The sequence below is a fragment of the Astyanax mexicanus genome, chromosome 6 (genome assembly GCF_023375975.1).
Source record: "Astyanax mexicanus isolate ESR-SI-001 chromosome 6, AstMex3_surface, whole genome shotgun sequence".
Taxonomy (NCBI): domain Eukaryota; kingdom Metazoa; phylum Chordata; class Actinopteri; order Characiformes; family Acestrorhamphidae; genus Astyanax; species Astyanax mexicanus.
The window spans coordinates 40,073,823-40,218,001 of NC_064413.1; the positions used below are offsets into that span (position 1 = coordinate 40,073,823).

Genomic DNA, 144,179 nt, shown 5'->3' on the forward strand with positions numbered 1-144,179 from the left:
ACGAAATTGTTGCATGCAGGTGATGCTGCATTATTGTACCTACTATTATTTCCCAAACATTATGGTGCCCTAAAATGAGGAATATTGTGAAAAAACTGTAGATTCTCAATATGATGAGTCCAGAATGTATAAACATAATCTGAAAATGAGGATAATCACATTTTATGGGTTTGATTTTAAATGTTTATCTGTGCAAAGCAGAAGGGCATATCATGGAAAATGTGTCTTTGTGCCTCATTATGGAGCCACTGTAAAGACTTATTTGTATAAATGTCTAATAACTGTTGTCTAAAGGGTAGTGAAATAATAAAAGCTTCTGTTTTACTGCAGATACTTCTTTGCATGTACTCTAAACAGGAGATGCAGTAATGTTATGGTATAGAATCTGTTTAATTAACACCATAAATCTTTAACTCATTTGCTGTGCCTCTTAAAGCGTTTTTTCCTCCACCTGCCTCAAACGTCCATTTGATTTACTTATGTTTTCGCACCTTTCTCATTCAGTGTTCATAATGAAATTAAACACTGCCGTTGCTCGGTGAGATGCATGTTGATAAATCTGCTGTTTTGACAGCTGTCCCGTTGGAGGACAGAATGTGAAGCCAGAAGGTCAGTGTTCTGTTTGAATGCTGTTGCCATGCTGGGGACCTTAATCAAGCCTCCTCGGATTTATTTGGGATTCTGCCGTGAGAGAATTTGCTCATGCAGTTACCGAGAATAACCCAGAAAAAAAAAAATGATAATCACGTGTATGACCAGAGGTTTAAACCCTTTAGGATTACTGCGGAAAGACTCAATCTGTTATATAGGTCTGTCTGGCTGAGGGATGCACCCAGACTAGACCATAGATAAACTACCATGCGGCATAATATTCCAAAAACACACATTCTTTTTTGTGGCTTACACAAAGATAAACACACATTTTTACTTTTTTTTTTATTTGTATTCCGTTTGTAAGGTATGTATGATATGAACATTCCTACTTATATAAAGGTAAGGAAAATGTATGTGTAGTATTTTATTTATGTTACACAAATAATTATTTATTTCCACTTCATAATAAGTGCCTGTGCCAATGGCAATAGTATCCAATAGGTGGAGCCAAAGGCAAATATTTGTAGTGAGTGCTTTGTTTCCAGTAATCAGGTGCTTTGATGCATTGTTTAAAAAAATACATTTAAAATTCCAGTTCTTTTATTTTTTAAAGCTGTCCATCTGTTGTTCACACATTATGTATTTTTTGTATATTCCATTTCTAATGCATGCACACAGTTTGTCTAGGCCCTAGGCCCTGTGAAGAAGTACTGCCAATAGAATAGAACTCTCTGGAATAGACAAAAATGAATGTATTAGCATGTATTTGGAATGGGTTTAGGAGATTGGGATTAGTTGGAGCTAATCATCTAACATCCTGACATCCTCACTGATGCTGTTGTCACTGAATGCAGTTAAATCTTTACAGCAGTGCTCCAAACTATTTTTTTTTTTGTTTAAAATACCTTTGATTCAGGAAAACAAAATAACGAAAGACTTTGGCCATATTGTCTATATGCTAATATTTGTTTAAAATGCACTCTTCGTCTGGTGCAGAACCACTTAGAGGTTTGGCAGCCATTGCTGAAGCTTTGGTAATGTGGAGCCAGCTAACTGACAGCACACATTATCAAAGAGGGTGCTCACATATCAATTTTTTAACCCTTTCTTGCTGTGTTGAGATATTTCCGCAGTAAATAAAATGTGAAGGGAGAATTTCTCGCAAGCATTTGCCAAGGTTTAGTGATATTGATCATGTATTGATGTTCTGATACGCATGTCAGAACACATACTCAGCTGGAACTGCCCTGCTGACTCAATCTTATTCAGGAGCATGGGAACATGTGAATGCTTTGCTGAGATGATGCGAAAAAACAAAAAGCAAAACACATACCACATTATGTGGGATGCAGCATCTTGAATTTCAATATCAAAAAACAGTAGACGTTAACAACATTTTGTGCCATTCATGTTTATGTATATATTCTGAATACTGTAGTGTATATATATATATTTTTAACTTTTAAACCACTGGTCACACAGAGGGACATATTGTGCACTGACATACCAAAATTCATGGAATAGCAGTATGAAAATTGGTCATGAAATGATACATCAGGGTACAGCTTGGGAAACCCCATAACTGTATAGGTTGTGAGATGATTCCTTGTGATTATGGTTGAACACTGGCCAGTGTGCTCATGGCAAGGTGAATCAAATTGTTGTTGAGTAGATGCAAGGCACAGCATGGAGGGTGCCAGATGGATAGGAGATTCCATTTTCAAAGTTCTGTGGACATTTAATTATGTCATTGAAAGCATTACCACCTACAGTGGACAGTGCAGTAAGTGGTAATGATTGTGACTGGGAGTATCTGGCTAGAATTTTCCATGTGAACAAACCAGTGACTCTGGTAGAAATCACATGTACATTTAATGCAGGAGGCTCACACAGGTATCCTCCTGGTGCAACATTTTTGGGACATGCCAAAAGTCATGGGACACAGTACTAATTACTGTGACTTGACATGTGGCATGTCAGTGTACACTGTACATCAAAGGCTTAAAAACACAAGTAGGTTTCCCCCCTTTTGCTGTAGTAACAAAACTTTATTCCACTCGAGATTTTACCTTGAACGTTCAAACATTTCTGTGAAAATCTGATTGTACTCTGCCACAACAGCACTAAGGAGATCAGGGATTGATATTGGACAATTTGTTCTGGATCACAAACCCCACTCCATGTTGTCCCAAAGGTATTCAAGCGTCCTCTATCTCTTATAGTAATAGGAAGCTAGGGAGCTTTATACCCCTCTATCTGTCATTTGTCAGTGGGCAGGGTGACCTAAGGGTGACCTAAGATCCCATTCTATCAATAGTGCTTTTAAATGCAGATTAAACAAACCTGATGTGTGTAACTGCACACCAGTGTGAGCAATAAAGTCAAAGTACGGTATCAGAATTCACTAACTGTGAGTTATTCAGGGGTGTCTGCATAAATGTTGTATAGGCAAATGTAATTTTGACACATCTGACACATTGATTGACACATTGGACACATACCCCATATTACTGTACCGCACTAGGACAAGCTCAACATTTCAGGAACAGCAGACTGCTAACTCTCAAGGGGAATTCAACCATTTTATATCATTACGATGTGAAGGAATGCAGAGTGGTTGATGTGGAAATGCTCTTTTACAGAGTCAGACTTTTTCACAGCAGTGGAGACGCAGAGCAGTGGAACCAGATGCCTGAGGTGTTTAAGGCTTCTGAAAGCTGCATCACAGAAAAAGATGAAGCTTTGCCATAAAAAAATAAAATAGTTTGTAAAAGTACCTGCATGGTGGAGAGGTGCACAGTGCTGCAAGGCAAAATACTACCCAAAAGAAAACTTTCTTACAGATTTCTTTTTTCAGATAACTGTAAAATTGTGGAGGAAGTTTAACTTTTAACATTTCCTCAGTCATGCTATGCTGAAACTCACCTTTTTAATGCCATTTGTATACATAAGATTTAACATTGATAACCAGTGTTAACCATTTATCTGAATTCAACTGTATGCAGTAAAATAATACAGTAAAACATGTAGCTTTACTGATTTGGACTGATTTGGAAAAAAACATGTTTTTTAGTCATTTAAGATAGTTTGCCATGTTGACCAGAAAGATCAAGCTGTTTGATTAGCATGAACATCATGACCATGCTGGCCAAACATTATAACCAGCATTACCACGTTGATTAACCAGCATGACAAGCATGACCAAGCTGTCTAACCAGTTGACAAGACCAAGTGCTTTAACTAGATGACCAGCAAGATCAAGTTGATTTAAGCAGCATGACCAGCATTAATAAACTGGTTGAGTAGCATGACCAGCAAGACAGAATTGGATGACCAGCTTGACCAACAAGACAGAGCATGACCAGTATGACCAACGAGATCAAGCTGGCTAAGCAGCATAACCAAGCAGGTTGAATTGCATGAACCTGCATGGCCAAACATCATAACCAGCATCACCACGTTGATTGACCAGCATGACAATCATGACCAAGCTGTTTAACCAGCTGGCAGTCAGATCAAGCTAGTTGATCAGCAAGACCAAGACCGAACTGTTTAGCCAGCAAGATAAGGTTGGTTATCCAGATGGACAGAGCTGGTTGCCCACATTGACCATCAAAGACCATTTGGTCAAAGCTACCAGTAAAATTTAGATTTTCTAAACTCGTTTTCACAAAAGAGATGTATAGGTGTGAAGAACATTCACATTGGCAGAAAATCTTTATTCTAGTCATTTTTTTTTATTTCTGCCTTGTTACAATTGAGATATTTTATCTAGATTTTCACAATTTCACAGTAAACCAAACTGATCGACTGTTTATATTCACACCTCATTGACTGAACTGCATCTGCAAGTTAAAAAAAATAACATTTCAGTATAGGGTACACCAGTATAGCATAGAGCAATAAGCACAATGCCTTTAGTAGAAAAGCAGGCTATTTAAACAGGATGTGTTCTAAAAGTCAGCTGGTATGAAGTTGATGGATTGTTTTAAGCCTGAACATCTCTCTCAACCCTCCTCTCTCCTTCGGGGAGTGTGACGTACAGCTAGCCCATCACCTCGACTTCCTCTCAGAGAGATGGTGGGGGACAGAAGGACTTAGACTAGCACAGAGACCAAAGCTGCGTATTAAACCATAGATAACCCCAGCCTGCTGCCTTTGGAGGAAGGATTCGTGGATTTGGGGTTCGCGGTTTGGAGGTCGCTCGTGTTTTTTCTAGCTGCAGGATCGACTGTGTTTTTTAAAAAGCTCCCAGAATCATGAACCGGATTCTTCTGACCACCCTGTTTTCTGTAGTTCTGGCTGAAAAATCCCCTCGACTGAAATTTACAGTCCAAGGTAAGCGGAGCTTGAGTTTTTAAGCGCTGTTTAGCTAAGATAACAATACGTCATCTTAATAAATTATGGGGAAAAAATCTGTCTTGTATTTACAAAGGTGGACGGACAGAAACGCCTTGTTAACTGACTAATGGTAATGCTGCTGCTTTGAAACAATGTAAGTGGAATAAAAAATGGGTAAAATGCGCTTGGTTTAGAGTATATTTCTTACATTTAGTTAATAAATAAAGAGCCTTTGAAGCTTTTGTTGAAAAATGAGAATACAGATACTTGACCACATAATTCAGGATAGGCTATATATATATATATATATATATATATATATATATATATATATATATATATATATATTGCACTTAATCCCCACTTTATGAAGCAGAACGCGTGCGTGCCTTACTAATTAACAGTCTGTCCATGAATGGTTTGGATAGAGTTGTTTTGTAGAAGTGGAGATTGTGGGATTTTGTCATTGATTGATTTTATCAGAGCACACAAGCACATGCGGATCATCTTAATGCAAATCATTTACGCTATGTTTTATTTATTTACTTATTTATTCAACTATTTCCCTTTCTTTGCTTGTGCCGCTGTGGTCGCCATGCAGCAGTCAGAATAATAGGCTTTTATTATCCAATATAAAACGTCACCCTATGAAATATTCATGTAGCCTTAAGCTAGTGCACTAAACTAATCAACACAGAAGAGTCGGGGAGGCTGAATACCGCAGACACTGCGTCTGATTTCCTCAAGAAACCCAACAGGATGCTGCTGCTGATGCTGCCCGGTGTCACTGTTATAGATGAGAGTGGTCAAACATAGATATTGGGTCGATATTTATGGATTGGTATCATGGCAACGCCATCTTGACATATGTCCGTTGTTGCTTACCAGTTGGTAAATTGTCTTTGGATAACTGCCTCTGTTTTTCTAAAAAACAGTTATCTCCAGATTCTGCTCCAAAGACACACTCGCCCAAAGCTTTTGGCAAAAACAGCATGGAGTGGAATGGATGGGAGTGCATACTTTTCTCCCGCACACTTTTCTCCAGTCCAGTTATAAATAAGGCTAATGCTCTATACAGCTTGGAAAACAGATACAGAAAAACAACACGTAAAAAAACAACGCTATACACGCTATCGTTAACCCGCGCTTGCACGACCAAAGTGTCCAAAAGCTGCAGAACTGCATTGCAGGTACGAGCTAATAATACTGGAGATGATGCCATTGCAGCATATAGGCTAGCTGAGGCTTTCCGAAGATCTGAGCAGAAAACGCACGCGACCTCGTAGAAAACGCGCGCGCACGCGAACAAAAAATAAATAAATAAAAGAACACACATAGCTGCAAAATAGCCCATGGAAAATTCCACATAATCCAGTTCATGCACTTATTTATTCTATGCACGCCCCAACACTGTGCTTACAACAGGACGACTGAGCCACAGTCAGGCAGTGGCGATAAGATAATGATAAATATGTAGATATATACACCCGTATCATCATCATTCATTTTTTTAGAGCCTCCACATTCGTATTTTACTTATACCCAGTTCAAAAACTCGCCTAATAGAATGCGTGCGCCGCTTTGTGCCCCAAAACGCTCAAACGTCCGCGCGGTTTGTATCGGTATAGCGGTCGTTTCAGCACCATGGAGAGAGTATCGATCTGTTTTATCTCGGCCAAATGGAGGCGCGTCCTCAATTCAAAGCACGTCTTTGTGGGTTCACAAAGGAAGGGCGAGACACACGAACACACACACAGCCATCTGATGAGGGAATATTTTTCACGATAGATTATTGAACAGAAAAAAATACACAGAATCTCTTCTGAAAATCGAGTCCGCCATAATCGTGAGGAGGATGCGCTGGAGTTGCTAAGGCTTGGGGTGTTTGATAACAAGCACCTGTTGATGAATTTGTATTGAGCTCTACTATACAGTACATAGCGACTGACTGATCTGATGGTCACAAATCGCGTTTGATACATCCGTATATAATGTAGCTTTGATGGGATTACAGTATATCATGCTGTGTCAGATAAGGTTCACACAATGAATCGTTTCTCTCTAAACATTGGTTTAGATAACATACCCAAAATCACATCATTGCAGTATGTAAATAGATCATAAAGTGTTACTTAAATTATGGCAAGGCTTAGGATTAAGGCTGAGCTCTGGCCAGCAGCATGCTCATAGTAAGGCAGTGTGATTTCTCCATGTCAAATGGAGTCCTCTAATATGCCTAAAGAGGTTGCACTAGACATCCTAACATCATTTGTGTAGCTGCAAATTGTGTTTGATATATTTATATGTATAGCAGTGATGGAGTTATATCATTCTCTGTGTCGGCTGTATATGCTACACAGTTCATGAATGCTTTGCTTACTAAAGTCACTGATTTACCATGCAAATAAAGCCAAATCGAGATATGAGATTTAGATATATAAACCTTCAATGTTAATAGTTTTTACATTTCAATCATTTAGACTGGAAGGGCTAAAAAAATATATATTGCAAAAATCTTTATCATGATATATTTCTTAATTTCGGTCAATACGATACAATTCCGACATGGATATAAACAGTATAAAAGCCATCCCTTTGTACCCTTGGTGTATGTAACTATGTGCTGATTAAGCTGGAATGTTTGGGATATTATATACATCTAGGAGTACATTAGATATTATATCTGGGATATTATATCACAATGCTACAATACTATTATATCACAAGATATTTTCAAGATACACAGTATTTATAATATTTTGACACACAGCAGTGGCTACATTCTGCTATTCTGCTATTTAAATGCTCTTTCATGCATAGTACAGTGATTTTAATTTATTATTAATTTCCTGCTCATTATCCAATCAAACAGGTTTTTATACTCTTTTATACTTTATATTCTTTTACACTCTTTGTAATAAAATATAGTAGACTGTTATTATTACTAACCCAATGTTATACTATCTATTAAAGTGTAATGTCTATGATCATGCTTTATTGATTAAAGTGTTTGGTGAAAACTACATACATTTGAACAACCTTGACTCTCCATTTGGCTGATATGCTTCATACCTTAATTAAATTAAATTAAATTAATTGCATTTTACTGTTATCAGTGGAGTGGTACTATTAAGGGCACATCATTCGCATTACTTTAATGTGTATTAATTAAATTTTCATTTTCAGTACATTAATTTAGTCATGAAAAAGGTCTAATTAGTACCTCTAACTCTTAAGTTTGCCAGTGTTAAATTAACACCGTGAGTGTCCAAACATGTTGTATGATTTACTGTGTAAATCTAGTTTATGTAGTACAGTGACATTCATGGGATAGCTGTATTGCTATTACTGTTCATGGAGTGTTACCTTAGAGGATGGCTTGGGAACACCAACAACTACAGATGGTTTTATCTTCTGAATGAAAGTGAAAACTGGTCAGCAAGGTCATGACATGGCGGTGTGAATTATCAGGCAAGGCTTGAGAGTGGGTGCCAGGTGAATGTGACATTATGTTACTGAGGGTGTGTAGAGTTGTGCATTTAACCCGCACAACATTTTCAGTACGCCAGTGCATTAAGCTCATTTAATATACTCAGCTAACCATTAAGCACACCTTTAAGTACCTGAGTTAACCATTACTTTATTTGTACCTATATGAAGTAATGATGCTAATTTTGTTACTTTCATGTACATATCTACAGTATTAATCCTTAAAGTATATTAAAAAAGAAATTATGTATACATTTAGTTTAAGCAAATTTCATCCACCATGTTTTACAGTATGTGTGTTGCCCCTCTGTGATCTGCCTTTCAGAGCCAGCAAGGTTTCACTTCATGAAACCAGAGAACTACATGACGGTGTACCACCAGCAGGGTAGCGATGTTCTGTATGTGGGGGGCCGAGCAGTCATCTATATGATCTCATTCACCCATAAAGAAGTGCAAGACACAATGGTATGGACCTGATATGGTAACCTAAAACTAACACCAGTCTGCTCTCAGCAGCGAATGAAACACTTCTGTCACATTAAATAGCACTGACTAAAGACTTCAGTCATGATAAGTAATGATCACTGATGATCTATAGTGAATTCTTTAGTGGACAAACCAAAGCCAGAAGAACAATCTTTGATCCTTAAAGAGCTTTTCAGGGAGAAACAACTTCAATGTTGAAGGTTTAGAACCTGAAGTGGATTTTCTGAACACATCTTTTCAAAGGACTTACTAAGTCTCCTGTAGTCCTAGATACCATACAATTTCACGAGGATGGTTTCTATAAGACAGTTACACATTTCTGTCAAAACTTTGAATGATAGAGGAGAGAAATGTGAAACTAACATCACTGTATGTTATTGATCCACACATAGATACCAGTAGTGCCTGATGAAAGTGCTAGACAGAGCTGCCTTTCCAGATCAATACCTCTACAGGTAAGAAAAAAAATTGTTTGATTGTTGTGGTGCATCTAAACAGCTTTTGCTTTTGGGAAAACAAAAAAGTGCTACCTTGCTACACTGGAGTAAAAAAACTAACAAAAATGCTGTGATTTTTCTGAAAAAACAAAAACATGTACACACATAAGCATGTATATGTATGGTACATTGGTGGAAAAACTTAAACATAAGACTAATTCAGATTGAATTTAACATAATTGTTAAAAGTTAAAGTTTGCTTTATCTAGTGTACAGCAAGTGTATCCTCTAAGGTGGATATACAAGTAACATTGTGTTAAATAAGCAGTGAAGTGTTTTCGATACCATGTTAGGGTATTTTTTTACACAAACACAAACACACACACACAAAAATAGTGACATATTCTTAGCTCCATTCATTTCAAACTAAAGAACAGTAAGAACAGTAAGAGATAAATAATAAAGAGAGATAAAACAAGGCTATGTGTATGAGGGAGCGAGGAGGGAGGGGACAAACAAATCTACAATAACCACTGCAATACTGCAATTAAGATCTCCAGGGGCTGTTTTACTTGTAAAATTTACGCATTTACCCTAATTGTACATCTTGTGTATGTATAACTGCCATGGTATAAATACATGTACTATTACACATTTATACCAAACAAAACTGTAAATTCAGTAACAGTAGTAATTTACAGTCACGCAGCTTGAAAGTTGTCCGGCAATTTCCGTGTTGCTTGTACTGAAAAACTAAAAACATGACACATGAATAATTTCTTAGTGTCTAGAGTTCTCCAGTCTAATCTACAATAAGATTCCTCAGGTGCACAAGCTTACAGTATGATCTGAACAGCCACTCTGTGTATATATAGACTCAGCTTCTCACCACAAGGGCCAGTTGGAGCAGAGAGCAGAGCACAGTGGCCTCATTCTAAATCTACAGAAATAGTCATGTGTGACGAGCGGCACATCACTCATCATCACAGCAGACTGAATGAGGTTATGTTTTAAGGTTAATGGCTTAGACTCTTGTGAATATCAAATTTATATAATCAGTTGAACAAAAGATTCAAAGATATGTGGCGGTAAGGGGGAGAAAGGGTGAAGGGGGATGGGGAGGGTGGGTTTGTTTGCTGTTTGTTTTTTTATGATGTTGAATTATTGTAAAATTAATAATGGTATCAAAACTAATAAAAAAAATTGGTCACAAAAAAGATGCAAATATGCAAAGGAAAGACTGCACAACAGCTTTAGAATTTAGTAACTTTTCTTATTTGCAGTCCTGACATACTGGCACTGTCGTACAGAAATCCATTATTCATTTATCATGACTTTTGGACACAATGTAAAAAACAACTGACAGATTCACATCATATCAAAGACTAAAAGCTGTGAAAAACTGAGATAATGTTTGACGTGCACAGTTCAGGTATTAGATACACATGCATGATACTTATTCTGCTGTCTTCTTTCACCTTGCGCAGCTCGAGTGTGACAATTTCATCACTGTCATTGAGAAAGTCAATGACACCTTTGTGGTGTGTGGGACAAATGCAGGCTCTCCGAAATGTTGGCTACTGGTAAGCTGCTGAATATTTCACTCTTACTGTGTTTGAGAACGTGATATTATTGTGACAAAACATTATATATCCAAAAAGGTGACATCATGGAAAAGAGAATTGGTGTTAATTGTAATGTGTAATGAGTTTAAAACATCTATTTATGTTTAGTAACCTGTCCGAGCATTCAAGAGGAAATAAATTAGTAAAAATGGAGAAAATATGTAGATTGTTTCTCTTTGTAGGAAACACATAATTTGCTAACAACTTGCAGCTGTTGCAGCAATAGAGGTAAATTTAGCAAACAATATACCCTTTGCAAACCCTTTGTCTGTATAAGTGAAGCATCGGAACAGACTGTGCTTCTGCATACCGCAGTATTAAGACAACATTGCAAGTCTGAACTATTATCGAAATGTCTAGAAAAGACATTTAAAAAGGGAAAGACATATTTTCATATGATTACAGCTCTTAAAAGAATAGATTATTACTTCTAACACAGACATTCACGCTGTGGCCTGAGAATCGCATTTCAAGTTCAAATTGTGAATCATTCTGCCTCGCCATCAGCAGCTGGAGTCTGAGATAGTACATTTTGCCATGCACTCTCAGGTTCAGTAGATGGCCCTCTCTATCGCCGCAATCACCCCCATTGTGATGTTGATTGATGGATCAGATGTTAGGATCCTCTGCTTTCTGCTGAATGTGTTGGCTGCCAAGTGATGCTGCATTGATGGCAGCTCAAAAAGAATTGGGGGCTTGATGACTTCTCGTATATCAGAACAGACATGTGCTAGTCTTCACCCTTCTAGTGCTAGGAGCATTCGAGTAAAGATGGTAAGAAAGTAGCACTTTCAGTTTTCTGAAAAAACTGAAAACCTTTGACCAGTAGTGTACATTAATTATTAATGCATATTGACACAGTGCAGCAAAGTTAGTCAAAAGGTAGGAGCTGACAATGATGAAGCTAAGAGGTTTAAACATGATATTTATGAATTCAGAAGAAACAGTTCCTTCTTGTTTGATATGACCATGCTGTGCTCTGAATTTAACTGACAGCATGGCATACAGTGTAGTGCAGTGTTTGTGAGGGCAGCCTTGTAACATCATTAACTATATGAAAGACCAACAAATTAAGCGACAATGAATTTCTGCCTTTCAGTATCAAATATTGTGACAGTATACAGGAATAATGAGTAGCCTTGACTAAAGCATAAGGTAGAAATTTCCACTGACACACTGAAAAGTCTAAAGGGTAATGAGGCTTGTGTGCATCTGTTCTTACATCTGCAGCTTCAGTGGTGGTTTAGCTCATTATTTCGCTGAGGCTGCAGCACCTTCAGGATGATCATAACGTTTTATGGTGGCTTGTGGCGCAGGTGCTGTGAGATTAGATGCTGTTAGATATAAAGACACTAGTCCAGAGGATTTTATTCGCCTTCTAAATGGACAAACAGCGAATTGGTTCTGTTTATAGAAATGAGCTTCATGTTATCATCATGCTACAATGCATAAGCATTTAGTATAGTTATAGTTATGGCATCATCACATTTACTTTTTACACCTTTGCTTCCACCAGGTCAATGAAACTGTTCTCACGCCCATACCTGATCATGGACAGAGGACGACAGCCGCAGATATCTCCCCTCCTTTCCCCTCTCAGCGCTCTGTCAGTCTGGCAGCAGGTAAAGTCAGTGGGGCAGACGTGTTAACGCCTCTTCATTAGACGTTTTCCAAGTCAAGCATTATCATCTAGATGAATCAGGCAGGAAGGAATGTTCTCCTTATAGAGGTGCTGATGCATAAACTCTCTCTCTTTCTCTTTATCTTGCTTGTTCTCTCTCTCTCTCGCTCTCAGATGGTAGCCTGTATTCTGCTCTGTCAGCAATGGGGAAGCAGACCGGCTCTATCCGTCGCACCTACAGCTCCAACAAGCTGCTGAAGACTGAGAGCAAATGGCTACTAAGTGAGTGGGCTGAGGTGTTACAATTACATTACGATATGTTAATACCAGCCAGAATTCCAGGAACTTTTCTTATGTTCTTAGTAATTATGTTGTACCATCATCACCATCATCTGTTTCATTCAGAACATGGTATTTTATCTGATGCTTAGCTAAAAAGCTCAAAGCATCCTGAAGTCTATATGATATTTACATGAACCTACTGTACATGGCAACAAACATAAGTCTACACTAAACAGACAAAAGTATGGATCAATGAATTCAGGTGTTTATTTAGCCTAGGCTTGGGTGAAATGTAAAAAAATATTCCATTACACACAGTCAAATACATCAGTAGCAACAGATCATTAGAGATCAATTCTATTCAAAATACAGTTAAATTTTTTAATTATCCCAATACTCAGTATACAGTAGACTGATTTTATTCCCATCATTCTTCCATTTAAAAATCTCTAATCACACTATTTGTATTAAACGTTGCAGTTGCTCAGTGTTGATCCTTTAGCACTGATGTTATCCTTGATATGTATCAAAAAGTATTTTGTTGATACGTTTAAAAAATATATTATCACAATATGATAAAATATCATCATATTGCCCACCTCTAATTTAGCTCCGTTTTCTCAGTGGTATAAAATCAACCTAGCCACACAGTCTGCTTTCATAAACCTTAGTAAAAGTGCTTCTTAAGAGCTCACTGGACTCCAGCGTGGTATTGTAATTGGATGCCGCCATTGCAAAAAGTACCCACACTGGGACCAATAATGATGAGTAAATTTGTCAGGCCCTGTAAAACAATGCATGAACAAATAACACAGCTCTCTTATCAGATAGGAGCAATATAAAATCTTTCTTGCTGATATTCATCTCCCTCTTATTCATAATGCAGCTTATTCATTGATACTTCTGAATAGATCCTTTACAACAAGCGATTTAAAGTAGTCGTAACGTATATCATAGAGCATATCATGTTACACACCAGGGCCCAGTTTCCTAAAAGCATCTTAGTGTTACAGGTCAGTCCAATTCAGTTTTAACCTAAATTGAATTGAACATAGCTTTATTATCCTGAAGACAGATGATGTTGCTACATACCAGTGCTGACCAATGTTACACTGTGCATACTGTGAACCACGCTGGCTGTTCACAGATTGCCTTGCTGCTTTCTATCACACTTTATGGATAAAGTATACTGTAGATACTCAATAGAAGTCAATGCATTTCATTTTAAAGTATTTTTGGTCCGTTCATCAAGAAATTTTGCCACAGTGTAAGGGACAGTTTGTCTATTCAAATTATATAGAAAACTAAAAATCGTTAAAAATGGAGATACTTGTTTTTCATTGGAAAGTGAAGATATGTAATATACATGTATATGCATATGCAATGAATGGATTGGGAGTGAATAGAGAGCATCTTATTTATGTTGTAATAAGGCAACCACATACAGTTTACAGAGCAGGGTGCTGAGGAGCATAATGCAGAAAAGTCACATTATTATTATTATTATTATTATTATTATTATTATTATTATTATTATTATTATTATTATTATTATTAGTAGTAGTAGTAGTAGTAGTATTGGTATTAGTAATAGTAATAGTTATTAGTAATAGTATATACAAAGCAGGGTGCTGAGGAGCATAATGCAGAAAAGTCACATTATTATTATTATTATTATTAGTAGTAGTAGTAGTAGTAGTAGCAGTATTAATATTGGTATTAGTAATAGTAATTAGTAATAGTATTTACAGAGCAGGGTGCTGAGGAGCATAATGCAGAAAAGTCACTATTATTATTATTATTATTAGTAGTAGTAGTAGTAGTAGTCGTAGTAGTAGTAGTAGTAGTAGTAGTAGTATTATTGGTATTGGTAATAGTAATAGTTATTAGTAATAGTATATACAAAGCAGGGTGCTGAGGAGCATAATGCAGAAAAGTCACATTATTATTATTATTATTATTATTATTATTATTATTATTCTTAATAGTAGTAGTAGTAGTAGTAGTATTAATATTGGTATTAGTAATAGTAATTAGTAATAGTATTTACAGAGCAGGGTGCTGAGGAGCATAATGCAGAAAAGTCACTATTATTATTATTATTATTATTATTATTATTATTATTATTATTATTAATAGTAGTAGTAGTAGTAGTAGTAGTGGTGGTGTTGCAATAAGAACACTAACGTATACATACACCTTAAAATATACATATCACAGCACTGGACGTATCCCATGCAACAAAGTCTGATAAGAGAGGCTAATAGTCTAATCCTCTGCGCCATGCAGGGCTGGACAATCAAGCATATCTAAACAGATCATTTGTATTCATGCTGTTTTATGGATTATTTCGTTAAGACTGTTTTAAGGATAACAAAAAAATAATCATTTTTCCTGCATGGCTTCTTATTATTCCGCTTATTATAAGAAAGCATATATCAATACAGTCGTGATGATAATACCATTTAAAAGCTTCGGGGAGCTGTGGTGGCCTGGTAATGAGGCACAGAGAATCCCACCTGTGAGTAAGACGAGGCGCTGTCAATAGCATTATTATCTTCTTTAGTGAGAGGGGATTCACCAAGAGAATTCTCTACACTGATAACAGCTCCAATTACACTTAAGCTGATGTCTGTTCCATTTGTAGCTAAAGGGATAGATGTGGGGAAAATATCAAAATTACTACAGCTTCACACCTTCCAGTTTCTGCCACTTGCCTGACAATTAGTCTAACTGCCTCCACTGCTGAGTTGGCTATTCAGATAATATATTAGACATATGTGGATGTATAATGACTTTTTAATATTGATTTATAGGTTGTCTGACCAGAGGAGGATTGTATTAAAAACTTAATACAAGAGAGAGTTTATCCTTACCTCTGTTCTTTACTGAGTTCTGTGTTGTATGTAGCTAATAACATCAGCTGTAAAAACAATCGATATATACAGCTCTGAAAAAAAAAATAAGAGACCACTTCAGCTTCTGAATCAGTTTCTCTGATTTTGCTATTTATACAGTTGTGGTCAAAAGTTTACATACACTTGTAAAAAAACATAATGTTATGGCTGTCTTGAGTTTTCAATAAGTTCTACAACTCTTATTTTTCTGTGATAGAGTGATCGGAACACATACATGTTTGTCACAAAAAACAGTCATAAAATTTGGTTCTTTCATAAATTTATTATGGGTCTGCTGAAAATGTCACCAAATCTGCTGGGTCAAAAATATACATACAGCAACAAAATTTGTCAATTTTGGTGATGTAGCGAGTTGTGTCAATCAAATTAGCTTCATGACATGGCCTCTTCACTTCTTGTAAGTGATTCTGATTGACTACAGCTGTTGACTTCTCATGAGCCCATTTAAATAGGGCTCATTTGACCCAGTGATTAGACTCAGCTACAAAAGCTACAATGGGAAAGTCAAAGGAACTCAGTGTGGATCTGAAAAAGCGAATTATTGACTTGAACAAGTCAGGGAAGTCACTTGGAGCCATTTCAAAGCAGCTACAGGTCCCAAGAGCAACTGTGCAGACAATTATACGCAAGTATAAAGTGCATGGAACAGTTGTGTCACTGCCACGATCAGGAAGAAAACGCAAGCTATCACATGCTGCCGAGAGGAGATTGGTCAGGATGGTCAAGAGTCAACCAAGAATCACCAAGAAGCAGGTCTGCAAGGATTTGGAAGCTGATGGAACACAGGTGTCAGTCTCCACAGTCAAGCGTGTTTTACATCGCCATGGACTGAGAGGCTGCCGTGCAAGAAAGAAGCCCTTGCTCCAGAAAAGGCACCTTAAGACTCGGCTGAAGTTTGCTGCTGATCACATGGACAAAGATAAAACCTTCTGGAGGAAAGTTCTCTGGTCAGACGAAACAAAAATTGAGCTGTTTGGCCACAACACCCAGCAATATGTTTGGAGGAGAAAAGGTGAGGCCTTTAATCCCAGGAACACCATGCCTACTGTCAAGCATGGTGGTGGTAGTATTATGCTCTGGGGATGTTTTGCTGCCAGTGGAACTGGTTCTTTGCAGAAAGTAAATGGGATAATGAAGAAGGAGGATTACCTCCAAATTCTGCAGGAAAACTTAAAACCATCAGCCCGAAGGTTGGGTCTTGGGCGCAGTTGGGTGTTCCAACAAGACAATGACCCAAAACACACATCAAAAGTGGTAAAGGAATGGCTAAACCAGGCTATAATTAAGGTTTTAGAATGGCCTTCCCAAAGTCCTGACTTAAACCCCATTGAGAACATGTGGACAGTGCTAAAGAAACGGGTTCATGCAAGAAAACCACATTTAGCTGAACTGCACCAATTCTGTCAAGAAGAGTGGTCAAACATTCGACCTGAAGCTTGCCAGGAGCTTGTGGATGGCTACCAAAAGCGCCTAGTTGCCGTGAAAATGGCCAAGGGACATGTAACCAAATACTAATGTTGCTGTATGTATATTTTTGACCCAGCAGATTTGGTGACATTTTCAGCAGACCCATAATAAATTTATGAAAGAACCAAATTTTATGACTGTTTTTTGTGACAAACATGTATGTGTTCCGATCACTCTATCACAGAAAAATAAGAGTTGTAGAACTTATTGAAAACTCAAGACAGCCATAACATTATGTTTTTTTACAAGTGTATGTAAACTTTTGACCACAACTGTATGTATATGTTTGAGTAAAATTAACATGTTTTATGCTATAAACTATGGACAACATTTTTCTCAAATTCCAAGTATCCAAAAATATTGTCATTTATGGCATTTATTTTCAGTAAATGGCTAAAATAACGAAATGGCTGAAATAACAAAAACAGATGCAGAGCTTTCAGAAAACAAGTTCATATTCATAAAGTTTTAAGAGTTCCGAAATTAATATTTGGTGGAATAATCCTGGTTTTTAAATCACATTTTGTTCTCCTCCACCATTCTTACACACTGCTTTTGGAGTGGAATTCAAGCAGTTCAGCTTGGTTAAATGGCTTGTGATCATCCATCTTCATCTTGATTATATTCCAGAGGTTTTTAATTAGGTAAAATCAAAGAAACTCATCATTTTTAAATGGTCTCTTATTCTTTTCCAGAGATGTAAATTTGATTTGATATACACATTTTAACTGGAAGAAACTTTCAATCTTGATGGCACTGTAATGTGGCATGGGGCAGGCCTTAAATTAGGGTTTATCTCCAAATGAAGCTAGACAGACAGATGCTTAATTTCACAACCAGTAGCAACCAATACAAAACAACACAGTTAGAGTCCAGACTATCCACACATAAATATACATAGACTAACACAAAAACGTTATTTAAAAATGAATAAATATCAATAATATGAATGCAAATAGGCAAAAAGGCCGATCAATGATAATTTTACAAGTAGGCACAAATAAGAGATAATGTCAATGTATAAATAATCAATAATAATCAATGTATAAATATATGAATAACTGAAGTGAGTTCACAAATGAAAGCCACACAATAGAGTGTCTAGCAGTACAGTAAGTACATTACAGTACATTACAGTATAGATGAGACATCATATTAATGATAATGATATGATTATAAGCAAGAAGCTGCAGGTTCTGATCTTATCATCAAAAGGCTACGGCAGAGAAGGACAGAATGTTGCATAGACATGCAGGATATTATCTTTGGCTGTTCTCCTACGTTTCTTTCTTTGAGTGCCAAATTGTTCATTTGTATAAATTGCACAGATTTCGAGCTTGTCCTCGCCTGTGGTAACCCCACTTATTTGTGAGTGCTCTTGTCCTTTATTTCGCCTAAGATCAGTACAGGAACAAAATGACCTTCAGCGAGCATTAAGCTGTATGCACTTTGAAAGCACAGTGCAGTAAATAGACTTTCAGTTTAGCTTATTTTCTTTAGCTCATTACCCACAGTAGAGATTGGCTGCGATCTCAGAGAGCGTTCTGTCTTTAAACCCCAACATATACACCTACAATACCAGTTTAAATAAGCTTATATATAACATCAGAGACAGATCAAAGCAGTGCTTGGTACTTGAGGATACAGGAACAGTAAGAGCTTTTTTGCTGTCTCTCTTTCTCTCTCTTTGTTAGATCCTCAGTTTGCTGGGGCTGTAGTCATTCCTGCAGAACAGAAATACAATGAGGAGATCTACTTTTTCTTCAGCGAGCTCAACAAGACAGCCAGCTTGGATGAAGAACCATATCGAGCGCGGATCGGACGAATCTGCATGGTAGCCAAGTGTAGTAGTGTCTTTGCTTGTGTTTAATAAGTGGATTGAGATATTTTCCAGCTAAAAGAAGTGCATAATTAAGTCTGAATTCTGTTTGTGTGTGTGATCCAGAATGATGAGGGAGGCATAAAGAGTATACTGCCTGACTCGTGGACCACATTCCTGAAGGCTCGGGTGATGTGTGGAACAGCCAGCACTCCTCAGCAGTACAACAACATCAGACGAGCATTCGTGCTGATATCCCAGCATCGAACTGGAGTCATGTATGGACTCTTCTCCAATGTGTGGTGAGTGGCAGTAATGCATCTCTGAAATTCAAGATATAAGTATTGTCTTTTCATGATATTCTGGATATAATATTGTGCAAAATATTCAAGATTGCAAAAACTGAGGATCATACACTGACATAACACATCATGTCATTGAAAAGGAGATAGTATCATGTCCCATGACTTTTGCCATGTCCCAATTGAAGCTAAAGAATCCTGCATGTGTGTGGGGCCTTCTGCATTAAATGTGGATGCAATTTCTGCAATTTCTGGGTCCTAATGTCTTTGAAATCCTATTCCCGATACATACGTGATCAAGTTACACTTACATACATCTATCCCATGACCTTTGTCATGATTAGTGTATAATATAGAATATAGTGCTATGCAAAACTTTGGTCACCACTGGGATTGCACCACTGCAATTTCCTTCGGGATCAAGTTCTAAATTTCTATCCAGCTATCTGTTACTGTCTTTGTGAGACAATTAAAATGTATTGTATATTCCCGAAGCATCGTAGTGATAAGATTATCGTATCTGGCATTAAAATTCTTGAGAATCTTATGTGACGATGCTTCAGGAAACCCATCGTCATTTTCTTAGATCTTTTCCCAATTTTCTCCCCTGTTTATTCATTTTTAATTCCCAACAGCTAGCAAGGACTTCCCATCACACACTGAAAGAGTGAAGAGTGAAGGCTACCCGCTTCCTCTGAGCCAAATGCTTCTTTTTTTTATCTGCTGCTAACACATTGTCATTGGACAGCTGGATGTGTTTGAAGAAACGCACTAACTGCCAATAATTCAGTTATATCAGCTAACAGATGCTCACACTGGCAAACACTGTGAGTCAAGGATAGGGAGAGCAGAACCCCTAAAAGACCTTCTCTGTTGGACTGATACAAATTCTTTCTTATTGTGGGCAAATAACTGTAAATATTTAGTTAAAATCATGATAAACAACATTTTCCTATCTATTATTAATATTTTGCTCTATAAATCAGGTCAGAACAGTTTTATGGAACGTAAAACATTTAATTAACGCATTTGAATTGGTAAAAAAAAGCTAGTTTTATCTCCAGCCCTAACCCAGCACTCCTAAGTTTTGTAAATAAGGTTACATGCTCACTCATTCATTCACACACTATCCTGTGGTTATGCTCTCAGGATGATCAGTATGTGTCACTTAAGGGCTTCATGAAATTAAAGTAAAGGACAGAGTGCTGTAAGGAAATTTCCACATCTTTTGAAGGGTCTGTGACACATACTGCACCATGGTTTCTTTTGAGATATAACCAGTGATTAAAACAGATAAACATCTTTTTATATTAAAATGCACTTTTTTTTTTTTACTTCTTTCAGGTGCCTGAAACTTTAGTTCTGTTTTATAGATATCTGATGTGAATACTACTGTACATATTTTATAGCATTTAAAAAAAAGGAACATGCTTTAAACTTAAGCTTTAGATTAAATTTACTCTAATGGTAAAAACACTGCATCAGGTTTTGAAATATTCAAAATGTAAAAAAAAAATCTTAATTTCATCTATTCTTTTATTCACTACTTCTGTAATGTAGGGGCACTACTGTAGTGTGTGCATATTCCACTGAGGAAATTGACCAGACCTTTGCTAAGTCTAAGCTGAAAGGCTACAACAGCCCACTGATTGGACACCGACCTGGAGCGGTACGTCTCCTTACATTGTTTATTTTGATATTAACAATCACTTTAAATGTATTTTAAATATATGTGTATATGTACATGAAGTGTTTTTATATGTAAGGGGTTTTAAAATGTGTAAAATGTCAGTACTAAATGCTAATTGCCCTTATGAATGTGAAAATATATTATGTTATACTTATAGGAATGATATCTGCCTGGATTTGTATTGCTTATTATGCTTAACATTTGATCTTATTCAGGTTCAGAGTAGTTTATCTGTTAAAATTCTGCTGTATCTGCTGGTTCTCTTTACTCAGTGTGCCTCCAAGAATAATACAGCAGCTCTGAACCAAAAGACACTGGGAGTGATCAAGGATCACCCTGAGATCGAAGATGTGATCTGGCCAGTAGGAGGTGCTCCCCTGGACTTGCCCACTGATGACCACTTCACACATGTAGTGGCGGACACTGTGCTGGCCGTCAATGATGAGCACTACAGCGTTATCTACCTGGGTACAGGTGAGAGGGAAAGTCTCCTGAGAAAAGATTGAGCTCAAAGTCAGTGGATTTGTAGTGCTAGATCCACCTCACATTATTTAAGCATATTATGATAAATGGATCAATCAAAATAAGCCAAAATTGCTTGAATAAAATTGTATTGCAGTAAATGTTTGCAGTGCTTTTTGCTTCCTTTGTAAAACTTTTAACCATTTTAGTAATACAGGGTTTTATTGCAGACACTGATAATGTGTAATGTCTTTTTTGAAACCTTGGAGCAAAACACAGTGAAGGCTAATTAGATTCAGGATGGCTTATACCAGAGAAATGAGGGAAAAAACTCTAAGGAACAATGTGAATAGGCTTCTTTTATGTTTCTTTTATTGCGTTTTACTCCACTGTCTATTGTAGAAAGCGCAGTGAATAAGCTACCCCCCCTTTATTTCTAGAATGCTGTTAAGAATGTTTCTGCTGCCTTTTGTATTTGTTACAGAGCAGGGGAAGGTCCTAAAAGTGCTGCACACTAACGCAGAAGCTTTCATCATCTCTCAGTACTCTCTCTTCCACAACGAGGGCCCCATCATTAATATGGCTATCGACTCACAGAAGGTACATGCTCACACTGTTCACCCCTTAAATGAAGACCCACAGACATAAACCCATTTTAAACCCAGCCCTGTCAAACTCACCCTATGAAGGATGAACCCAGACTGGAGGTTAGATGTGGGACTGGAGCACTGTAGCCAGGAGCTGTCAGAGAGACAGAGTGGGAACATTAGCTTCAACCTGGTGAATCATGCAGATATCATACCCAGGCCATGTTTAACAGTGGCTCCAGATGGCTCTTTTTTCACCTCCTGTCCATCTTGCTTTATTCCAGGGTCACCTGTACGTGGGTACAGCCATGGAAATCCAGCGTCTTCAGTTAGCCGACTGCAGTCGTTACGGACACAGCTGCCGCGAGTGCATCCTCTCCAGAGACCCATACTGTGGATGGGACTGGGCCAAAAGGAAGTGCCTAGCCATTCCAGCTAACTACAACATCACTACAGGGTGCAGATCTATTAAATTTGCATTTAGATAACACTGCATGAGTGGATGTTTTACTGAATGGATGAGTCTATTTGGGTTTGATCAGTCAATATGCTTTCTCCTTGAGAAGACAAAACTGCAGTGATGTGTATTTGGTTTTTAAAAAAACAAAAAATAGGATAATAACTTTAATCATTCTTGTAGTAAATCTTCCCAGAAAGAACCCACACCTACCCTGTTGTTGGCAGTGTATTTCATCCAGAGGAGTAGTATTAGTAGTATTTTAATTATAGTTTTGGATACTTGCTGTACATGCTTAAAAGCTTAAGTGCTTTATTTGAGCCCTTCCAATTAATAACCATTTATCAACCATTTCTTATCAACTTTTTATATTATTTTAACAAATAAAATGTGATGTCTTTAGCCTTGAAGGCATATAAGATTAAGTAACTTACCACAGTAAAGAAATAACTGATGGGAGAAATGGTTGACCTAAGGTTATTCATAGGAAGTGCTCAATTAAGAAAAGCTCATTTCTTAAAGCTATCAGTTCTCAGTTAACAGTAGCAATAGACTAAAAGAAATACAGTGTATTGCTGTGCCATTTTTAATACATTCATGTTACTGTTGTCTTTTCATGCAGAGGATTCATACAGAGCCTTGACCAGTCCAACGACTCTGTCTGTGGGCATGCAGCTGGTGAGTACTGCAAAAATAAAAAATAAAAAGGAATAATAAATCATGAGTTTGCACATTTTAAATTAAACTTAGTTTCGACTTTCAAAATTGTTTGCTGGCAAACTTATGTACACACATTAGTCTGTGTGCCCTCTTCACCTTACATCCTGTAAATATAGCAGTCTGCCTTTAAGCAGTGCAGTTTTCCTGCAATGCAAAATTTCCTATGACGCATTTCGCTTTAGGCAAAAACAGGTCACGTAATGTGCGCTGATGATTTATGCTCTCAGAGGTGATCAGCAAATTCAGCTCAAAATTCTAACAAAAAAAATGAACTCCAGAGCTTTTTGTCAGATTTATTATTCAGTAATAATTAAAATCTGTTTCCTTTTTTGCCTGTATTATTAAAATTTAATGCAGAGTGAAAGTGATTAAATGAAAGATTCTTTAATGTCTAAAGACTTCAGTTTAAATAGAGTCATTTGGGTGCACCTAAATCCAGCAGTCATTGCCTCTGGCGGTTAAAATGGAACGCCATTGATTTTATAACCTTGCTGTATGATTAAAGCGTTACATTGTAAACAAAGACATTTAGAGCAGTTGGATGTGAAAAACAGCAATCTATAGAAACCTACTCAGTCAGAACTGTTCACAGCAGGGGAGAACAAGGAACCAGATGTTTAAAGTGTTTAATGATTTGGGAATTTATGAATAGCAACTACATCATTTGTTAATCTTTAAATACTAAAACATTTGAAAGAGGTCAAACTGCCCTCTTTTATTGCTTAAAAAATATTAGGAAATATTTATATATTTTTGGGGCATTAAACATTTTCTGCTGGGCCTAATTATTGTAGTGAATATGTAAATAAAAATTGTAATTAAACTAATTGAATGTGCTTGCAACATCACCACTTCATCATATAAGTATTACACACACATACAGAGTCATAAAGAATGTTTAATAGAGGCTACGAAGAGTAAAAATAAAAAAAATGTATATAAGAAAGTAAAGGCTTTTTTTAAAAGTATGAGTTATCATAAGGAAACAGCTTTACTTTAAAGGTTTTTTTTTGTAATTAAAGTTTTTAACTTTACTTCAAAGTTAAAAAAAAAAGTATTACACCAAATACTGAATAAATTAACATTTATTAAGATGGAGAAAAAAAATATGTTCTGCTTTTAGGTAATTAAATCATCTGACCTTTAACCATTTTTGCTGTTTCTTACAGCAGAACATAAGAGCAGGCTTATACAAAAAATACAAATAACTACACATTGCTCAATTACCTTTACTTTAAGCAAATTTCAATTGATTTATAATACACACTGTGTGCTGAATACTTGCAAAAGAATGAATGCAAAATCATTCTATGCAATGAAGCAGTTTACAAATGCCCTTGTTCACATCTCAACAAGTGATAAATTTTTTTTTACTGGTTTATTTAAACCCTCTTTGTTGCACAGCAGCTACAAAGGCACGCAGCACGGTTCCTAAGGAGGTACAGATGTCGAAAGATGGGCCGGTCTTTCTGCCTTGCCCTGTTCACTCGTACCACGCCACCTATGTGTGGGAGAAGGACAACTGTGTGAAGCGCTACCCCTGCACCATCACCGGGTCGTCCTGTGTGTTGGCCCCGACCCCCGAACTGCCTCTGAAGGAGGGCGTGTTCCGCTGCATGGCACTGGAGAGCGGCCTGAAACAGGAAGTGGTATCGTATAGGCTGGTGATTAATGGAGGAACCCTGCCTGTTTCCCCGGCCTCCACGCTGCTCTTATCAGTGCTGCTGGCAGTGGCTGGCTTATGGCTCCAGTAGGCCCACCCTGCCAGCTCAGGATCCTACTGGGGATAATGGGGGGGGAGGGTTGGTACCAAGGTTAGGTTCGCAGAGCATGAGCGCATAATACTGTGCAGGAAAACGTCAGATCTCAGTGCAACCTTTACTGTGCTTTTGTTTGCGATTCACCAAAAAGCATAGAAAACACCTTAATGTGACCTATTTGCCAAATGATGCATTATATATATATATAAAAAAAGAATTTTTGGGGAAAACATATAATTACCTATCTAACATAGAGGATTATCACCAAATAACATTATGCTTTTTAAATGTTACTACTTTGCGAACCTAGCCTACAAACTAAGATCCAGGCCAATATTTTTCACTACTTACAGTATATGCTCAAGAAAAATTGATGGACATCTGAAACTGACGTAATGCTGTAACCTGCAAAATATCCTGTAAAAAAATTGTTTTTTTCACATACTGAGGTAATTACAGTTTTAAAGCCTTAAGAACATGTATGGGACCTCTCCCTAAGCACAATTCACCATTTGAGCGTAAGCTGCAGAATCTGACTTGGCTTATAGCATTGTGTTGGGTCTTATTTTCAATGTGTTAGCTTTTTGCTGGCCATTGGCTGGAAAGAAACCGTACGGGCAGACGTTTCATACAAACGTGTCACTGTGTAAAAATGCCATCACTTCAAACAAGGCCAACTGTGTATTCCTTTATGATTGCAGAGGCCTGTAGTGTTTCATACTCGTGTGCTCTTGTGTGGTTACATTTTTCCAAATGAAAAGTGTCACATTTTAAAACATGTGAAATGACGGCCAAATAAGCTTGAATAGACTAACTGTAGACTTGCATTTTGTAGTTGCTGTGAAAATAAGCTTGTTCTTAATCTTACTTATATTGCTAATGCTCTGCATATGCTGATCTCCACCATTGCTGCCTACGTAAATGGAAAGTGGTCCTGATGGTTTTAAAGTAATTGTGAGCTGTGTTCAGAGTGTACATCATTTAATCCTTAAGAGAGTTTTTTTTATCATATTTTTTTTTTACACTGGAACCTGTCTTAATGTTACATTTCTGCTCAAACAGAGAGAAAGAGAGGTAGATGGATAGAGAGAAAGAGAGAATGTTAGAGAAAGATAAAGAGACAGTCAATCATTCATTATGGGATTTTTTTAATTGGAGCATCCCATATTGTCTTATTCCCAGATCAAAATCTCCCAGTGCAACTGACCCCATATGCCAGTTATGTGCCAGTTACGTTTGTCTTTAACCTCATTTGTTCATTTCAACTCACTGTATTTCAGAGCAAATAGTCAACACAATAATATTTAAAGTATTAATTACTAATATGAACAATATGTACTGTGTGTTGATTGCTGTCAGTTATTTCTATTTTTAATGGTAGACATTTTTGCTGTTAATGTTTATCAAAATAATGTATTATTTTGATTGTTTGTGAAAAAAAAAAGCTTTTTGCACATACACCCCCCACCTCAGTCTAACCAAACTCCTCTTTTTTTTTTTACATATTTCAACAACCACAGCCGACATGGATGAAAATCCTTATGTTAAACTGGCCCAATGTTAATAAAAGTAATAAAAAAACATTTTACTGGTATTTTCAGTGCATTTTTACAAAAATATCGCAAATCTAAACTTATTTCTACTACTTATTTCACAGAAGCACAAGTTATTACCTGTTTGTTTTGGTTAATCATTGAACAAGATGTTTATGGACTGCTCTATTATCCACTGCCACCTAAAAGTGAATACAAGTTGATTATAAAACCTCATCACAATTCAAATCAAATTGGATTTTTTTGGACATTACACTTTTTCACACTGAGATGTCTTGTATTTAATGTAGATGTGGAATTTCTGCTGTAATTTAATTGGTGGAGTTGAACTAAAGAATTCTTGCAGATTGTGTTTAGGTTCTCTTGGTACATTAAAATTGTTCAGTTTTTCATATCACTTCTTATTTTAACAGACAGAGAGAGGTCTTGCACAACAGTGCCAAATGTGTGTTGACCTTCATTGCTTCATTGCAGTAGGTCCCACACCCAAGCCATTGGAGACCTTCCCACACGTCACTGTGACAAACTACGTAACAAACCACAAGCTGGGTTAACCTGATCCACAATCACTGGGTTATATGAATAACCCTGCATGTTGGGTCATAAGAGCTATTTATATACAATACTTTGACCCAGAACTGTTTTATTGTTTTTCTCAAGTTGTTGTGAATGATAATGACCTGATGCATTAAAAAAAATACTTTTATTAGCATCTATGTATACATATATTTGACACACTGGTTACAATCTGTACAAGAGAAATAAAGGTAAAACATGATCTGTTAAGGACAGACAGCTATTGCACTTTGTATTATAAACAACACCTTATCTAAACTAATGGAGCACACATTAAGTGAGGAGTAGCGAGTTATAAAGTTGAGCCTAGCCTAGTTTGGTTCTTTAGATTAGCAACTTAGCTAGTTGGCTAATGTTGGCCAACAACGGTACTCTTCTTAAACAGGTAAATGTTAATATCTACCCAAAACTAACTTAATTGTCAGATATCATCTGACACAAATCTTTAAAAATGCTTATAAAATGCTTACATCACCTCAGTAGTCTAACGGAAATAAATCTTACAACTTCAAAGAATGTAAAAGCTTGATAAGATTGATAATACATTTATCGTCAACGAAATAGTTGCAAAAACAGATGCACTAATGGGAAGGTCAGTGAATTTTGAAAAAACATGGTAGGTGTTTTTTGCATGTAATGATGTCCTGTGATAATCCAGCCCATGCAGCTTAAATATTTACAGAGTTCCTGCAATTGTGCAGTAGAGGTGGAGTGATGATAGCATGTCTAATAGCATCCCGCACATTTTCAATCAAGGATAGGTCTAATAATGCAACTGGCCACTGCCAGTTGGTGATTAATTCCTTCTGGGTACAACTGTTTTGTTGACAATGAGTGTATTAGATGAGTTATTGCTGTTGTGATTTAATGCTGCTGTTAAATTAAATAATAAACTATTATATTCAGCTTGAATAGTGAGCACAACTCAAGCTCTTATCAGATCTGTAGAAATGTGTGGGTTGGAATCCTGTAATAGGAATCAATGCATTAATCAACAATCAAATTACTCACTCAAGATTAGAGTACTGTGTGTCCTTCAACTGCTGCTTCTATTGCAGCAACTGGATAATCCCTTCTTTACCACCCAGTGCTGAGAGCAAATGCACTATATAGACAGTATCTTACTACACCTCTGGTGCAATGGAACTGGATTAGTTTTAAGAGCAAAGGTAAGACATTGGGTTTCATTTGATATAAATGAATCAGGACTGATTTATTGTATATTGTTGATTTATGTTCCTGGTTTATTGCTACTTCTTCTGGTGTGTCCTGTGGGGCATGACATTTCTAAACTTCTCTATCTTCCTGGGCTACAATCCCCCTCAGGCCGTAGTCATTTTATGGCCCTGATTGGTTGTAAGATTGTCCAGCCGTGGTGCTGTTGTTAACTCTTTTAAACCGAGGCCTGCTGTTTGCTCAGTCGCTGATGTTTTCTCTACTGCATTCCATTCACAGTAGTTTTCTGCAAAGTGGATTTTACAGGGCACTCAGACTTTTTTTAAGTGTGGTTCAAGAGATTCACTGGATTGGAACTGGAAGCAGTGAGCAATGGTGAATGATTTTGCAGGATGTTGAAGTAAGATTTAGTAGTTATAATAAACCCATAAGTGTTTGCATGTCTGAGTCTGTTGACTGTGTGCCGATTCATGTTTGATGATGATGTTACAGAGTGTTCCAGTTAAAGGTATTCAATCATTTCCTTACACCCTATGCTCAGTGTAGAAGGGCTGTGTTCAGACTGCAGGCAAATCAGCTGTATTTCTGTAATCAGATCTGTGACTGTCTGCTCTGTTATTTACAAGTGATCAGATCAGATTTGCATGGTCACACCACAAATGTATCTGCAGGGGTTGTTGTGGTTTGGATCTAACTTGCAAAAATCAGATTTCATGTGGTTTCTGACAGTTTAGACAATTAAAAATACACTTGGATACAATCTAGATATGCCAAAAATGTGAGATTTGAGCTGACAGTTTAAACATCGGCAATTGTTCATAGTCTCTGTCGATTGTGTTTTTTTCTGAGGTCTTCAGAAATTAATTATCTCCTTCTTGATGGGACAACCTGTGTGTGTGTTCACTCTGATTAAAACACCTAAAGATTTTGATTGGACCAGTTTAGCCAAAATCAAGGCTGGCCATTAACAGAACAACTTACTCTGGTTACTTATCACTGATCCTAATTCCCTCCTCAGTATCAGTGATTGCTCAGTGTTTAGAAAACAGTTGGATACTGCTTAGGAACCCTATGTTATGGTCTGGTTTTGTCTCTGTCTATCCTCTAAGGTTAGCTACAGTCTTCACTTTCTGACACATTTTTTGGTCCAAATGAAGTCCTTTAAAATTAAAAAAACAAAAAACAAAACTAAAATAAAGCAGAGAAACATCCTATTTAAAGTAGGTCTTATCTTGAATGCATGGTATGAAACTTTCCTTTTACAAAGCAGGTTCTTTCAGCTATTAAACAGTTTAAAGGTGCAGTACAGGTGAGGCTAACAGCTAAGAAAATGTATTTCTATCTACAGTTCAAGCTTCTTTGTGTAATTGCTGGTCATTGCTGACCTATTGATCATTCTGGGTCATCTTTGTTATTATATTTTATTACCTGAAGGTGTGCTCTAATGTGGTAATGTGATTGCTGTCAAGCATAGCTAGAAAGTATTTATAAGCCATTATAAGCCGTCGGCATAAACAAAGCGTTTACTAGAACAGTCACTATACCCCTGAGATTCTCTACTAGATGTTTGGCAGCAGGAGTTACACTGTTATCAATAGTTATTTTAACATTCAAATCCAAAAACAAAGGAAGTAGATCTCCACTGAAAAGGATGTGAGGATAGCATTCAGTGGATAGCCAAGGGACAGGAATACATAGGGGTAGGCCTGAGCTCACAGGGGATTTACTGTAGCTCACAGTGAGAGTAAATGTGAGGTGTGCTGAATACAAATCACCACATTTAACAGCAGAGGGAGTAAATCTAGTTACATTCAGCGTAACACATGTCAGAGTCGCTGCTTGATTGACATTTCATTTATGTAGCTCATTCTTTACAATGAGAGGCCAAACAGGCATGCTCCTATGTGTTGGGCATTATCCAAGAGAAATCAATTATTACCCCATAGAATGGTTTAAAATGCCCCATTAATAAAAAAAAGTCCTCGGCTTCATAACTCATATTTGACAGTACTTAAGCACAGTCGCATGTTTAAACTCAAATTAGTCTCAGTTCAATAATCAAAATGATTAATTATTCTGTATTTTTGAAGTGATATTTTCTAATCATTTGACTTTGTCCATAATTTACTTGAATTTTCAGTCTCATACTTGAAAGCCTGCTTTATTGCCTTTGATTTGTCTATATTCTTCAAGTTGAAAGATGCGCGTGTGTGTGCGGGTATTGCACTTGCTTTCATGTCAGCCTGTAGTCTACTTCTAAGCCTCAGTGCTAAGACCTGTATGAAGACTTTCTAAATATAGTGAAAATTTCGCAATCTCTGTTTTGCAATAAGTGAAACAAAAGACGCCATTGAAACGTCTCAACAATTACACAATAGTGCCAAACAAACATTTTTAAAACTATTGCATTATGACACAATTATTCTGCATCAGAGCATCAATTAGGGAGAATTTGTGTTGCAAAAGTGAAGCAAAAGTGGTGGCACTAGGTTATTGATGAAGGGGTAGTGGGTTTAATATCTGGGCTCAGCAAGCTGCCACCGCTGGCTTTCTGAGCAAGAGCTTTATCGCTCCCTGGGATTATGTCAACAGTCTGTAGAGCCCAGACCAGAAGACGTGGAAAGAATGCTAAACTACGCATGTGGAACAAGTTCTTCGACTCTTGCACACGGATGAAAGATACAAATTTTAAAAAACGTGACTGAAAAGGCCATTGTGGCTGATCAATGACTAACTTGCCAGATTTTTTTTTTTTGTCCAGCTACACTCATACTGTGAGGGTTCTAAATGTACTGTTTGTTCCTAATATATCGTAGAGCTATTTATAGCATGTAGTTTATACTTCAAGTGGAGTTCATTGTCACAGATCTTTGTAGAATCAGTGCTTTTATTGTGTAATTGTTGCCTAGCCATCACAATTACTTTATTGTTGCTTAACTTCTCTATTGCTGCAATGGGTCCACGGGGTACTCTGATTTCCAACCGATGGCTACCTGGATTGGCTCAGGGTCGCGGGGGAGCCAAAGCCAATCCAGGCAGCCATTCGAATGAATTAAGTGGGTTTGGCGATTAATTCGTTAATTATTTAATGAATCTATATAGCCCTATCTGGACAGGATTTGTTTTTCAGGGGGTCCTGAGGTAATTTTCTCCTTAATGGGAGTTCCATTGTGATTTTATTCCCGTCCGGAACGACTATGTATGTGTTTTTCTCCGATAAAATTACAGGCTGAATTACCTACTGTTTTTCGCTGAACTCCGTAGTTGTCCGGTAATTTTAGTCCCACCCGGATGCACATCTCTGAGTTTCGTCACCTCATGTTTGATAAAAAAAAAGATATTGGTCCACTGCTATGCACTGTATTACACTTTTGGCACCTGCTTCCATGGAGATCCACTTAAACACAAAAGCAAGTGGTAATGAAGGAGCTACTGAACGCAATGTCAAGTGACAGAGAAAGCCAAAAAACTCACTGGTCCTCCTGTTTTTTCAATTAAAGTCCGAGTGCAAGAGTTTGATCACTAAGTAGAAGTGTGAAATATTTTTCATAGATGTCCCTCTGAGAAACTAATCCCGTATAAAATATGTAAAAAAGAGCAGGGTCAAGAGATTCTTAAGGGCTGCAGAGAGGCAGACATGGTGTCGGAGATAATGTGAGCTATCTTTTTCTCTCTTTCTCCTCATGTGTCTATACATGTGTGAAACATGACCTTTGGTGCCAGTATAAACAAATCAATGGACACTTTCCAGTCAGTTACCATCAGTGTGGATCTTGTTGTGGTTAGCAGCACTGCCTGTGTTCTGTGGTTTTAGTAGTTTCTTAGTTCCTTTTTGCTTTTATAATCATCTGTCAAAGCTGTGCTGATCTAAAAGCAGCAGTAAGCATTTCAGTAGAAGTGGCAGTTTAAGAGTCTGCTTTCTTGCTGGTGGTACGCTGATGTCAGAAGTGGGATATATCCACTGAGTTGGTAGAACTGAAGTAGAGCATCCACAAACTTGAAGTACCACCCACCCTTATAACAACACTTCTCTACATGGAATAGACAAGATGTGAGTGTGCCTTTGCACATCTGTGTCAACAGTGAGTACTACTTAAAACTAGCTGAATGCATTTATTATAAGGAGTGGTAAGAAACATTTGGATATGTAGTGTAGTTGGCAGACAAAATTGCCTAAGTGCACAATTACTCTTAGTTCCAAAATGAGAACAATCATTCATGATTCTATAAATAGTTAAAAGGACTGAAGTTCCTAAAATGTTTCACACATTGTTCTTTTTTGTAAACACAGTTCATGTCACTAGTGGTCAAACTGTGAAAAAACAAAGGAGTGGTGTATTAAATTACAGGTTTGTTATAAAATGTCGCCGTACTTCCTATTTATGGCAGCATTTTCAGATAAAACAGTCTAAAAACTGTAATTGTACTCCTCGTATATGCTTATATATCAGACTACATACTGTATGGAACTAAATGAATAGAATGGATTAAAGGATAACTATAAATATATGACATTATACCAGTCATTCAAATAGAATGGATAAAGGTGGCAGCTTTTTAAAGGAAATCATTTTGATTGCATTTTTGGAGACAGAATGCTTTCTAAACCACTGCATATCAATCATAATATACATTGTATATTAAATAAGTTATAGTGATATGTACTTCCTGTTAAACATAATAAGAAACTCACTATTAAACTATAAAACTTAATGAAAACCTAATTCATTTGCTCAGAATCTGACCACATTGTGCATTGCTTTTAATTAATAGGTTTATTTCAGCCATAGCCATTGCTAAATGTGGTGAGACAGGAACCGACAGGAAATGGCTTTGGTGAGATATAGGTGTCACCTTTCACTTGTCAAATTTACAATTTATTGTTATTGGCATTAAATCATTGACAATGGAGCTAGAAGAAAGACACATAGTCATTCTGTATAAAGTCTACTCATAACAAACCAGCCTCTTGCCATTTTTAAATATCACAAAGTCGCTATTTCAATTTTTTGATTTTTTTTAATTATCAAATAAATCACTTACAACAAATGTATGTGTTTGTTTGAATCCCTCTGATCTTAAGAGTTGAAGTCTTAAACTTCTCCTTTCCATCTGGCTGTCTGATAAGCAAAATAGTTTTGCTATATGTAAAATTTAATAGAGCTGAAATAATGGTCAGTGGCTTTTTTGGGGATGGGGGTTGGCTGATTATTTTACTTCTAGTCAAATGATAACAGAAAATAATACTTTCTAGGGAGCTATACTGTTACATTAGTGGCAATGGCTTAGGAAGTTTCTATTTTGTTTCAGCTTTGGGTTAAGTCGACTCATTGAGTGAATGAGTGACTCAATGATTCAAATATTGTTTTCACAAATCACAGAAGAAACACTGAAGGAGAGATTAATATTGTTTTCCACGTTAGTCTGTGGGAGGCGCCGGTAAACAAGGTAAGACGGATAAACACTTCAGAAATGAGTAGCGTTTTCTGACATTTTTGATTAAAAAGATAAAATATTTGTATTTTACGGTGCCCCCTCTATGAATCGGGGTGAATGGAGCTAAAATCTAATATATATATATATATATATATATATATATATATATATATATATATATATATATATATATATATATATAAACTACTTGTTCTGAATGTTTATTTACTTTTAGAAAGTATATTAATGTATTTTACTAAAAAAAAAATAAGAAAACATGCCTGTATATTTCAGTTTATCTGCACTATTTATTAGCACTATTACTACTGTGCGCTGGGTGGTTGGCGAGCTGATCCTGGAAATACAGGTAGAGCCTGTCTAAAAGGCATATAACTGGAGTTCAAAATGATAAAAAATGATGTCTGCAGTACTGAAACATTTGACATAGTTTTGTGTTGAGGACATAAGTACATATTTTATTATAAAACTAATCAGACATTTATGACCTCTTATTTTATGTTTATTTCATATGAACCGGTTCATGTTTGACTTATTGCAAGTGCGTTTTCTCCTCTAAAGAGATTCTCTGGCGTGGCATCGCTCTCCTGCGTTTGGTTTAGGTGTGTTCTCCTGACAAAATGTGTTTCTGGAGAGCAGCCAGGTGAGTCGGCGATTTTCCACGATGACAAATCGTGTAATAAAGAAACTCAAAACTCCGCCGGCCCAGTGGGGTGCTAGTCGCTTAACTTTAACCTTCTGTCTTCCTCTCCCCTGTAGCGTCTCTCTGGAGTGAGGGCTGCTCAATCAGTCCTGATTCAGAGCAGCTGGGACCGGCAGCGGCTGCGAGTCACGGCGTGGGGCGGACCCACAGCCCTCCCGCCTCCGCACATCACAGTATGTATAATCGCGATTACTCATTTTGAAAATCGCATTAAAAACCGCATTAAAACTGGGCAGGTCTTGGTTCCTTCCTCTTAAAGGAGTTTTTCCTTGCCACTGTGTCACCACAATAATTGGCATTTCTGTGGTGCTGCTCATAAGAGGCGTGGACCTGTTTTTCTCTGTAAGGCTGCTTTGTGACAACTTTTGTTGTAAAAAGCGCTATATAAATAAAATTGAATGGAATAAAACTTTTCCTTTTTTACTGCAATTTAAAAAAAAAACAGGACCAGTAAGTTTTTTGGCTTTTTCGGTCACGTAAGATTGCGTTTAGTGGCTCTTCCATATCCACTTGCCGTTGTGTTTATGTGGCTCTCTGTGGAAACGCGCGCCCAAAAGGTAATTACAGCGTGGCAGTGAACAAATAGCTATTTTATTAAATGTGAGGTGACTAATCCAAGAGACGGGACTAAAATTACCGGAGGACGACAGGCAATTCTGCCTGTAGTTTTCCCAGATAACGTCTAAGAAAAACACGTTCATGGTTGTTCCGGACCCCATAAAAGAGAAAATGACCCCAGGACCCCCTGAGAAAATAATCCCGTCCGGATAGGGCTTTGTACTACCGTGGGGGTTGAGTTGAATCAGTGGTAATCAGTGCAGAGCTGCTGCTGTTGTTGTTGTTTGCCTGTAATAAAGTAACTCCACCCAGATCATACAGAGCTGCTGCTGCTGCTGTTCTCATCAGGCGTGAACGTGGGAAGAACTCCAGGTGAGGATTCAAAACTGCGCCCAAACTGCGCAGACGCACACGGCGCTCGCCTAAGCAAAAAGCTGATTTTGGCACTGCCATTCTTGGTGGAGGCGCTGACGTTCCTCAGCGCTCACACATTCCAAAATAATACTCCGCGGAGAAAACAGAGAGACAGCATGAGAGAGGGGACCAGTCACAGCGCTGCTCTCACAGCCGGACCTCAGCGCGGACCCAGCCCGGTTAACATGGATAAAAACACAGATAAACTGTTAAAAGTTTATTAAAAGGACTGTTAAAAAGTCTACGCCTGATTCACAAGTGAGTATGTTTGTGTTTTTAACTTGTTTATGTAAGCTTTATTTTATCTCTGTATTCTTCCATTCAGCTGATATGGAAATTTACTCTGTTATTGTGGAATGTCTGTTAAAGCCAAAGCTCAGATAAAAAAAAGAAAAACAGTGAATAATGTCTTTTCCTATGTTTTCTGAATGTATTCATGCTGGTGCTCATTAATAAACTGACTAAAATGTTTTAAACTAACCAAAATATTCCCAGTTCTAGCCAGGGCAGTTTTAAAACGTTTAGGGACCCCAAGCTAAATTAACCCCACCACATACCATTACAATTGTGTAGTAACTATAATATATACTTCAAACATGTGCACACGAACTTTTGATTATATTTTTTCTGACATTTATAAAGATTTATATTCATGTTTGTACACAGACTTAACCCTCCTGTTATGTTCCGGGTCAATTTGATCCGTTCTAAAGTTTGAAGATCTGGGAAAAATAGTTTTTAAAAATAGTATTTTTTCAGTATTAAACTTTTTCTGTTTTCCTTAATTAGTGTAATCAACATATAATATGAAAATGGTTTATCTCATATATTTGCAACTGCCCCCTGCAAAAACAAAAACTTAAACAACAATGCAATGTTATGTTTCAACGTTATGTAAACTATTGTTTTATATGTAGGTATTTCAAAAGTAATAAAGTAGTCAATGATTAAAAAAGTTTGAACATGTTTTTTTTTTTTATGAAAAATGAGTGAAATTTCCTAATTTAACCACTTCCTGTTAGAGGTCAGGAACGCCATTACACTAAATATTGATAGAATAATTAGCAATGGAGTTAGTAAAAAAAATATTTATATTGTTTGTAACTTTTTTGGGGTTTCAGACATCTTTTGGATAATTAAACATGCACCAGGTCAAAATAACCTGGGTACACCATTGCTGTTCCTGACAAATGAACATAATAGGAGGGTCATTCTGCTGTATGCGTATGTTAAGCTATAAAGAAATTGTAGAATTTAACAAATGCACCTAATGCTCATTGTCACTTATTCTCTTAAGATTAAGGCAAAATTTGAGTTCAGACAGAGCGCAGGTACAAATATCATATACAACTTAGTACTATAAACTCAGTAACTAGTGGGAGGGGCCCCCTTGAGGGGGATTCTGATAACAGTGTTTTTGTACTTTCCTGCATTGACCATCACAGAATGTAAATGACACACAGTTAGTCATTGAATTCAATTCATAAACAATCATTGTCTGGGGGCCCAGGCCAGCTCGGGGCCCCAGGCAATTGCTTGGTTTGCCTGTCTTGTTGCAACAGGCCTGGTCCCCGCCAATGTTATCTAAGAATGAAATGTTGAGCTAGGTGGGTTCTAGTAAGGCATGGGCTCTGAGTGGGATTACTGGGACCCAGCTGGGCTCCCCAAATGGGTCTGGATGATATGTTTTGAATTGTAATATTAAACAAAAACAAAGAATTTTTGAAATGCAGAATTAATCACTAGATATTTTTTGTAAAGACAACATACTGAATGTGTAAAAATATGTGGGACATCATATTAGTGATGCTTTCCTAAAGTATGCTGTCAAAAAACAGCAAATATTTAACTGTCCAGGTAGTTATGGGTGAGTTTGTATGATGTGTAAAAACAAACAACTTAGTAAAGCTTTAAGGCATAATCTTGTATCCTTTCTTTAGTGCCAGAGAGGATTTCCTCAAAGGCTGGAAGCTTTTGAACAGTTTAAAGGGATCCTGAGCTGTGATCTCAGACTTAAACTGTCAGTCATGTTACTCTGTTATACTCGTTATTATGCCTTGAGTTTTGTGAGGTTCCTGAAAAGTGGTTTGAATACAAACCTATGAAGAGGGTGGAAAGCTCCAAAATGCTTAAACTATACAAGCACTGCACAATGTATTAGAAATTGATGTCAGTGTGTCTTGTTGACAAAGCATGGACAATACTTTTTAGGTAGTGTAAGTTAGCAGTGGCCTTCCTGTTAAACTCACAATCACTGCATTGTTAACCTTATCTCTTTTTTTATGAGTTTTTTTTTTAACAAAGAGTCTTTTCAGGCATTCCTTACATATTTGTCATTCAAAGCTAACACTTGTTATAAAAAAGGAGGGTATTTTACTCACTCTAAGCTGTAACTGTATTCATAACAGGTCATATTGATAATTTCCCACTGCCAAAGCATGATTTCCGAGAATAAGTTGGTTAATGGGCAACCAGTTCCAGTCACACACTTACACACTTAAAGTTTCTGGTTCCTTAATAGTTCAGTGGGCACCACAGTTTCTGGTTGAATGTGCTGTTTGTGAAAGACATGTGAGGAGGAAAGCTGTGTAAAAAATGTGAAAAAAATATTTGGTAGCTGAGCTTGAATACATGTAACTGTAGAGCTTTAAATAATAACCAAAGATTCAAGTTTTTTTTTATTTCACAGTGTAGTGATGAACAAATCTGAGTCATGGCCTAATGGCCTAATGGCCTAAAACTACACAGAAACACTGACAACTAAAAATGTGCTGGGTTGCAGTTTCATTATATTATATATTATACATCACAGACTCTTATTGGTCTAACAGTCCTCATAAAAAAGCTCTGTGTTGCACCAGTGACTTGTACTTGCAAAAGGTTTCACATACTTGTTAGTCACTAAAAAGTATGTCTATATTGTTTAATTACACAGTTTCCCATCAATCCTGAGTCAGATATTAAGACAATATTTAGACAGAAATGACAAACAGAAAGTGTAAAATACTGTTCAAACTTTAAAAACATCCGTTTTCCTTCCAGTCATTCTCTGGCAAATGCCATTTACCTGGAAGGCTTCCATATTGAATTACTTAATGTATCTGTGACTTAGAATATTAACTGGCTGCACACACGTGAGGGGAAAAGATAAGAGGGGCTCAAGTCAAACAGAGCCCTTCCAGACCAGGAATTGAAAAGTAATTAGGAGAGGATGTGTAGGAGGAAAGAACAAGTCTAAACATTTCTCTGCTACACCTGGTGTTCAGTCAGCTTTAAAAGTTTGTTTGTTCATTTGGCAATAAAAGTAGTCATAAAGCTCATGTGCTGCTGAGGAGAGAGCGAGTAGTCCTTCGTTTGTAAACACGGCTGCATGGTTTTCTTCGATCAGGACTGAAACACAGTGTAAAGTCAGTAAAAAAGGCTGATTCTTGAAGCTTTCACAAAATGAAGCTGCAAGTATCTTTTGCAAGATAAGAGCTAAGGAGAATTCTCTGTAATTTCTTAAAAGGTTTTTTTTCCCAGTTAAGACAAAGTCATCATCTTATGATTATTCAGGAATAGATTTTTGGGCTAGAGTTTTGGAGTGCAATAAATAGAGCCAGGTAACCTAGAAGAGATGAAAGTTCAAAAAGAGGAGACGAGGTGTTGGAGGAGTGCAAAGATTTGATGTAGGACATGTGAGCAAGGTACATTTAATTTATTGGACGCTAGATAGGGAGTAAGGGCTCAAGGCATGTTCCTCTTCCCAAACCTTTGTTATTTCATAACACCAGTAACCAGGGAGGGCCAGTATCCAGCACAGTTTTGTGATTTTACTCCTTATCAATTCTGATTATCTGTTAACTGGCACGTTTAATAGGTGTGGTCTAAGCAGGAAAATTACTGAACTTCGCTGAAGATCAGACCTCTGGAACAAAAAATTCAGATCCCTTTTAAAAAAAACTGCAACTGAGCCTTTTTAAAACTAAGACATTTGCCTTGTCTTGGCATAATTTGCTGATATTAAATTAAAAAGTAAATAAAAAAGTAAAGTTGATAGTTGAACTATTGGCCATTATTTTCCAGTCTTTTTATGAGGGTAATTTATGCTGTCTAATCTCTAGCAGCTGTAAGATGTTTGTAGATTCTTTTTGATGTCCCAGGATTATGAAATGCTCAGAAAGCCAGAGAGGTGTTCTCGTGACAGAAATGATGAATTGTGTCAGTTGTTGGTGCGTACAATGATGAAACATTTCCCTGAGAAGTGCAATCAATCAAATCTGTGAAAAGACAACACATGATGTAAAATATCAAGTTGACAAAGAGAATATGTACAAAAATGACTGTGTGATGAACCCAGTATTTATTATTTATATTTATGCAATGATTAGAAAAGTACTTTCCTTTTTTTATTTCTTTTTATGTATTTCTATTCACCCTGTCATTTAGACATTAATTACCAATGATACGACATGAAGACAGTTCACAGCAATGTTGTACAAATGAACTGAATAAAACATATTGCTTGACATCATTTTTTTTTATTTACAGCTGGTGTCCTAACAGGAGTAAATAACCTGTAACTGGATACAAACAACCCAGGTAACCACTCATACTGTTGTATTTATCTCTTCACAGATCCAAATACCTGATGTGAGAATGTTTACTTTCCTCAGCCTTGTGTTTGGCTTCCAAGCCACTCTTCTCCTCTTACCGGACAGAAGTGAACAGTCCTGTCTGATATCTGCTGACCAGCGTGCAGCTAACTGCCAAGGCTTTCGACTGCAGCGTGTCCCAGTAGAGGACCTGCCTCCCTCTCTGGAGGTGCTAGATCTTTCCTATAACATGCTTCAAATCATTCAAAACCCTGACTTTGCTGGACTGCCTCTCCTACGTGTCCTCTCACTTCAATTCAACAATATTTCTCTGATTGAGGATGAAGCCTTTCGGGATAATCCACTACTGGAGGTTGTGAATATCTTCAACAACTCACTGACAACCATCCCCTCAAAAGCTCTTGCGCCACTCAGCAGGCTACAAAATTTAGACATGTCAAATAATCTCTACACTGAGGCAACTCTGGATGATACGGTTTTGAATTTCAAGAATCTCAAAGTACTATCCATGGGTGGTCCATATGTTAGTATTCTGAAAACTGGAGATCTTAATGCTCTGCAAAATGTATCTCTGGAGAAGTTTGCCATTAAAACTGGCTCCAGTCTGAATGTTTATGAACCAGGATATCTGAAGAATATACAGACAAAAAATATGTGGCTGGACGTGGCCATAGACAACAGATCATCTGCACTTCCCTTGATATTAAAAGACCTTGCAAACAAAACATTCAGTGTTCTCCGTTTTCGTAATCTCTTTGAGTTTAAATATTACACTGATAAAGAGGATATTTTCGATGGCTTGAAGTTTATTAACTGCCAGCAGCTCATCTTTTATCGCGGTAAATTCAACGAGGAGCTTCTGAGAATGGCCCTTGTTAATTTACAAAAAAGTTCAATTAAATTTCTTGGATTATTGTTTATTGATTTTGCCCGGTCACAGACATTTGTGCACACCGATCAGGCATCCAGTGTGACAAATCTACAGTTGGAAATGCTAGTTCTCTCGTAAGTATCATAACTGTGCCCATTTCATGAATATTATTTCTAGTTATTCTTTATATTGTATTATCATAGCACTTTGTCACAATTTTCTTTTCCAACTTCTTTTCCAATTTTATCTTTTCTGATGTAACAGGGACATCAGCAACCCAGACATTCTCCGATTTGACTGGCGTTTTACATGGCTCAACAAGATCCGCCACCTGCGCGTACACAACGTCAACTTCAACAGTGTGCCATGTGACGCCTGGGAAGAGATGAATGGGGTTGAAATCTTGGATGTTTCCAAAAACCAGTTGAAGGACAGATTTCTCTTCAACCAGCAATGTGACTACCGGGAAACAATGCCCTCACTTCACACATTTAACCTCAGCACTAATCAGCTGACCAGCCTCAGTTCTTTCGCTTCTCTTGCTGGGGAGTTTAAACACCTGCAAACAATTGATATCAGTTACAATAAGCTAGGATCTGAAGGGAACAATGTGTGCTCATGGAAGCAGAACATCACTACTGTCATTGCTCACCATAACATATTTGTTATTGACAGCTTCAAGTGTCTCCCTACCACCGTATTGTACCTTGACCTCTCATACTGCAATCTGGACCAGTTAGACATGCATTATTTTGAAAAGGCCGCTGGTCTGAAGGAGATTTACCTCAGTGGTAACAAAATCAAATTTATTCCCTCTGGTTGGAGAAGCCCTAATTTGAACTCACTAGCTTTAGATGGAAACTCATTTGGGATCATCAGTATGAACTCTTTTAAGGGAATGCCTAGCTTGGAGCAATTGAGGGCAGGTAACAACCCGTACCACTGTACCTGTGATCTCCACACCTTCATACAAGAGACCACCGTCAAGGGTAAAGTCCAAATCACAGACTGGCCAGAAAACTACAGGTGTTACTACCCAGCAGACCTGCTTAATACAATGGTATCTAAGTATTTCCCTGGACATGTGGCCTGTGATATCAGACTCGTTATCGTTATCTCTGTGGTCACCACTGCAGTTTTTGTGCTGGCTATCATGCTGATGTGCTATTTGTTTAATATTCCCTGGTATGCTAAAGCTACGTACCAAATCATCAGAGCCAAGTATAGAGCTCATAAAGACGGAGCTGGGATGTCTGCAGAATACACCTTTCACGCCTTCATCTCATATAGCCACTCAGATGCTGACTGGGTACGGGACAAGCTGCTGCCCTGTCTGGAAAACTGCAAACCTTCTTATCGTATTTGCATCCACGAAAGAGATTTCATGCCTGGAAAATGGATCATAGACAACATAATTGATAACATTGAAAATAGTCATAAGGTATGTTTTAAATAAAAAGAAATCAGATTTTTTGATTATGAAATGTTAAAATTATAAGGATTAAATGAAAGCCTTGAAAGCCTTATAATTACATTCCTATTTCAACTGTTACAGATTTTTAGATGTTTAGTTTCGGAATGTTTCTAGTCAGCTTGTTAGTTCACGTGTACTTTGCATGCCAATCTTGTTCTTTTGCAACCCAGCCTCACATCCTGTTTTTTTTTATTTTAAGGTTATCTTTGTGCTGTCACGACACTTTGTCAACAGCGAGTGGTGCAACTACGAACTCTACTTTGCCCAGCAACGAGCTATTGGCAAGAACTTAAGGGACGTCATCCTGGTGGTAAAGGAGCCTATTGATCCCAAATCACTGCCCAGCAAGTACTGTAAACTCAAAAAAATGCTGAATACAAAGACATATCTGGAGTGGCCTGAACAGCCCAAACAGCAAGCGTTCTTTTGGGCGCAGCTGAGGAGTGTCATGGGAAAACCCAATCTCCTAAAACAGAACTCTGTCATTGAGAACAGACGTGTCTCCAAGCTGAGCAGAGCGTCCGTGATTGAGCTGCCAGAGGAGAACCCGAGGCCTGCAGATGGTGAACCTAAAATGGATCCAGATCCCGAAGCAGAGGTCAAACCTCAGATCACAGCAGGGACTGAAGAACTTCCAGAGAGAAATACAGAGAACTGCAGTCTCAGGATGCCACTGGAACAGTTAGCCTGAGCCTAAGGGAATAGAGTTATATTTATTATACTGATAATGTACCACAGTATAGAGCAAACTCCAGCTCTAAGCAGCAGCTTTGAGTCCAGAGTCTTCTTAAATGCTGAGATGAAGCTACAGCTGGGATGATGTATTGACAAGAGTAAGATCAGACAGTGTTCTACAACAGACCTGTGAGCACAACAGTCAATGTGAAAGAGATGATTAAGATAAGTCATAGAGGTGAAGATAGTGAAGATAAGGATTGGCATTAGACCACGTGTTCATTCTCAATTCCAATATTCCAACCTTAAGTATCTACTGATGCTGGTATCAGATGGATATCATACTTTTCCTTAAATTAATCTGTTAAAAATACATTTGTCTGAATGCACTTTGGTTAACATAGCCATCTAAATAACATCCTGCTTAAACTTAGGCCTAGAATACTGTCATGTAGGCCTAAACACGTATATTTGGGTTCAAGTATTTACATGATAGTGTGGGCCAACAGCATCCAGCAGTCTAGCCTGTGGACATATACTAAAGCTAACCCACAGCACTACTTTTTAAGAGTACGCTATTAGTCATTATTTTGTTTCAGTCTTTCCTTTTACTGGTCAGTTGCGTCAGTAATGTTACACCATTGTGTTATGAAAGTTAGCTAAAATGACTGGACTAAAGGATGACATAAAAAAGGTGTCAATGATGGCCTTCTGGACAGCAGTCAGGTCGGCAGTCTTACCCATGATTGCGGTTTTGAGTAATGAACCAGGCTGGGAGTTTTTAAAAGCCTCAGGAATCTAGTCTATTATCCAAGAGACATCTATCACAAACTGGGCCAAATATGACAGTGTTTCCTGGTTAATGCAATGTTCAACTTCACACCCAACATCATTAGGTCTTCAGAACATGTATGAGCATCTGGTTAAGGGGAGTTCAAATAATCAGCCTAAATAACCTGCAGTACAATATTGCACATTTTACTCTTTTTCTGTCCTGTTGTAGTTATAGTGCTAAAATCAAATTTAATGTTTAAAAAATAAATATTAATTGTTAAATACTTTTTTGGAAAAAAAGGGCGAACCTTATGTATCTTATATGGTCCAGTCTCGCTCTATTTAAAAATATTGAGACACCCCCCCCCTGGTTTAGGCTAATCAAATTTATTCATTTAGTTATTTTTATTGGACCAGTACCAATATTAAGAATCGGATCAGCCCACCCCTATTACTTCACCACAGTGCCTTATTTAATAAAATTGATAATCTCTCTTCTAATCAAAGCATTGCTACTTACTTAAAGCGAGGTAAATGTTTATTTGGGCTGAATCAGCCTGTTTGGTGTGGTTATTGTGGTATTAGTCATCTTAATCAGATGTTCTGCAGTGTATTTACAGAAGTCTGCATTCAATGTTCACTGCAAACAGGTTTAATCCAGCAATTTGTTTCATGGGACATTGTTCAGACAGGCTTTGGATGACACATAATCATCTGGGGCCAGTTGTTCAAAAAATGTAATCCGGATCAAAATTATCCAGATTTGGTAATCAAATTTTTTGCTATCCAGGATCAGGTGATCTGTCTTACTTTTAAGCCAGTTTTTCAAAGCAATATTGGATTGGATCACCTTGATCCAGAAACACAGTTTTCAGGATTACCTAATCCGGATTACCAGCTATGTAAAAACAGATGGAAGAACCAACAGGGGTTGATGACTCCTTTTCTTGCAGTAACAAGATACTGCTTATTGCAAAACAATACGAGCAATTGAGCGTTCTGCAGAGATGCTTTGCATGACTTATAATTATAATATTATATATAATTAACTAATTGCGAGTCGAACCACAGGGAGGATGCAACATAACACTTGCATGTATTGTCCTGCCCAATGTTGCTACCAGATGCAATGTCCCTCTCTGTGATGTTCATGATGCACCTGAGCCTGTTTAAGAACCAGAACAAACTCTGGTGTTCTTTGCAATTGTTCGAAATTATTTTTGACAGCTATATATCTGATGAATGTTTCTTTGACATTAATATACAGTGATGAATGACAGTGACGTAGAAGAAAAAATCAATATATTATTTTTGTTTGTTATTGAAATCTTTTGGGGGGTTTATTTAATGGGGTCAAGATTGTTTTTATTTTTACGTTACTATAGAAAAAGGCTTAATTGGTAGCCAATGTCTACTTTATCACTGTAACGGTTAAACAGGTCAAGTGCAAAATAGAAGTAAATGTATATACACTAAATTGTACAAATGTATTTTTTTTTTACTTTAAAACTTTGATTTTAAAGTTTTACCACATTTACTTCCTGAAATCCCCCTTGAAATCCTACCCCTTGTTGGGATCAGGGTAATCCTGTTTTTTTGGATCAAAGTTATCCAAATCCTACTGAAAAGTTTTGAACAACAGAATCTGAAGGTTTGACCCATTTACAAACTAGGATTGGATTACGTGATCTGATCCGATTTCAGAATGCTTCTTTTCCTTTTGAACAACCCGTTTTTCAGATTTGATCCAATCCGATAACCAATATCCGATCAGATTTCCTTTGAACAACTGGCCCCTGGTAATGATTCACAATTACAGTCAATGTGTGAATGACTGACTGAATTCTTGGAATGAATGAATGAATGGCTGCATACGCAATCGTAAAATCAACTTCAGAATCAATAGCATTATTAAAAACACCATTAAAACTGGCTGAGAAATAATAATCATCAGGGGCCAGTTGTTCAAAAAATGTAATCCGGATCAAAATTATCCAGATTTGGTAATCACATTTTTTGCTATCCAGGATCAGGTGATCTGTCTTACTTTTAAGACAGTTTTTCAAAGCAATATTGGATTGGATCAACCTGATCCAGAAACACAGTTTTCAGGATTACCTAATCCGGATTACCAGCTATGTAAAAAACAGATAGAAGAACCAACAGGGGTTGATGACTCCTTTTCTTGCAGTAACAAGATACTGCTTATTGCAAAACAATACGAGCAATTGAGCGTTCTGCAGAGACGCTTTGCATGACTTAACTATTTGCGAGTCGAACCACAGGGAGCATGCAACATAACACTTGCATGTATTGTCCTGCCCAATGTTGCTACCAGACGCAATGTCCCTCTCTGTGATGTTCATGATGCACCTGAGCCTGTTGAAGAACCAGACCAAACTCTGGAGTTCTTTTCAATTGTTCGAAATAATTTTTGACAGCTTCATATCTGATAAATGTTTCTTTGACATTAATATACAGTGATGAATGACAGTGACGTAGATGAAAAAATGAATATATTATTTTTGTTTGTTATTGAAATCTTTTGGGGGGTTTATTTAATGGGGTCAAGATTGTTTTTATTTTTACGTTACTATAGTAAAAGGCTTAATTGGTAGCCAATGTCTACGTTATCACTGTAACGGTTAAACAGGTCAAGTGCAAAATAGAAATAAAAGTATATACACTAAATTGTACAAATGTATTTTTTTTTTTTACTTTAAAACTTTGATTTTAAAGTTTTACCACATTTACTTCCTGAAATCCCCCTTGAAATCCTACCCCTTGTTGGGATCAGGGTAATCCTGTTTTTTTGGATCAAAGTTATCCAAATCCTACTGAAAAGTTTTGAACAACAGAAACTGAAGGTTTGATCCATTTACAAACTAGGATTGGATTACGTGATCTGATCCGATTTCAGAATGCTTCTTTCCCTTTTGAACAACCCGTTTTCCAGATTTGATCCAATCTGATAACCAAAATCCGATCAGATTACCTCTGAACAACTGGCCCCAGCTGTTAAAAATCTATCCACAGGGATATAAGCATTTAGGACACATCAAAGATATATTAAATAGACTTTGTATCACATTTTAGGACAATTTATATAAAAAAAAAACTGTAGCAAATGCCAGAAATGTATTAAATGAACTGGTTTAATCACACAAGCAAGTATTAGTATGGAATGTAAAACTGAGAGTGTGCCGAAGGTCAGCTGTGGGATTATTCTAAATATACCTGAAAGTAACTTGACTGTGATTTAAGTTGTTGTCTTTGCAACAGTTGAGAGAAGGTGAACTGAATAATCCGTGTATCATTCGTTCATTTGATATTCAATTGAGAATCAAAATCGGAAAATTAAAAAACCAATTCGTTTTTTCGTTTTTTCGTTTTTGAATATAATACCAAAAAACGAATAACGGCTTGTATTTTGTATTTTTATTTGGTTATCCAAACAAAAATTGGAAATTTAAAAAACGGACCAGGAGCCGAATTTGATTTTGATTTTGAACTTGACCCATTTGTGTGCCCTGGAAGTTACTGATTTGTTTATTCTTGGTGGGTTTCTGTTGCGCGGGAGTTCACTGCAGTGTTATCTACACAGTCTGTATTGCTGTAGGCTTTGGATGGAGTTGAGGATGGAGAGTTTTATCTTGTTCAGAGGAACTAAACGCGTTGCAGTGAAAGAAGACGATATGACAACAGAAAATACATGTCTTTTTCGCTTAAGGTCGTGTTGAACACAGAACCTTCTAACACTCATTGCAGAACATCGCTGGATCCCCATTTGCTGCAACGTGCACGAAATCTCTTCATGCGTCTTACCACCTTCAAAAAGATCTTTAATTAGGCCAGAATGTGGTTCCAGTCCGGCCATGCTGCCTACAGCAATACAGACTGTGTAGATAACACTGCAGTGAACTCCCGCGCAACAGAAACCCACCAAGAATAAACAAATCAGTAACTTCCGGGGCACACAAATGGGTCAAGTTCAAAATCAAAATCAAATTCGGCTCCTGGTCCGTTTTTTAAATTTCCAATTTTTGTTTGGATAACCAAATAAAAATACAAAATACAAGCCGTTATTCGTTTTTTGGTATTATATTCAAAAACGAAAAAACGAAAAAACGAATTGGTTTTTTAATTTTCCGATTTTGATTCTCAATTGAATATCAAATGAACGAATGATACACGGATTCTGAATCACTGAAGAATTTGAGAAGTTGAAATCGTTTTTATTCACTGAATTAATTAAAAGTATTAAAAAATCCTAAATGTGAATTTTGTACTGAACAATGTACTATATGTTTGTTTTTCTATAGTTTTATATTTACCATTTCTTCAAATGAATATATTGTTCGTATCAATTATAGTTAGTATCAATTATTATGCAAATTATGAAGTGGCTCTCCTGACACAAGACAATATTTAAACACGTATGGTTTCACAACAGTCTGTTTTCATAATTAAACCAAAGATTATTCAGGGAAATTAAAGCTTATGTAACTATGTATTAGTAGCTACATTCCCACCCCCCAATCCCCTCTCTCCCCCTCGCCTTTATGACCAATGTGGAATATAAGTGTCAGTATGAGTTAGTGATTGAGTGTGAGTGAGTGAGTGAGTGTGTGAGACAAATGAAAAAGAAGCCAAAGTGCAGACAGTGCCAAATACATGACGTGTTTATTTTTAAATATATGTATCAAGAGAATTGTTGTTTTCAATAAATCTATTTTCAGCATGTCTTTATTCTTCTGTGACTCTTTATTAGACAAAACACTCTTTGTTTTACTGCAGTTATTTTTATTCTTTTTAATTATTTTTCTATGTCATGCACATTTTACTGCTACTCCTGCTCCAATTTATCCATGTATGGATATGTGGTGCCTCAGTGGTTTAAGGTGGAGGCCACATTCTAACAGTAGTCTTGTAGTCAGTAGTATTGTAAGTTCATCTTTACCCGGGAGAGACAATGTTCAATATGATGCTCTCTTGTCTTTAAGAAAAATGTCTGTGATCCTTTTCAGAAACCCTGTTCAGCTCATTAATGAGGCCTTCAGGGGTTAACTCAGGGTTACTGAAGGACCCGAGCTTACAGTAGATGGCAGTATTTCACATTTAGCTGTGTTTTGCTGATCCAGGTTAGAACTGCATACAGTAGCTGGAAAGTTTAACCTGCACCTGTTAACCTGTTGCATATTTAACACTGACATAATCCCATATTAGGTGTTCTCCCTGTGGAAGTGTGCGGTCACAACAGATCACTGGTTCAGCACAGCTAATGAGGCTTGTCTTAGTGTGCCTACAATAAAACTGAGCATGCATTCATTTTAAAGCAAGATCGGTTTTGCCTGTAAAATTTACCAAACCTATGGTATACTATGGGTCACTTTCCCAAACAGGGATTAAGCCTATTCCTAGATAAAATTTTCCTTTAAGCAGGACATCTTAGTTTAAAACGCTATATAGTCCAAGACTACGCTTAATCCCTATGCGTCTATGGTGTTTGAGAAAAAAAACAATGAGTGAAACATTTTCACAAATCACAAATGACTATTATTTTGTTTTTCGGACTAGACATATGTGCACAATGGGCCTTTTTGTTTGCGCAATCTACACTTGTCAGTTTTCCAGACCAAGATTAAGCCTAGTCATATACTATATTTTCCATTTAGTCTGAGACTAGCTGCACCTATATGTTTGTTGCCATCCCTTCTAACAAATACATTGCTGCCACAGATATGATAATGCATATCATATCTGCAAGCATAGCTTGTCTAGTTGCTTTAGTGAAGCATTGCCAGAAGAATAGGACCTATTTATATCATGCCTCATGCCAGACATGCACTAGAGGGGCTTCAAGCAACCCAGCATTAAGCTGTGGAGCAGCAGGAGTTGAGAATCAGGTGGGGTGATGATCATCCAACATCCTGACAGTCAAATTCTCATAGCAATCAGTCAAATGCAATCTAGTCACAAAAATTAATATGTTGAATGTATCTAGATGTATCTATTACCATTACTTTTATTGTACATTGTCGTTTGAAGTATATTAGTTAATAAGTTAAACTGCACTTCAGGATAATAATTTTACATGCTGGTATATATATTTTAAAATACTATGACTATATCAACACATACCATGCAAAATTAAGTCAGCCATCACTAAAGATCAGCTGAATAATTTAACAATTTTTTTTACTACTTCTACCTTTTAAAAATATAATTTTAATACATTTCAGCACATCATGCTTAGAATTCAGCTTCAGCTCTGCCCAACAGCCAGTGATGCGATTCAGGTGTATAAAACAGCAGACAGGGTGGACAGGTGGACTGCAACTCAACTATGAGAAGGAGGAAGAGGAGGAGGAGCCATATAAAGAGCTCATTCCTCTGCACAGGTGAGTAGCTGCTATTTAATGAGTGAGATGTTAGAAAGCTGAGACAATTTCTCCACACCTTACAACCTGCTTTCCCTTTCTCGGTAAGATAACTCCTTTTACAAATTGTTGGGATTAGTGTCATGTAATCTGAAATCATGAAGCTGGAATTACATATGTAGGCTAGTAATTTAAATGGGATTGAATGAGAGAGAGCGTAGGCTAACAAATGTTAAAGCTAGTATGTTGAACTAACTAATACTTTATACTGTGACTAAAATGTCCTGTAACTAAACATGATGCAGAGAAAGAAGAATGGTTTAAGCTCTGATATATTTATTAGTAAATAAAGTGAGGGGGATTAATAGAATAGGATAGGACCATATTATGACTAATCTTGTATTTATAGAAGGTAGAAAAGTAGACAAATCAATAAAATGAAATGTATGTATAAACAATTATTTTTCTGTTTAAATTGATGCCCACTTTGTTGTATCTGAATATGTGGGTCCTAATGTTCTGAATGTAAAATAATAATCTTATATTAATATGTCTAATTCTGTTTCTTTACTTGTCGAATTGATTTTTTTTTGTTCTTTTTGCCTTTTAGTAGTTACTTATAGAGCACAAGTGCTGGAAAAGGCTTAATGTCAAATGCTCATTCTCATCCCCTTAAGCTGCAGACAAAAGGCTAGTTAAATATTTGATGCTCTCCTGTCCTCCTATTCCCACTAAACATCATCAGTCTGCTGGGGCCAAACCACTTTTTACCTCTCGGACACTGGATCTCTCTAACAGTGTGTGAGAAGTTGCTCTGTGGATCTGAGGGGGTCATGGGTCAGCAGGTGTTCTTGATGAGGCGAGAAACAGAACCATGTGACGCTGATGATGCAAGAGAATGCGTTTTGGACAATACTTGCAGATGTTATTCAGTTGCTATTATGTAGGTGCTGACTTGCTACATGTGCAAAAAATTGTTGTGGATCCTTTTTAAAAAGTGGTTCTTTACTGTGGGTGTGGAATTTGTTGCTGTACACAGGTCACCCCTGCAGAAAACATCATGGTATCTCAGCTGGAGAACGCAATGGACAGCCTCATAAAAGTGTTCCACACGTATTCTTCCAGAGAGGGAGACAAATACAAGCTGAGTAGAGTGGAGCTGAAGAGTCTTCTACAGGGAGAACTAAGTGACTTCTTAGCAGTGAGTTGAATTTATTAAACCTATTGGCAGCAAATTATTTTTTGGCTTAGGTTTGGACAGTAGTTTCTTGCTTTATACACTTAAGGTTGGTTTCCTGGTTCATAGATTATACTTAAATTACAATAAAAAAATCTGTATTTGCAATTAAGTGTAATTTAAGACACTAGGCTTAACCTCTCTCTGGGATGTACCCCATAATGCCCTAGGTAGCATTTATGCACAGTTTCTAGCATTGCTTAATAATAAGCTTAAGATATGCGTACTGTTTTTCCATTCTAGGCAACTAAAGATCCGCTGGTTGTGGAGAAGATAATGTCTGATCTGGATGAGAACCGGGACGGAGAGGTGGACTTCCAGGAGTTTGTAGTTTTAGTGGCAGCCCTTACTGTGGCTTGTAATGATTTCTTTGTTGAAACTATGAAACACTGAGAAGTTAAGGTTATCTTCTGTGGCTCATTAATAAAATATTGCAATGAACTTCTGTTAAGTTTGTTTAAACTAATTTTTTTCTTATCCTTTTTTAAAATAATTGGTCTCAAATCAGCATAGTCAAGGGATGTAGCAAGTTAATTTGGACTAAGCAATCCCATGTAAAGCCCTATAGGAAAAAAAAATAGATAAGCTGTTTGAGTTTTGATCATTTTAGTAGTACGGCTGATAAAATATTCTCACTTCAAAGGTGCCATCTAGAGGTTAACTTTTTTTTTTCTTCTCAATTAAGGTCTTTTTATAAAATGTACAAATTATCCTATTGTTTTCCAAATGTATCCAACAGTTGAGGCTAATTAATGGCAGAGACAGTAATCAGTGTGATTCTCACTCAGACATGTAAAAAAAATCTCTTTATTTTCAGATACTTGGGAAACTCACCCTTGTTCATTTTAACAGCTTTTTTTGTTTCTGAATCCAGCCCAGTACAGAGCAAGTTCATTTTTGTGCCATTTAAATGTTTCATGAGATGCCGGAGATCCTGAGCTCTGATATCACATTAATGAAGCTGAGGTCTCGGGGACAGCACAATGGCTAGAGGCCACCAAAGTCCACCACATAGCAGTGCCAGTGTAATCCCATACGCACACCATTGCCCAGATCTTCCTAGTAAGTTAATCAAGTATCAAATCTGGTAATTAATCAGAGTCAATAATGTAAAACAACACGTGTAACACATCTACTCTGGTAACTACACTCTTTAAAATATGGGTGTTACAAGGGGATCTTTGGGTGATGCCATAGAATAATAAATTCAGGGTTCAAAATTGGTAACTGTTTTTTGTAACAGATGTGTGAAGAATCTGAAGAACCATTTGGATTTAAGGTTGATGTAAAGGCTCTTTTTTTAAACTGATAGTTATTCAAAGCTATTTTACAGCATGCTTTAAAAAAATAATTGTAGAACTTTTCTGAATTCATATATATTTTAGTCTCTGCTGCAAGAAGAGGAATGGTTTAAAGTGTCCCAAAGGGTAAGCCGGCAAAGAGGTAACTGTCAAAGTTTTGTATTAACAGCAAATCAATTAAAAACACAAATTGTCAAACAAAAAAAAAAACTATCATAAATTCAAGTATTAAAGGCTGACATAAAATACTAGACAGGTAAAAACAAGTGTAAAACAGTGTACAGACCTAGTTTATGCTGCATTAAAAAGAAGCTTCAAAAATATGAATTTCTTTCTTCTTAGTGTTCCTGAACTGCCACAGTCCAGGTTTGTCCAGACAATCAGACAGAGGCCATAAAATGCTCCTGGAACAACTCGATGGAAATTCTTCTCAAGGGAAGGTTGGACCGGTACACTTAAAAAATCTGTTTGATCAGCAATTTTAAATTCAGACCACAGCTTTCGCAGACATAATTCCCATAATAAGCAGGTTTAAATTGTAATCTGTGTAACTCCTTTTAAACAAACCCAGTCCTGAGCTTCTGAACTCTGACTGCAGATGACTTGGAATTATTCCACTAATGAATCTCTTCTCCGTCTGCTTTTGGTTTCACTGCCACCAGCACAAAGTTTCGGGGGGATAGAGCTGGATCAAACAGAGGAACCAACCGGCTCTGGAAACCTGAGAACACCAAATATAGACATTATATTACTCTGTAGCTAGCCACATAATCATACTTGAGCTAATGTGTAGTGAACATGATTTAGGCTGGTTTCCTGGACAGATATTAAGATTAGTGTTGAATTTCTTTTTAATAGAAAACCTCTGTTTACAATGCTGTGTATTCCAGGACTAGGCTTAATGCCTGTCTAGGAAACTGACCCTAAGACATTTTATAATGATAATAATAAAGCACTAAAAACTATGTTTGCTATAATTTTAACATTATATAAGACATCCATTGTGGAATACTACAGACCACAGGCTTTATGTATAAAGTACAATAACGCTGAGGCCTCATCCACATGTATTTAGATATTTGTTCAGGTTTTTGTCTGGGTTTCAGCCTCCTGTCCACAGGAAAACATATTTCACCGGACCATACAGGGTATGCATGCTAATGCAAGCATTTTGTGTGTGTGTGGGGTAGGATTTTTTTCTCTCAAAAACAGAGGGATAGAAATCTCCATACTGAAAAAAAAAACAGATACGTGTGTACATAGCCCGTGATGAAATGAACAAATCCATCTGAGAGTTGACTGATTAAATGCTAATCAGTGAATTCTACTGCCCCCTAGCAGTTGTAAACATAAGTACCTCTCTCCTGCAGAAACAGCGTTCTGTCCAACAGAACCAGGGTCTCCACCACCGGAGCCAGCAGCAGAGCCAGGCTAAAATACACCACCACTCTACCCTGCTGCTCCAGCATGCGCTCCACACAGACCTGGTCGAAGGGAAGGTCAGCAGGTAGGCCCACACGAGGAAGCCCTAATCGGGCATACCTACAGAAGTAAACACAGAAGTTATATAATAAAACTGCAAATAAATCTCTTAGTTAATTTAAAGTGATAATTTAACATATTTTTGCTAATGTCAACCTCTTCAGTTTTACAATAAAGATGTGCACTTATGTGGGTAACAAATAAAAGCTTAAATTGTTACATACTGGAAATATGCTTTTGGTTTATTATCATATGACATTTATTCTATTAAATAATAAAAAAGAATAAATGTACAGACACAATTCAGCCTTCAAGTGCTTAAAGTTACAGCTCTGGAAAAAAATTATACCTATAAAGTGCAAAATCAGAAAAAACTGATTCAGAAACTAAAGTGGTCTATGTTTGAGTAAAATTAACATTGTTGTTTTATTCTATAAACTACTGACAACATTTCTGCTAAATTCCAAATAAAAATATTGTCATTTAGAGCATTTATTTGCAGAAAATGAGAAATAGCTGAAGTAACAAAAAGAAGCAGAGCTTTCAGACCTTAAATAATCCAAAGAAAACAAGTTCATATTTATATTATAAGTTTTAAGAGTTCACAAATTAATATTCAATCACAGTTTTCATGCATCTTGGCATGTTGTCCTCTACCAGTTTTGCACACTACTTTTGGATAACTTTACTCCTGGTGAAACATTTAAGCAGTTCAGCTTGGTTTGATGACTTGTGATCATCAATCTTCCTCTTGATTATATTCCAAACGTTTTCAATTTGGTAAAATCAAAGAAACTTTTTTTAATTTGTTTTATCCAGAGCTGTATATCTAAGCCTGTCATGACAACTTATTGTATAATATGTGGACATAACTGCCATAATAATTTCTCTTCTTTCCTAGCAAGAACAGCCCCTTAAATGTCAATGAGCCAGCATTAGAAATGTTTTATTTATTCAGGATATTTTATATTCCATTATTTATATTCCAATTATATTGTCTGAATATTCTTAACAATTAAAAGTTCACTGCTCTTTAAAAGGATATGCTATTATACTATTATATCGTTAGATCAGTGGCATATAATGGTCCTAAACTGTCAAAAACATTTATCTCAATTGTTTTAGAGTCTATAAATGGTCTAACAAAAAAAATAGTTTTTTTGACAGGCCTATTTATTTCCTTAACATTTTAATATATGTTTTACAAATGCATGTTCGTAAAGATTTTGACAGTAAGAGTGATACTAACTCTGAGAAGGACAGTGTATGGGCCTTTTTGATGGTCTGGATGCCTGCTCTGCACAGGTGAGGCCTCTCTGCTCTGATGATGGTCTCCAGTGTTGCTCTGTAGCAGTGCGTTTTCAGCAACCCACTCTCCTCTCTCAGTCTCTGAAGATAGTCCTCCATCGCATGGCATGCCCCCTCTCGTGCTTTATAGGACAGCTCATGTCCAGGCAACCCTCTCACCCACTCACTCATTGGGTAGCCATAGTCTGACTGAGACACTTCTTCTGAGGTGTCAGAAAGTGGAAATGAAACAAGTCCAGGAGGGTTGGGGTTCTCCTTGGTAGTGATCTTCATATAGCAGCAGGCCACAGAGGTGATTCCTTGAACATGGGGGCAGTTAACAAAATGACGGAGGAGAGTAGCACTAAGGTCTCCACATGCATGAAGCCCAGTCAGGACAAAATCTGAACTCTTGGTCCTTTGGGTAAATGAATGGACTTCCTCTGGAGTTGAAGTTGAAGTCAATTCACATTCATTTCTGGATGCAAGACCTAAAGGTGTCTCTTTAAAAATGTCTTTGTTACATGGCTGGTTAAGAAGAGGTTCTGTTGTTACACCAACTGACTGGACTAGAAGAGACACAGGCTGTTTCGCATCAGCTTTTGCACAGCATTCCTCTGTGCACGAGTGTTGGCTTCCACAAACAAGTCTGCTTTCAACCTCATGTCCCTGGCCTGATACAGATACTCGCTGTCTCTTTTTACATGGTGCTACTGAGCTTGGATAACTCTCACTTTCCTTCTCCCTCTTCCCCAGCTGCTGGACAAAGACCTCCCAGGTAGCTCTGGGGTTGACCCAGCCAAGCACATGCTGAGGTGCAGGACCAATGGCTAATAGTGGAGAGGTGCCAGTCTGGAAAAGTGAAAACACAGAAAGATTCTCCTTATTGAGATGAGAACATTTGTTTAAACCAATACTGTTCACAGGTAATTTCCCTCCAGGTTAAAAGGAATATGGAATAAATGTAAAAAATATGTAATATTAATGATACCCTTTGATTCTCCTTGGCCAGTGTAAGCAGGAGCTGTCCATCAAACTTGGATGCCATGGAAACTAGATTGGGATCAGCTTCAATGCCAGTAACATCTAGCCCAAGTCCAAAGGAGAGAAAACGGGTCAAATGGCCCTGTGATAAAGTGAGGTAGGCGAAAAAAAATAAGTTCTTAACAATCAATTGCAATGACAGTATTTACAGCACTCTGAAAAAGCTCTGACAAATACAAGACAAATACAACCTGAACCTGAACAAACTAAAAGTAATTTTATTTACTGAAGAGAAAACGCTGTCTATCCAAGATTTAATCTTATTAAGTTAAATTAATAATATTCAATAAAAATAATTTTTCATTACTTTGTGGCATTGCACATGCAGCAATGTGTTTGCAATAAGAATGCTAAAAATAGTACATTTTGTAGCCCTACTGGTAATAAAGGATTCTACAGCTGCATCCTACATTTGCATTCTGTATATTGTATACTATTAAGTTGTATTTTATGTTGAACTGCATTTTATTGTGTATTTATATGTTAATATGTACATATTTCAGTATTACACATTGAATATTTTCTTATGTAACAAATACAAGTTTAAACTTCAAATGAAATGCACTGTGAGAGCTATTTACCTGCCCGGACCCAACATCAACCACATTGCTACACTGAGTCTGGTCACACAGCTGCTTAACCAACTGAAATAAAACAGGTGGAACACAGGTGAGGTAAACTTTATATTCATGCTATCATTGTGAATAATAAAAAAATAAAACCTGAAATCTGCTGAAATGGATCATTTAGATTACAACTCGCTATGTTTTCACCAACCCACCATTCCAAGTTTGCGGATCTCGTGCTGTTTCTTGGGTTTCACGTGTTTTCGAAAGATGTGAGCAAGCAGAGCGCTCTGGCTGCTGTTGGACAGGAACTCCTCTGGTTTGACTGGTCCCACTGTGTCCTCCTCTACTACATAATGGTCTGAAAATGTCCGTGGAAAGGCTAGTGTGTGAGCTGTGGCTCTTAAAGCAAGTAATGAAAGTGGCCAGACTGAGGGATAACTAAAATAAAGGAATAAAAAGAAAATCACACAAAAGCCTTGTTTTTTTTTTTTTTGACAAAGCTTTAAAATTTGAATCTGAAAGATGTTTTACATGCAAAAGTAGAATGAATTTTAGGACAAGGCTGGCAATAAATAACCTGTTTGTAGGCATGTGAGGTTAGATACAGGTAGAAATACTTACATTCTGCTCTTTATTTTGTTGTCCAGCAGCAGATCTGCAATTTGAGGCGTTGTGAGGTCACTCAGAGCCTTTTGCCATCCTTCTGGTAGTGTATCCCATAGGTTCTCACTAAAAAACTCCTAGATAAACAAATAATACAATAATCTAATAAAGTAACAGCTTCTAATCTCCAAAATAAACATTACAGTTTCAACAACTGCATAAACTCACCTGCAGCCTACGCTATATAGGCTAGAACCACTTATTCTCAATGTAATGTTGACTAGGCAAATGTTACCATTGATTTACAAGGATTTTTATTCTCTCTGATCTATAATTACATTTTACAAGTTAAATCGCCAGTTACAGATACCAAGATTTACAAATACTAATTCAAGATATATCAGTAATGTAGTTTTGACTAGTAGTTTATCTATTATAATTATAATATATAATTAATTATAATTATAAGCTGTATTATAATTGTTTTTGTTTGTAGTTGTACAGTTCCTACTTCACATAGAGAGATATAAAATAAAATAGTAAATTTTTCATCATGGAATACAGTTTTCTTTCCTCTTCCATACAATTTTGAGCATCATTGATTCATTGTTGAAATGCAAGCTGGGTTAGGGCTGCAACTAATGATTATTTTAAAAGGTATTTCAATGTCTAGATGTTGTTAAACATGGAAATTATTGATATTTAGTGATTAAATGTGTAATCTGTTGTCTTTGGGCCCTTTTGGAGGCACAGACTAAGTTGATTGTAAACGATGCCATTTAGTGAGCAGTTTTAAACCTCTACAATGTAATTCAGATATCTACAATTATAATTTTTACTATAACTTTCGATAAGCAACTACCCCATTAATATAGTTAGCTGGCTTGTAACAGCTTGATAAGGTTTAATATCAAATATATTCTCTAAAAAAAATAAACATTACGGTTCCAACAACTGCATACACTAAACAAGTTCAGGTCTGCTTACTAATGTATACTATAAAAAGGGCTTTATCTAATCTGAAAACATATGATTTATGTACACAAATCTGATAAAACAGTAAAGAAAACATGCTCATTACAATGATGTAGGAGTCGGATATGTGTTTGTATCTGGACAGGAACGATATGAGCCTCTCAGACAAATCCTTCTGCTGCTGCTCAGAAAACGTGGAAGAAAACATGATCCAGTTCAGCCAGTTCTCCAGCTAATCAGCTCCTTTCCGCTCTATACAATAAACTGAAGGAGAGTCCGGGTTTCAGACAGGCTGCCATTAGAGGAAGACTCTTATATACAAACACACGCTCAGACACACAGGGCTAGCCGTGGTTCAGCTCGGAACCACGCGGAAAACCGCCGTGCTCAACCCGGAACTACATTCAGGTTACTCGCGCGTGTGTGCTGGAGTCCCTGTTCCGCAGTGAAGCTCCGCTGAAGCCCAGAGAGACTCAGATAAAGGCGGTTTCTAAGCTTTTTATACATTTCTCCTGCAGAAGGGAATAAAGGTAAGATATCTGACACCCTGATGAATAGAGTCTATTGATTAATTAGACACGGAGATAAGCGGAAATACAGTACATCTACTGATGTTTTATCATTAGCTTCTGTTAGCTAGTTGGCTAAACAACCCATAGCTAACGTTGCATGTTTTGGATACCGCTAAAAAACAAACCAGCGGTATATCATGGTGAGCCGTGACAAGCATCTCCAAAAGCGCATCTCACTATTTAACTATCCGCGACGTAAGTAGGCGAATACATCAGCATTTACGTTATATATGCTTTATATATGTAGTTCAGTTTATATATGTTATTTGTTAGGGGTGGGCGATTTGGCCCTAAAACAATATCATGATATTTCATGGTATTTTTGTGATAACGATACTCTTGGCGATATGACAAAACATTAAATAAAAACAAAATCAAGAATGCACTACTACAACAAAATAAAGATATGATATGTCACACCCTTAACTGAGATATTAACTGAGATAAAAAAAATATTAGATTTGTAACAGAAATAAATGATCCAGAATGTAATGATACTAATAAAGCACTTCAAATATCTCCATATATCCAGGATTAAAGTAAAATAAGTGAGGCTTAACAGATATAATCTGTCTCTAGTAGATATATAATCTAATGTAAAAAGAGAACAGCATAAATTCCACTTTCTTAAAAATAGCAAAAGAAAAAAGTAGTGTATATACTAGTTTTCCACAATGTTTTTTGGCTCCTGACAAAAAAAAAAGAATTGTTGTTGTTTAAATGTCTCATTCTACACTGCATGAATGCAAAAGAAGCTAAAGAATAAAATACAAACAAGATTTACATATTTAATGTTAAAGTGAAGTTTAAAACTATCAACCAAAAAAAATCTCAATACACAATTAAAAAAAAAAAAATTGATGTGTAACATTTCATTAGAGATGAATAAACATTTATTTAACATTCTTGTGCTACCTGAGCTAGGAACACTTATCCTTAATGTACTGATCCTGTTCACTAGTCATATGTTACTATTGATTTACATGTAAAAATGTGTGTATATAATATAATTTTAGATTATTATTATTATTTTTACTACTACAGTTTGTATCTGTAATTACAAAATCTAGAAGCAACTAGGTTACTAATATTATGCTGACTTGTGCAGCTTGATATAAGATTCACTGTGAAGCTCTGAGTTTTGTTTTCTTTCTTTTTTAATGGGCATCAATGTTAAAAATGTTTTCATTCTATTCTGTGGTAAAATTAATTAAGTAAATAAATAACCTAAATGTCATAAGCATAAGCAACTTACATCAACAATACACCATCAATTTGCAACATCAGCATGAACACTTTGAGGCACAAAGTTGACAAGATCTGATTTTTGCTACCATTGTTTATTAAAGGTGGTTCTTACATTCACAGCTTCAGTTGACTGAAACTAAGGAACCTGTCAACTTATGATTGCCCTTGGTTGATGAGAAATAATTGTTTAAATGCTTAACGTTCCTATTAGGATTCTTCTTTTATTTATCTTCTTAACCACTTCTTCATTTTCAAAGTTGTGGTGAGCATAGAGCCTTCCTGGAATCATATTTTACATATTTTTCATCATAGTTTAGGTATTTATAAAACCATGAACATGTAACATGTAACAACACAAGAATGTTACCATTCCATTCTGTGGTGAAATGAATTAAGTAAATCAATAACCTAAATGTCATAAGCTTTCAAATTAAATTATGTAAAAAAAATGAAAGCAACAAAAATAGGATGTACGTTTTTTTGTATAACTATGTACGATGATATACTACATTTAAAATTGTCTGATACATGTTGTTGTTGTTGATGTTTTCTTCTCAGGTTGGATTGGGTGTTCATATGGATGGAGTCTCCTGATCTAAGTGGGTACTGCTGAGCCTGGTGCTTTTATTTTAGATAAGTATCTCAGGGACATTGGTCTGCCTGATGAGGAAAGACTTTTAATATCTTTATAGGTTTTCCTCAGATACGTGGTAGAAAATGTCAGACATTATGCTGAACCTAAACATGGATGGCCCCCGCCAAGGACAAAGAAAACCTGAAGGAAATTCCAAACACAAGCGTTTTGTTAGGAAAAGGCACTTCCTGGAGCGAAAGGGTCTACTGAATGAAAAGCAAAACACAAATTACCACGACAAGCAAAGGAACTGCAAGAAACCATGGTATGGGCAAAGGGATAAGAAGGACCATTCTCATTCTGGTGCTGTTTTCCCTAAATTTGTTAATTCTCATCATGAATCATCCTCACACCCTTCCAGTTCTATGCAAGGCCACCATAACTGTGCTTCTAAACACAACAAGGAATCCTCTGTGCCTTCAAGTTCAACATCTCGAGGAGAATCCACTTCATCAGTACAGAGACTGACACCAGAATTAAGAAACGCACATAAATATGTAGCCATTGACTGTGAGATGGTAGGGACAGGGCCCAAAGGGCATTGCAGTGAACTTGCCCGCTGCAGCATAGTCACCTATGATGGGGATGTGATTTATGACAAGTTCATCCAACCTGTGAACCCAGTCACGGACTTTCGCACTCGCTGGAGCGGGATCAGGCGGCAAGATCTACGCGATGCAACACCTTTCAAACAAGCCCAGAGAGATGTAAGGAATGCTAACAATTGTACACTTTTAATCTGGTAACCCCTCGTTAGTCTTTTTTTTATGTCATTCATGAGCGTGTTTTTTTCTGTCGTCATGCAGATTTTAAAAATCCTCTCAGGAAAGGTGGTTGTGGGACATGCCATTCATAATGACCTAAAGGTTTTACATTATTCCCATCCCACCTGCCTTATAAGAGATACCTCACGCATACCAATCTTAAATCAGAAAGCTGGACTGCCCAAGGACTCCCCTGCCTCCCTGAAGAAACTGACCAAGCTTCTCTTCAACAAAGACATACAGGTGGGTTCGGTCAAGAGGCCTTATTGAAAAGCTTAGGACTGTTGCACCAGCTTCACATGTTTAAATGTGTATTAGCTTCAACACAACTATTTTGTTGCATTCAGAATTGTTGTTTCTCCATTTTTAGAGTTTCTCACTTTTTAAAATAATGTAAAGCTACCAGTTGTTCTTTACATTGTTTCAAAATATAAAGAGGAAAGTCTTTTTTCCTTCTGTAAAGTTTTGAAGATAAAACAAAATGTTTGCATGAATGTGAAAATTTACAAAATGTAGGTTTATGAATGACTAAATCAACATTGATTGTACCATCCAGAATGTAGAGCCTAATATTTCCTAAGTCTTTACAACTTACAACATCAACAATGCAACATCAATTTGCAACATCAGCATGAACACTTTGAGGCACAAAGTCGGCAAGCTCTGATTTTTGCTACCATTGTTTATTAAAGGTGGTTTAAAAGCCACTTCAACACAAAAAATCTTACATTCACAGCTTCAGTTGACTGAAACTAAGGAACCTGTCAACTTATGATTGCCCTTGGTTGATGAGAAATAATTGTTTAAATGCTTAACGTTCCTATTAGGATTCTTCTTTTATTTATCTTCTTAACCACTTCTTCATTTTCAAAGTTGTGGTGAGCATAGAGCCTTCCTGGAATCATATTTTACATATTTTTCATCATAGTTTAGGTATTTATAAAACCATGAACATGTAACATATATATCCCACCCTTTTCTTCTGTACTGAATATTGTTGTCCATGAAAGGCAGAATCTGTGTTTTTTGAATAGCAGCATGATTCTTCTGTGTTTAGTTTTTTTGTTGCTGTGTGTGCAGAGGTTAGTTGTTGCTAATTGACATATATATTGAAACTAAGTACAGTAAAATGGTATGTAAAGGTTTTAAAATAACTGAGATTTTAGTGAAGATTTCTTACACAGATCTAAATACAATTGATTTCATGATCTGATTAATCACTGTTTAGGACTAAAAGCATATAATCAGAAAGATGTAACTTAAAGGGTGTTTTTACACATATAGTTTGTTTGCTTTTATTGGATTTTTTTATCTTGGAGTTTTTTTTATCTTGGTTTGGTTTCACACAGAAAAAAAAAATGAAAACGCAACAGAATGCATTACAGTAAATCATATGAGAACTTACTTCCTGGTAAGACCTGTCCGTGGTGAGAGCAAGATATTAAATACAGGAAGGCCCTGTTTCCTGGACTAATGCATATTTTGTGTGGTTTTACACAGAGCAACAGAAGAGATGGCATTTGTTTACATTTGTAGCAATTTGTTGAGCAATGTACCCAGGTTAAATTACACTTGTAATTTAGCTAAAAACCTGTGGAGTTCACCTGGTTTAGTTGGTTTGGATCAAGGTAATTTTATGCTCTTCCACAAATGAACTGCTACAGAGTTTTATTTTAAGACTAGACCTAGACCTCTTCCTCACAGCTGACGTGTGGTTGTGTTTGGGTGCAGTTACCATATAGACATCTTAACAAATTGGTCACATCAAATAAAAAAGTCTAATTAAACCTTGTCAAATTAAAAAGAACTTGTGTGAAAATGCCATAATATGCTTTTGAGACACTAGAACTAGATCATTTATTCTACTTAAAAGAATAAAGCTGTGCATTAAAATCAGTTTGATTTAACAGATTTGGGCTGTATTTTTTTATTCCAGCTGGTTGTACAGATTCTTGCTTTACAGCTAATAGGTTTTAATACAAATCTACTCTTTTGCTTATAGATGGGAAAGAAGGGCCATTCATCAGTGGAGGATGCGAAAGCCACCATGGAGCTGTATAGACTGGTGGAACTGGAGTATGAGAGGACTTTGGCTTCAAAATCTGGGCACAAAAAATAACAAAAAAAAGTGAATGCTGCCAAGTGTTTTTATTCAACTCTGAATCAAATCTTTTTTTCTTTGTTTTTTTTTAACATCTCACAGTTTGAATCACTTTTCATACTGTACTTTTAGTTTTGAATACTTCAAGGGGGCTCTAATTACAAGTGATTTTGAACTGTTCTTGCTCTTTTTACAATTCTGAACAATGTGTCTTTATTACATTCTTATTGTTTAATGATTTTAAGTTTGTATTGCTTGATACACTGAAACACTTGGTAACAGTAAACTGTGGTCATTGTTCAGTGAGAGTTTTTGGAGTCTAACTCTTTCATTCCAGGTAGATGGGGTCAGAATTTGCTTAGTCTGGCTGGCTTTAGTGTGTGCTGCAGACTACAGGATGGCAGCATGTCTGAGAAAAGGGGAAGAGTTGATCTCCACTCACTCCCTTCCCCCTTTTAGGGCTGTGGTCAGCGTATTTCTGCTGTCATAAATTCAGCACCACAGCATTAATTGGTGAGTGACCTGTGTCCAAAACCAGCCTTAGCACCATCTTGCAGCTGTCTCTTCATACATCATGCTTGAGGGACTTTTCTCGAATATACGTCATCATCATAAATCTTGCATAATACCTGGCATTAGTCAGCTACTGTACGTTATTGTGGTTTCTACATGCAGGTTTCTGGATGGTCCAATTTTCACAGAATAATCAGTATTCTGATACCTTATTCTTGCAAGATGATAGTTTTGTTTATTTACTTGACTTAAATGACAAAAAAAAAATCGCACTTGCCAGAAGTCATGGGATAGCAGTACTAAAATTGATCATGAAGTTATACCTTATAAGAGAGAGCTTGGAAAACCCCCACATGTGCATCGGTTGTAAGTTGTTCACATGACAAGGTGATATTAATTATCATGTTAAGTTCGAGCAAAGCCTGATATTGGGTTCCAAATGAATGTGGACAGTGCAGTGGGTGGTAATGATGATGATGACCAGCAATGTTCACAGCGTGCAGCTACCTTTAGCGACCATTGATGTTGCGAAATTCATGGGACACAATACTTTTTTCTCTTCCCCGCCAAGCATTTGGTATATCAGCTTAAATTCTCTGGCTTACTCCGTAAAATTTCATGAGGAAACTATTGGGTCACGCTCAAATGCGCTGCTTCACATTGTCCTGTATTTACTTTAGAAAGCCACATGAATTCATCTGGAAAATTGAGCTTTGCTGAAAGGTAATAGCAGACGCAGTTGTAGACGTGGTATTCCAAAGCCAGGCGCTGTTCATAGTGGTGAGTTCATAGTTTCCTGGTTGTGGTTTGACAGGATATAACTGGAAATAACCTAATTTTAGCAGCAATGCAATTATTTGTATTAAACATGTAATATAAAACATGTAATTACATAATTTTACCAGAAAATGGTACAGCACTATGTTCACTTACAGTATCAATCTGTATTTCACAGTCCCCTCTCTAAACATTTTAGTTTCTTATTCTCCCAGTACTCCTTATTTAATTATCCTTGGCTAAGTTGGGTGTTAGAGACCTGCAGTATCCCAAGACTCTCTTCCTGAGTTAATTAATATAAATAACTTAATAACTAACAGTTTGTACTGTGTTTTAAATAGTTATAAATCTTTTAAATAGTTATATACTACTTTCCCTGTTTGATAAACATGTGGAGTCTCCTGCATTGAATGTGGATGTGATACTTGACAGAGTTTCTTGCCTGTTTACGTGGACAATTCTATCCAGATGCCTCACTGCACTGTCTACTGCGGTTTGTAATGTCTTCCATGTTAGTCCTGGTTAGGGGTGGGTGATATTGCCCTAAAATAATATCACAATATTTCATGGTATTATCGCGATAACGATACTCTTGGCAATATGAAAAAAAAAATACACTACTGCAACAAAACAAAACTTACATTTTATTATTGTATACGATATGATATTGCACACCTTTAACTGAGATATAAAAAAAAAATACAAGAATTTTAGCAGATTTGTAACAGAACTCCAAATATCTCCATATATCCAGGATTAAAGTAAAAGTAATTATACTGGACAGATATAATATAAAAGTCTCTAGTACATATTTAATAGGAAATGAGAAATGTGTGAATTTTTCTTTTGCTTAAAACAGCAAGAAAGTAGAACCCTGATGTGATAATTAGGAGTGAGTGTTATGGCACGATATTTCAAGGTATAATATCGTTCACGATGTTAATGTTGGCGATAAATGCCTGCACAATTTGCATACTCCATCCATCTGCCACCAACTTTTTGGCTTTATGTATTGTTCCAATAATTCAAATCTTGACATCAGCAAGATAACACTTCTCTTACTTTAACAATTACAGGCATTCCCAATTAATCTATTAAGAAAACACTTCATGATCACTTTACATACTGCCGTACTATGACTTCTGGCATGTCAATGTAATTTGTTAAAATATTCATTTTTGGACAAAAACTTTAAAAGCACATTTTTTTGCTTTATTAAAACTTTATTTGTAGTTCAAATGAACTATTATTAATAATTCTGTGGATCTATGTAAAAACTGTTAATTAGTCTTTTAAATTAGATAAATACTGAAAAACCTTGATTTGTGAAACACATTAAATGTTCCCAGTTCTTTTTATAATTTCCAATACACAGCATTTTCCGCTGGGTGTTAAAACATATTTTTAAAACATGAAGACACATAAAATGTAATTATACTGGTAGATCTGTTGATACATGCCAACCATCGATCCTCTCTATAACTCCTTGCCTGGAATTATTGTGATTTTAGATACTGTACCATGTGTGTCCACATTTGAAAGCCCTTATTCTAACAGCCTTTAGTGCCTAAATGAGCTTTAGCGTGACCATTTGGCCAGTCTCAGTCTGCTTCGGGACCCAGCTGATGAGGTGCTTAGCTTATATGTTAAATTCCTTCAGTGTCTGATACTGTGGCTGGCCTGTGAGCATGAAGAAAGCTGTACAAAGCTGTATTCACCCTCCTCTTTCTCTGTGGGTCATCCCAGCTGCAGCGAGGCAGATTCACCCTGCTGCTCTCATTCACTCTGTTTGCCACCAGACACCTCAGTTCCTCTGTGTCCACAGACATGAATCACAAATGGATTGCGTTTATGTTTGCAGACTTGAATCACAAATTAGTCACTTGCTGGGCATCAATGTGTCAGTGTGAATTGCAAGCAGATCACTCGGCTCCTCACGGGGCTGCCTTGCCACTGTTCCTGATGTAGGACAGGAAGAACATGCTCTTTTAATGCAGATATGATATTGAGAGCTTATGTGCTGTGTTAGCAGTACCTCTTTTTCTCTTGTTCGTGTGTCTTAGACTTTTCAGTATTTGGATAGAAAAATGCAAGCGTCGCTGTTTCCAACTCAGGCCATTATTGGATGGACAAACATATCAGCCACCATCCTCACAAAGGTGATGGTACACAGACTGCTTAGTTTCTCTGCACATCTTTCTTGCCAATGTACATATTAACAAGGACTTTCTTTTGTCAGCGTTGCTCCAGCTTGTCAAAAAAGTATATATGCTGGCTAAGAACTACCAACTTGCTTCAAACAGGCTGTTTTTTTTTTCTTTTTTTAAAGATATAGATTATATAGATATAAACTAAATTAGCTAAAATAATTAATATGGCAGTGCATACCATTTAATATATATATATTTTTTTCCAATAAAAGAAATGGTGTCACTTTATTTGGATGGTCCATTATAGATACCTCATAGATACTCAACTAACATTCAACCACATGTCTATTAAATGCAACTTAACTGTAATGTGAAAGTAAATTATTTCCTATTGAACTAGTCTTAACGTTTTAAAGCCTTAAAGTTAAGGGTTAGAATTAAGGTTTAGGTTTGGGTCAAGGTTAGGTTTTAGGGTTACGTTGAGTTGCATAATTAATAGACATTCAGTTGAATGTTATATGAGTATCCATAAGGAATTTATATGATAGGGCAATCAAAAAAAAGTTATGCCAAAGAAATTATCACTGGTTTTTCCCACCCATTTTTAAAGGCCAACTATAATTCTCAATGAATAAAGTGGTTTCTGTTTTGTTTTGGCTGTGGAAATAAATGTCAACTCCATCAGTATTTGGTAGGTGGAATGGATTTACTTGGAATCAGCAGAGCTTGTAGGGATTTATCCAGTAGGTTTCCAACCCTGGTCCTTGGCAGGCATATATGAGTGATGGTAAATAGATACACACACACACACACTTAAAATTCAGCTTTAGAAAGGCTTGTATCCTATAGGTGGTTGCATTGGGTGGTCGTCCTAGTCCTATCGCTGATTCTGACGGGGTCCATGATTAACTCCCCTCAAAAAAGAAATCCAGCTCAAGACCAGCTGGTCCTACAGAAAAAATATACCCTATGCTGGTAGGCTAGCTTGTTAACTTAATCATGACCAGCATAGGCTATGTTTTTCTGGATGACCAGCTGGTCTTGAACCTGATGAGGCCTGTCATTGACATCCATGTGTGGGGCCAACACGGAACCTGTGAACAAAACGTGCTGGTTTCCAGTTGGGTGACTCATACAGGCTTCATCTGGGCATATTCCAGGAACCTGAAAATGTCTGCTTTAATATTAGAGTGTTAGCTAAATGGTCTGTTAGTTTAGTAGTTTGAATGAGCATTTAATCCAGCAGCAGTGCTAGTGTGCTCTTTTAAAATTTTAACAGCTAACATTAGCTAAAACCACAGCTGAAAAAAGTAGCTAGGTTAAGATTGATAGCTAGCTAGATTCCTTCTTTAAATCTCCAGTTTTTGCCATGAAAAAACATTTGCATACCTGTAATTGTGTATGATAATAGACTTTAGCTATCTCAAAAGTTATCTTGACCTAACAATTTTTTGGCAGGTAAATTGATTAGCAAATTAGCATGCTAGCTGGCTAGCATTAGCTACATAAAACAAACAACCAACTTTGCATGAGTTATACATTATATTGATAAAAACATTGGGACAACTGCTTTTTCATAGTTTCTTTTAAATTCCACAGTATTTAAAAAAGCTTATCCTGCTTTTGTTTGAGTCTTTCACTGTTAAAACTATAGTTAGGTAGTGTTCCTTAAGGGAACCTTTAGTTGTTTTTCAGTTTAAAACTGTGGAAGAACCCCTTAAGGTGCTTTACGGAACTTATTCTTGTAACAATGTACTGTCCAGCAAAGAGATTCTAGATGTTTTTAGCAAGCCAACTTCAGTCTTAATTAACCTCTTCCCAAACGTATCAAATTAATCACCATTATTCCGGAAAACACACACAGCTGTACTGCAGCACAGCTGAAGTGTTTGTTCCTCTTCTCTCTCCTCTCTCTTGCTCATAGCTGGCATTAGGCATAGTGCCTCCATAAAGTCCTATTTATTGGCAATTTACTTTTACATTTTACATTTAGACATTTTAAATGTATGTAGTTTATTTAAAAAAAATAATTGTCTGTAGCTACTAATCTGGCACAGGACTGCGGATAAATATTAGATTTTAAAATGTAGCTAACCTGGAGTAAAACAACACAATCTTTTGCTAGATGAATGTAAAATGTATGTCCCCATGACAAACTAAAACACCAACTAAGGCGAGACTGTTTGAAGTAAGCCTAGTTTAGCTACAAGCGTAGGTAAATGCATAAGTATAGTTACCTAAACCGCTCCCTTGTATTTATCTGGTGACTGTAAACTAGCTTAATTGGATAAATATATTAGGTTTATATACTCCACATGAGGGCAGTTCTCTAATTAAAGCCAAATGTCAAAATTTTATTCAAGCAGAATGTAGAATGTAGAACTCCTAGAGCAAAAACAAACATACAGTGAACTGGCTTTTCCTGTATGTACTGTATGTGTATCTCTGTAGTAGCACTATTGTAAACATGTTTCTTTTATTCTGTTGAGTATTTCATCCTTTTTTTTATTTAAGCCTTTCCCCTGGCAGTAAGTGGCGTTTTCATCCGCACATTCTCCAAATCACTGCATGGTGCCTGTAAGAGCTTTAACTTCTCAAAAAAACGGACACAAGCGGGCTTTCCAGCTCGTTTTCAGTGTTTCACAGACCCTCGGGGGGAACGACCCATATAAGCTTTTAGCTTTGAGAGATGGTAAAGCATCCTCACTTACTGCCTGCATCAGCAACACAGGGAACTCCGCAGATGCTCTATTTTTTTATACACAAAATCAGTGGTTGCATGAGCTCACATGCATGCCAGCCTCTGGGCATTGATCTGAACAGTCCCTGCTTTTTTGCTTTTGGAAAGATTTTTATCTGCATGTCCAGCCCTCTCTACGTCCTACTTTTTTCAAAAAATCATCCCTTAGGGCAAATAAGAAAGTGTGCCCTGTCTGCTGGCAAGAGGAGGCTGTTCAGAAAGCCTTGCTTCTCTCTCTCTCTCTCTCTCTCTCTCTCTCTCTCTCTCTCTCTCTCTCTCTCTCACTCTCTCACTCTCTCTCTGCCACCCTTCTGCTTCACTCTCACTGTGCCTCCCTCTTTCTTTCCTCTTCGCCTGCGGACAGGCCACAGGTTTGTCCTCTTTTGTTGCTGCTCTGAAGGAAATCACACTTATTCTAAGTTAAGAACTGAAAGAAAAGGCTGATTGAAGATTTTTTGAAATATTTTTGGAAAATTATTTTCCATAACAGAGGAATACTTTTGGGAATGCGGTATGTATTAGCAGATTTTCTTTATCCACTTATGTTTTTAATGTTGGTGTGATGCTGTTTTGGAGCAGATATTGTTTTTTTTTGGGTTTTTTTTTTTTTATAGGCCACCCATTAAGTCTTATCATCACTGCACATTAGTCATTAATTTGCATGAGCTGTATTTGTGTGTATTGTAACGTTTTAAAGGTTTAGTCATTGCTTTAATTAGTTTGCATGCGGTGGTGGTTTAATGGCATTGAGTGTAAAATGTACCTTGAATTAATGTTGAGCAGTATGTGCTTGGCATATTACAGTAATTACTAGTAAATACAGTAAAATCCATTAACTGCTCAAATCTCTCTCTTCCTCTGTGGGTTGTGAGGTCTTTTCACTGAATTTCTAGAGTTATGACGTGTGAGCTGTTTGAAGGCTTGTCAGATTTGCTGAGTGGTGAAGGCACTGATGCTTTTAGAGGGCTCTTTGAGGACAGCCACCTGTTCTTGACATTTTAGAGTGAGTCAGTTCCCTTCAATTGACAGTCCAGCTCCCTGAAGTTGTCAAAACAGTGTGTGATCAAACGAACCTGTTAAAGTCATGGACAGCATGCACTTTTAACTTTATGTTCTTTACAATACCATCCATATATACACACTCTAGTCAAAGCAAATCAATATAATTTTAAGCTGCAGAAACTATTTCATAATAATAGTTGTCAGAAAATTCACCTCACTGCAGCTCACCAGTGGTTACCATACATTTTACCCCTTTCTTACAATATATAAAACTGTTTGTATGCTTTATACACAAAAAAAAATAAGCAAAAGGTTTAACTCATCACTCACTCCCACATACATACCTGCTGCTTCACTACACTAATAATACTGTGGAGATTCACATGTGTAAAAGGTCTTGGATGCTTGAGAAGTTGGTTGTCTAGTTGTAAGAACTTTTTCTCTCTTGGAGAATAAGTATATTCACTTTTTCACAGTGCTGAGGGCATAAGCCAGCCATTGCTTTTAAGTAGCCATAAGCTATAAGAAGCCACAATCTTTCTGAATTCTGCACTGCACAGCTATTACACATTGTCTGCACTTAGAATACAGAAGGATTTATTTCAGCCTGATAGTCCACTCTACCTGAAAGAAATCATAATTGCAGTGCATTTGTGCCAATTTTGTTGGCTGAAAGAAATAGGGGAGAAGAAAAGAGGGAGGGGTGCACATCTAAGCTCTGATGGTCAGGAAATGTTCAGAGAAAAAGAATACAGAGATTTTTTTTTTTTGTAAAGGGTTGTGGAATTGATTTGTAATTATCTGGTTGTCTCAGGCAGTTTTGACTGAGTTTTCTACTCTGAAAGCTAGATTGCCCATAGACTGCTCTCATTTTTAATAGAAAGGCATTGGTTCTATATGGCATTATGGCAACTCAAAGAACCACTTGAAAGTTTAAATGGTTCTTGGTCTGGTGAAAGGGTCTAAAATTGTATTTTGTAGATGGTTTTATATTGCACCAAAACATGTTCCACTATTTTTTTTTTTTAATTAAGGTCAAGTTTTTATAATGTGTTCATGAAAATCAAATAAATCAGGAAATCATTAGGGTTTCCTTTTGTTAGCCCTTCTGTGAGTAGTGCTTTATTTTCTTGGCTTATGTTGTCCGTTAGCCATTTTACCCTAAGTTCAATATACTCCCTTGTTTAGCTCTATAATACTTTTGATAGTGGGTGGAGTTATGTAATATTTGGGGGCACATATATGGTGTAAATGAACCCAGACTATTACGTGACAGTTTTGAATTTTTCAATTATCTCATTTCACAGATATAGGGCACCTTTTAACTAAATACAGTTTTGTTTTGTTTTTATGTGTTTTATGTAATCATGATGCTTATTTTATATTTATAATTTTTGTGGGGGATGAGATGGGATCTGACTACACCTTCCAGACCGTATTAATGTTCTGAATACTATCCGCTCCTCCTAATGCTCTGAAATCTAGTAGAGGAACTTCTCGGATAATAAAGCAGTTGCTTATTAAAAGCTGTGAAGACTCTTTTTGTACCCTTGATTTTAAACGAAAATGTGAATGAGCAGTTTTCCCAGTACATTCATCAGTGTGTATGTTATTATGCTGAAATGTGTACTTATAAAAAAAGGTATCATTGTCTTATGCTGCATAGAAACATACAAAAAGTCAGAATTACCACAGTCCTAATATAATGCTAATGTCAAAGGGCCTCTGTGCTCAAGCCTGAGGGACAAGAGGGGTTTACTCGATCAACTTTCCATGTGTTCTGGTCAGTCTGTGATTCAAAAGGAGATGTTGGTTGCCCCGGCAATGGGTAAAGTCTGGCAGAGTCATGTGCGGTTGTGCATTTGTGTGCAGTGAGCAATGAATGAATGACCATGGCCAGGCTAATGTTGAGAGTAGAAGGAAAGCAGTGGACATAGCTGCATTCCACAGTGATAACAGTGTGTGGGAAAAGCTAGGCTTGCTGTTTATAATATCTCATTTTAAATTGCCCAAGGAGGGGAAAGACTAGACATAATATTCCACTTGGCATATAAAACTAGTTATAATAAAACAAAAAAAAAGGAAGCGTCTGAAGAAAAGAGAGTGTGTGTCACGTGGGCCCAGGATCTGGTGTGATGGCAGCTTGTTGCTCCTTCACCCTCCCCTTTCTTTCTTTCACCGGCTCTTGCTTTCATCTGCTTCCTCCCTTTTTTTATCCTAACATGGCCGTGCTCTGGCGTCTCTCAGGAGGGTCCAGCCTCTCTCTTAGCCTATGCCATTTCCCAAAGTCATTCTGTATTCCAGACAGCAGGTCTTGGCCACGATGCCTGCTTAAGCACTCCTGAGGTTGCTGGGCTGCGTTTTCCCTGGTCACCCTCAAAGTGAGCAACCCGGCTTCTTTTCCTTTTGGATTATGGAAATGTGGTTGTGGCTATAGGCCGTGCACTGAGAGCCACTGGGGGAAGAGCGCCTTTCAGGAAACGTAGATCAAAGCTGACTGCCCAGATACTCTCATTAACAATTAACAGCAGTCAGACCATCTTATAAATGCTAGACGAAGAGGGAGCGAGACAGAGGAGGCGGTGAATTCCTGAAGAGAGAAATTGAGATAAATGAGGAGAGAGCCGGCAGCCTGATTGCAAGTTTAGGTGTTCCCTGCTGAGTCTCTCCCACCATTTAGGTTTTCTCCATTTTCTTGCAGGCTTTCTGGAAAATGCCACCAAAAATTACGAGTGCCTCTCTAATTTCCCCTCAAGCCCAAGCCGGGCATTAAGTCCAAGATTCTCCCTGGTGAAGACGCCCATAACACACCCAGTGATTTTCTGCCCAGCACAGCACTTTCTCTTTTTTAGTTAATGCCAGTTTCCATCTCTCCCAGACATCTAGTCCCTCTTTTCAGTCTCCCTTAACTCTATGAACTCAGCTGTCCAGTTCTGTGCAAAAAGCACAGTCATATTGGGAGCTCTTGTTCTTGTGTAGCTTTGTAGACGATTTTTAGTTTGGCAGAGTGAATTTCCTTAGGCTTTGTAGTTTATATAGTCCTGTACTTACAGTAAACCACTTCTCTCAGATCCTTGGATCCAGATTGTAATGGGTCATGCTTGAAGCAAAGCCCGGTTCTGTAATTAAGCTGTAGACTTACTTTTCTGTGCAAACCTGTATGGCTGTGGTAAAAAAAGCAGTGTTGATTTACAGATTTCATTGACAGTGATGTACAAAGTTGTTTTCTAAAAATAACAAAAGGCTATGTTCACATTAAAAGCCACATTGCTCAAATCCAATTTTTTGCTCAGATCAGATTTGGCTATCCTGAGACATTCACAAATGTGTGTAAGTGACCTGTATCTGTATGCAATGTAAACGATTCTGACCCTGAAACGGCTCACATGCGCACATTGATACATGTATAAATGTCACCTTCTTCATCAACAACAAAAAAAATGCCATATCTGAGAGACGACTCGTAGCTTTATAAAGGGAAATTGAAGCGTTAGCAAAAGATGTGGAGCATCTATATATTTTATTGTATATATTTCAATGCTATGATACAAGCACCCCTGTTGTATGTAATATAAGTTTTACATTCTAGCCAAATAACACATCAATACACCCAGCAGTTATTTATAATTCAGCAAGGCTGCTGAAAATGTGTCCACTAGTGTCACGTTTAACCTGATTTTCATTCACTTTCCTCTGCAGCATGCTTGTGCAGTTCATTCACCCTTTACAATCACCAGTGAAACAGGTTTATCAGCAGGGGGTCCACTCTTCATTATTTTTTTTCCACTCTTTCTAAGAGACTTGATTAAGTCTGATTAAAACTTTCCCCTTTACTCAGTTATCTGTACATTATATTGAATGTTGAACAGAACATGCACATGGATGGAAGCCGAGAACAAGAGCAAAGAGCATAGGGCAAAAATAGTATAATATAGTGTATTATTTTTTTTAAGTTAAGGACAGATTGGGGGATTGTTGCGTCATCAGGATTCTAAGCACACCCCAGAGCTCCCAAAGCCTACTGAGTCTTGGCTCATGCCAGCTGGAGAGCATACAGGGTTGCCAGATCCCATATTCAGCAATCCCCAACTGCTGAGTCAAAAGTTATATGGGGATGCAAAACCACAAATAAAGTCACCTAACATAGATGTTTTTGAAGTTACGCAAAACAAATAAAAATCTGACGCAACTAAATTATAATGTTGCAGAATGCGTACGCATAAAAAAGTAAGGACCACACCCTGTGGGGATAGAGCTACTGCGAGAGACTATTCGAGGTACAAGGAGCATTAACTGTGTTACTTGCTCTTTAGTGTGTGTTATATCCATTTTTCTTATTTCAGTTTCATGCCTTTGAAAAAAGATCTGTGTTGTTATTGATCTCTTTTTTAAATAATCATCTAAATTGAAGTTTTAAATTGGATAAAATCTGAACATCTGTACCATCTGTACTTTTCCTTTGTGCTCATTTTTGTCATTTTACGCTTTCAACATTTTGTACTGGCCTCCACAGTAGCAATTGAGCAATTGATCTTACTCTGACTGTCAAAATGGTTCACTTTAGCCTCTCCTTCTGCTCCTAGATCAGTGATGTTCCTCTCTTTGCTGCTGTGCACCATCTGTCCCTTTGTCCTGCCGTCCTCTGCTGTCCCCAGACCCGGACCAACAGCAGGTGTGTCACCTTCACTTTCTTACACTCAAGGCATGATTAATGAGACTTGACATATAGGGTGCAAGGGGCATTTCAGTACTTTACTGCTGCACATCCCCAAAGATCATTCTATATGTTTAAGCTTCCTCACAGAAACTCTGAAGGTAAGACACTCAAGGGCAAAATATTTAATTTGTTGGTTGATTATTTTCTTTTTTTTTGAGACAAGACAAGTCAAGTGAACTCAAGAGGCTTTTATTGTCGTTACATCTGAGTACAGGTACACAGTGTAGTGAAATTACGTTCCTCCGGAACCATGGTGCAACATAGGACAAGAGCAATAGACAACATAAGGTGCAAAAGTGATGATAGTGCAACATAAAACTATAACACTACAATAAATACAGTACATACGAAAGATGAGACAATTTAAAAGACAGGACAGTGCAGTACCGTTTGCACAATTATTATGTGTACAATAGCCTAGTACACATAGGATATTGTGAGAGATGTATAGTTACAAAGTAGCTCAAGAGGAGATTATGTCATTACTGTCATATCTGTATCTACTGGAGTATATTTTTTGCTCCTACTTTCACTTTTACTTCACTACATACTACATACATCAGCCTCATCAGCTTGATCATCCGTGCATGTCCAGGTTTTCCTTTAAGTACTTTCAGAAGTACATTTTAAGTACAGAAAACCTTGAATCCTTTAGTATTCCACTTAAGTGTGTGGCTTAAAGAACACTTCAACTTCTATTCAAGTTACTTTTTTGATAGAGCACAGGATCTCTAGTACTTTATACATGTCTGGCTATTTCATCCCCATTAAAATCAGTCTTTATTCATGTTGCGCTATGCCTCAAGTTGTCATATCTTTTTCTCAGATGAAAACAGCTTTTTGCAAGTTACCATTCCTAGGAGTCCTCCTGTATCTGCGGTTTTGGGAGGCTCCATGACTCTGCCATGCTTGGTGTCCCTGCCACAGCCTTCCCCAACTCCATCCTCACCGGGTCGGCATGCGGTGCTCACCATGCCAAGAGTTAAGTGGAGCGTTCATTCCTCTGGACGAGAGACTGAAATCCTGGTGGCTCGAGGGGAAAGGGTGAAGGTCAGTGAACTTTACAAGGGTCGGGCCTCGCTGCTGAACTATGCCTTATCTCCAGCTGACCTTACCCTCCAACTGGACGGCTTGAGGCACAACGATACAGGATTCTACCGCTGTGAGGTCCAGCAGGGCCTGGAGGATGCTCATGACCTGGTTCAGATCAGAGTCAAAGGTAATAGTCCCATAACCCGTCGGTCAGCCATAAAATATTATTTTATGTATTATGTTTGATTTATGACTATATACTAATATAGTCTAATAACGTATCACTGATGGGGGTTATAAGGGATGGATTTAAAATAGTAATTAGCAGTCATACCAGTTATTTTCTTAAAAAGTTCCTTAATCCTACTATCATTATTTTGTGTATAAATTTGTGTACATCTAGTATACAACAATATGTTGCCTTTCTTTTTGTTTTGATTGCTTATTGTGTTGTAAATTTATTTATTTGTATAGAACTTTTTTTGTTATGTGCAGTTAACTATGACGTGTGATTTATATTTGTTATGTATGAGATGTTAGTTGGACCTATATAGCAGCTAATGAGGATCCAAATAAAACAATAATAAAACACTGTTATTTTTGAATTAATTTAATTGAGTTTATTTAATAACATATTGAAGAAACTTTATATTAAACAAAAGAGCAATATATAATCAATGTATTAGACTTAGTCAGAGTTGGAGTTCAAGAAGATCATTGCTATTAAATGTGTCTGTATTGAATGTCCCCAGGTGTGGTGTTTCACTATCGTCATGCCTCCAGCCGCTACGCTTTCTCTTTTGATGAAGCCAAAGATGCGTGTGAGGACATCGGAGCTCAAATTGCGACTCCAGAGCAGCTTCTGGCTGCTTATAACAGTGGCTATGAGCAGTGCGATGCTGGGTGGTTAGCGGATGGTTCTGTGAGGTTTGTACCTCTAATGGCTAACCCATTTAAACAAGTTTCATTTTGAATAGTACTACTTAGTGCTAAATGATATGACCTAAAATGTATATTGCTATTATTTTACCTTGATTATGATTAATAAACAGTTATATAAGCTATTGTACTGGGGTTGCTTTCATGTCACAGACTGGATAGAGCATAGACACACATGTGGTAGACGGAACATGAACACACACACACACACAATGAGGGAATTATTAACAGAATTGGCATATTTATAGCGCAATTAGAAATGTGTTTTAGTTAATTAAATTTTTTAAACTTTTTTTTTGACAAATGTGAAATGGGCCTTTGGGCTATGTGTAAAGTTTATGCTTATGATTATGCTAATGTGGGATTCATGAACTCAGAACTTATTGGAGGTGAGTAAGACCTGCAGTTCACATAGAGGATAGAAGTTGTCTGAACTGTATTTTTTATGTAGATGACATATATATTGTGTATTTAAGTATTTAGGTATTAGCATAATGTCTCTGACAAAGTGTTTTTTCCCTATTTTGGAAAGTTGCCATGTGAGAAAAATTGCAGATCACTTAAATTAAACTGTAGTATAACACTGACTTTTTTTTTTTTTCCATTTCACTCTTCACCCCTAGTCTCTTTGCAAGTCCTTTTAACCTCTATACTTTATATTATATTCTTTTCACAGAACACTGCAGTGGAAACAGTGTACAGCTTAACGTTTCTTATTGTACACATTACTGACAATCTCTTTTGGTACCTAAACAATTAAAGGAGGCACAACAGTACTGTACTTCTTCAGTGAATTGAACAGTATGTGTGCAGTAAGAATGATTCAGCTGGAATAACTCTTAACTCACCATGTGTATATCATTTATTCTGTGAACTATATCAGTAAAATTATGTGTTTTAAAACTTTCTTCAGATACCCTATCCAGATGCCTCGGGAGGGCTGTTTTGGAGACATGGATGGTCTGCCAGGAGTCAGGAACTATGGCATGATGGATGTCGATGAGCTTTTTGATGTGTATTGCTATATAGAGAACATCCATGGTAATAATTCTATTTTATTAATAGTGTTTTAATGTTTATTGACATATACTGTATAAATATTTATTGACAAGCCATTTGTGTTATTCAGGCGAAGTGTTCCATGGGTCAACTCCACAGCGTTTCACGCTGGCCGAGGCTAAAGCATACTGTGAACAGCAGGGTGCAGAGTTAGCTTCCACTAGCCAGCTATATGCTGCGTGGAATGATGGTCTTAACCACTGTAGCCCAGGCTGGCTGGCTGACGGAAGTGTGCGATACCCAATCGTAATCCCACGAGAGCGCTGTGGGGGATCTGATCCTGGGGTCAAGACGGTGTATCGCTTTGGAAACCAAACCGGCTTTCCAGAGCCTAACACTCACCATGATGCATACTGCTTCAGGGGTAAAAAAAAAAAATATATATATATATATATATGCCTTGTTTTAATTACGTTGTTTATTTATTGTAGTCTAAAATTCATTCTTCCTTCTACATTTTGTTTCATAGGAAACCTTAATTCTCACACAGTGACCCCTGTAGATTTTTTGGCAACAGAGCCAGAAGACATCGGCCAGGACATTGTGACCTTAACTGACCCTCAGGAAGAGTTTAGTCTGGGTCATGTGACTGAACACACACAGAATGAAGCTCTGGGGGCTGTTGAGACCTACCCTATATACAGTGAACAGACACCAGCAGAGTCCGACAAACACGAGGAGGCTACACCTACCCTATCTGATGAAGTTTATACTACCACTGCCGATAGTAAAATCCTCACCACTACAGCATCGTATGACTGGCAACCTAAATCATCTCAGAACGTCTGGCAAGATGTACTCACCAACCCTATTGAGTTTAAATCAGCCCCAGAGGTCCACCTAGAGCCTAATCATGAAGATGAAATTGAAGATCCAGATACAGAGAACAGTACAGCAACGTATGTGGTTAAGAGTCACAATCACAAGCATTATCAGCCAATGCCAAACACAAACCTGGAATCGGGAGAGGAACTGGAATACAAAATCTACATAGAGAGAAAGCCAGAAACTACATTTGAGATTTTAGAGCCGGCCACTGAATTTCGGGAGATCGGAGGATCCAAACATTTCCAACCCATGCCTGAAACCAACCTTGATGAGCAGGAAGAAAGCCAAGAGTATGAACATCAGACTGTAATGCAGCCACATGAAGACAACACCACTGAACCATCAAGATTGGATGAAGATCTAGACCACACAACTATCAAGGGATCAAAAGATGAAGTGACCACACAATCTACTGAGATTTCTTCACTTATCACCCTGACTCAAGCAGATTTAAATGAGAATTCATCGTCTGAAGCCACCACAGAGAGTAAGATGTGATGATAGTCAAAGTCAAAAGTCAAAGTCAAAGTGGTTTTTATTGTCATTTCAGCTATATACAGAGTACACAGTGAAACGAAACAACGTTCCTCCAAGGACCATGGTGCACATAAACACAGTGTAGACAGAACAATAGTGCAACAGTACAAAAGTGCAGACAGACAATACAACACAATACAGACAAAGAATAATAAATAACATAGTTTTGTAAAGTGTGATGTTAACTTGATATTAGGGCAAATGTTACAGGGAACATATGGGTTTTATGTCATAAAACAAATAATGCAATGGCATACACAGGTTTTGACAACTTTTTTTTTTTTTTTTTCAAAATATCAGTTACTGTAAGTAGTTAAATTAGTAAAAGCTGATCAGATGTCCAAAAAGCATATAATTGAGGTTCACAAATTGCTTTAATATTTTAATTGTATCTTTGAGTTTAAAAAAGGCCCCGAAGCAAAAGCACGGCTGGCAACTAGTTCAGTATCACCCCCGATAGCATATATCAGAGCTTGTAAAGATTTTTTTGTAGCCAGTTATCGCCCAGTCTTCTTTGCAAAAGGCTTCCAGTTTTGTAAGATTTTTGGACCATACTATGGACACTGCTCTTATGCTGTTCATCCACAGTTTTTTATAGTGATTTTAAATGTTCTTTATGACAGTGGCAGCTAATCTAGATTTAACATTTGCTCAATGCAGACAAAAAGTTGTGTGTTAACTTCATTAGTCCACATGACTTGTTTCCAGAATACATAAAAAAATAACTTTTTAGGAAACCTTAATTCTCACACACTGACCCCTGTAGATTTCTTGGCAACAGAGCCAGAAGACATTGGCCAGGACATTGTGACCTTAACTGACCCTCAGGAGGAGTTTAGTCTGGGTCATGTGACTGAACACACAGAGAATGAAGCTCTGGGGGCTGTTGAGACCTACTCCATATACAGTGAACAGACACCAGCAGAGTCCGACAAACACGAGGAGGCTACACCTACCCTATCTACACAAGCCCAAATGAACAATCTAGATTTAACATTTGCTCAATGCAGACAAAAAGTTCTGTGTTAACTTCATTAGTCCACATGACTTGTTTCCAGAATACATAAAAAAAGAACTTTTCTGGTCACAGTAGATCAGAGTATCATCACTCTAGAGTCTGCTATATATTCCTGAAGGCCAGTAAAATTTGTGTTCTGAACTAATTTCCTGTTAACTGATAAATTTAAGTTATATTACAGACTGAGAAAATGGATACAGTGTTACTTAAAAAATGTATTGAACCCTTTAGAAGTTTTGATATTTTAATATTAATATGACCTAAAACAGTCCTAAAAGTAGATAAACCCAGTTAAACAAGTGAGACAAGAATATTATACTTGGTAATTTATCTATCAAGGAAAATGATCCAGTATTACATATTTGTGAGTGGCAAAAGGATGTGAGCCTCTAGTATTAGAAGTGAATTTAAAAGTAAAATTAAATTCAGGTGTTTTCAATCAATAGAATGACAATGAGGTGTGAGTGGGCGCCATGTTTTTTTAAAGAACAGGGATCTATCATTGTCTGCTCTTCACAACACATGTTTGTGGAAGTGTATCGTGGCACCAACAAAGGAGATTTCTGAGGACCTCAGACTTGCACTGATGCTGAGTGATCAAAGATCACTCCAAGAGCAGAGTTTATAAAGGACCCCAGGGTAACTTCTAAGCAACTGAAGGCCTCTCTCAAATTAGATAATATTAATGTTAATAAGTCAACCGTCAGGAGAAAACTGAACAACAATGGTGTGCATGGTAGGGTTGCAAGGAGAAAGCGTCTGCTTTTGAAGAAAATATAATATAAATAAAAAAACTATAGCCATAATTTTGTGAATGTTAGAGTGAATAAGTTCACTCTTACATTAAGCAAAATTCTTTAAATGTGCTATTTGTAATATGCAATATTATTTATAATGCCACAATTATTATATTTTTAATTTCTATTGTTCTCTGACAGGTTTTACACCCACTCATGAAGAGTCTGGTGTTACAGACACTTATTCTACAGTAAATGGAGTGGATCAGGAGGCTGGACACACTTCAGCAGAATCCCTAGTAGTGTCTGTCAGTTCTGCTGATGTAGAAAGTAATCACACAATAGGAGGGACTATAACTCCTACACCTGGAGAAGAAAAAGAAGCAGATTCCACTGATGGTTCTGGGGACCATGATGATGTCCTGCTAGTGACCCTCTTGACTACACCTGCACCTCACATGTGGGGCACATCCATTACTCAAAAGGCAGAGGTGGTGGAAACCAGTTCAGTAGTTCCAGTGGGTAGCACTCCTACTGAATTGATCACTGTGGTGGAGGAGAAGGTGGTGCAAGTTGAGCAAGAAGGGCTTGGAGTAGCACCTAATGTTTTCAACACCACAAACACTTCTCTCACTGAGACTGAAACAACTTCCATTAATGAAGATAGCAGCCATGAGGATGACGCTTCAGGACAGGAAGAGTCTTCTGGAGGCAGATCTACATTTTCAGAGTACCCAGATCTCAATGACTCCAACACAACAACCGTCGCTCCCTTTAACTCCACGGATCTGCTTACTCTGAACACAACATATGCTGTTAATCAAACAGATGTTATTAATAATGTCGATGTCACTGAGACTCCATTGAAGTCCAGCACGACTCCTTCTACTGTTGACGTCACGCTGCTGCCAGCTATGACCCCGACTCCCAGCTGGGATGTTTTGACCCCTCACACCCCACCACAAGAATCCCGGGGAGAGTTCAGTGGTAATGGTCCACTGTTTATAGACAACCCTGATTCCTCAGTGGAATCTAACTTTACAGCATCTTCCACCACTAAAGAACCTGAGAAGGCAAGGAGCCCATCCACTACTACTATGGTAGATAATGAAGAAAGTGAAGAATATGATCTAACTACTGCTGATGAGAACAGCAGTGAAAACCATGAAGTAACAACCAGGGCACACCCACCCCACATCACCCTAACCACCACAACAACACAGAGAGTGGTGGTCAGAACCGGCATTTCAGGTAATTTCTCAGGATTAGAAATAATCTCAGGTGCCCTTTTAGCTGTCTTTTGTATTTTGCTCCAAAAATTGCTACAATTCTGTTTTCTGCATCTCAAAAATCCATTTATAATCAGATTACTTTAGAAGTTATCTAAATATACTAGTAGACATGTAAACATTATATTCTGATTTGTTGATTTGAGTAATATCTAGAAATCTTATTCAGAAATAAAAAAGAGATTTTCTCTTTGTAATTGTAGCTTTAAGTCCATGTAACTGGAGTTTTTTTTCCTGATTTCTCGGTTTGTGTATGCATGAAAACAGACCAGAAATAAGTGAGCAGCATTTACAGTATTTTTTTTACATTTTGTCACCTTACAACCACAAACTTAATTGCATTTTATTAAGATTCTAAGTGATGGACCAACAAAAAAAAGTAGCACATAATTGTGAAGTGGAATAAAAAATTTACATGGTTTTCAAAATTTTAATCAAATAAAAATCTGAAAGTGTAATGTGCAAACTCATTCAGCCCCCCTATATCAATACTTAGTAGATCTGCATTGCAATTACAGCTGACAAAAAGACAAAAAAACAAATTGGGCTCATCTGGCCACAGCACCTTCTGTCAAGTTTTTGCTGTGTCCCGTACATTGTCTAGAGGCAAACTGCAAACGGCACTTCTTATGCCTTTCTTTAAACATTGGTTTACTTCATGCCAATCTTTTATAAAGGTCAGATTCATGGAGTGCACTACATATAGTTGTCCTGTGGACAGATTCACCCACTTGAGCTGTGGATTTCTGCAGCTCCTTCAGAGTGACCATGGGCCCCTTGGTTGCTTCTCTTGCTTGATCTGTCAGTTTGGGTGGATGGTAGTAGGTTTGCAGGTGTAAAATACTTTTATATATTTTGTATGATGGATTGAACGGTGTTCCTTGGGTTTTAGAGTTTCAGGACTTGACAGGACTTTTGCATGTCACACTTTTTTAGATTTTTGTTTGATTAAAATAAAAAAACATGTATCATTTTTGTTCCACTTCACAATCATGCCCACAATAAATTTAAGTTTGTAAGTTTGTGGTTGTAAGGTGACAAAAAGTAAAAGGTTTAAGGGGTATAAATACTTCTGCAAGACAATATAACACGGCAAGATGGTGAAAAACAATTTTATAGCGATGCTGAAATTTATGGATTTAAATAATCCTAATCTTCTAGCTGATGTATCTTATTATTGCACTCGATCTGTTAAAAAAACTCATGTAAATGTAAATCTTATGTTCATGTAAATATGTTAAATGCATTACTGACCAACTGTGATGTTGCAAAGCAGTTTTGCAACCAGTGTGACTTGCTTTACAATGGCTCCACCTAGTGGACAAAATCATATACAGACAATCTGTGGTTGCATGTTCAGTTAATGTGTTTGAATGTTGAATATGGATTTGAAGGTGTTTTGGACATGATACCTATAGAAATTACTGCTTCTAAAACTGATTTTGTATAATTGTATGTTTTAGATGGCTGTGTTAAAAACCCCTGTGCTAATGGAGGCACCTGTGTAGACAGTGGAGCTGCTGTCAAATGCCTGTGCCTACCAACCTATGGGGGAGACTTTTGCCAAACAGGTGAGTTTGCATACAGGCTATTCCACCGAATGGGTGCCACAAGTAAAATGTGTATTTTAACTTAAATATTATGGATTTATTATAATTTGTTTTTTTTTTAACCATTGATGGGATTTGGACTCAAATGCAAAAAAAAAACCTCTCTGAAGGATTGTAATAATAACATTTCATGGTCACGTTTAAAGTTAGAGATTGGGGACAGGTAACATGCTATTTTTTTAATGTAGTTTTATTATTAGTAAAGTAGTTTTTATTAATGTTTTTAATTACATTTCTTACTTTTGCAGTTAGGTCAATGTACAAGACTCTATGCTTAATAATAAAATGTATTTTAAAGTTATTTTGTGTGCACATTTTACATATAATTTCCTGGAGTCAGAAATGGCACTGATTCCTTGGAATATGCCAGTTGTTGCAATTTATACATCCTCTTCTTCTTGAAATATACAGATATATTTTTCAAATATACATATATTTTTTGTCTTTACTGTTTCTAATCTTTAGATAAACAGAAGCTAGGCCTGCACTGTTGGCTGTAATACCAAATATACCAAACTTATTCTCTCCTAAAACCACTGTCCAAAACCAAACTGATATAATATTGATATGTTCTTTTTGTAAGCTTTTAAATTGTGTGCCTCCTCAGATCTGGAACAGTGTGAACCAGGCTGGGACAAGTTCCAGGGCAGCTGTTACAAGCACTTCTCAAAGCGTCAGAGCTGGGAGGTGGCGGAGCAGCACTGCAGAATGTGCGGCGCTCACCTGGTTTCCGTCATGTCACCTGAGGAACAACATTTCATCAATGGTGAGCCTGAACTGATCTTATCAGAAGCTGCTTTGTGTTTGTGTCTGACGTCCAACTGGTTCTCCTTGTTCTTGTTTGATGATTTATGTTTCAAAAGAGGAGAAAGGGGAGATGGGTTTATTGTTTTTTTATTTTATTTTAATGTAATTTTAAATTACAAAAATCACTCACATGTTCTTCAGGCTTTTTAAAATAATCAGATTGCTATTACTATTTTTATACTGAACATACATACTAGATTGTTTTTATTCATTTTGCAATAAAGTAAGATATCAACACTTGTTGAGGCTGCTGTAATGCTAGAAGATTCATTTTTGTAGTTAATACTGTTTACACACATGTTCTGTTAATTAACTGTAGTTAGTTAACCTAGTTTTTACCCTTTAATTAAATTATGTCTTGTTTTTTTATGGTTCTCAACTACTACACTGCCTGGCCAAAAAAGTGTTTTCAGACGCCTTTAGTTTTGATTGCAGCACACTTTCACTGTGTCATTGTTTTGAAAAGCTTCTGCAATGTCACAAGATTTATTTCATTCCAGTGTTGTATTAATTTTTCACCAAGATCTTGCAGCAGCATTGATGATGGTAGAGTCTGACCAACCGCTGCACAAAGCAGTGCTTCTCCAGCACATCCCAAAGATTCTCAATGAGGTTAAGATCTGACTTTGTGGTGACCAATCCATGTGTGAAAATGATAATCTCATACTCCCTGAATCACTCTTTCACAATTCCAGCCCCATGAATCCTGACATTGTCATCTTGGAATATGTGCCGTCAGGGAAGAAAAAAAAATCCATTGATGGAATAACCTGGTCTATATTCAGTATATTCAGGGAGTCAGCTGACCTCACTCTTTCAGCACATACTGTTGCTGAACCTAGACCTGACCAACTGCAGCAACTCCAGATCAATTACTTACTTAAATCCAGGTGGCAGTGTATAAAAACAGTGATGTGAAGAGTTTTGAACAGTCTTAGTAATAATCTTCATTCATTGGAGTCTGACTCATGCTGGAAGCAGTATTTTGATTAGGGCTTTAAATGTGTGTCTGACTCACGTCCATGTCTCTTTCTACAGAGAAGTACAGGGAATACCAGTGGACTGGTCTCAATGATCGGACCATTGAGGGGGATTTCCACTGGTCTGATGGCAACCCACTGGTAAGCTTTGTATAGGTTTAGACATTACTGATTCCTCTTAAATTCAGTTTAGAGATCTAAAATATGAAAAGCAATAATAATAACTCTTAAAAAGGAATTAGATTTGTCATTGGTCTTGGTGTGATTTTAAATCTTGGAGTCTCAGCCAGTACTTGTAAATATCAGGGTTCATACACTTTTTAAACAATACATTTTTATGAATTTTTCATGACTTCAAGGCATATTGTCATATTTCCATACAATTTTCAAAACATCAGTGCAGACAAGGACAATAAAACCAAAAATCAACTAAAACTGTAATCAATTTTAATTATTATGCCTAAAATGAATTTGATAAAATTGCTTTAAGCAGTGTAGACACACAATCTTTAATAATAAAAATGTGTGTCAAATCCTCCATTGTGTATGACTAAATTAGTGAACTAACTCTGAGCTGATGTATTTGTTAGCTCAAAACAGCTTTTCTCCATTGCTAGATGAAATTGTAGAGCGAATTTCCATGATTTCTTCAAAAAGTTCTGGGTATTTTTCTTTTTCCAAAACATATCCAGGTCTGGCAATTGCTATTTTGAAATTCCATTAGTTTTCCAGGTTTTTCATGACTGTAAGAACCCTGAAATATGCTTTTTTTAGTGTCTTATTTGTTATTGTAACTGTCACAGCAATGCTACTATTTGTATGTCTTTTTTCTTGTGTGAAGGTGCTTGAAACCTGCTATTGACAATATCTTATTCAAAGCTCTCTTCATAAGTATTTGTAGCACATTGTGTTTATACAACATAAACTACCAACGCTGTTGGTGTTCTGTTTCCAAAACACTAAAAAACCCACAATATATAACTGACTTATTTACAGTATACAGGGATATACAGTGGTATAGTAACGAAAATTGCTAGAATTGTTAAGTGTACAGTAGTAGGCTGTTGGCAAGATATCAGTTAGACAATCTAATTTAATATAATTATTAATCGCTTTTGTTTGTTATAGATGCATTTAAACATTCTTATCTCTGCACTTTTGGAGCATAAACTATTTGTGACGGAAGAAAGTAAAGCCTTTGATATTAATTAAGGGTTCTGTTGTGGCAACAGTTCTTGCAGAGCTTAGAGGTCAAGCCTGTCAATCCGTAGGTTGAGACATTATCTTTCATGTAACTCTCAACACCTACAAAGAAATATGTTGGCCTATAGGTCACATTCAAAGGTATGTCAGAAGAGCTTAGTAGCAGAATAGCAGTATATAGATAAATAAACAGTCATTAAAACATTTTGTACAGTTCAGTGTATGAGAGGTTGCTTTAAAAATGTCAGCGAGTTGCTGAATGTTTTGGGTCAAAAACACAATGGAGAGTGTATCTTACACTTTGCATTAAATAAGCAACCTTGCAAATATCTCCCTCAGTGAATTGTCCTCCACTGTCTCTTTATAGAAAAGAAACCCATATTCTGAATTGGAGCTGCTGTAAGATTACTTAATAGAAAAATGTAGGCAGTTTGCCAGAACAATTTTGAGTACAGAATAACCTTTCTGGCGTCTTCTGGCTTGAGTTCTTCCTCCAGTTCCTTTCCAATAGACTTTTAGCCAGTTTGTATAATGATGCCATGACAGAATACAGCTCTGGGAGAAATTGAGACCACTTCAGTTTCTGAATCAGTTTCTCTGATTTAGCTATTTATAGGTATATGTTTTAGTACAATGAACATTGTTGTTTTATTCTATAAACTACTGACAAAATTTCTCACAAATTACAAATAAAAAATATTTTCATGTAAAGAATTTATTTGCAGAAAATGAGACATGAAAGAAAGTTGTAGAGCTTTCAGACCTCAAATAATGCAAAGAAAACATGTTCATATTCATATATTTAGTTGTAAGAGTTCAGAAATCAATATTTGGTAGAATAACCCTTGTTTAACCTCACAGTTTTCATGCATCTTGGCATGTTCTCCTCCACCAGTCTTACACACTGCTTTTGGATGAAAAATTCAAGCAGTTCAGCTTGTTTTGATGGATTGTGATCATCCATCTTCCTCTTGATTATATTCCAGAGGTTTTCAATTTGGTAAAATCAAAGGAACTCCAGAGCTGTAGACTAAGGATACTGATATAATAATCCCTTTCTTTTCTCTTCTCTTTAGCTTTATGAAAACTGGTACCGTGGTCAGCCTGACAGTTATTTCCTCTCAGGAGAAGACTGTGTGGTGATGGTTTGGCATGATGGTGGACGATGGAGTGATGTGCCCTGTAACTATCATCTAGCTTACACCTGTAAGAAGGGCATTGGTAAGTATGCCACCTATTAGAGCATTCCTCAAAGGAGTTTCTAAAAATAAATAGGACACTTTAGTACAGTGGTGTACTAATCTATAATGTATTTATCCAGATTTGTTAGGCCAAATGGTGAAATTAGCATTTGTATGGCCCTCTGTTGTTTCCTGTGTTTATTGCTTTTCATTTAGAGATCTTAACCCACATTATCACAACCTTGTTCTGTCTGTTTTTTCCCCACAGCTTTCTGTGGACCGCCCCCTGTAGTCTTGAATGCTAAGCTGTTTCGTCAGCCGCGGCAGCGCTATGAGGCTAATGCTCAGATACGTTACTACTGCGAAGCGGGATTCCTTCAGAGACACAACCCCATTATCACATGCCACAGCAACGGGCAGTGGGAGGAGCCCCAGATCACCTGTACACCAGGTAAGGAAGTATTTTGGTTGTCATGTTGTCATTCGCCTTTTGACCACAGCAGTGTAGTGTTGCAGCACTGTTATTCTCTGCGTTTTGTATTCAGCAGAACCAGCAGAGTCAAATGGAGATCACCTCACACTGCCCACCCTTCAGAACCAGGACCCAACACTAATAGAAGACACAGCCACAGAAAAGCAGCATCACTATTGAGGATTGTATTGACTAACCAGTGCTTCATTTTCTCTTTTGCTGTTCCTTTCACGCAAGAGACATCCATCAGTGCATCACGCTTGGCTTTAGGAAAGCCGTATGTGCGTCATACTTCCTGCCTTTTCCTCCATTCAGCTTCTTTCATGCACATTTCTTTCCTGTTTGAAATCCTATTTGACACTGAATTACCTCTTTTGTAATTCTACGAAAAATATAAGTGGTAATTAAACACAAAGCAGAACAATCCCCAATCAGTGGCAGAAGACATACATTGAAGCACAAGTGAAAATGACAAATTGAACAAATACGTTTTAACCTCAGCTGGTCTGAATTAAACTGATTCCAGTGTCTCATAACCATGTACATTCATTCCATCAAGAGTGTCCATTCATCCTGCTGCAAGAGCAGCTTGCAATTAGGGCTGCAACTAATGATTATTTTGGTAGTCAACTAATCTGATGATTATTTTTTTCGAATAGTCGATTAGTCTGTGATTATTTTTGCCATGTTCTCCATCTCTGAAAACGATAGAAACAGCTGAACATGAGATTTAAGAGTAATTTAAATGTCTGGATGTTGTTTCAATGTGGAAATTACTGATATTTAGTAAGTAAATATGTAGTCTGTTGAGTTTGGCACTTTTGGAGATACAAAAAAGTTAAGTGTAAACTGTGTGAGTGAGTCATTTACCCGTCTCCCATTGCGCTTCTGTCCCCAGCACTTTGTGTAATGCGGTACTGTTACAAATGAACGATTAGTCGACAATGAAATTTGTAGTCGATAAATTTAAATAATCAACATTGTCGATTATGTCGACTAATCGTTGCAGCCCTACTTACAATTAAAAATTACATTTTTAATAATGTAAACTTATGTAATGCAAACCCTGCTGAAACCTAAACCTTGTTTCACAAAACTGCAGCAATCAAACTCATACATTTAACCATGTTTGGATGCTTAAAGTCACAAAGCCTACACTGAATCCTTGGCTTAAGTCTGACACTGGAAATGGGGCTAGTAGTACTCTTTAACAGCCACCATTCGTACATTTGCACACAGTAAAACTTGTGCTCCTCAACACTTTAAACACATTTAAACTCAAGTTGTTGTCAATCAGAAGTGATCAAATCAATTCTACAGCAGTGCAACACTGAATTTACTAACACCCACCACTGTTTTTTGTGTTTTACCAGAAAATTCTTGTTATGCTACCAAAAAAACAGCCTGACAGTTGCAGGAGTTCATATTTAGAGCTTTAAACCAGCAGTATGCCCTTCACTGGGCTACTAAGTCAACACAAATTCTTAGATTCAGTTAGACAGTCTACATGTAGCTGGAACTCTGAACTCTGAATTCATTTGTGCCTGGCTGTGAAACACAAGCTTTTTAAGCGATTTGGTGCTCAGTTTTTCAGGTCTCTGACTTTCTCTGAGGAACTGTCATTTCTTACTTAAATCCCTTACTAACATCATTATCATAGAGTATCCACTATGTTTTCACTGACCAAAATCAAGCATTTATTTCCTCATTCTGCATTGTAGTAACATTTGTCATGATTTAGTACAATTTTGACTTGTTCTAATGCCATTTAACTTTCTTCTTCATTTTTCTTCATTTAAAAACAAACAGTGAAACTGTTCCTAACATGCTGTTGCATCCACTTGCCTAACTAATTGAAAAAAAAGAACAGGATCTATCAATCTATTTCATTTAAGACTGAATTTAAAACAAAAGAAACATTCAGATGTATGTTCGTAAACTAGATAAATGCATTAACTAGATGTATCACTGAGATTTATGAAGCACTTTACTGATTTTGTAAACAAACCTTTAATGATAATTTATTTTGTGATTTATTTTTTCCCCCCACACACTTTTTGGGTATTAATTTTTCAGATATTCCGAAGCAATAGCCTATAGGGTACCACACGAAGACCACAACGATTTACACGCTCATGGGTTATTTTATTCATCTTGCAATGTTTTATTATAATGTCAGACAATGATCAAGCCATAAGGTGCCATCTGGTATATGGTGCCATTAAATGCAGTGTTTGTTCTTGGGGTTTCATCATAAATAAATAAAACAGCTGTTTTACTAACAATATCAATGAGAAATTATTTTGTTCTTTTTTTGTTCTAAAGTAAATCCAATGGCATTTCATGAACATTTTAAATAACTCATAGCAACACATCTAACAGATGTATATTATAGTATCCAAGTATCCAAATAGAAATCAAAAGGTTTGGTAAGCAGTTACAAGCAAAATCTTAAGTGCTTTTTATTATTATATATTTACAGTACTATGGAATTATTTAATCGTTTTCACATATTCCAGCTTAGAAAGCTGGGGTTAGAGCACAGGGTCAGCCTTGCTATGCCACCCCTCGGTACAGAACATTAAGAGCCCATCCCCAGCAGCTTAGTGGACCCAGGTATCAAACCTGGCTAACTGCCCCAGGGGTGTGAGTTTAGAGAGCGCACATTAATAAAAATAATTAGACTCTTATCTGTGTGTAACACACATTCACATTTTGTTTTATGCATTATTGATACAGAAGACAAAAGAAGACACATTATTTATGTACAAATTGTAGGACGAACTAGAATCAATATGAATCAAAAAAATAGAAAATTACAAACTGAGAAAGAACTAAATACTTAAATAAAGAATGGGAAAACCGAAAACATAACACTTATACATTACCCAAAAATGAAACCATTTTGGAATCTTTGTATTGCTCCAAAGATTTTTTTTTAACAAATTAAACAAAAATAATAGTTGTATCTGCACCAAACTTTTCAGCCCAGCTCTTGTAATAACCAATACCATCTTTATTGCTGTGAGCACAGCGGATAATGCTGAAAAATCATTCAAATTTCAGCTTTTCCAGTATGTCTTGGAACTGTTGCAGTGCAGCATGTTGCTTTTTACAGTACCGTTAATGCCGTTAGTTTACCTGTAGCAGTAAGCCCCATAAATGCGCACACTCTGTTTGGGGAAGCCAAAGCTGTGGACCCCTGCCTCTGAAATTCCTCCGCAGCGTTTTCTTGGGTTGGTGATTGGGAAGCGCACACTGCCGTCCTGCAGCCAGCCTCCATCACACTGGTCCATTTTTAAGAACTTCCAGGATGAGTAGAGCTGTCCAACACGAGCCAGCGTCGCTCCTTCTTTCTTACACGCATGTAGAGCTTCTGAGAAATTCAGCACTCCTGGAACGTAGAATACTGAACCTGTGTGACAGTCAGAGATAAACGACTATTGTTATACACTCATTTGCATAAAATAGCAGTTGAATATTTGCAACACTGTGATGGGTAATGGCTGCTTCTCTTGGTTACTGCTGCCATATATATATAAGCACCAGCTTGTTGTGAGGAGATATTCCTTCACGTTAAAGTTACAGATGGCTATGATTGGTTGTAAACTATGTCAATCATTATTTAGCAAACAGTTGGCTCATCAGTAACCAATGACAGCTAAGCACACATATTTCTTGTAGAAAGAAGATTGTACAAGCTGGTGTATCACTTGCACTGCCACTGGGCCCAGACAGCATTCTCTGGAATGATGAATCAAGCTTCACCATCTGGAACTCATCCTGACAGATGTATCTCCAGCTGGATGCCAGGAGAATGCTACCTGCCTGAATGCAGATATGCTCAAAAAACAGCAGGAGGAGAAATAATAGTGTAGGTTGGTCATTTTAACTTTAGGCTGGGTTCCTTATTAGCTCCAGTGAAGGGAAATCATAAATGCTACATATGTGATGTTTGGGTATCCACATATTTTTGGCCATCCACAGTATATGAAAAGTCATGCTTTGTTAAACACTAAAATTCCAAAAGTCATGGGATAGCAGTATGTAAATTAATCATTAAGAGTCACCTTAGGGGACAGCTTAAGAAATAAAGCTCACATCTTGTGAGTGAGGGTAAACACTGACCAGCGTGCTCATTGCAAGGAGATGTGAATGATCAGTTTGAGTGAGGCTTGATAGTGGGATGTTCTGTTTCTGACTTTGTGTATGTGTTTTTAACATTTCTTAAGCCACAGTGTTACATGTGTACTGGGACTACCTCATAAAAGGAATTCCCACCCACAGTGGACAGCACAGTGGATGGCGTTGATTGTGACCAGTGGCATCTGGCTGGCTAGAATCAGAGTGAGAACAGCCACATATACATCCTGCAGGTCACTGGAGTGTTCTTTAGCTTTCATGGGACATGACAAGTCATGGGACACAATTCTTGTTCCTATCCCATGACTTTTGGCAGGCATGTCAGTGTATATGTTTGGTTTTAAACATAATAATCACTTTGAAGGGTGAACAGAAAATATGAACAATACTGTTCTCTGTAATTCAGTTGCTTCCATCACATCATCAAGATGACATTTTAAGCTGCCAGTATCGAATGGACATGGTAGGAGTTCAAATGTCACCAAAAAAACAGTTCCTCTCAATAACACAATCTCTCTTGTGTACCTAAACAACACCGGATTGTGTTTCTCCTCTTCAGTTCATAACTGAGCCCACTGTCCTTCTTGCCGGTGTTCCTCAAGACTGCCCACTTTCCCAAACCATCTCCAGCCTCTTTACAATGCATATTTAATCTGCTCACCTTCAGTGGTAGAGGTAAAACAGAAGGCATCAAAGTGCTCCTTTGTCCTGTGCTGAGGTCCGTAGCTTCGGATCCCTGCGAGAAGTTCTCCTCCGCAGGCTGGCCGCGGGTGAATTATCGGGTAATGGACTGTGCCATCATTCAGCCACCCGGCATTACACCAGTCCAGACCTTCTGTCCAGGCTACACAGGAAATAAATAAATAGTAAAGTGATGATAAATTTAATATTAATACATTTGGAAAACTGCTATTACATAAGTTATAGAAAAATAAAATATAATCAGCTATATGCTCTAGAAGCTTAAGAAAATACTTGGAAAAGCTGATTTTGTTGGGGGTTGGCCTGTGCAGCCAGCAGAGGGTGAAAACAAAAAATCACTGTTATTCAGAAAGACTCCAAATCCCAGAATTCCAAGGGGCAATCATTCTAAACCAGGTGCACCTGTTGTCACTTGTATTTAAGGCCTTGGCAAACAGCAAGCCCTTTTCAGACCTTTGTTTAGGTGTGACAATAAAGTATGCTGAGAAAAGAGCAGGACATAAAAAGAAATGAAAGCTAAAAGAAGAAAAGAAAGAGAGATCACAAAAAAGAGAGATCTCTAAAGAGTGATCTCCAAAGAATGCAATAAAAAGAGAGTTCTCGAAAGAGAGAAAAGAGAAGACTGTTCTTATGATGAGAGACAAAGACCTGTTTTAAAGTTTCTCCTAAACGGCTTTTGAAGTTTGTTATTTTATTTGATGGTTCTACCTCTCCTTTGTTTGAGCCAGGCCATCATGGTATTCATATCCCTGTATATATATATATATATATATATATATATATATATATATATATATATATATATATATATATATATATATATATGCTTTGGTCTGATCCCGGGTGAATAGAAAATATTAGCAATTCTCAGGTAAATCGTATTACTCACCTTTGTAGAGCTGCATGTATGTTGCCAGTGTGCCATCCTGCTTTTCACAGGCTTCTTTAGCATCATTGTAGTTGAGTTTGTATCGACCTCGGCTGCTCTGATAAGGAAACACAACCCCTGAAACATAAGCAGATAACTGTTAATTATTCCTGATGCTATCACTCAAATTTCATTATTCTCAAATGTAACATTTTATCTCTGTACTACATACTTCATCAAACATCATACAGTATGATGTCTCAAATGTCCAGTTTTAGATCGGGTGGGGTAATCTTCAAACAGGAAGCCCCCGCAACCGTCAGGGCAAAGAAATTCCCACATTAGGGTAATGAACTGTAGAGTCTTATAACCTAGACTGCAGGTGAGGTGGGCTGTATTTCTCACCAGATACGTCAAAAAAGGTGGAAAACAAAGCCTCCAGAGCCAAGTAGATTTAAAAAAAAATGTTTAAATTTTACTATTATACTAAATGGTAGCCACTGTAGTTATTATAATATATTTCTATAAAGTGCACAGGTGTCGTGCTACAATTGCAAGAGGCAGATTGCCTCGTCAGCCTCTTCAGACCATTTCACATTTGCATATTCCACAGGAGGAGTCTTCATAAGGTTCCTTATAAGACAGACCTATTTAGGACCTTCTCAAGCTTTGTCTGCAGCCTAGGCTTTGGAACATAGCTTACATAAAATCGGGTTCTAAAACTGCCACTGAGAAACAGAAACATGACTCTACCTTCAATCCCAAGAGTAATATCCACATTTTCATCATCGATGCCATTGATGAGCTCGCAGCGATACTGGCCATCATCCTCCAGCTCTAGACCAAAGAGGAGCAGTGAGAGATCCAGAGCATGTGCACGGCGAAGACTCGCTCTGGGCCCCAGGACCCCGTAGTGTTTATCAGCATGGCCGTTTGAGATGAGGATAATATTTTGTACTCCTTGTCGAAGAGGGTCGAGTTTAGTCCATTTCACTCTGTAGTGAGAAGGCTTGGTCTGCATGACACACGGCAGGGTGATGTTCTCTCCTCGCCGGGCCATTACTGCAGGATACACTGGTGGCTCCACGAGATATTGGAGCTCCTTCTCTTTACCTGGTTTTAAGAAAGATTTTGAAATACAAAATGCATTAATTATTCTGACACATCTAAAAGTTACACTATGTCCAAAGGTAATCTACGTAGGCAAGGATAACACTACAGTAATTGTGAGATCTCAGAAAGAACTTGTAAAAATGTTTTATTTTGTGTGACCAACATTGCTTTAAGCCTCTTGTGCATGGACTTCACAAGACCTTCACAATTTGCTACAGAAATCCTCTTCCACTTCTCCATGATGACTACATCACAGATCTGGTAGATGTTAGAAACCTTAAGCTCCTTCATCTTCCGTGTGAGGATGCCCCACAGGTGCTCAATTGTGTTTAGGTATGGAGACATACTTGGCCAGTCGCTCACAATTACCTTCAGTGTCCTAACGGCAGTTGTCACCACCGTTTTAGTGTTGAAAAACTGCTATGCAGCAAGTTTGCAAAGCTTGATTCAGTACGTCACAGTACATGATGTTGGAATTCACTCATGCCGCCCCAGACCATGATGCTGCTGCAACCACCACCATGTTTAAATATAGACAAGGGACAACAACACAATTGGACACAATTTGGATATGTTCACTGTGAGGTGTACTCCCGTGTGTTTGCAGCTGTGTGTTAAGCTATTTTCGGAGGAAAGTAAATACTATCACATACTGTACTCGTATTCAAGCTGTACACTGACTACTCTAAGCGAAATTTTCATTGTGTTGTCGCATTAAAATATATATAATAAAATATATTTGCAGAAATGTGAGAACTGTGAAACTCACTTTTGGGAAATTAAAGCAATATCTGGAACACACCGGCACTGAGCCTTACCTTTACTGCTGTGATGATAAAAGGAATCAGCCCATGAGAGTAAACTTGCAGCAACCATGATAAAAGTAGCGCAGTTCATATTTGAGCAGCTCTCCCTGGCTGAAAAATAACAGTTAATATTAATATGTTACAGTTCTAATGTTTTTGTTCAGTCCAATATTTGCTATATATTAATATACATATAATATAAATATATAACGTGCAATGCATGTTCAAAATACCATCTGTGAAGTACACAAATACTTTTATATGCACAATATATTTCACTTGGCTTGCAGTAAGCATGTAACATAATATTGAGGAGACAAAGTCCAGTTCCTCAGAAATAATTTATTGTTTTTTCCAGCTCCCATTTGTCAAGAAAAGCTTGGGTTTTTGAGTAAGCTGTATCAAGTGCATCCAAGCAGGGAAAACAGTAAACTGGGCAGGGCTGTAGACCGGACCTATAGGCTCTCCTGACTTGAAACTGTATCTTAGCTTTGTTTGCAAAAATGCAGCATCAGCACCGGTATACCAATTAAGCAAACAATAGTAACAGAATAACAATAACCAAATACAGTATGATTTATTCAGAAACTGGTGTCCAACCTTTTATGGCCTCCTGCTTCTGGCTTTTTTCCTTCAGAGATGTAAATCAATAAGATCCAGGCTGTGATGGAAAAGCATGGCAGGTTGTCTGTTCATCCACTTGATCTTCAAAAGTCACGTTCCATCATACTCATCATTTAGGTCCTTTCTCTCCCTGTCTCTTTGTCCCTCTTTCTTTCTCTCCCTCCCTCTCCTTAGCTGCCTGAGGTCTGTAGCTCCGGACAGAGTAAACAGTTTGTCCCCCCCTCTGTTCCAGATGTTAATGTGATTCAGACAGACTCCCATTGTCTCTCCTCTCGCCTCTCAGTTTTAGCTCAATATGAGCACCAGAGTGCGGGCTAACAGGCAATAGCCCGTTCAATCTGAACACATTGGTTGATTAAAACGTGTTTAAGCTGTTGTTAATATCATTTATATTCATGTATGTGGTTATTGCATTTATATGTGTTGTTAAACTAGACTAGTCCTCTTTTTGTAAAAGTATTAAATGAATGAAGTGACTTCACATCTTTAGAGAAGAAAGGACCTCCAGACATGGAGTGCAGCCAGTAGGCCAGGGTGTGCCAGGTGCCACTGTATTACAAAATCATTAGACAGTGGTTTATTGGACTCCTGCCAGAAACACTGCTATTTTTTAATAACCCCTTGAAAAGTATTCTACACTGCTATAACTTATATGCTCTAATTCTAATTCAGTCAAATTGTATTTACCTATTGTTGTTGAAGTTGTTAAATAATAATTTGTGTAAGGCTGTGTAGAATAAGGATGTAGCTAAAGTAGTAAAACTGACCAATAGCTTTTAATTAATGACGCATTGTTGTATTTTTGTGTGCAATGTACCATGATTTTTTTTTAACATTTCCTGGATCTCAAGGGAAAATATTAAAATCCAAGTCATTTCTGAGGATGTTATTGATACAATATGGACAAAAATACAAAATGCTTTCTTTAAAGTATAAAACAAAAATGAGGGTACAATGTTTTTGAGTGATAATATAATGGCCACTGACTTCAGATCATATTTATTTGGCAATGCAGTGCATCACATCACCAGTGTTAGATTAAATTCTAAAGTAAATATTTAAATTATTTTTATTTTTATATATATTAAATATGTGTATGCTTATAAAATGTCCCAAACCAAATTATAATAGAAAGCAAGCACTGTACAGAATAATAACTATGCACCATAAACTACAAATTAATTTCTTTTATAGCTCAGACTGTGTACACATTTTGACGTCCCTAATGTAACTGGACCAGACACAGGAAGCAGAGTGGGCCTTCTGTTTTTCTTTGCGTGACCCGGAGCACAATAATCACTTTGTCATCAGCCTCCTCTTCACAGCTTAAAGACAACAGCAAACACACAAATGAGGGAAGAGGAAAAAGAGGCTGAGCGAGGAAAAAAGTGAGATAATAGGATTCTGGAGCTTCCTCTGGCTCCCTTCTTTATTGTGCTGATTAATCAATGGGACTCTTTCTGCTCCTCAGCAATTAGTATTCATACTGGCGTGCTTAGGTAACAACTCTCCCTCTCTTTCTTCCCCTACCCCCACTAATAGTGTCTATTATTTTTATTGTTGATTACAACCCTAAATCAGAAAAGTTGGGCTAGTATAAAAAACATAAATTAAGATTTTTTTTCTTATATTTACTTTATCTTGACTTTTCTTTTATTGATGACAGTTAGAATGAAAGATATTTCATAGCCTGCACAACATTATTTAATTTATCAACATGCATGCAGTTACAATAGACATATATTGCAGCATCATTGTGGTGAAATTACGAAACCAGGCTGTAGTCTTACTAAATAACATTTATTTAGAAGGAAAGAAAGCGTAAAAAAACTCACAAAATGACGGCTTACTGGTGGAAACCCTTATCCTTCCTCTAACCCAACACCAAGAGGATGAATAATGCTCCACCAGTTAAACCACCATGACCAAATCCCATTGATCTGAACAAACACACACACAACACTCACAAACTCCATAAACACACATAATATCCCCAAACTAAGATGGGGGGCCACAGATCCTGCTAGGAGCTTCCCCGTGAGCTTCTAAGACCCTCCTCTATACTCAGCTCTCTCCCATTATTAATAAATGAAATAAAGTTCAGCAGAAACATAATTTTAGGTTCATATTGTCTGCAATTATAAAAAAAACATCACAGAACACTGAACAATTTTTAATCACAATTTTCAACCTGTCCAAATTATGTTTTATTTGGACAATTGTCTGCTGTTTTGTTAAAATCATTAATGTAACGTCACCAAAACAATACATTTAATTTTAATGCAAGTACCTTAATTTGTTAATATTTAGTTTGATTACTTTTGATTTTTTTTTACCCGACCTCAAACTCTACACACTAAGAAAAATAAGTACAGATTTGTACCTAAAAGAGTACAAAGCTTGTCGCTGGGGCTGTACCTCAGTGAAAGTCCTTTTTTTAGCCATGTTTTTGTGCCAGTAAAGATTATAAAGATTATAAACATTATCATCAACTGAATATCAAGAACTTGATAGTCCAAATTTGTCTGGCTTTCAAATAAAAAATATGCAATTAAAATATATATTGTTTATCAGTTCAGTGATATAGAATACTAAATGTACCTTTTGGTTGGTTAAATGGTACAAATCTATACTTTTTGCTGTTAGGAAAGACTTTTACTTCAGAGGGAACAAATCTGACCCTGTAAATACAATTATTGTACCTTTGAGTACAAAAAAGTACTTATATCGTACCTCTGTTTTTTACAGTGTAAGATATGGGCAGTAATGGGTTAACCTATACCTTAACTGTCACAGGATAAAAATGTCAGCTCAATGATGTGTAATAAAAACACATTGGTATAGACCTATAACACAATACAGAGACATTGTTTTTTAAATGTACATAGTATGAGTGTAGTAGCAGAGGTTCTTGCAGATAGCAGAGATTTGCAGGTGCTATAGGCTGAAGCTGACATTTGTCAAAATGTTATGCAACCTGATTTGTGAAGGTTCCTCAGAAACAGATATTTTACTTTTTCTTCATGTGTCACTGGTTGTAGAAGGAAAGAGCGTGCTTTGAATTTGATATCAGTGTGTGTGTGGAACCTGTCTGGTGGCTTGGTAAAACAGAAGTGATGTGTATGTTTCACTGAAGCTTGAGATCATGTGGGTGCTGCCTGTATCTGTTGCTGGCGGCTTCGCATGAAATGCCTGTCAGCACTTGACTAAACCACTTCAAAACTCGAGGCTGCTTTAAATGTGAATGCGTCTGAATGTGATAGAAATAAATATGACATTCCCCCCAAAAATCTACATTGTATTGGCCCTAACTGGCACTTTTGCTTTCCCAATTATTTACCTGGAGGATATCTCCCCCTAGTGGATGTGGGCATGATTGTAAAATGTGAATAAATAATAAATAAGATGGGAACAATATTAGTACCATATACTGAAATGTACAATGGCATTGTGTATTATTAATAGTTTGATACATGAAAATGGCATATTCTGTACCTTAAACACTAGTGTGTCCTCTTTTAATAGCAAAATCCACAGAGGTGTAAAACATGACTCTAAAAGGGACTAAATCCAAAACCCACATTGTACATAGCTTTTGTTATTTTGTTAAGGCTGCAAAACGATCCCTAAAGAGTTTGGACTCGACCAATCCCCAAATGTTACCCTCCCCTGGTGTGGTTGGCCAACAAAGAACACTCCAAGGGGCATGTAATTGTTTGCTAGGTCTTAAAGGGCCCCATAGTAACTTCAAAGCAACTGAAGGCATCTCTCAATGTTTGAGTCAATGTTTGAGTTCACCATCAATATAAAACTTTTTGGTTTAAATGAAAAGAGATATGTTTGAAGAAAGCAAAACTCTAAATTGCAGCAAAAGAAACTTATCCTAAATCTCAAGATAAGGTGGGTCATACAGCAAGACAATGACCCTAAGCACACAAGTTATTCTATCAAAGAATGGTTAAATAAATAATAAAGCTACTGTTTTGCAATGGACAATGGCCGTGTCAAAGTCATTACCTTAATCCAATCAAAATGTTGTGGAAGGACCTGAAGCGAGCAGTTGATGTGAGGAAAGCCAAGACCAACATCCAAGAGTTGAAGCTGTTCTGTATGGAGGAATGGGCTAAAATTCCTCCACGCTGGTGTACAGGACTGATCAACAGTTACCGGATATATCTGCAGTTGTTACATATCACATACTTTTGACAGTCATATTGGATAATTTTCCTCAATAAATAAATGACCAAATATGATTTTGTCTCATTTGTTTTTAAGACGTGTGAAAATCTAATTATATTTTAGGTCATATTTATATTTATGAAGATAGACAATTCTAAGGGGTTCACAAACTTTCAAGCAACACTGTAATTTGTCTAGACTCTACTGCAGTGACTTCAGCTAGCAAACTTCAGCTAGTGTACAATGCAAGTTGGACATTGAAAGGACTCAGGTAGGAGATATCTGGTAGGAGCAATATTTGGTAAGATTAAAGTAATCAGAAATTAATCTGAAATCATTTTACTGCTCTTTTTAAACTATTAAAATATATGCTAGACTAGTCTAGGTTGGGCTAGGCTATGCAATGTGGCCATCAACCAACTAATAAAAGCAAAGCAGTAAATAAAATCATTTGTTTCATGCTTTTTCACCATAAAAAGAACATGTGTTCATTTTTTATTTGTGAGTTCTATGGTGTATTTAAATATATTTCTTCATCTGTTATTTGTTTTTTTGGAGCTAGAACCTCATAAGACTTATAATTGACATTTTATCATTGGTAGCGCGAAGGTTATTGATCACCTCAGTGTACTGAGTCCTTGTATTAAAGATAGATTTTTGTGCTGTAGCCCCAAAACCCCCAGTGAAACAGCCTAGAGTTACCCCCTGCTGCAGGGTCATAGTAGGGTTTTTCAGTTCTGCTTCTGACAGAAACATTTGTAAGAAAATGAGAGTGGCCTAAAGGGTAACTGTCATGCATAACTCGGTTCAAGTTGATACCTGTTGTCTCTTCTGTTTTAAATCCAAATCCTACTGCTAGGGCTTAGAGTGACCAATCAATTACTTTCCACGTAAAATGAAAATTAAATTGTTTTTAGTTTTGTATTTTTTTTATTTATATTTATAATTTTTCCCCCCATTTTCTCCCCACTTTTTCACTTTACAAGGACAATTACCCAACCCACTCATTAGATCTCCCCCTATTACTGGTGATACCCCAACACCAGGAGGGTAAAGACTAGCACATATGCCTCCTCCGATACATGTGAAGTCAGCCACCGCCTCTTTTCGAACTGCTGCTGATGCAGCATTGCTGAGTAGCATCACAGTGCGCTTGGAGGAAAGCGCAGCAACTCAATTCAGATACATCAGCTTACAGATGTCTTGTGCTGAGCGACATCACCCTTTGGAGTGATGTGGGGAGAAAGTGGCATCTACCCACCCAGAGAGAGCAAGGCCAATAGCACTCTCTCAGGGCTCCGTTTTACACTGGCAAGCTACATGAACAGAATTTGAACCGGTGATCTCCTGATCATAGTGGCAGCATAGTGGTTTTTTTTTTTTTTTTGTAACAGGCAGGAAATGTTAGGTTTGGTGACAAATTATGAAAAGCGAGAACCCAAAGTGTGTGCCTTTAACAGCAAGCAGTTCATTTCCTGTGAACATTGTCCAATCAGCATGCAAAACAGTTCTCTTTGTCACTCTGCCAAACAGGTACAACAAATCTAAACTCTATCAAAAATCTCTGGAGGATCATTGACTACCAAGAAATCCACTACATGTACTGAACTGTGGAAGAGACTGGCAGAAAAGTGGAACAAGCTCAGACCAAAGCAGCGTGAGAACCTGCTGATATCCTGCGGGTGCAGGTGTGCTGAAGTCATTTAAATGAAGGGCCTCAGTACTTCTGTTCATTTTTTAAACCTGTAACCATACAAACTTGTCATTTAATATGACATATGTGAAAATGCACAGACACAGCTTGACTAGTCCCTGTACAGAAGGATTTGCACTAGAAAAGAACTCTCTGGAGCAGATAAATATACATTATTTGCACTATATATAATCCCAGTCATGGACTAGAGAAGTATTAAGTGGGGTGGTGATAATACAAAATCCTGCCCAGCAGAATCCTGATCAGCAGGAACAGTTAGTCAGTTTTAAATGAGATTAATTTTAATACTCATACTCGTGGCTTTATAACCATTTAGCATTTGTGCATTTTTACATTACGACCACAAACTTAAATGTATTTTATTGAGATTTTACATCATAGACCAATACAAAAAATAACTATGAAGTGGATTGAAAATGATAAATGTTTTTCAAAATTCGAATCAAATAAAGATCTGCCATTTTTACTCTGAAACTCCTAAATAAAATCCAGTGCAATCAATTGCTTTTAGAAGTCACTTAATTAGTTAATAGAGTCCAGCTATGTGTGATTTAGTCTCAGTATAAATACACCTGTTCTGTAAAGGCCTAAGAACACTAGTGAACGAATAGCATCATGAAGATTAAAGAACTTACCAGACAGATCAGCAATACAATTGTGGAGAGGTTTAAAGCAGGGCTAGGTTATACAAACATATCCCAAGCTTAAAGCATCCAAATGAGCACTGTTCAATCCATCATCCAGAAATGGAAAAAGAAGTATTCCACAACTGCAACCTGTCAAGATATGGCTGTACACTTGAACTGACAGATCGAGCAAGGAGAGCACTGATCAGAGAAGCAGCCAGGAGGTCTATGGTCACTCTGGAGGAGCTGCAGAAATCCACAGCTCAGGTGCACTCCACAAATCTGACCTATATGAAAGAGTGGAACTAAGAAAACCACTGGCCATATAGGGTAAGTGTCCCCAGCCATCTTGGGGCCTATGAAACTGATGTTATTTTGACAGTAATGCAGTTATTAGAAAGAAATACTAAATTGTACACTTAGATACAGGCTTAGGGTTAAAGTCTAGTCTTGGACTATGCAGCATTTTAAATGGAGATTTCTGAATGGAGAAAACTAGGCTTATCCACTGTCTGAGAAACTGACCCACAGTGTATATAAAACAAATTCCATGCTGCACATATGAGCTTTTATTTACTTTACACCTGTATAGAAACAGATGTCAAGCATTTTAAGGAAAATATTTCAGGCCACTGTTCTGAACTGCTTTCGTGTGAAAGAGCTTGTTTTTTTTAAGCTGTTATCAGGCATGTCAGACTCTACCTGCAGCAGATCCATCCATCCATGTGGGGCCGTGTCGTGTTGATGTGACAAAGAATGCTAGGGCGTAGTTTACCTTTCTATATTGTCCCTTCTCAAGTAACACTTAACATGTTTTTACAAGCCAGAGGAGAGGGTCCTACAAGAGGAGAGGCTGATTAGCATCTCATTCCACAGAACTCTTCTTGCAGGGTTGTTTCACATGTTTACACTGTAGTAACTGCCTTTGAAAGAAACTTTGAGGCTTAAAATAAGTCTGTGCTTTTCTAAGAATTTCATTCATATCACTTCGGGGGACTACAGTATCTGATAATCTCCCCTTTTCACCTTATTCACCGTCCTCCGTTCTGTGAAACTTTCCATTCACATTCTTTTCAGGAAAATAGACAAAGTGCTATTTTTGTTCACAATATATTTCAGGAGATTATATTAAAATAATTTAAGGAAAAAGCAGTAGCTTCCCACATTACAATTTAAACACGAGTAAACAATACTCTACAAGAGAGAAGAATGGTGCAAGGTCCCTTTAAGAGAATGCATCCCTGACTAATAACTAGCAATCAGTGAGAACTCAGCCAATGGGATCACTGGAGTGATTAAAAAGGATGAAGAGAAGCTTGAACAGCTAATTGCTTTAGTGCTCTGCTGCTGGAAGGAGTGTACAGACCCTTTGTTTAACTTTCCTCTTTTTTGTGTAAGTTTGTTACAAAAAGTAAGTTTATTTTCTATATTGAAATTGTTTAGAGGTTTGTGTTGCTTACTTAAGATATGTATTTTTGTTATTGTTTCAGACCACACATACAAACAGTAACAACATCTCTGTAAAGAATACTAATATAAACTAGTAAAACCCAGTAAAGATTTGCCCTGTCGTGTACTGACGACACACCATGGCGAGGACCGACTTTTCCTAATCAAGAATCTCAGCAAAAAAAATACAGCAGAAAATGGGACTCCATAAGGATGCGAAACCATAAAGATGCTGAACTAAAAATGGGCTGTTACTGAAATTACTATTGGTGTAGTCCAAGAGTCTCAGACCTTAACATTATTGAATGTATTTGGATTAACTTTTGAAAAGTCATAGTACTATTAAATCTGCCTCATGCAGTTTTTTCTTAAATTATTAGACACTTGGTCTATAAAAGATCTATCAGAAGCTACTGTTGAGTAAATGTGACAGGATGGTAGCTTCTACCTTTAGTTATGCTTTTGCTTTGACTGGTGTTTTTCAGCAAGATAATGCTCACCCACAAGCAGAAAGTGTTTCCTAGATATATCTGCACTAAGTTGTAACATGTCCTTGGCCTGCTTGTCTGGGAAAACTTTAAAGTTTAAGAAATTCCAACAAAATGGTGTATTTTTGTCAGTGGGTATTATAAATATGTTTTACCTTCCATTCTAATGCTGAGAAATTTAAGAAAACAATACTATCTGTAAAAAGATAATAAATAATGGCTTTGACTACACCTTTTGACTTTTTTTTGCTGTACAGTGTGTGTGTGTGTGTGTGCAAAATGACCCCTCAAATTCTGTCTCAGGGTATTATTCCACCCCCATCCACACCAGAATGCAGGCCTTGTCTTATGCTATTGCTTTCATGTCAGTGTTAAATTTCTATATAACCAGTAGAAAACTCTCTGATGGAAGGCTGACTGATAAAATACAGTAGATCCACACATTCCTGGAGGAACCGTTGTTTCTATTTGTCAGTCTGATCGTATCTTCATGGTCTGTTTCTGGTTGTTCCAGATCCTGCGATTGTACCTGTCTGGTCCCTCATCATCCCTGAGTCTGGTTCAGGATACCTCCTGATCAAAGGCATTATACACCACTGCTCTGAGCACAGTGATGTCAGTAACACGTTACTTAGTAACGCGTTACTCTAACGCGTTACTATTTCCAATCCAGTAATCAGATTAAAGTTACTTATCCAAGTCACTGTGCGTTACTCTCTCTCTCTCTCCACCTCACACTCACACACACACACACACACCGCTCCCTTCCCCATTACCTTTACATTTCTCCCCTGTCTCCCCTGTAAGATTTTACACCACACGTGATTGGTCTGTGAGCTTACTGCACCGCAGAGCGCGTATACCGTAAAGACAAGAAAAGTTCTGAGGCTTTAAATGAACGCTGTCAGAATTAAATCCTTCTCAGTAGTTTATCGGTTTGGGTCCGCATTGGACAACGTCTGGGTCCGGACCTGGACCACAGTCCGCATATATGTGATCCCTGGCCTAGACCATATACACGGTTTTGTTTTATAAAACCACTCCTTGCTGTCAGGTCAAGAAAGACTTTCTTTATTTAATATTTTTTTATAAAAACAAGTATTTATGTTAAGTGAAATCAAGAAAGACTATATTTCATTTTTTATAAAAAAAAATATTTATGTTAAGTTAAAGAGAAATGGTCTTTTATTTTTATAAAAAAAAAAAAATCAGGAAATAGTTCAACATTAAATGTCTAGAGATAGACCTTGTTGCTGTTAAAAATGCATTTTCCAATAAAGGGAGTATTGGCAAAACTGGTTATAATTTTTATGTTAAGGCGGCGGGAGGTGGTGTCTGCAGCTGCTGAAAGTAACTAATAAAGTAACTTGTAAAGTAACTTAGTTACTTTTAAAATCAAGTAATCCATAAAGTAACTAAGTTACTTTTTAAAGGAGTAATCAGTAATCGGATTACTTTTTCAAAGTAACTATAACATCACTGTCTGAGCAGGAGTAAATAGTAAGAGTACAGAGAAACTGCATTTCAAGGAAGCTGTAATTTTCAGTAAATGTTTGGGTAATCTGTCACAGGCTTGCTTGGTAAAAAATAGTTGAACGAAAGTAAAGTCAGGTATGAAGTATCTGTGTTTAAACACATTTTGCCTGAGGCACCCTCAGCCTTCTGTGCATACAGAAAAAAGGCTAATGATTTCTGCGAACTAAAGATTTAAGACTCAACATTTTTATTCCCACCAATGTGCAGAGAACAATATTTACAAGAAGAAGAAAAAAATAAAATATATTATAAAATAAGACTTAGATACATTTACAGTATAAATAATATGCACAGTACGCTCAATAACAATACACATAATAACTTACACTATAGACAAATATTGCACGGAAATATGTCAAGTACAAAGGTACATGTCTACATTTGAATTCATTTTATTTTACCAGCTTTTACTGGTTAGACTTTTAGAGGCTGGATCCAGCATGATCCAGGATTTGAACCAGTGATTCTCAGATCATAGTGACTTCACCTCACATCTATAAAATGCACCTTAAAAAATAAAATAGGAAGGTCGAAATGAAGAAAAGGTAAGTAGAAAGAAGTTTTTTTTTTACGCTGGATCATATATTTAATTAAAATTGCAGATATTTTATTTTAATTTGTTTACCATACAAAACAATACTTATTTACAATAGTAAAGTATTTGACTAAGTATTTTTTTACATATACTAAAAATGCAATACCTTGTATTTACTTGATTTGAAGTTTACAAATAATTTCTATATTAGTGACCAATTAAAATCAACATTGATTACAATTTGACTTACAGTTATCATTTAGATTACATTTTGCAGTGACTGTGTTGATTTATTGTGTAGAAATGTTGTACACAGAAAAATACAGATAGTTGGACATGGAAATACATTAGTATGTTCAGTGGTAAATCTGAATGTATTGCACTGAGAATCTATACAGAAGTTGGCTTGATTCACACTGTGCTAATAGTGGACTTCTCTTTTGTAAAATGAGGGAAATTTTTGCATACTACAGTTCTCTCTCTCTCTCTCTCTCTCACTCTTCCTCCCTCCCTCCCTCTCTCTCTTCACACACACCTACGGGTAGATTGTAATCGCTAGTATAAGGAATGTACAATCAACGTCTCACACCCCTTCCCGCAACAACACTTAACCTAACCAATTTAGTGGCCCACAGTATGCATCTAAGGAGAAAGAAAAATGGAGAGAGCAAAAGAAAGAAAAGAAAAAAATCATAGTTAATAGACAATTAAGGATTTAATATTTTCTGTAGTAACTCATAACATAATCAGGATGTATCATGAGATACTATGGAAAGTATGCCGAGTTTAAACCATGGCAGGGCTTTAGAAAGTATTTTCTTTTTTGAACTACGCAGTACGTCATGAAAATTCATGTGGGTTGCAGCCTTCAAATCTGCCCCCAGTCCCATTTCCACACCCCAGGTTGCCAGGTATAGACAGCAGCAGGCAAAGAGTGTGCTGCAGCCATGACAGCGTTCAAGCTGGCTAATGTTTCTGCTGAACAGGTAATCACTTAGCTTCATTAAGGTTACCTATAGCTGGGTAATTTATCACCACCGTTAGCATAGTAAAAACATGAATTTTTCGATATTGAAACTTAAATATACAGGGGTTGGACAATGAAACTGAAACACCTGGTTTTAGACCACAATAATTTATTGTCCCGACAGATAGTTCTGGTGGAAAGAGGAGAGTTGAAGTGCATATTGAATTCTGTCGGGATTTGAGCAGCCGTGGTTTTATGTTTTTTGGATATAATCTGGGTTCGCACCCAAACATCCCTTTCAGACAGCTTCCTCTTGCATCCACAGTTAATCCTGTTGGATGTGGTTCATCCTTCTTGGTGGTATGCTTACATTACCCTAGATACTGTTTCTCTTGATACATCACAAAGACTTGCTGTCTTGGTCACAGATGCGCCAGCAATACTTGCACCAACAATTTGTTCTCTTTTGGTATGTCACCCATAATGTTGTGTGCATTGCAATATTTTGAGCGAAACTGTGCTCTTACCCTGCTAACTGAACCTTCACACTCTGCTCTTACTGGTGCAATGTGCAATTAATGAAGATTGGCCACCATGCTGGTCCAATTTAGCCATAAAAACTGTGTATGAATCTGGCAACCTACATGAACTTTGCATCTGTGGAGGAGCAGGTGAGGCAGAAATCTCTGTCCAGTGTTTGGAAATAGTTTCAAACACGTGTTGCATACTTTCACACACTGATTCCCTCAGGCCTCCAGCTCTGCACTCTTAACCGCGGATCAGTAGGGCCCTTGCATCACCATGCAGTCATACGAGTACAGTGTAGTCATGCAGGTGCACATGTGACATTTTAGTGTGTTGCTCAACTCTACACAAAACTAGAAACCTAACCTCTTGAACTTTAACACTTTCCGTTTTTTAGTAATGTATTAATTCTTCATAGTTATTGATCTTTGATGAATGTTATTGGCTTCTTAAAGGGTGTATATACCCGTAGAGTATATTAACTGTTTTACAATCAATCACAAGGACAGTAGTAGTGAATTGCATAATAGACAAGTTTTGTCTTGAGCTTATCTCTCGTGATCTTGGCTGGCGTCTCTGGTAGCTGGTTTCTAGGCAAGCATTCCCCCGAACTCTCACATCACACACAAACACTCACATGCTCCTAGATACTAACTGATTAGCTGATTATCTTATCTGAGTGTGCAGGAGCCACTGTAGTGATAATGTGTCAGACACACACTTCACACCAAAACTTTACATGCATGTTTGAAAGGCTGGTATTTTTGCATGACCGGACATAACGCGAGACCTGTGCAGATCAGGAGGCTAGCTGAACTTTACACTAGGGATTATATAAAGAAAGATTCAATGTCTTATGACCTTTTGAACCCTTTCAGTTTTAAGACCGACTATCCAGCATCCTGTATGAATTACTTCGCATCCACTGTGAATTATTATCTACTATGAATTATTTAGAATCTCCTATGCTTGACTATGCATGTATCTGCAGTGAATTAATATCTACTCAAATGTATATGGAATTGATCAGTACACCCTATGACTTACTTAGTATGCTCTGCTAGTTACTCAGTACCCACTGTGTATTAGTATATTCACTATGAATTTTTCAGTATCCACTATGATTTTTTTTTCAGTGTCCACTATGAATAATTCAGTTTGCACTATGATTTGTGTAAAATCCTATAAGATTTGTTCAGTTAATAATTAATCAGTCTCCACTATGGATTATTTATTATCCATTTTTAATGATTTAGTATCCACTTTGATTTGTTCAGTATCCCCAATCAATTACTCAGTATCCACTGTGAATTAGAATTTGTTATGAATTAAGCAAAATTATTTAGTATCTACTAAAAGTCTTTAGTATCTACTATTAATTATTAGGGCTCTACAATGAAGCAGTATACAAGTATTGAAATTTGTTCAATATCCACTGTGAATTACTTAGTATGCACTCTGGTTTGAACAGTATTCACTTTGAAAAATTCTGTATCCATTATAAATTATTCAAATAAATGATGCATTATTTATTACATATTATGGAAGTTTAAGTACTGAAGTTTTTCTAGTGAATCCCGCACATGCTCAGTGGGACTCAATGGGATTTTGGGAATTTGATGGACTGGGCAAAACCTAAAACTCACCACAAACCACTCCCAAACTACATGTGTGGCAGGTTGGCAGTGTGGCAGGTTGCATTGTTATCAGTTATGACAGGTATCACAGTTCTTTGGCCAGGTACTCACCACTGATGAACGATATAACTCCACATCCTTTGCTGATTGGAAGATGTATGTCCATAATGATTTGGCGCTTAATGACCGCCCAGTCCTTCTGCATCCAGCATGTCAACTACAAGAACAGACTGTTCCTTTACCATGTTTTATATCGCAGATCTAGATCTTGCCATTTTATAGAAAATCATTAAGAAGCTATTAATTTTCTCTCATGTCCGGTCAAAAGACTTTTATTGTCATTCCATCTTAGCACAAGTACATAGTGTAGCCATGTTGATTGTTGTATTGGCTCATCTGTGTATATGCAACAGGTCCAACATTAATTGATTAGTCTGTACATTTTGCATGATGAAATGCAAAGAACCATTAAAACATCAAGATTGTTCTATAATTTATTTAATGGTTGTTTATGTAACTATTGCTTTTACTAAAGAAAGCATGAGTTGACCTCCAGAACCCTGCAAAGGGTTCTACAAGAGTGACGCATAGTGAAACTGATGAAGATTTGATTAGGTGAAGAAAGACAAGAGATCTACATCTGTGTGCATGCATTTTTAACCCTGTGAGTGTCACAAGTTAGTACATCAGTGCATCTTCATACTGACATGCACTTATCAGTTCATCTACAATGTGCCGATGACTGAAAGGTGATAGTGTTACTGAAAGAAGTGTTTTACCTAGCAGATTTTTAGAGAATGGAGGACAGGCATATTCACTATAGTTGCATTGGACATACAGATGGTATTTGACCTCCGCCCTCAACCTCTCTGTGCAGTGAATACACAAACATGTACACTAGTGAGCACACATGGCTGGAGCAGTGGGCAGCCATCATTGTAGAACCTGTGGAGTAATAAGGGTTAAGAGCCATGCTTGGGGTCCCATTGATCCAAGTATTAAATCTATAGCCCTGTGATTAATATCTCAATGCAGAAGCATAAATCACCCGTAAGATGCATTACAATCACTTCTGTAGTTTTCTGTGAATTTTTTAAACCCTAGAAAGTAAAAACCTTCTGTTTAAAATGAACTTCAAACTGTATAAGGGTTAGTGTGTAATGCTTTATCAATATGCATAGATTTGACAGTATATTTGACTCATTATCCATGCTATCTCTTGGTGCATACATATTGTGTAAATAACACATTGTTTGAGAGCACCACAAGCAATTTAAGACAGTATAAACTCAAAATAAACTTGGTGTATGTCCACAGATGTCCACAATCACTTTATTTCCATGTCACATCGCTAATGTCATGCACGTCTGCAGTTAATTAGTTGCTAATTACTGTAAAAAGCAAAGGGAAGGTAAAAGGTTGCTGTCAACATGTATTTTCCATGCTTATGTTGCAAATTTAAACACTTAGTACAGAATATTCTGCATTATATTGTCTTTCTTAAAGATAAGCGTGAATAAACCATAGGTCAAATAAGCTAATTAAATCCTCACAAAGATAGTCAGAGAGCTTAAAAATCTTACAATAACCATGTTCTGTAGGAGCATCAACTCCTCTGAGCTCAGAAGAATCCAGAATTGACCTTTAACTTGAAAACTGGCAAAGCAAACAAAAACAAAAATCTATTTTCAGCATTAACCCTTAACTGCTATTATTTTTGCTATACTATAAAAAAACACTGTTAATTTAAATGTAAGGACAAATGTGGTTTTAACAACTTTAGAAACTTTCTCAGAGTCTTAGTGATCTACAAGTAAGTAACAACTCACATGAAATTTCATCACACTGTTGTTACTGTAAGCAATAATGGTGACAAGGCTGAGGAAGCCATTGAAACATGAGTTCTTAGAAAGTCGAGTCAGTGTGTGGACACACATAACTCAGTGAACAGAGCAGCAGGAATACATTTATGTGAAGAATGTTCTGAAGTGTCTCACGTTCTTATACAGTTAGTGAATTAGCATGCTAACTTGCGAAATGGAACATGCTAACGTGCCTTCTGAGAACTTTGAGTCAGTGTGTGGATACATAAAACACAGTGAGCAGACCAGTGGAGGAATTTTCATTTGGAGAATGTTCTGAAGTGTCAGCAGAGAAATAAATCCTAAAAGCTAATGTGTGCAGTTTATAAAGCATGTCTCCTTCACTTAGTCTCTCTCTCTCTGCACATTTATTAACTTCTTTGAATTTCAGACCCAGACGGATCAGATGCTATCTAACACTATTGGTCACGACGGTATTAATACCTGACATTCCCCAAAACCAAAGGCAGATTTAAAGGTGCACAGCAGACAGGAGAGATGGAGAAAGATATTTCTGACTCTCAGTACTGACAGGCTGCAACCTGTCCCTTATCAGTTCCTCAATCTCACACACACACACACACACCTACATATAAATACCCCGCACACACCCACACAGTCATGTGAAAAAGTTACAAAGGCACCCCATTAAAACTTTTATCTTTTTAATTCATTTTAATACATTAAACATATGGATGTTTGAGCTTTACTAAAGCAATATTGAGTGATGGGGGTAATATGACTAAACTCTAAACACTAAATAAATAGCTTTTATAATTAATTTATAAATATAAAGAATAGAAATGCAAATTTATTACATTTATTACTGCTTAAAATGCATTTTGTTAAGAATTACCAAAATTTTGGGATATGAACCACACCTCATGTTCCCAAGTCTCAGGTTCAACTCAGAACAGAATCATCACCAATTTTTACACTAAAAGGACGCTGATTCGCTCATTTTGCTGTCAATCAAAAAGGGACTCCGCCTCAGACAGATCATCCAATCATCATGAGTGTCCGGGCCGGCCGAGGCCCCCAGAGACGCTGAGCGTACGATGGGCGGGACAAAGCCCAGCATTTATCCAATGACTCGTCTCGTTTCGCCCGCGCGCTTTGTTCTGCTATTGAAGTCTGTGGACGCTCAGCGTCCGCACTGTTTAAAGCAGCGCTGTGAAGCTGTGGGAATGAGTGAGAGGAAAGCCGCGGCGTTACCAGTGATAAGAAGCTGATTCTGAACTAAGTTCAGCGCGTTGTAGCGCATATTTAATCAGTGACATGTACACACAACAGTATATATTTAATCACTTATTTTTTTACATTTTAGGGGAAGCTGAGCTTCCCTTGCAGTCTTAGAGCAATTGCCACTGCCTCACAGGTGCTCCTCACCTTCGTGATTTTCGACCTCGCACCCGCCTCCACCCCATCACCACCCTCATCTTAATCACTCACCTAGCTGCGGGGGGGGCCTGGCTTGAGCATCACAGTTCCCCTCCCCGCATCGTTCATTATAGCAAAAATTTTAATCGGAACATGGTTAGAGACTATTTTGGAGGAGCATGTCTGATTTAAACCTTTGACATTTAGTTTGGATGGGTCTCGAGTGCTGTGGGTGAGGTCACCATGACTTTAAAAAGGGTTTTAAAAGATCTCAGAACAGTTAGAAAGAATTCAGCTATTCCACTGGCTGGCAAAACATTTTAACTGGCCAACAGGGTAAAGTCAGGCCACCCTAGCAAGTTTAGCCCATGAGCAGACAGCAAGATGAGTAAAGAAGTCCCTAACAATCCTAAAATGTCATCACAGGACCTTCAGGTAGCTTCTAGCCAGTGATGTCAAAGTACAGAATCTGCTATCAGAAAGGAACTGGGATTTTCATGGGAGGTGCACGGATGGCATGACAAGTTTGTTAGGAAATACTTTGGCCTCTTTTTTACTGCAGGGCCGGTGTGGACCAGTTAGAAAAAGTACAGTTGCATTTTTCATTTACTCTTTAGCTAAATCAGTGTCTCATAACAATAATAATGCAAAACTTGCCATTGTCAAATGTCTACAGTTTCACATACTGTATTTTTTTGTTTCTATACTGTGTTTGCAGAACAGCACACTCTCTAGTCAAATGTCAAAAAAGGCCTATGAGGCTCTACATCCTAAAATCTACTATGTGGACTGCTTGAAGAAGATGTGTGACCATCTGTCTGAAAACTGAAGCTGAAGTGGAGGTGGATCATGTATCATCTTGCATTGTCCACCTCTGCAACCAGTACATTTCAGTATATCCACCAAGGAATGTATTAAAAGAAAGAAATTGAGAGTTCTGGAATGGTCAAGTTAAAGCTTATATCTATCCTAAATAGTGTGGTGGAATTTGTGAAAGAATTCTGCATGGAGGAGTGGGGAAATTTCAAATGTAAAATGTTTATAAATTAAAAATGCAGTTTTTGATTAGATGTCTTATTTTTTTCACATAACTTATAGTGGTCTCGTTACTGAATTGAATGAACATCTGTTAACCTATTCTATCTAAAATAAAATGTAATATCTAAAATATGCATTTTTTTTACAATATTAACAAAAAACACGAGTACAATACTTCATCCTGTTAAACTTAAACCTGTTAAACAACATCTGTGTTCAAACAACCGTGAACGTACAGTTATAATGCTTCCTGTTTGGTCAGCACAGGTGTTGTGGGTATTCTACAGTTTTCAGGCAGTGGCAACTGAAATAAAAAAATAGGAGGTGCACTAATTATGTCAGGATTTCATGAAAACTTCTTAAATACGGCCTTAAGACATTGCAGGAATGTTTGTGCCAGGACACTGATACCATTAATTAGAATATTCCATCCCCTGCCAGCTCAGAATACTACTGCTTCCAATTTAAAATAAAAAATCTTAAGGACTGCTGCTTTAACAATAGATTACGTCATATGTAGTTTTTAAGTTTGGTTTTCAGTAAAGCAAACCCTTTTCCTGAATAAGAGGCTCTTTTCTGTTTTTTCTTTACACTTTTTCTTTAAGACTGCAGCTCTGCCCTATTATAACCTTCCTATAAACCAGCAAGGTGAAAGTGGGTGGGAGTCAGAGAAACAGTCCCCCACCAATCAGCAGAGTTTAGGTGACATGTGGGCGTAGACAAGAGCAGCAAGCGGGTGAATCCAACAATAAAGACATGCCTTATTCAGACTTCACTGTCACAACAAGCACCTGCTGTCCCGGGGCAGTGTGAGCAGCTCCACCACTGAGAGAGAGAGAGCGAGAGAGAGAGAGAGGGAACACCATGGCTGAGAACACCAACCTGAGGATCAGACTGCCAATCGTATGCATTGTGCTGGAGGTCATCCTCATTATCCTGTTTGGAACACTTGTGGAGTACGATGACCATACCAGTGCCCATGGCTGGCATGATAACAAAACAAAACCAAAAGATCCGGACTATGAGAATGAATTCTACTTTCGCTACCCCAGTAAGTATAAAAGAGAGAGAGAGGAATTTTTTCGCAAATAAGTAATTTGAATTTGAATTTAAATTGAATTAAGTAATTTGCTCCCAGTTTGTAAGACTAAAGTGGATTACATCTAAACATTGTTTAAGGATAAGAAATTTATTTTTGGCCAATTTAAGTAAATATTAGGGCTGGGTAATATAGTAAAAATCTTATCACAATATTTAAGTACATGCTTTTAAAATACTGATTTATACTTGCCACAGTTATTTGTACTTGATATTGATACACTCCAATTATTTAAGCAGAACTAAACCATGCATTGTAATGAAATAAGCAGTTTTAAGTGCTTTTTAAGGCACTAATGATATTCAAAATATGCTCATAAAACATATGGTGCATCACAATATCAAAAATTGACCACAATGCAATAAAATATAGAGGAAACTATTCAAAAAAGTGAATACACAAAAATTGGCTTTAAATTGTCATTATTCAAAAATGTCAAAACATGTGTTTCAAAAGAAGTACACTTAACGACATTATTATGTTCAGCAGTGGTGTAACATTTGTAATTATGTGCAAGCAGTAATTCATGCAAACGCAAACCATACTGGAATCCTAGCTATTCCTGGATACCACACACTGCGCATTTGGTCTCCCTGTCCTCTGGAATTCCTCACATTGTTGTTGTCAATTTTACAGGAGATGGAAGAAGAGTGAATATAATGCATTTATTCCAAATATATTGGAAGCAGTTTTATTAGCCCATTCATCATTAAATTTTAGCACAGTCTAACGAATAACTTTCAGATTCACATTATGTCAAAAAGTCAAAAACTAAAAAATGGAGATATGAGGTGTTTTTTTTTTTACACCAACTACAGTATATATTTCAAACTGGCTATGCTAGGAAAGATGTCTAAAACTCCCATTTTTTTACCCACTCACAGTTCTAGAGCTCACCTGTACTGCACACTTAGCTGTATTTTCATATTTAATAGACTAATAAAGAACTTTATTTTAGAATACATTTCCAAACAAACTGGTCTGTGCAATTTAGGGTTTTGTTACCCCACACACAGTAGAATCATTGTGATTGCCAGACTTCAGTAGTCCTCCAAAGCATTGGAATTATTCCAGTGGTACTCCACCAGTGTTTTTTTTTTTTTTTTACTCTGTGTTTGTACCATTTAAAGACCATAGCCAATGGTTATTCATTGGAATAATGGGTTCACCATTTTGCCAAATCCTTCTTTATTCCACTCCTTTTTTCCACCCGTTCTGTATTTAAAGTTGGGTGGTATTACTGTTTTGTTTGAATCAGAACAGAATGCTGCTCTGTTCCCGGACATTGTTCGCTCTCTTCAGTGAAGTTCTTGCAAAGCAGTTAAGAAAGGTGCAGAACGCTCTTTAAACCAAAACAGGTTAGACAACCCAAACATGTAAATGTAATAGTTTCTAAAATTTCTTTTTGTCTACAGTATAAATTTTGAGTTCACTTTAATAAGGGCATGTGCGCTCAAGCAGTTTTAAGGCCTTTCCTTCTTACTTGGGTGTAACATTTACACAGATGATAAACAGCAAGCCACTGAAGTGGAAAAATAAGAAGTGAGAAATGTAAATAATGAAAATTCTCGCAATATTTCTTCTATATAACTTCTCAGTGCCTTCATGTGTCATTTTTGTGGTTGGAACAACTGTTGCATTAAACCTACAAACTTATTTAAACTGATGTGAATGTTTCGCAGCCCTGAAGCTTTCTTTCACTGTTGTTATACAGTGTGGTGATCTTAATAAAGCATTCTTTGGAATAGAGGAACGTCTGAAGACTGTGAATAGGGGCTGTGAGGGGTGATAGAAAGGTCACCTGTGCTAGTCTGCACCTGTCACTTCATACTTGAAGGACACAGGTCATGCCTGCATAACACTATAACTAAAGAAAAGCTGGAGGTTGAAAGCTGAAGGACCAGACATCTGAGATGACTGACTGAACTATAGACACAGTTTGTTTGCTTTTTACATAGAATATGTTTTTGGTAAACTTTGGGCTTTGATGTATTCTGTAACATCATTCATCATGAATCATTCCATGTGTATGATTGCTTTGGGCAAGACTCCTAATGGCAGGTTTGCCTACCTGTTTATTAGAGTTCATTGTAGCAATGCATTTAAATTCGCATGATGGCAGCATCTATTTTTTTTGCGCTAGTTTAGTGTGTTGGCTCCTTAAAGGTCCTTTGTAAACCACAGTTCTTTGCAAATATACAAGTTGAAGATGAAAAAGTGCCACAAAAAGTGTCGAAAACAGTTTTGTACCAAAGTTTCATACCAAAATCGCATAAAGCGGGACCTTTCTGGTGGTGTCACCAAGGAGCCTTATTAGGCAGTTCCATTTGTGGGATCAATTGGATACTAGGAACAAATCCAGTAGAAAATAGTACAGCCCTTTCGAGGAACCGCCCTATCCTGGCTGCACATGCACTTCTTGTGCAAGCCTCTAGTAATAGTATATGTCCATTAGCACTGTTCTTTAACACATTTAACACTGTGCCAGATCTCTGGGTTTGCCTTGTGGGTGTGTCAATGACGTTTTGAATAAAATAAAAATAAAAAGTAGGCAATCATACGTTTAAGATTTTAAATTTGTCCATAAATCTATTCTGCCATTTTCAGTTTTCGTTACATGTTTAAAAAGCACCTGTTTTGTGTAAGGCTTGTATGTGTGTGAAGTCGCAGCCTGCTTTTCTCAGATTGGATGGACGAAGTGCAGCGGCCAGATTCATCTGGATAAAGTTGAGCTTTGCTAAACTTTTTGCCGGCCGCTGAGGCTGCGTTCAACGCAACACAACCCAACATGCATTGCAGCATGCAGCAGCTCTCTCCATTAAAATGAATAGGATATGTTGAGGCTTAAGTGCTAGTGGACACGTACCTTCACACACACACACACACACAGCACATAAGCAGAATGAGAACATTTATGTTCACAATGCAAACAAGTAAAGCAAGCACATCAACTACAGTTTGGAAATTGTATTTCTGAGGTCCAGTTTGAGAATCAACTAATTTAGCTAACTAAGAACCATATTAGGAACCATTTGTATAAACTAGATTCACATCATTCAGGTGTGCATACTTTTTCCTTTTCTTGTTCCAAGAAACACGCTTCCAAGCCAAGAACCATTCTGCACAAGATATATTTGTTCTGACAATCCTCAAGTGTGTCAGTGCTTTGTGCGAATTTGTACAGTGATCTGAGAGAGAGGGAACACACAATGGTTTAAAGTATTTGGAAATTTGCCATCAGGGATCTACCATTTCCACTGGTGTCAGTCATCAGTACTCCTGTTTAGTTTCAGTGGTTTTCAGGAATGCCCATTTTACTATATCTGAGTGTAATGAGACAGCTGCCCCAAAGGGAAGATCCAGAGAGCTGTCTCAGAATTTTTATTTATCCTAGTGGAATAAAGCACCAGGACGAACTCAAAAGCTGATATAGGGGAATTGCAGTGAGCTGGGTTCGAACCAAGAGTGTTGGAGTGAAAGGCCAATGAATAGACCACAACACTATTGGGGAGTGTGAGTGGTTGGTGACTGTAGGTGTTTTAACACTGGGGGCAGGGTTTAGAACACTGAAAGAAATACACACAATTGAGTGTGGAAGTGTAGAAAGAACCACTTTACTGCTGAGAAATGAAAGGAATACAGATATAGAGCAATGGAAAGATATTTAAAAAAAATAATAATACAATAAAAATCGCTCGGAGCGGGGTTTGAACACCGGCGAGCACAGGCTCTGAGGCGCAGTGAATGCAACCTACACGCTGCGCCACCGAGGACGAGCCGATGACGTCAGCGAAATAAAAATAATCCAAGCAGGAATAGTGATTTGGAAACTGTGGAAAAAACAATAAGGGCTAGAGAGAAGAAGTAAGCGAAGTTAGAAGGGAAGAAGTATCCCCCTCTGGTCGCTAGAAACGAAAGAAAGTTTTTTTTTTTTTTTGACGAAAGTGCAAAGAGAAAGAGAGACAGACAGCCTCGTGGTGACACGACCAGCGAGGTGAAGGGGTTAGAGCGACACAGGTAGCTCTAGAAGAATTAAAGAGAACCTCTCTGAACTGAGCCCAGTATACACTGTTCCCATAAAGGTTAAAGATAGAGAGCCACTTGGCAACTCAGAAAAGATTGCTAGAAAACCCGGCGTGGTCTTGCTTTCTGAAGGGAATACTCAAGACTCTGCGCCGAGGAACCGGAAGGAAGCCCTTATAAGGTAGTGACACCAGCTGTTGTTAATCGCGCTGATTACCACCTGGCTTAGAGCGTGGCCTCCCTCTAGTGGTGGGAAGACCACTTTGCGGGTGGCCCCTTACACTGAGTTAACCGTTAACGCTTTCAGGCATGCACAGGGGATTTCTTTCACTGATATATACATATTACAAACCATTAAACTAAATCAGATTTGGGTTGTGATTGTTTAAGGTAATTTCTGAAGTGATTTGCCTGAATAACACTCTACACTAAAAATGTTGACTATGTCACTTGCATTTTTAATAATCGTAGCAGGTTGGAAAGTTTTCCTCGCTGCAGCTCCTAAACGATTGGTTTATGTGCACATAAATGTAATCAAGTAAGCACATAACATGTTTATTTGACTGCTCAAGACACCAGTGTTAGCAGGGCCAGATCCAGCTTCAGTGAAAAAACAGTTTGAGGAGTAATGTGGAGGGAAAGGGGGAACAAACAAAGGGATCTACAAGCTCCACTGGTGTCAATCAGTACTGTAAATGACATTGACCCATCCTGTAGTCCTGTTAATTTCATTTTTAAGTATGTGCTGCTCAGACAGAGCTGTTAGACACCCTGTTGCTGCTCTGTCTGTTCTGCTGTTTTCTTTCTACACTGAAGTTCTTGCATAACTTGCCCTCTCACATCTGTTAGACAACCCACAGTGAATCCTCCACAGGAAAAAGACTGTTAGACACACAGACTATAAGATCCCCCACAGTTATAGGAAAAAAAATTAAATACAAGACTAAACATAGAATAAAGAAAATTATTGTGTTTTTTTTTATTTATTATGTCCACAGTCATAGTTTGGTATCAGTGGATTTTAGGAATGCCCTTCTTTTCTAAGATAACCTTAAACCATTTCAGGTATTCACTGATACAGACAAATTACAAACCATTAAACAAAAGCTTTTTTATGATTATTAAAGTGAACTGAGGGGATTTATATGAGTAACCCTGTACACTAAATGGTGTTGACTTTATCACTTACTTTTTTTTAATAACGGTTGAAAGCTGATTTTTTTTCTTGTTTAAGCTCCAAACAGGTTGGTTGTATGTGCTATGTGCTCAGAAATGTAATCAAACAAGCACATAAAATGTTTATTAGGCAGTCATAATATGTCATAATGTCATAATGTCATAATGTCGGTATACTGTAGTAGGACAGGGAATAGTCTGTTTAAAATCTGTGTGTTTTTATGTGAGTTTGTACAGTAATTTGCTGAGAGAGGAGCAATGAGTGAAGGTTCAGGGTATGTGGGACAGTTTGCCCTCAGGGACTCTGCCACCTTCATTGATGCCAGTGACAGCAGTTGGTTGCCTGGCAACAGCATAGAGCATCATTGTGTTGGTAGTGTGGGGCAGATAGGCGCAAAGAATGTGTCTAATGAGGGGCATCAGTGGGAACACCCGCATGAAGTCAATGCCAAGTTCAGTGCACTTGGGATGACATTAGATTCTCAAATCTGATCATCCGATCATCAAAACCTGTCAGCTGTGTTTATATGGGTCCTGCACACTGCATACTGATATATGGATTGTGAGCGAGTTGCTACGAAACATATTTCAGAAAATGAAAATGTTGTCATACCAAACACTGAGTGATTTGTAACAGTATGCCAGTACATGCCAATAATCTCAGTGAACACAGGAGCAATGTAAATTACAGAAATGATAAATAATGAATTCCATCAGCAGCCGGATTCCCAGTGTGATGCTGGTTAGCACAGGCAACTATTAGCTGATGTATCAGTGCTGGAGAGCTGCGCTTTCCTCTGAGTGTGCTGATTAACCAGTGATGCTGCATCAGTGGCAGTTCACATGGGATGCTGGTGTAAAATTAGGAATAGATTTTCTTCTCACCCACTTTAAATGAACATTTATACACATATATGTTCCTTTAGGGAAGTAGAATATTTAGAATATTTGCTTAACACTTGAGCAGGATGTAATTTAGATGGCTAATTTTAGTAAATATAGCAAAGCACATAGTTTAAAAAAATAATCAGTAAAAAATGTAATACTGCTACAGTAGTCCAATCCCAAAACCCTGGACAGAGTTGTCTGACCCTCTCGCTCCTCCCCAGATGCAAAGCTTAGATTGCCAGATTGACCCACGGTGGCAAGCAATGACTATTCTTAGGCCCAATCCCATTTCACCCCTTGGCCCTACCCCTTACCACTACCCGCCTCTTTTCGAATGTAACCCTTCCCTTTAAAATATAGTTACAAGGGAAAAGGGTTAAATCCTCCCACTAAGAATTGGGACAACCCTTCAAGCACCCAATACATCATCAGGAGTCATCGACTGTTTTACTCTGAAGCTTGTCAGTGAATATATATGTTTCAGTGTTCAAAATGTCCATCTATTCTACACTAGTGGTGGTGATAAAGCTATGGTAAGCAACCTTACTAAAGCTCAGTGATTACCTGTTCAGCAGAATTCATAGACCACAACCTACTCAGATTTCTGTGACATACTGCACAGTTCATGTAATAACATATTGGCATTGGCTGAGGCTCTGGGTGCTTTAACTCAGCATGTTTCCTTAGTATCTGATGAAACATCCTGATCATGTTATGAGTTACTACAGAAAATATAATCTGTAATGGTCCTTTCAGAAAGGGGAACGATCTGTGTCAGATTAGTATCAGTAGACAATAAAAATTGCATTACTGGAATCATGGTTTGGTGCCACCCTTGATTTGTAGGTTCCTTTTGTTCATTTTGTTAATTGCTGATTGTTTTCATCAGGCTTCCAGGATGTACACGTGATGATCTTCATCGGCTTCGGGTTTCTGATGACATTCCTGCAGCGTTATGGCTTCAGCAGTGTTGGATTCAACTTCCTCATCGCAGCATTTGCTCTCCAGTGGGCCACACTCATGCAGGGCTTTTTCCATGGCATGCATCACGGCAAGATCCATGTCGGAGTGGAGAGGTGATAAGTCTAGCTTGCTCTTTGTTCCTGTCTGTGCCTGTGTGTTTAAACATATTAAAACTTGTAACACATCTGTGACTCTCTCCTACAGCATGATAAATGCAGATTTCTGCACTGGATCTGTGCTGATCTCTTTCGGGGCAGTCCTAGGGAAGACTAGCCCAGTCCAGCTGCTGGTGATGGCGGTGTTTGAAGTCACACTGTTTGCTGTGAACGAGTTCATCCTGCTGTCTCTTTTTGGCGTGAGTAGACACAACATGATTTGCTTTAAGCATTTAAAGTACATGTACATCTAACTGTGCTGTACAGTATAAAGTAAATGGCATATTTTAGTTTAGGTTGCTATATAATACTTATAATACAGTCAGTAAAATCCCCCAGTGTATCAATCTTTTGGAGGCCAGTTTTGTGGTAAAAAAAACGGCAACAGTGGCAAGGGGATCCCTCATACAGTAAGAGGAGAACCCCCTTCCTTCGTTTCCACCTGGACAGCACAAGCATATAACAGAACAAAAAGAACAGTGCAAAGAGGTGATGGGGAGCTATAGCTAATGCAGAAATAGATTATGAATTATGAGAACGAGTTGGTGCTGTCTAGGGTTCCTAAAACATTCAATAATGCAGTATTTTCTACCTTTAGGCATTCGAGACATTTTTAAAATGACAAGCATTTCCCAAAACTCTTCTAAACTAACATAATACCTAAACTCAGTTCATGTTCCTTTCTAACTCAAAGGGAACAGCTTATAAAAGTCTTAGAAAAGAGAATTTGGCTAAGCTTGTCTTGGGAACAATTAAATTTTCTAAAAAGGTTAATTGTGTATTTTTTATACAGTGTTCTACCAGCAATTGAAACACTTATTATTTATGAGTCTCTCTAATTATTTTCCTAAGGATACTGTTGTGGTATAATAATGAGAATATTACCGTTTTTGACTGGTGGTACCTTTTCACTGCAGAGGAAGGCAAACAACTAAATAAAACATCCATAATTTTGTAGATTAAGAAGGCTTTTGGAAAACAGTGTGTATTTCTTATAGTTGTGTGCTATAGTTTATTGAAAGACATGCACCACTGATTGGTGGAATTCATGTACTTTAAAGGGAGGGCTAGGCTGAGCTTCTCAAAAACATCTATACACAAACATGACTCATAAATCGTCAAACCAGTAAAGACCATCTTTAACTTAAACACTAAAAGATACTTTAGATAAAGATAGAGTTTTTTGTCCAATATGAGTAAAATAGTAAAACAATAACATGGTTTTGATATGTAGAATGTGTTGGTATTCACAGGCAAGAGATGCTGGAGGTTCTATGACCATCCATACTTTTGGAGCGTACTTCGGCCTGACGGTGACCCGTGTGCTGTACAGGCAAAACCTGGAGAAGAGCAAGAGCAAGAACTGCTCCGTGTATCACTCTGACCTCTTTGCCATGATTGGTTGGTCACATTATTTACTCAAAGCATGAGAATAGCTTTATCCACAGAAACATGTTTTTGTCCTTGACGTACTAAAACTAAAACTCAAGTTTAACTGAAATGTTCATTATGGTGGATTCCATTTAGGTACCATCTATCTGTGGATGTTCTGGCCCAGCTTCAACTCCGCCGTCACCGCTCATGGAGATGACCAGCATCGCACTGCCCTGAACACATACTACTCTCTGGCTGCCTGCACTCTGGCCACATATGCCTTCTCTGCTCTGGTCAGCCATGAGGGAAAACTGGACATGGTGAGTGCCCTCTTGTGGATAGAATGTGGAAAAACATTGTATGGATGTTTGAATTGTACTGGATTCTTATACTGGATGTACCCACAATAGTGTGCACTGTTGCCTTCAGCATTACACCTGGCTAACACCAAGCTAGCTTTGTCCACATTCAAGCAGGCAATCTCATTGGGTGGGGTTTGCATGATGGATGATTTGCTCGTCTTATCTTACGGATCTTTTTAGGTTCACATTCAGAATGCAGCACTCGCAGGTGGAGTTGCTGTAGGAACTGCTGGTGAGATGATGCTGACTCCATTTGGCTCCATGATTGTGGGATTCTTGGCTGGAACAATCTCAGTGCTGGGCTATAAGTACCTGTCGGTGAGTAGTGCACTCACACAACATCATAATTCAAGTATATACAGCTCTGGGAAAAAAATAAGAGACCACCTAATATGAATTTTGAACCTCAGGAATTGAAAACCTCAGGAATATAATTAAGAGGAAGATGGATGATCACTATGCTGAACTGCTTATATTTTTGCACCAGGAGTGGCATAAAGTTATCCAAAAGCAGTGTGTAAGAATGGTGGAGCCATTTCTCATTTTCTGCAAAAGAATGCTCTAAATGAAAATATTTTTATTTGGAATTGAAGAGAAATGTTGTCTGTAGTTTATAGAATAAAACAATAATATGCATTTTACTCAAACATATACCTATAAACAGCAAAATCACAGAAAATGATTCAGAAACTGAAGTGGCCTCTTATTGTTTTCCAGAGCTGTATATTATATCAGAAAAATAAATATTTTTTTTAAAGAAGTGGTGTTAGAAAATGAAACAAATTTGGGAGGATGAAAATACCAGAAGCCTCCCATTCCAGTATTTAAATAAAAAAACACATCAACCCTGTTCACATGTCTTTAATAAAGTACAAAGTCTTTGCACTCCTCTACCACTCTTTGTATTTTCTGTAATTTGGACATATTTCTCATTCCTGACTCTAGTTAGAGTGGAGGTTGTCTACCTACCACAAATCAGAAGCCACCTGAACTCCAGCCTAAAGTTCACAGATTTTTCAAACCTCTCCTACAGTCTCTTACCAAATCATGTGTTAAAGACATGGTCCAAACATACTAACTATGAACTGAACGGTTCTATTAAACAAAGTTTCTATTAAAACAAAAGTGGTTCCTCTGTTGCTTTGCTCCAGAAACCACCTTTACACAAATAACATGCTTTTGAGGGGCCTGTTTAGCCCAAATGGGAATCAAAATGTTGTCCATGTAGACCCCACATATGGATCTCATTGATTGGACCAGGAGGGGATAAACATTGGGCCCCATTTTGCAGGTTGCACACTGCACTAGGGGTGGGGGCACAAAGGGACCCATGTGAGATTAGAGTGGACTGTAATGATGGGGCTCATTTAAGGAGCCCTATCAAACCCAATCAGAGCCCATGTCAAGTCAAGTCAAGTCAATTAAAAAAATCTACCTGAAACCCATTTAGCACACATTCTTCCCATGTGAGCATAATATGGGCATGTTGTCTATGTAGACACCTTTTTATATGATCTGTTATCCTTATATAATTTCTTTTTGTCTCTGTAAGCCTGTTCTAGAGTCAAAGCTGAAGATACAGGACACATGTGGTGTCCATAATCTGCACGGCATGCCTGGAGTCCTGGGTGCTGTTGTTGGGATCGTCACAGCTGCGGTAGCAAGCACTGAAGCGTACGGCAATGGGTGAGAACACTTTTTAATGCTTGCTATGCAGTTAAAATACATTAAGGTTATTTTTTTTCCTCTGATAGGTTATTTATTGCATTTTATTGAAGCCTAATGTGTCAGTGTAGTGCCACATGCATTAGTACTTAATTAAGTAATTAATAAGTAATTAATTAAACCATAGACTCTATAAAAGAAATAACAGTATAACCCCATTCACTCCCTTTGTGACTGTTCTTATCCAAAGCATGCATAGTAGAGACAGGAGGAAAAAACATGTGATTGTCCAAACCCTGCCCACAGTTCTTAGTGACAAGCCTTCTACCTGTTCCTATACCAAGTGTGAAAACAGCAACTGAACTTTCATTCATTTTATAAAAATGAAAAAAACACAATGATCACATATTGATGGCTCAAACTACTGCACTTCAAACTCTGTAGTAAATATGCCATAAATATGTCTTGAAATATGTCTGCATTCACAATATCAGGTGGTCAGAAGTAGCCATCTATGAACACGCCTTTCTGCTACACCTCTTTGTACACCAAATAACTACTATTAAACCAATTAATTGGGAAGAAAAGACTTTTAGGGATATTAAAGTGGGGTGAGCTTGCAGAATTGACAAAAATACTGTATGTAGAATTTGACTTAAAGGTCCCAGTATGCCCATTTAACCTACATGCAATCAGACAGGGTTAAAAGTTGTGCTTCAGCCAGCCACCAGAGGGCACAAGAGACATTTTGGCTCCATCTTTCAAGTCTGTTCACCCAGTCCACTCTTATATAAACAGTCTTACGCTTGAGGAAAGTGTTAAGGGCATTGCAATATTGCTTTGTGTTTTATCCCTTTAACATGCCTTGTCCTGTATACAGGCTACAGGTGTAGGTGATACAATACGCTGTTTTTCCTGCAATAAAATAACTTATTTACTTTCTTAAGTAAAGCTTCTTGAGGGCTTTTAAATCTCCTACAGGACACTTGGAGAAGTTGCCTATCCACTCTCTACTCCACTTAATAATTTTAGATCAGTAACAGGATTCAACCCAAATTCTGCATATTTGGAAATATAATGAAACTAAAGGTCATGGACTTGAACTGTTTGATTTGTATTCAGGAAATGTTGATTTAAAATGAAGTTCAGGAAAGAGCCAATTTTACGGTTTTATTCATTATATTCTTTTCATTTTCTATTACAGTTACAATTATGCTTTTCAGTAATGTTCCTTATAAAACATGAAAGCTTTTTTATGTAATGCCTGAGTAGAAATCCTTAAATTTTAGTGGTGTAATGCAAAAAACCTGGCCTGTTAAGGGTAAAACAACTGATTTGAAACTGATGAGTAAAATAAACATACATAAACTTATACATTAAAGCTTGCAATACCAGTCTGAAAGTCTGTAGTGTCAGTCTTGAATAAGAGGATAATATATGATCTCAACATATATGATCTATTTCTTTTTTGCAGAATGGAAGATGTGTTCCCTAGTATCGCCGATAAATCATCAAATGCTTACAGTCAGGCTGGGATGCAAGCTGTCTCTCTGGGTGTGACGCTGGGCATGGCCCTGTTGGGTGGTCTCATCGTTGGTACGTATTCGAAAAAGATGCAAACGGCCTGCACTGCCTCACAAAGTTAATGTCAGCTTGTTATAATGTTTGTGGTGCAGTGGAGACACTGTGAAGTGTGTTCTCAGGTTCATAATGAAATATAAAACGTGTTTATTCTCAGGGTTCATTCTGAAGCTGCCTATTTACGGAGCTCCACCAGACACCCAGTGCTTTGAGGATTCAATCTACTGGGAGGTAAATGTGCTTACCTATTTTAAGAAGAGTGTCTGCATTTAAATTCCTTTTTAATACCATTAAGAGAGTAAATTAAGACTACTTTCTTAATAGTTTACAGTAAGCATGTGATCCATTTATTTTCTGACAAACCATTATTTAACCCTTGTGTGGTGTTCATATTTTTGTTACTCATTTACTTTGTTACTTGTATTTAATTCAGCAATTTTACATTAAAATGCTTTACACATGCTTGCTTCACCTAAATTACAAGCAATATAAACAGCTTACATGGTTAATATTTGCCCTTTACCTTTATGTTACATTTCTTTCAAAAAGTGCTACTCTTTTTTATTAGTTTTTTAATAAAATGTAAAAGAAAATGAATTAAACTCCAGATATGAGTAGAAAATTTGTTTAGTTTCAAATTTACAAATGAATGTTTATTAGCCCCTGGCCAAACAGACTGTATGTAATATAAATGTGTAGGGGGGGGGGGGGGGGGGGGGGGGGGTTACAGTGTGTGTTTATCGAAAGTGTGTTTTAATATATGTTTTTCACAAAAAATGAGCCAATGCCAATGAGTTTGAGTTAGAAAAAATATTTTTTTTGTATCATTTGATGAAAAATAAAAAAACGCGTCCCACAGACCCGAACACCACACAAGGGTTAAAAAAAACCCCATAAATGAACAGTTTTAAAACTGCTAGACACTAAAAAATAATGTCCAGTGCAAAAGTGGGGTTATCCAAACCCCATGACTACAGTTCAAAGAACGTAATGCCATTATTAATCCTGCGTTGTTCAGTCTGCTGTTATATTAGTAAGCTAACTTGCAAATACCCTGTATAAGGTTTTCTTTGAAGATGTCACACAACTGCACTTATTTTTTCAGAAAGGATTTATGGATAGACAAAGAAATGGCATGTAAAAATTTTAATAATAAATTCATAATATTGTTGTCAATTATTGTTGTCTCAGGTGCCAGGAGAAGAGGAGCACTGTAACGAGCTGACTCACGTGACAACAGCACCGGAGGAAGTAGAGAAACTCAATGGATAAATGACACATCTACCTATGAACACCAGAGAGAGAGAGAGAGAGAGAGAGAGAGAATGAATGAGTGACAGTTAGTGTGTGAGCATGTGTGTGCCTGTATGTGTGTACTGATTTACCTGCCTCACCACACTCAAAAGGGTATACACTCCATACTGAGTGTGAGTATAGTAGAGGTATGACTTTTCTATACACGTGTGTAAACATGGAACTTCTCTAGAGACTTCTATAGAGATTATACAGTGTTTAACACACAATCACTTTTACGACAATACAAAAATCTGACCCACATGAAACGAGCAACAAAGACCTACTACCTTTGATTTATGAACAAGTCGCAATCCATCAAAACATATACTTTCAATGTGTTCTCTAAATTTGCTCTTAGAAAACATGATTTAAAATTATATTTAAAACTATATACCCACAAAAGTGACATTTTATGACTTTTTTGTTTTTGTCATGTACAAATTATATAGTAAAAAAAATATGCTAATATGTAATGTATACTTTTAAATAATGTCCATTCAGAATAAGAAACTCGTTCCATTAAACCAATTGGAACGAGTTATGCTGTGTTCTCTTTATCATCACTATTAGATATGAATGGGTTGTCATGATGCCAAATTGGAATGAACCTGTGCTCTCTCCAACAGCAGATGGTGCTACAGTACTGCTTTATTCTGCTGCACAGCTCTAAAGACTAATTGTTGATTAGAAATGTCCTGCCCATTATACTGTGCTTTTTTCTTCATCACATTTTTAAGGGGCATTGAAAATATTTTAAAATCTATAGGAATAATAAGATGTTTTATTCTATTTTTATTTTTTATTTTTTGGAAATATGCATGCCCGTGCAAGAAATATTCCTTTAAAAATGCATCAATGCAGACCAGTTGTCGGTCAATGCTGATGTTTTAAACAAAACAGACCTAGTACAATTAGCACAATTAGTGCTTTTACTTCGTTTTAAACTGCAATTCTTTGTATAATTCTTTATTTTTGCTTTTTGGAAAGTAAAAAAAGGTTTTTAGTTCTGTTCCCTAAAATTAATGATCTTTCATGTTGTTTTTGTTCATCACAGTAAAAATGAACTTTTATTCCATTATTGTCCTTTAAGTTCAATAAAGTCTATTTGGCAAAGATTTCTATTGTTTCTTTACAATTTAGAGAGACAAAGTGTGTGTGTGTGTGTGTGTGTGTGTGTGTGTGTGTGTGTGTGTGCAAGAACACCTTCATCTGTAGGCTAAATCTGGCAAAGGCTGCATCCCAATTACTACGTGCCAAAGTACTACACACCATACTATACTACCCTACTATACTATATATGTATATATTGTGTAGATATAACTTACCTTAATTTTATGGATTTAGCAGATTATTACACAAAATATTAATGTTAATAATAATGTTAACACACTGCAATTCTTTCTGTTTTAAATCATGTTGGGGATTCATCATGGATTTCAGTGTACTCAACTTTTTTACACATTTGTCTATACTATAAACTACATCCTCAAAATCATGTTAATATTCTGACATTTTAACAAAATGTCCCTAAATGGCACATATTAAACATTCTGAGAGCATCATCACTGCACAGTGGTTGAATATGTGTTCATTCACGTGACCTTATTTATAGAATGTAGGAGTGCTGGGTTACTCATTGAACTAAAAGTAGCTCCTTTTGAAAGTGTACTTTTTGCTTGTTCCACATCTGTTCCAACCATTTTAATAATTTAAACACTTTAATTCAATGTTTTACATTCCATATAACTAAATTTGATATGATTTCTAGAACATTTTTTTTTAATAATAGTTAGGAAATTTTTGGTGTGTTATCTGTGTTACATCAGGATTTTAACCTTTAAATATTTGCAGTCATGTTCCCACAATAAGAAACAAACATGAATTTATCTGATTAATTAATTTTGAATTTGGCATCAATATTTAGTAATGGTTCTGGGCTCCTATGGACTAATGGGAAATCCTAAAGACAATCCAAAGCAAGCCTTCCATGTTTTGAACCAGTAGTGTCAATAATTTCTTTTTAAAATTGGAATTATACATTAATAACCTGTTGGGGAAACAAAAGTAAAAAAATGCAGTATGGAAAATGTATTGTTTCCTAAAGAATTCTTGCAGAAATTTGTGTGAGGGTAAACAGTATTCTCACATCGTAGCACTCTAGATGAAAGTGTTTTTATACGCCTGAATACTTAATTACGCTTACAATTAACGAGGAAAGGGTTAAGGCTGGGTCCAGATGGTCTCCGTCGCAGTAATTAGCACAGTTTCACTTTCTGGGATCAAACGGTGGAGAGAAATGCCCGGCCTTGTTTTGCTAGCACGTTTGTTAGCAGTGCCTGGAGCTCAGTGGGGGCCATGTTAGGAAAGCTCCACCCCTCCTTCACTTCTGTCTGAGTGTGAGATGGAGCCTGATTTTTTCCCAGGCTTTACACAGGTGAGCAGCTGGGTGCTGAAGAATGGGTGAAGGCTGAAGTGCTTAATCATCTCATCATAATTGCAATGATTTAGAAAAGAACCAGGCCGGCTAATGGAAAACGATTTTACATAATTAGCTGGTTCGCATGGAGTTTGAAGCTTGTCCAGTTTTAGGATTGAAATAAATTTAGTGGTACATAAATGATCTGATAAAATATAAAAATGTGACTTGAGGACTATATACAGTCCGGTCAGTGTTTGGAATTTGGGAAGTTATGCACATTTGGGATTTTGCTTCTGTAGAGACCATTGCAAAAAAATTAAAATAAAGCAAAGGCGATGTGATTTATTAAGCTTTGATTTAACAAAATATTGCACTAGTAGTTTAATAAGTGTAGCTATTTTAACATAGTCCTATTTTAATCATATTTTAATTGGTTAAATGTTTATTTGCAGTCTAAATAAGTCATGCAAAAAGATGACAACACAAGTAAAGCACGCCATATTAGTCTTAAGAGGAAAACTAATCAGAGACACAGCAAAGAAATATTGAGTCAAATTATCAGTGTGGTACAAGACTTAGAGGTCAAGCCAAGAAAATCAAAAAGGGGTTATGTATAAAAATCTCTCAATTTCTTCACATCTCAACAATAAGATTAGGTTGTACCACAATGTTAGAATAATCCTGAAAGTAGTCGCAGCAAAAGCTCTAAAGGGAGAACACTCAGCACTTGTTGGTTTCCATGAGTTTTAGACTTCAAAAGCAACCCTTTATGTATAATTGTTAGTTTGGCCAACGGGGCCAACAGTGGCACAGCAGGAAATCTGTGTACCTCACAACTCCAGGAGGCTAGAGATCTAGGTTTGATATTTTGTCCTGTCACTGTCTGTGAGATTTGGTGAGTTTGGTGGGTTCTTCCCATTTCTGCACGGCTTATCTCCAGGGGTTCTGTTTTTCTCCTAGAAACACACATATTAGAAAAACTGTCTATGTGAAACTGCCTCAGGGTATGTGTGGCACCCTACAGTGAACTGTACATCTTCTGCAAGGGGTCCTTGCTTGTACCAAATGTTTTATGTGTAGGTTCTTTCCTGACTGCTACCCTGACCAGGAAAAAAGTGGAGGGAACCAGGGAGAAAATGTACTATGGACTATGTAAAAAATGTCTCTAAACCAGGGGTATATACAGTCAGACCCGGGAGCTTGTTCGTTCATTCATCATCTTTATCACCAATGTCTTATAAAAAACCTAAAATATAGAGCCTTTGATTGAATTGCAAATTCATTTACTAATAAAATATAAATTGTTCTGTACATTTTTGTTCATTTATATTATGGATACAATGTTTTAAATCATGTATGCATCATATTTTTAGGAACGGGAAATAGGCCCTTTCCACATTTTTTGATATGGCTTAATCTTGCCCCTATTAAAAAAAGTTCATATATTGTGTGATTGTGGTAAAAAAATAATATTACAAACCCAATGGTATTGGTGTTTTTTTATGAATGCCCTTTATCGTGCACCTGTTCAGAACTAATTCTTTAAGCTAAAAACGGTTAAAATAGGAATATGAATGCAGATGCGTGTTTTTGTAAATGCCAAGCCAAGGTAGGCACACTGGCCTTCTGCAGGACATAAAGCACCTTGTGAATGGGTCAGTAGGAGTGTGTAGAGTGGGTAAATGCTGCTGCCCTCTGTGGCCCCTGAAAGCCTCTCTGCGTGAGGAGAGTGCCTCACTTTAGCTCATTTTAACAGGATTACAGGCAGGCTGTGCTCAGGGGCCACCAGCCCTTTTAGTCCCTCTTTTTCCTCCGGGCAATGTTCACATGCTCCACACCAGCCTGCTGAGAGACACTGTGACTGGGAGGGCCTCGGGCATGAGACTGGTTTAAATACACATATACGTATAAGCATGGAATATTCTCACCATATAAGAATAACCAGAACATACCACGTGAGACAACAAGCACGGAAATGGCCTTGTGATAATTAGCAGAGCACTTCTGTCAACAGAAGTGTGAATAAGAGCTTGTAGTTGGCATTTTCTGCGCTGTTATATGGCCTTGAATGCAATCTCAAACAATGTATAGAGCTTTTGTGCTAGACAGCCCACTTTACACCTGCTTCCACTGAGAGGAATGAATTTCAAGTGTTTTATTCAGAAAACTGCAGAAAAGAACAATTGAGAGAAGAGTTGTGACCTTTTTGTAAATGTTTGTGCGCTCTCATTAACACATGACTTTCTAAAGTGTAACTCATTAATAAAATAATGATCAATGTCATTTCTACAGGTTAAATTATTATAAAATTATGATAATATTATTGATTATCATCCAGGCCTCGGATTGCACAGTTCTCCAGCAGTAATATTTAGCGGTTTATTCAGTTCCGCTGGATAAATCCATCTCTAATGGGAAGTCTCGCTGGGACCATTATTAAACAGGAAAACCACTAAAAGCATTATAGCTTAGACAGGCTGGACATGAGGAGGACAAAGGCACTGGCTGACCCCCCCCTCAACCCCGCCGCATCCATGCGCACGCCTGGCATTGTGGGGAGCATGACCCTGAGGTCGGGGGTCAGGGTGGGTCAAGTGGGGTGAGTCTTCATGCAGTCTTAATTGAGTGTGTGCTGTTGAAGGAGTGTGTGAGGGTGCAGGGGAACATGCAGCCCTCATACAGCTGTCCAGAGCAGGGTATGTGTGTGTTGTTTTTTTCTCAGGCTCGAGACATACACTTCACTTAAGAGGTGTGTGGAAAAGCAAGATTAGGATACTAGAAAAGTTCCTCCAGTTCACCACCCCCACCCCCTCCCTTCCCAACTTATCGCCTTATCCACCGAACTTTCAGAGCTTTTTATAAACTACAATATTGTATTTTTAATGTATACAGTTTTTTTTTAATATGGGTCCCAAAAAATGTATTTTTATAATACCACAGAGCCACGTTGGGTTTCTTACAAAACTTTAAATGGATTGTTCTTGAAAAAAAAAAAACTTTTGTAAATGAGATATACAAGTGCAAAGAGACTTTTTAAAAATCTTTAGACCTCTGAAAGGTTCTGAAAACTCACATATCTCTTTTTAACATATTTCTTTAGGGAAACAAAAAAGTTTTTTTTTTTCTCATTATTTCCACAGCATAAAGGGTAGCTACTGAGCTTAGAATATAAAAATGTATATGACAGTGACAGTATTACCGGGTCATGCTTTATTATTAAGTAATTACACTTTAATTAATAAATCAAGATTACCATTGATAAATATGATTAATAAATACACAGGTTTAGGCACCCCTGGGGAAATTATTTGTACCTAACTTAATAAAAAGTACACATCCACAGCAGGACATTGTTAGTTAAAACAGGATAAAACAACTGAAAATGAAACAAAAAACATGTTGCATGTTAAAAAAATATGGCTAGATCTTTATTATTATTTATTTTTCCAATAAGTTAATTTAAGCAAACAAATAAAAAGGTCATTGATAAACTGCAGAAATTACATATATAAGTTTGTTACCTGTAGGGGAACTTATTTTCACTTAGAAAATAAACAAAACATTTGGCCAGTATTGTCCAAACGTTTACACACAACTAAATTTGTTGGAATATAACACACTATGATACATAAGTATGAAATAATACTACTATCTTACAGTTTAAAAGCACATTTTTCATAATTTCTTTTTATAATACATCTGTACCCTGCAAAAAAACAGCTCAAGACCCGCTAGTCATTGATCTCATTTTAATCATTAATAACCAGCATAGGTTATGTTTTTTTCTGGAAGCCCAGTGGGGTTTTTAGGCTAATGCTGCCATTTGAAGCTGAAATAAGTAATTTTGTTGCTTTATACAAAATCTGGCACCTTTGTAAAGCTAGCTCAGTTATACAGGTAGATATCCAGGAAGAAGGCTGTTCTTTCATTACATTTGGTGTGAAAGCTCCAACTGAAATCATTCCAATTTAAATAATTGGGCCAGGTTTTCAGAGTCTTGTTGCCTCCACAGACACTAATTTATTTTCTTTATTTTATTGCCAGAGCATTTGATTTATTAATTGCTTAAAGAACATAATAAAATTGTTTCGAAAATAATCATCTACGTGTTTACAACTTGATCCGATTATTAACTAACTGAACAATGTGTTAATAGATATATAGCTTGATTGCTCTATAGATAAATAGACACTGTTACACCTGTTATACCCTACTGACTACTAGTTAAACATCACTAGATAGTATAAGCATTACTAATCTGGAGGAGTTTCATCCAGGGGTGTGAAGGAGTTAGTGGGTGGGAAATGGGCGAGAGGGAGGGAGAGAGACAGGAATGCTGTGATGGCACCAGCGCTCCGATGGGAATTCTGCTCCTGTCCAGTCCCCATAACCCCTCCCAACCTCTCCCATTCTCTCCACCACTCCTCTTCTCTCCTAGAACACAAACAGCCTTTGTGGCGTTTGCTTTATCGGATGCCAATTTCCATGAAGGCAACAAGCAACAACGCATTCGCAGCTGCACCCCGTTCCAAACACACACACACACACACACACATACAAAACATATCTTTGCCTTAAGGCTGAATTCACACAACACATGCCCACTGGCTGCATGATATAGTACATCCAGCAGAATTCACAATAAATCCCAGATGATGACGAACATGTTCACACTAAAAATGCACACATGACACACACACACACACAGTCACACACTTTTAATTCTAGCACACACACACAAGCAGTAATTCACACACCCCAGATCTCCTCATCGTAATTAAAGCAGGAGGAGTCTGCACAATACTCTTTTGTCTTAGGGCAACACAGTAAGAGAACAGAGTGGGGCCACTGCATGTTGATGAGCCGCCGAGTCCGTGAAGCGGGTGCATGAACAGATGACATAGCCAGAAAGGCATGGGCTCTACTTTCTCTCACCTCTCCCACAGTGGCGGAAGGATACTGCACGTTCACTAGGACTTCCGGCTGCACACAGCTGCCATCAGTCAAGAAATTAGCACCAGCACCCCTGAGAATAAACAGGCAAAATGAGCGGAAGCATGCATGTGAATGTGACATTGGCTGCTTAATATGTGGGAGTGTGTACAGCAGGCTGTGACCACTAGGTGGAATCACAGAGCTGATGGAGTCCAAAGGCCTAGTCAGTCCTTTCTCCTCCTCCAACAGTACTCTATCATTAGGTGCTATTGACATCTGAAATTCTAATTTCATTCAAAAATATCCACAATCATTCAATATAGCTGACTTTTCTAGGTTTTGGATTGAACTTCTATCATTTGAGATACTCATTTATTATGTTGCAAGCATATACATGTATTAATATGTACTGAATCCTCGAACACATGCATGAAAAAAAAATCTCCAATGATGCCATGGAACCAGTACTGTCACACACACCCACACAGACTACAACAATGCCATAGGCCCAATGCTCTGCATATCATTGCTTTCACACAAAAATCTCGTCTCTCCATTTAAGAAACGTTTTTAACATTATTTAAATCTGACAGTTTACACTGTATCAACATTTTATAAAATATGGACCAAATATTTAGTTAAAAATATTTGTACATTCATTTTAATGTAGAGTTAATAAGGGTTTTTTCCCCACATACCGTATTAGTTACACCAGTATTAGTTATATTTATATATACACACACATTATGCTAACAAAAATGGTTAGATTTTTAACTTTTAATAGAAGTCAATGTAAACTGTTTAGTTCCAAGTATTTTCTGAGTATTTCTATTGCTCCAATCATTATAGAATTAAATCACAATCAAACAACAACTTTCATACTCAAACTACATCAAAAACTGAAAATTTAACAGCATAGATGGAGATCATTTCTTATTCTAATTTAAAGACACACTGGGACACGTGCTTATAAATTGGATGTATCTATCTTAATTATATTTATTTTAGATAACATCTATCTTGCTTTTGTTGGAGTAACTGTATTTAATGTCTAGATAATACATTCTCAGAGACATTGTGACTTTGCTTTAAGGATCTGACTGCATTCAACAACATGATCACCACCCCACCTCATCCACAATTCCCCCACTTATCCCAGAATTACCTGATGGAGAACCATCATTCTAGAGAACAAAGATTCACCACACTGCAGCTTAATACTGGATGCTTTATACCCCTCTAGTCCATGCCTGGTTACACATATCCCTGCATATATGTATATACATGCAATATATACCCTCAATCTTCACTTCCTTATATATTACACAACTAACCCTCTGTTGTATCCATATGCCCCTGCCCTCTCCAGCCATGCCATTTAGTGCTCTTTCTGTTCCTCTTGCTCCTTCTAACTTACACACACAGCCACTTCCTCTGAGGCATTTATTTTAAAGCTGTGAAGTTTGATAACCGTCGTTGGCATTCAGTTCTAAGCACACTCTGCGTGTGTGTGAGGGGCCTGCATATGAGCAAATGGACGCCCACTCCAGCGACGACCCATAATTCCTCACAATGCCCCCATTCTCCAGACTCAAAGGCTCCATCAGCAGCAGGGGGATGTGACGCTTCCCGAGATGGCACACAGAGACTGACACCGATGCCAGGAAGCCATGGGCCCGGAGGAAGGGGCCAGCAGAGAGGAGGGCAGAAACGAATGAGAGAGAGAGAGAGAGAGAGAGCGAAAGATAGAGAAAGTGAAAGAGAGAGAGGTTTGCCCAAAGATGCCAAGTATTTTGTTTGTGCCAGTTCCACTGAAGCCTCATTAGCCTGGATCTTTGTGCCTTTCTGCTCATTCTCATGTGTGGCGGCCTTCACCTCAACAGCCATAAAAGGAGCATCAGACCCCGTATTAGCAGAGATCAATAAAGATCACTACAGCAGAGCACAGAGTCAGGTTACATCACAACCAACTTTTAGTTTACACAATTCCGTTCAATTTTATTTAACCTGCAACGCTGTCACAAAGCTCCTTTAGTGAGCAAGCCAAGAGCAACAGTGGCGAAAAAGAAACACTGCCCAGGATGTTTAAGAGAAGCCAAGACTCAAAAGGGAAAATCCTTCTCCTCTGGGTGCCAATGTCACAGTTCAGTGCCCTTCTTTTTAGATACACTGTGTTTAAAATATAAAACAAGGATTAAGGATTGAATTACATAACTAAACTGAAAATTTTCACACATATTAAACGTGAAAACAATTAATCTCTAAAGTGCTACTTCTTTCTACTGTGTATTGCAGTGTACAACATTTAAATATTTTGTTGTAATGCAAAGATATGTATGAAATAAATATTGTGTGATTTATTTATTAGTAATTAGGTATAATAATAATAAAGTAATAATTGCAATGGATTTTTTATTTAATTTGAAAAATGTATTTCATTAAAATGTATCACATAACATTATAGTAAGATACATTAAATAGATTCCTTCCAGCCAGTAATAATCAGTATTATTATATATATGTAAGTATAAATAACACTACTATTCACACATTTTCTTTATTTTTTTCTTATTAGTATTTAGAGCTGTCTTTCTTGTATTTCTTTAGCTTTTATATATATGTTTATATTTTGACGTGTTAAATCATTATTAAAAAATTATTATATAGTACACTATAGTATTGTACGGAACAGTATATAGTTTATATTAGCAACTGAATACAACCCTCAAAGATGGTGAAAAATAGTCCAATTCAGAGTGGCCCGATAAAGCCCTGGTGAGAAAAGGTATAAGTCGGTCTTCTCAAAGAGTCTGTAGGGGGTGAGCAGGGTATTGAGGGGCAGTACTGACCTGGCAGGGGGGGCCAGAGAGAGGGCAGGTGGGGAGGTAACTACCACTGATCTAATGACGCCCCAAACTTCAGAGCGTGGCCCGAAAAAACGCAGCACCAATTAACTCCAGGGGTGGGGACAGTTGATGGACAAGTCTATTATTACCATCTGAGAAATACTGCAGGGAATGAAAGAAATCAAAGGAAGAAAGTCCAGGCAGTCGACGTTCAATGAGAAGTGAATGCAGGGAATATGCTTCATTGGCTCAATTGTTTCCCTTAGCACTCTGAGCTCAAAAACCACAAATTGCTAAAATGAAGCACAAATTATGTAATTTTGGGGCACTGCAGAACAAAGGGTTGTTAATATATCCATGCAGAATTTGGGAGCTGGTAGGAGCGGATAAAGACATCAGAGGACAAATCGAGCCACGTTCCGCACAGTCCTGTTCTAGGTTACATTTAATACTTTAAATAAAATTATCATGTTTGTTACCACAAGCCAGTAAAACAGACTGAAAGATGCATTAAGCTTTAAGGATGCCATTCCACTGGAACATAGTTTTCCAGACAAAAACAAACAAAAATGCACATAATCTAGTCATTTCAAGATACAAAAAGCAACTTCTGATTGATTCTATTCTTCTGGAACATAAAGAATTATGATCATATATGTATTTATTAAAATGGCAGTTTTCATTCATGCAACAATGAAAATCTACTGCAATGGACCTGTTGCCAAGCCTATTGAGCCATATGTTAGTGAGCTCACTGGCCCCTGAACCAGGACTAATTGAAGGCTTGACCTTGTTAGGCAATGACAAGCAGGTCACAAGGATATTGGGGTGTGGAGTGGGAGGGGTCTGCCCTGAGGGTATACCCCAGGGGACTCCAATGTCCACCTTATGTCCAATTATGGTCAAGTCCATCGTCTACTATTATTTGTACATCTTTCAATAACCATTATTGAGCTGTCTGAGTACATTTATGAATCTGAATGATTTGCAATGTGATAATTATAAGGATATACCATGAAAAGGATTCAAAGGATGCCCTGATATGGGAATTGTAGAAAAATACAGTGATTTGGTATTTTTTATGTAAATATCTGTTGATCTGTTGAAAGACTTATTGCTTTAGGGTAGTAAATATAAATGTTTTGCTTTACCATACAACACACAGTTAACGATATTTGTTTGCAATGTAAATCAGAAAAAATGATCTAGTATCATTGCCCATGATTAGAAATTGTAATTAAATAATTAAATCATTCAATTATTCAATAGTGATGAAGTAGGCCTCGAAAGAAGAGCGCTATCTCCTTATGTAATATTTTTATGTGCTCCAGTTTTCTTATGTAATGCAATATTAAATGATCAGCGTTTTAACATCACTATTGATTGTGCAAAACCCACATCCCTGACAATCCTCTGTTGAATACATTTAGAAAACACATCATCACATATCACTGCCTTAATTCAAATAAAAATCAGAACACACTTTTTTTTCTCAGGATCAATGAAGAGAAGCCCTGAAAGAAAGCATGAGCGCACCCCATAAAAATGAGTGTTTCTATAGGAAGCCACATTTGTTTCTTTAGGAAGGAATCTCAGTGATATTTGAGGGATAACCTAAAGGCAGCAGGCCTACTAATCCTTAAGCCTGCTATTCAGGCCTGCGGAGCGGCCCAGGTGCCAATTCGCTGCTCCGCTTAGGATTTTATTCATGAGAAGGAGTTGAGAAGCAACAAAATGCCAGTGGCAGCTGTTTGTTTATAGTTTCCCACGATTCCATGCCAATTACCTATCGTCACTCCGCCAGTGGCTTGTCGTCTCTCATTAGCTACCCTTCAGCAGACAAGAGCCTCAGAATACCGCCTTCACCAACAGCCCACGCCCGGAAGCGGAAAAACTTCCAATATCCGCCAGCAGCTTTCTCTTCCGCGCGCCAAACTCGAGCTGCTCCAGTCAGCCAGTTGGCGGGAATTAATGACCGCTAATGTTAATGACCGCTCTTACACTGGTGCTCTCTTACTCTTGAATACCACCTTAACCCTTTCAGACTCTGAGTCAATTACAATGGATTTTTTTCTAATGTTTTTTTGCACAGAACTCTATTTGAAAATAGTAAAAAAAAAAAACCGCAGCACATGTTGACTGGAGAATTTCCGATTTATTATAGATACAAAAAAAAAATAATAATAATAAACAGCGCATAATGAAAGACATTTAATGACATTCTAGTTTTTAAGACACACATGATTACAAAACAACCAGCGATAACACTCCAAGCCAAGTACTGAAGGTCACATAATCAGCCAATGAGAGGTGAAATTCAGAAGGACATTTAAGAAGTTTTAGGTGCAAGTGGTTCCCCTGTGGAACTGAGCTGTCAGCCTCTCATTGGCTGATTATGTGACCTTCAGTGTTTGGAGTGTTCTCATTGGATGTTTTATTTCGGAAATCGGAATAAATCGGAAATTCTCTAGTCAACAAGTGCTGCTGGTTTTTACTGTTTTTGATCAGTGAATTTATTGCCAGGAACCTTGTGCAGTGAAGTTGCACCAGATCCGTCCACTTACAGAACACTAATTGTTCATCAGAATAGATAATAATCCAGCCAATAAACAGTATCTTAGCTCTGCCCACTGCACTGGACAAAAAAACTATTCAAAAAAGCACTACAGAACCAATAAGGCAGGGTAATACAAGCTCTATATTACTAAATATGTGTGGTTTTATCATGTTTAGCATTACAAAAATGTTAATTGGATGTATTTAAATATATAGATTTTATATTTTGATAGTGTCTTATTTTGTGTCCTTTCATATATTTTTCTATCACTGTAATTCAGATCTGAAAGAGTTAACCTGAGCTATTTTGTTTAAGGGTCAGAGGAACCTTGTGAAAACTAAACAAACTAAATAATATTTTTTCCCAAAAGCTTACTATGAATAGTATAAAAAAGGCAGACGCTGTGTGAATTAATCTTCCATTGTGTACCCCAATTCTCCGTTATATTAGACTGGAGAAGTAATAACCAAGTTTTTTCAAAGTTTTTTCTCTAGTAAAAATATAGATACTCGTTTTCAAAAGCTGATTTGCTGTTTAACCTGTTAGCAAAAAATATCTTCATCATTTTTCTACATGAATTTCCACACATTGGTTGTGCAAAATTATCATGTGGGGTGTTAATAAGAACAAAGGTAGATAGTGTAATTGCTTTTTGTCTTCCTTCCAAGTATTTTTAAAATTGAAAAATATAACCGACCAATTTTTTTTATATCTAGTAGGCTATACTTAGTTGCGCTTAAATGGCTCACAAGCTTGAGCACCAACAAAATTAGGTTAGATTAAGTTAGATTTGATGCGGTGCCTGTGATGTGCCATACTACAGTATTACACATTTAATTCAGTGAAATGACAGAAATAAATCCATAAGCTGCCTGTTTCGTTTAATTCTGTTTCCCCATTGTTAATGTACCCAAAAATCTCAAACTTATTGCTTTTATGTTGAATGTATAGCGTAAATCATAATGTGTGGTTTGTGGAAG

General features: G+C 37.2%; 9 protein-coding genes across 13 annotated transcripts in view; 7 read left to right on the top strand and 2 right to left on the bottom strand.

Moving 5' to 3' along the window:
* The window catches only part of lingo4b (leucine rich repeat and Ig domain containing 4b), a 17,797-nt gene extending 17,376 nt beyond the window's left edge, over positions 1–421 (top strand). For both annotated transcript variants that reach the window (XM_022673519.2, XM_007249761.4), the window contains exon 3: positions 1–421. This exon is cut by the window's left edge and continues 4,099 nt beyond it. The gene's annotated coding sequence lies outside the window, so the exon portion shown is untranslated.
* A 4,191-nt stretch (positions 422–4,612) lies between these two features.
* On the top strand, positions 4,613–26,640 carry si:ch211-113g11.6 (Sema and PSI domain-containing protein). Of its 2 annotated transcripts, none has more exons than XM_007249758.4 (14): positions 4,613–4,932; positions 8,750–8,889; positions 9,303–9,365; positions 10,835–10,930; positions 12,489–12,594; positions 12,768–12,875; positions 18,955–19,094; positions 19,206–19,381; positions 20,942–21,050; positions 21,344–21,545; positions 22,018–22,133; positions 22,405–22,577; positions 23,200–23,255; positions 24,705–26,640. In XM_007249758.4, exons 1-14 carry the CDS (start codon positions 4,854–4,856, stop codon positions 25,049–25,051), a joined length of 1,911 nt encoding a protein of 636 aa, XP_007249820.3. In that variant the 5' UTR covers positions 4,613–4,853; the 3' UTR covers positions 25,052–26,640. The 2 variants fall into 2 exon arrangements, with proteins under 2 accessions (XP_007249820.3, XP_007249819.3); XM_007249757.4 differs by having other exon boundaries at positions 4,614–4,932; positions 24,702–26,640.
* Positions 26,641–34,977: 8,337 nt separating this feature from the next.
* tlr18 (toll-like receptor 18) lies at positions 34,978–45,110 on the top strand. Its single transcript, XM_007249755.4, has 4 exons — positions 34,978–35,749; positions 40,109–41,091; positions 41,222–42,398; positions 42,631–45,110. The coding sequence occupies exons 2-4, from the start codon at positions 40,130–40,132 to the stop codon at positions 43,120–43,122; spliced, it is 2,631 nt and encodes an 876-aa protein (XP_007249817.3). The 5' UTR covers positions 34,978–35,749; positions 40,109–40,129; the 3' UTR covers positions 43,123–45,110.
* A 5,157-nt stretch (positions 45,111–50,267) lies between these two features.
* Positions 50,268–51,938, top strand: s100a1 (S100 calcium binding protein A1). Of its 2 annotated transcripts, none has more exons than XM_007249752.4 (3): positions 50,268–50,364; positions 51,300–51,461; positions 51,741–51,938. In XM_007249752.4, the coding sequence occupies exons 2-3, from the start codon at positions 51,321–51,323 to the stop codon at positions 51,888–51,890; spliced, it is 291 nt and encodes a 96-aa protein (XP_007249814.1). In that variant the 5' UTR covers positions 50,268–50,364; positions 51,300–51,320; the 3' UTR covers positions 51,891–51,938. The 2 variants fall into 2 exon arrangements, with proteins under 2 accessions (XP_007249814.1, XP_022529242.1); XM_022673521.2 differs by lacking the exon at positions 50,268–50,364 and adding an exon at positions 51,116–51,203.
* A 350-nt stretch (positions 51,939–52,288) lies between these two features.
* Positions 52,289–58,986, bottom strand: mettl25b (methyltransferase like 25B). Its single transcript, XM_007249753.4, has 8 exons — positions 58,865–58,986; positions 57,802–57,920; positions 57,393–57,618; positions 57,193–57,255; positions 56,559–56,693; positions 55,530–56,419; positions 54,156–54,340; positions 52,289–53,519 (listed from the first exon to the last, which is right to left on the bottom strand). Exons 1-8 carry the CDS (start codon positions 58,964–58,966, stop codon positions 53,416–53,418), a joined length of 1,824 nt encoding a protein of 607 aa, XP_007249815.3. The 5' UTR covers positions 58,967–58,986; the 3' UTR covers positions 52,289–53,415.
* Positions 58,987–59,172: 186 nt separating this feature from the next.
* On the top strand, positions 59,173–64,385 carry isg20l2 (interferon stimulated exonuclease gene 20-like 2). Its single transcript, XM_022673520.2, has 4 exons — positions 59,173–59,288; positions 61,137–61,919; positions 62,019–62,219; positions 63,979–64,385. Exons 2-4 carry the CDS (start codon positions 61,296–61,298, stop codon positions 64,093–64,095), a joined length of 942 nt encoding a protein of 313 aa, XP_022529241.1. The 5' UTR covers positions 59,173–59,288; positions 61,137–61,295; the 3' UTR covers positions 64,096–64,385.
* Positions 64,386–70,347: 5,962 nt separating this feature from the next.
* On the top strand, positions 70,348–91,435 carry bcan (brevican). 2 transcript variants are annotated; one of them, XM_049480359.1, is made up of 14 exons: positions 70,348–70,768; positions 75,843–75,931; positions 76,803–77,195; positions 77,761–77,935; positions 78,861–78,988; positions 79,077–79,370; positions 79,476–80,321; positions 82,328–83,377; positions 84,879–84,986; positions 85,633–85,791; positions 86,871–86,953; positions 89,092–89,236; positions 89,465–89,647; positions 89,745–91,435. In XM_049480359.1, the coding sequence occupies exons 1-14, from the start codon at positions 70,764–70,766 to the stop codon at positions 89,846–89,848; spliced, it is 3,762 nt and encodes a 1,253-aa protein (XP_049336316.1). In that variant the 5' UTR covers positions 70,348–70,763; the 3' UTR covers positions 89,849–91,435. The 2 variants fall into 2 exon arrangements, with proteins under 2 accessions (XP_049336316.1, XP_049336315.1); XM_049480358.1 differs by having other exon boundaries at positions 70,350–70,768; positions 89,742–91,435.
* A 357-nt stretch (positions 91,436–91,792) lies between these two features.
* Positions 91,793–98,116, bottom strand: hapln2 (hyaluronan and proteoglycan link protein 2). Its single transcript, XM_007249747.4, has 6 exons — positions 97,901–98,116; positions 97,313–97,411; positions 96,135–96,494; positions 95,403–95,519; positions 94,473–94,655; positions 91,793–93,083 (listed from the first exon to the last, which is right to left on the bottom strand). Exons 2-6 carry the CDS (start codon positions 97,389–97,391, stop codon positions 92,806–92,808), a joined length of 1,017 nt encoding a protein of 338 aa, XP_007249809.2. The 5' UTR covers positions 97,392–97,411; positions 97,901–98,116; the 3' UTR covers positions 91,793–92,805.
* Positions 98,117–116,625: 18,509 nt separating this feature from the next.
* On the top strand, positions 116,626–131,557 carry rhbg (Rh family B glycoprotein). The gene is made up of 10 exons (XM_007249745.4): positions 116,626–116,911; positions 123,936–124,122; positions 124,214–124,364; positions 125,418–125,565; positions 125,692–125,858; positions 126,081–126,218; positions 127,453–127,586; positions 129,040–129,161; positions 129,304–129,377; positions 130,338–131,557. The coding sequence occupies exons 1-10, from the start codon at positions 116,725–116,727 to the stop codon at positions 130,416–130,418; spliced, it is 1,389 nt and encodes a 462-aa protein (XP_007249807.1). The 5' UTR covers positions 116,626–116,724; the 3' UTR covers positions 130,419–131,557.
* The last annotated feature ends 12,622 nt before the right edge of the window (positions 131,558–144,179 follow it).

What these genes read in the sequence shown, in the direction of transcription:
- tlr18 (XM_007249755.4), top strand. Translation starts at nt 40,130, where the DNA reads ATGTTTACTTTCCTCAGCCTTGTGTTTGGCTTCCAAGCCACTCTTCTC. An exon ending in TTGGAAATGCTAGTTCTCTC is followed by an intron (nt 41,092 to 41,221) that starts GTAAGTATCATA and finishes CTGATGTAACAG; the next exon opens with GGACATCAGCAACCCAGACA. An exon ending in ACATTGAAAATAGTCATAAG is followed by an intron (nt 42,399 to 42,630) that starts GTATGTTTTAAA and finishes TTTTATTTTAAG; the next exon opens with GTTATCTTTGTGCTGTCACG.
- s100a1 (XM_022673521.2), top strand. Translation starts at nt 51,159, where the DNA reads ATGCGTTTTGGACAATACTTGCAGATGTTATTCAGTTGCTATTAT. An exon ending in TGTTATTCAGTTGCTATTAT is followed by an intron (nt 51,204 to 51,299) that starts GTAGGTGCTGAC and finishes TGCTGTACACAG; the next exon opens with GTCACCCCTGCAGAAAACAT. An exon ending in AACTAAGTGACTTCTTAGCA is followed by an intron (nt 51,462 to 51,740) that starts GTGAGTTGAATT and finishes TTTCCATTCTAG; the next exon opens with GCAACTAAAGATCCGCTGGT.
- mettl25b (XM_007249753.4), bottom strand. Translation starts at nt 58,966, where the DNA reads ATGTTTTCTTCCACGTTTTCTGAGCAGCAGCAGAAGGATTTGTCTGAG. An exon ending in AGATCCGCAAACTTGGAATG is followed by an intron (nt 57,256 to 57,392) that starts GTGGGTTGGTGA and finishes GTTTTATTTCAG; the next exon opens with TTGGTTAAGCAGCTGTGTGA. An exon ending in CATACACTGTCCTTCTCAGA is followed by an intron (nt 54,341 to 55,529) that starts GTTAGTATCACT and finishes TTACTTCTGTAG; the next exon opens with GTATGCCCGATTAGGGCTTC.
- rhbg (XM_007249745.4), top strand. Translation starts at nt 116,725, where the DNA reads ATGGCTGAGAACACCAACCTGAGGATCAGACTGCCAATCGTATGCATT. An exon ending in ATTCTACTTTCGCTACCCCA is followed by an intron (nt 116,912 to 123,935) that starts GTAAGTATAAAA and finishes TGTTTTCATCAG; the next exon opens with GCTTCCAGGATGTACACGTG. An exon ending in ATGAGGGAAAACTGGACATG is followed by an intron (nt 125,859 to 126,080) that starts GTGAGTGCCCTC and finishes GGATCTTTTTAG; the next exon opens with GTTCACATTCAGAATGCAGC.
- si:ch211-113g11.6 (XM_007249757.4), top strand. Translation starts at nt 4,854, where the DNA reads ATGAACCGGATTCTTCTGACCACCCTGTTTTCTGTAGTTCTGGCTGAA. An exon ending in CCAGATCAATACCTCTACAG is followed by an intron (nt 9,366 to 10,834) that starts GTAAGAAAAAAA and finishes CACCTTGCGCAG; the next exon opens with CTCGAGTGTGACAATTTCAT. An exon ending in GGATCGGACGAATCTGCATG is followed by an intron (nt 19,095 to 19,205) that starts GTAGCCAAGTGT and finishes TGTGTGATCCAG; the next exon opens with AATGATGAGGGAGGCATAAA.
- bcan (XM_049480358.1), top strand. An exon ending in TTAGCGGATGGTTCTGTGAG is followed by an intron (nt 77,936 to 78,860) that starts GTTTGTACCTCT and finishes AACTTTCTTCAG; the next exon opens with ATACCCTATCCAGATGCCTC. An exon ending in GGTCAGAACCGGCATTTCAG is followed by an intron (nt 83,378 to 84,878) that starts GTAATTTCTCAG and finishes TGTATGTTTTAG; the next exon opens with ATGGCTGTGTTAAAAACCCC.
- hapln2 (XM_007249747.4), bottom strand. Translation starts at nt 97,391, where the DNA reads ATGAACTGCGCTACTTTTATCATGGTTGCTGCAAGTTTACTCTCATGG. An exon ending in TTATCATCACAGCAGTAAAG is followed by an intron (nt 96,495 to 97,312) that starts GTAAGGCTCAGT and finishes TCTTAAAACCAG; the next exon opens with GTAAAGAGAAGGAGCTCCAA. An exon ending in ATACATGCAGCTCTACAAAG is followed by an intron (nt 94,656 to 95,402) that starts GTGAGTAATACG and finishes TTTCCTGTGTAG; the next exon opens with CCTGGACAGAAGGTCTGGAC.
- isg20l2 (XM_022673520.2), top strand. Translation starts at nt 61,296, where the DNA reads ATGTCAGACATTATGCTGAACCTAAACATGGATGGCCCCCGCCAAGGA. An exon ending in TCAAACAAGCCCAGAGAGAT is followed by an intron (nt 61,920 to 62,018) that starts GTAAGGAATGCT and finishes GTCGTCATGCAG; the next exon opens with ATTTTAAAAATCCTCTCAGG. An exon ending in TCTTCAACAAAGACATACAG is followed by an intron (nt 62,220 to 63,978) that starts GTGGGTTCGGTC and finishes TTTTGCTTATAG; the next exon opens with ATGGGAAAGAAGGGCCATTC.